This window comes from Onychostruthus taczanowskii, unplaced genomic scaffold, assembly GCF_017590055.1.
Source record: "Onychostruthus taczanowskii isolate IOZ18803 unplaced genomic scaffold, ASM1759005v1 scaffold84, whole genome shotgun sequence".
In the NCBI taxonomy this organism is placed as follows: domain Eukaryota; kingdom Metazoa; phylum Chordata; class Aves; order Passeriformes; family Passeridae; genus Onychostruthus; species Onychostruthus taczanowskii.
The window spans coordinates 443,628-584,080 of NW_024506332.1; the positions used below are offsets into that span (position 1 = coordinate 443,628).

The following is a 140,453-nucleotide window of genomic DNA, read 5'->3' on the forward strand; positions in this document are numbered from 1 at the left end:
ATTTTGTCCATGATGTTCCTTTGCAGGTCCCTTCCAAGCAGAAAGCTCAGCCCAGCCTGCCCTCTCCTGGCAGCCAAGCACAGCATCCAGCCCAGGAACTCTCCCCAGTCTGCTTCCAAACCTAACCCCAAAAGCAAATCCCCAAGCCAAACATTAAGGCAACTGTTTTTGGAGGGATTTAAGACATGGAGATGTGGCACTTGGGACATGGTTTATGGGCCACAGGGCAGTGCTGGACTCTGATCTTAAAGCTCTTTTCCAACCCCAATGATTCTGTAACTCAAACAGCTTAAACAGTGGAGTTTCTTTCAAGTTGCTTTAGGAATTCTTGTCTTGGGAGAAAGAGGTATAAAAATCCAACTGCTCTGGTTTCTTTCAAGCTCTATAAAAGCAGCCAAGTACATAAAAGATTTTATCCCACATCACTCATGGTAAAAACCAGGTCACAGAAGGGACTGTGTTGGACACAAAGCCATTTCCTCCAGGCTGGCATGGGCATCCCTCTGGGCTGGAACACCCCAGGATGAAAAATGAAGGCAGCAGCAAAGCTTGGAGCAGAGCACCTGCAGTCCTCACTCTTTATTTCATTGTTCCAAGCAGAAAGTGCAAACAGGAAGGTGACAGGGGCCAGCAGGGGATGGACTCAGGACACACACAGGGCTGGGAACGGCTGCAAATGCAGCACAGCCTTCCTGGTGAGGAATACTTCTCTCCCCTCAGCCAGTTGCATTTGTCAGATGAATTTTATACAAATAAAGATCTAAAAGCTTTTTTTTTTCTTCAATGACCACCCTTTACATCAGAGCATCATTCATGAACTCTAACACTAAATCTTACTCAAAGGAACTCCACCTCTGCTCATGCCCAAAGCCTTGTCAGAAGATAGAAACATGCTCCCCACTTCTTGAGAGGAAAGAGGAGAAAGTGATTCCTTTATTCATTGCAGACAATCTCTTTTTAGTGTATTTTTGCAATCTAGAAGAAAATATAAGCAGATTTCAACAGCAATTTATAGGGAATGGTCACACACATGGGAAACAAACCCTTGGAGCAATTGTAACTGGAAGGACACATTTGACTCTGTGGTTTAGCTGCCAAAGACAAACCCACATTTATCAGGGAGAACTTTTTAATACTCTTCATTACCTGCCATAACTGTACCAGACCAATGCTCTGAGCCAGTCTGCCACACAGTTCAGATCTTCAAGCATTTAAGGCATCAAGACAAGGAAAATGAATTCTAAGTTATCCAGAAAATGAATAGGAAACAAGTGAGGAAATACAAGTGGGGAAATACAAGAAAACTGCACTTGAGAGACAACACAAGGCTCTAAGAAGCACCTTCACTTCAGAAATCCAGAGATGCCTGAAACATCTTTCAATCTTAGCTCAAGAGTTTCTGCTGCTTCCGAGTGTTTTTGGTCACTCCTGTCCTTCCTACACACAGAATTTGTGCTTCTCCTTCTCTGGGTGGGAGCCCAGGGCATTCCTTGAGCTGTGCCTTCACAGAGGCTTCTCCTCCTCCACCTCCTGCCAGGACCAGCAGCAAGAGGAGCAGAGGCCTCATTCTCCTTCCCTGGGGCTGGGAAGGGGAGGAGGTTTTGTTCCCTGTGGTGAATATTCTCAGTTCCTGCCAGGATGGATGTGCTGATGCTTCTCCTGGCTTTGGGAGCAGCTGGGAGGGGAGGCTGCTTGGGAACCTCACTGGGAAGCTGAATCCACTCAAGTCCCTTACCTGCTGCACCCTTGCTCAGCCTCATGCTGCGCCTGACCCTGACCTCAGCACTGGCGCTGCTGCTCCTGCTGCAGGCCTGCAGGGACCCCTCCTTTGCCTGGGGGACTGATAAAACTTCTTCCACATTGTAAGAGCAAACTGCAAGATCAGCCCCGGCTGTTTGCAGGTTTTCAGCAGGAGGGAAGTAGAAGGCACTGCTCCTTCTTCTTCTTCTCCTTGCTGGATCACCTCTGACAGAATCCTTTAGAGGACACTTGGCTCTCTGGGCACCCTCCTGCACATCCTGTTGTTCCAGAATTTCCAGCCCAGTTAAGAGATTTCCTTGTAATTCTTCCTTTTCTATCAAGGAACTGCTTTCTTTTGCTTCTTTTTCACACGGAGTCTCTTCACCTTGCTGAAAATGAGATGTATCCAAATCACCTTCTGCATCTGGCACAGCATTTGAAAACTGGGGAGATTAAAAAAAAAACCCTTGATTTTTTTAAATACAGGCAAGAGGTAATCCATAAAAAACTGTTTTCAAACAGCTGAACTGGCTCCTGTTCTCCTTACCACGTGAGTCTCCAAAAGCCCAACACCTGACAGGGAATCCTGCAGGCCAAACTTAGGTTGCTTGGGAAGCAGAGAATGCTGGAATAGCCAGGGATGGAAGAGATCTCAAAGACCATCCCATTCCCCCCCTGCCATGGGCCCAGGCTGCTCAGAGGCTGAGTTCTGAACGCCCAACCCCTCCTTCCAAGGATGGAGATTCCATGGCCTCCAGGCTCCCTGGTCCCCAGCTTCATCACCCCCAGTGCTTTCCCCCCAGCATCACTGTGTGCTCCCTCAGCCCAGCAGTTACCTCAGCAGCAGTGCCAGGAGCAGCCTCCAGGCTCCCTGGCACCTCAGGGTCTCCAGGCCCAGCGCTGGTGGCTGCTGCCTCCTGCAGGAGCCCAGGGCTTGGGCACACAGCAGCTGCACAGAGCCCCTTCCCACGCATCCTTCCAGCCTGGGGCTCCTGGGCACTGTCCCTGCAGGCATCCCAGCTTTTGGGATCACCCACACCTGCACCCTCTGAACAAGAGTAAACACGTGGTTAATTGACTGAGTGTACAACATCTTCTATGCTTTACAAGGAAAGCTGCATGGTAATTTACTTTGTGTATTGATTATTTTACTTATTACACTTCTTTACCTATATAAAAATAACCATCCCACATGAACAGTGGGGAACAAACCCAACACAAAGCTCTGCACATCCCTTCACTCTCCATGCCCAACTCACCAGCTTAAAGACTCTGAAAATAGCAGTACCCAAAGTAAAGAGGTGGGGTTTTTTTGTCAGATTTACACTGGAGTCCAACAAGAACTGAGTTTACCAGTTGGACATTATTAATTTATTAGATCCTCCAGACTCTGCTATTACAGAAGCAATTAAAAAATATTTTTTGTGTAACTGTTGAAATAAAGGAACAGAAAGAGCAAAGCAAAACAAAACTAAAACCCAAATTACCTGTTAGAAGTGCATCTGCCTTTGGTGAGTTTGGAGATGACACTGAAGAGAAAACCTCTGGCATTTCAGGGATAGGGCTGAGAAGGGGTTTCTTAGAAGCCATTTCTCTTTCCCCATACAAAGATTTCTTGACTTTTTTCTTTCTTCTTTTCCCATAGCTTAGGTGGGTTTTTTTCTGAAAAGATTGAGAAGGAGAATAAAGCACAGTGAAATTTTAATCATCCTCTATAATATTTTTCAGTAAGTGACCCCATTACTGGATTTTGATGGATGACAACTGTTTCCCCTAAAAGGAAGATTCCACTTCTTCTGCCAGCTACAGAATAATCTAGAAACTCAAAGGCAAAAAATAATTACTTCTCTAACATGGCTCTGCAAGAATTTGGAAAGGGAAGAACTACAAACTCATTTGTTGGCCCTCAAGTCTGAAAAGTGACACACAAACACCTCTCTCCAAAAAGCTCCTTTTGGCCTTCCAAGAATTCAAGCCCTCAAGTCAGTAAGAAAAAGGGATGGGGCAGGAAATGCAGGAAAACAAGATGGGGATGAAGAAGAAAAGATTGGCAGCAACAGGAAGACCAAAATAATCCTGGTAAGACACAAGGAGAGAGAAAAAAAATAAAAGCAGATTCAGCAACTGCAGTGGCTGGCACTCACCTGGCTCTTCCTGGGAGCAGCTGTGGTTGGATTCTTCTGTCTCTGGATCTTGCTCCTCCTTGGATTTTTCGTGTCTTTGTCGTTCTCAGTGGTTGTGGCCCCCGAGCTGCTCTGATCAGTGTCCTGTGCCATGGCCCTGCACTGCTGAGGAACAGGATTTGGGGTGCTTGGGGGCACCTGCTGCTTAGAGAAACACACCAGAGTCCAGCAGGCACAAAATCAAATGGAATGAATCTCTTATCACCTCATTAGGGGCTGGCACAACTAGAAATTAAATATTACAGACTCATTTCCCACAGTACAATCCAGTCCTGTTTGTATTATAATGAACATACAGTAAATTTTCATCTTCAGTTATTTCTTTTAAGAAAATGGGTTACTTTTTTTATATTCCTCTATTTTTTGCCTTCCCCTCCCACCAGAGCTGTCCAACACTGAAGTCTGAAAGCACTTCTTGTACAATCAATCCTGTGCCTTGAAATTCCAGCAGCCAAACATCTGACATTTTGTCAGATTATTTGGAAAAGCTCCTGGAAAATTCAACAGAAATTGTCAATTTAAAGTATCAGGCTGTATTTTTAATAAGTGGAAAATCACTTTCACTGAGAAATCTCATTTCCTCAAGGCACTAACAGGAGGTATTTCCATACACCTGGATATAGATAATCCTCCTACCTGGAGGAGGCTGGAAAAATTTTTTTAAGCATCAAGAGGGATAAAAGAACAATTCTGCCTGAAGAAGTTCAAATAAACAAAATAACTTTTATCACCAAGGAAACTCACCTTCCTTTTAGTAGAAGAACGAGTTGTTGCCACGTCAGGTTTGTCAGTCTCTGCCACTGTAAATGAAAAAAAGGAGTTTTAGTTTCAATGCAAGTTAATCACATTTTGAGGAAATTGTCTACATAATTTCTGATATTGTGCACTTCAGCCACTTTGGTCTTGAGTAGAAACTAAATCTTGAGGACTATCAAACGTGGCAAGATAAAAATTCTACCTTGCTTTACAAAATAGAGGAAAACTCAACTTGGGAGGATTTGGCAGCAATAATTAGAGCATCCAAAGCTTTCATAAATAAATATGCACAACCCACTTTCAATTCTTTTGTTGTTGGGTTGCTGTTTAAAAGTCATCAGAATTACAGGATCAGAATCAAGATTCTAAAAATAAAATTACTTTAAGCAGTAAAATTTTCTCAGAAAGATATCACAAGTTTAAATGACACCCAGTTAACCTAAAGCTCAGGTAAACATTGCAAGGAGCTTCAGAAGAAAACCTTTCAATTTAAATGCTAGCAGTCAAGTTTTAGCACAATTGAAATATATCCCCTATATTAAAAAAGTACAAACAGAAGAATAAACCAAACCCCTCAACTCTCACTTTTCAGGTTCTAAAAGATTCATTATCTACTGACAAAAGCACATGCTGGGGGTTACCTTCTGCAATTTCAACAGGTGAAGGGGCCTCTGCAGCAACAGCACCTTCCAGGAATTCTGGGAGAGGCTCAACACCTTCCTTCAAACAAAAAATGACATTTCTTAGCAATAACTACAGCAGATATTTGATGGACCTTGTCCATCAGTGTTTGTAGACAAAGTGGCAATATTTTGTTTCCTTAAAGAAAACATCTTTGCATGTATGGCAAAAAGAAACACAGCAGCAAAATGTAAGAAAAAGTAAAGGGGAAAACATTTCAAGGTTCAGAAACCTAAAACAGCTCTCCAGGCCAAAGTGCTGTTCAGAATTCCTAAAAACTCAACTTCTCAGTGAATATTTTGTTTCCTTAAAGGAAACATCTTTGCTTTGTGTGACAAAAAGAAACACAGCAGCAAAATATAAGAAAAAGTAAAGGGGAAAACATTTCAAGGTTCAGAAACCTAACACAGCTCTCCAGGCCAAAGTGCTGTTCAGAATACCTAAAAACTCAACTTCTCAGTGTGATTCTTTAACTCCAAGCAGACTCTACTTTTATATTTCAGCAATTAGTTGGCAAAACCCAGCAGGCTGGGGGGGAAACGAACCAAGGGAATGACAGGGAATAGAGAGCAACAAACTCACATCATCCCAACCAAAATCCAGGAGGGGCAAAGGCTCCTGGGAGAGGTCTGGCCTCGCCCAGGGGCTCTGCCCTTGGGGACACCCTGGGGAGGCTCCTCTGCGTAAGGGGGTGTTGGCAGGCAGGCTTTGGTCAAAGATTTCAGGGCTCAGAACTTCCCCAAAAGTCACTTTTTTCTTCTTTGGTGTTTTGGAGCTCTGACTGTCAGTTCTCTCTGTTGGAATAAAATGAAATAAACAGCTGAGTGAAGGGGAACTGGCACATAGCAAAGGCTTTGCAAGAGATTTCAATAGTCTCCTAAAAATCACCACCCAAACTATCCACAAACCATCCTTACACAGCCTGTGAGGCCAGCCAGGATTTTCACTCTGGATTTATTAAGAAATCAAGGAAGAAACAGACTAAAAGTGACTCCTGTTCCCAAGTTTCAGTTGAAAAGTGTAAGACTCTTTCAAAAATCAAGGATTCTATTAAGGTGCTCAAGGCTTTCTGAAGTTTTGGGGTGGGATTAATTTTTTTTGACAGACATGCCTTTTCTTGGCAATCCTGTTTTCCATGTCATCAGCAGGATGCCACAAGGAGGTCGTTCAGTGGTCATTAATACCAATGAGCAGACTTAGCAAAGGGGAAAAAACCTTATCCCACACAATATGTCACTTATTTTAAAAAGAAATAAAGAAAGCCAAGGGATTTTTTTCTTAGGAAAGGGAATCTGACCTGTTTGCAATATTTCAGAGGCTTTTACACAATTGGAGACTGCAGCTGGTTCATCTCCTCCTCTGTCAATGGCACTGTTTAAGTATTCCTGTCAAATTTAAGAGATACAGTTCAATAAAAATTCATTAAAATACTATCCCCTAAGCAGCATTTAATAATCAGTCCTTTTGTTTAATGAAACCTCCTTGTTTGCTGCATGAATAAAACTCAAATTTCATGGAATCGTGGAATGGTTCAGGTGGGAAGGGAGCTTAAAATGACCCAGTGGCACCCCTGCCAGAGGCAGGGACACCACCCACTATCCCAGAGTGCTCCAAGCTGTGTCCAGCCTGGCCAGGGACACTTCCAGGGATGCAGGGGCAGCCACAGCTGCTCTGGGAATTCCATCCCTCAGCCCACCCTCCCAGGGAACAATTCCTTCCCAACATCCCACCTAACCCTGCCCTCTGTCAGTCTGAAGCCATTCCTGGCACTCCAGACCTTAGTAAAGTCTCTGTTTTTCCTGTCACCCCTTCAGGTCCTGAAGGTGCAATTGGATCACCCCTGATCCTCTCCCAGCACGAGAGCTCCAAGCTGAGCTCCCAACATGAACAAGCAGCATTAAATCATTTCCCAATCATTCCCAAGCCACAGCAATCAGTCACCAAAGCACCTGTAAGCTCATCCTTAGTGCCAGCACTGCATCAGCCTCGGGGCTGTCTGGGGGCTCCCTGGCTGGGGTTTTCTTCAGGATGGATCTCAGCAGGGAGCTGCTCTGGGAGAGGTCACTGCTGGGAGTGCTCCCAGGGGCTCGGCTTGCACCCAGCATTGCCAGGCTCACATCCTCCACAGCCCCAGCCTTCCTCGTGCTGAGCTCTGGGACAGCATCACCAGTGGCACTGTGCTCACAGCTGGCAGCTTCAGGGCAAGCACACAGCTGTGACACTGAAGGGTTGAAGGAAAAGTGACACAACTTTAGTACTAGAAGCATGAGATTAAAAGCACACACGTCTCCACAGATCCTGTGCAGAAACACCCCATAAAAATCCACCAGTCTGTAAATTCTGCCACATTGTGCCACATGTACATTTGCTATTTTCAGCAATTTATAAAACATACTAAAAAGGAGCACTACATGGGTGGACAGTTACATTGGGTTTCTGCTGCATCCCAAATTGTAGGCAAGATGACAAATGTCAGCTGAAACATTTCCTGACAAATATTGAAGTATTTTTATTTCCTAATGAGCGTTTAACAAAGATTATAACAGTGCTGAATCCTCTTACCATGGCCTGTTTCCAGGGTATCTCCAGTGACAGCAGTGTCCAAGGATTTAACAGGATTTTGCTGCTCATAAACCCACTCCTAAAGAAAGAGTTACAGGATTTTTACAACTGCACAAACTATGGAGGGTTTTAATCCCACAGACAAGGATTTCAGAGTTTTCTCCATCATCCACTATTTCAGCTGAACTTATTTTCCCAAAACACCCAGAGAAATGCTTAGGAAAAAAATAATTAATTAAATGCTTAGCAAGATTAGACATGGCAAATGAAGAAATTGTCTGTTTTAATGTCTAACTTAGAGGTTTCTCCCCATTTCAAAGCACCTTTGCAGCAGCAGCAGGGTCAGGGACAGTCACAGCTTGCTGTGGGGACAGGATGCTGCAGGTCCTCAGCTCACTCCTGCTGCTCGTGCTCCCATTTTCTCTTAAGTTTTCTTTCAAAGCAGCTCCTCTGTGGCCCAACATGAGCTTTTCACTCCACTGCTCCAGGTTTGGCTCTGTTTTAAAAGGTGCCTGGCTCTGAGCTGCATCAATTAAAAATAAAACAGAACCCAAACAAATCAGAAACTTCACGTTTTTCAATGAATCCTCTTTTTGTGTTTCTCCGTCAAGAGGTGCAAAAAGTCAGGAAATGTTCTAGGCAGGGAGAAGAACACATTTTTTAGATGTACTTTGAACACAACATTATCAACCTTCACAACAAAATAAGTGACTATTTTCATATAAATGTTATTAAGATCAGCAATAACAGAGAAGTAAAATGAAAACCATTCTCTGTTTCATGGAAAAAAGTGCAAAAACGCTAATGCTCAGTGAGAAATCCATCAAAGAGTACAGATCTAGGAACTAAAACTAAGGAAAGAGACCCAAAAATATGAGTTTTCAGAGGAACCACTAATCAGGGTGCAATAAGATGTTTAACCAAACCTCAAACCAAGCACAAACACCCGTGCCAAGCCTAATAAAGGAAGATTATTTTGTATTATAAGAAGTATTTCATACTTTTTCATATTATAAGAAGTTTCATACTTTTAACCTAAGGGAAGAGCAGATATTTAAGGTCAATCACTGACCAGGATATTTAACCAACTTACAGGAACCTCCTTCCTGGGAAGGCTCCCCCTCAGCTTCCTGCAGGGATTCAAAGGAGGCTTGGAAAGCTCCAATCTTGTCCTTCAGCGACCTCACACTCGCAGGTTTAAAAGGACAGATCTGCCAAGACAAAATTAATCCCACCAGGCATGTCTTCCCCCACACTGCAGCTTTAATGCACTTGGACATAAAATACAAAGAATCTAGCATTTAATCTGGCTGCAATTATAGCTGTAAAAAGAAAAAAAAATAAGGAAAAGAGGAACTTTACCCAGAAATCTGGTGCATTTTATTGCATTTAATCTGTTCCTCTAGTCTAGAATTTGCTTTCTGACAGCCCAGGATAGTTCAAGTTATGGACAAATCTGATTAACCAAGTTACTCACCCTTGAAATTGACTTCACTTGGAAACAGCAACACTTTAATTACCCAAAAACCAAATGCAGCAAACACAGGAAAGCAACAAAAATTAAAATCTATCCGCAAGCTGAACATGGAGAAGAAATTCCAGCCTCTACACAGTGGAAACACAACCTGGAACATCCCCTTGTCCTGGGACAGCAGCAATTGATGCCATGGGTATCCCTTTTGCTGGATTCTTCCCAAGACTCACCTCCCCTTCTCCCAGCACAAGGTGGCTGCTGGAGGGAGTGGGATTCCCCACCAGATCTTTGGGAAGGACTCTCACCTGGGTGAAAGCTTCCTTCTGCCTGCTGCTCCTCTGCTGGGCCAGGTACCGGATCAGGGTGTTGTTCTCTGGTGATCCCCTCAATCCAATGGTTGATCTCCTCCTAAATTTCAGTGAAGTTGGGGAAGGCCCTGAAAAGGGGACAAGAGGAGAGGTTAAAAAGGAAAACAAAGCACAAAACCACAAAAATATTTTGTAATACCTACAGCTTTAAAACGGCAATTTTGTCTTTTTTAAGGTTAATTAATGCTACTTATTCTAAGACCCAGAATTACCTGCTCAGCCCAAGAAACCTCCCTGAGCACATCAAATAATCACAAACCAAGTCTGCCTTTCAGCTTTTCAATTGTTTGTTAGTGTGCACCAACACTTGCAGAATTTGCCTTGCAATTCCCTTGTGAAACCAAGGACACCTCATTAAGTGCAGAGAGATAAGCAGGGAGCACTGCACTGAGCAGGACAGAACCTGTGCAGTGAAATGCTGTCATTATCCCATATGTGGGATGTCCTATAAAGGTGTTGCAGCAAAAGCCTCTCAGAGGGTGCTCCTGGGCACACCCAAACTCTGATCACCTCAGTCTGCCCTAAATTGGAGCTTTTGGAACGAGCTTGGACTAAAGGAGCTGGAGAAGCCCCTCTGAGAAGGACAAAAGTCATTTGTCACCCCAGCCTCACCCGTGGGTCGTGTTCCAAAGCTCTGCTGAGCGATGCCACACTCAGCACTCATCACAGCAGCAAAGCCAACAGGTTTGTTCCTCTGTTCAGATAGTCCCAAATCAGCCTTTCCTTCTGCTTTGTCCCTCTCAGGAGTGCAGAAGTGATTTCCCAAGGGAGCAGCTCGGCTGCTGGGCAAACCCTCCTTGGAGTGCAAAGGCAAGGGGGGCTCACTGAGCACACCCCCCCCGAGGGCCCCAGGGAGCTGCCAGCCCACAGCAGCCCCCCGGGGGTGACACAAACCCTCTGTGGGGCTCTTCAGGGCACCTTTGGGTGACCGTGTCTGGTTCCCATCAGCGAAGTTCTCCTTTTTGGATGGTCTGATGACTTTGGATTTGGTCACTTGGCAGCTCTTCTGGGTTCCTGACAGAGGGAAAGAGGCCCCTTCCTTCTGTTCAGGACAACCACTCTCATTTTCTTTAACTTTCAGGGGAGATTTAGATCCTCTGAACATTGTTTGGGAATTATTTGAAGGAACATCCACTCAGCCTTTGCTGCTTTAATTACAGATTCCTATTAAAAAGAAAAAAATAAATTATTACTTGCTAAAAGCAAGAGCTCACTACCACGCTCCAGCTTCTTCCAAATCCACATTTTCCCCGGACAAGGTGTTTAATAGTGGGGTGGGAAGGGAAATTTATCCCCAAAAAGCTGCAGGAAAAGGACACAAGGGGCAGGGCCCAGAAAGAAAAACACAGAGCAATGAAAACCTGCATTATCAACGTGCACAGGAGTGGCTCAGGGTAAGGAGCCACAAGGCTGTGATTCCACTCTGTCAAACTGACATTAACATAAAATACGTGTATAAAATACAATAATCACACTGTATTTTATACAATAAACACTGCGGCTGTTTTGCTCCAAGTGCACAATAACTATCAGCAGTTTAATGCTACTTTTAATAACACTAATTAGTAGCAGCAGAAAGAGCATACAAGTCTTATAAAGAAATCAGCAGAAGAAACAACACTAGTAAAATGTATTATTTTAATTCCCACTGGCTTCTGAATAGAAACGTTAAAAGGTTAGGGATTTTTGCAGTTAGTTTCTTAAGTCACTGATGTACAGCTCAATACCGTGACTCTGAAACCCCCCTCTGCCAACACGCGCACTTTTAGAAACAAAATTACCCAAACCAACGTGCTTTACAACGCCTGGGCAACCTTTTTTCTTTCTTAATTTCCCTTTTTCTGCTCTCAAGCCCAGCGGAGGCCGATGGCTACAGTCACAGCCACCAGCCGAGGAGGGAAAGCTCCCAGCCCGGGGCTCCCTGGTCTGTACCGGCCCTGGGCACTCACACCCCGGGTACCCCGGACACCCCCGGTACCCCGAGCCCTCCCGAGCGCTCCCGTTCCTGCCCGGCCGCCCTCACCTGGGCCCGCGCCCGGCCCGCCTCACGCTTTCAAACCGCGCCACGCCCCTGCGGATCCCTCCGCGCCCCCGCCCCTTCGCCCATCCCCAGCGCCCGCCGCAGCCACCCCGGCCCCAGCAGCACCGCAGGGGGGGCGGATCGTGGGGGCGGCCCCTCACCGCTGTTCTGCCCCGGGGGTCCGCGGGGCTTGGCGGGGACAGGAGGGACTCTTTGGGGCGGCGGAGAGATCGCGGGCCGTTGGGCCGCAGCACCGCTTTGGTACGGGAGAAAAAATAAAATGATTAAATGAATTCATTCAACGGCCCGCGCGCACGTGACGGGCGGCAACCAATCACAGAGGGCTTATGCAAATATTGACGCTTCTTCTGGTCGCGATTGGCTGCCGTTCCGGCTTTGCCCCGCCTCCTCGCTGCCCATTGGGCAGATGCGCGGCGCAGCGCGGCGCTGATTGGCCGTGGGGCCTGCCCGTCAGCGCCCGCCCCTTCCGGGTGTCGGCGCGGCGGCGGGCGCAGCATGAGGCGGGTGACGCTGTTCGTCAACGGCAGCGCCCGCAACGGGAAGGTGAGGCCGGGCCGGGCCGGGGCCGCTCCCCGCGGGGCCCTGCCCGCCCGCTCCCCCTCCCTGGGAATCGCCACAGGCGGGGATTTGTCGCGGGTGGAGGCGCTGGGAGCCTCTAGCAGTCGCGTCCGGCTGCTGTGTCAGGCGCGGCTGTGGGATGAGGGCTCTGGGGGGAGGCGGACCCTGCCGCGCTGGGAATGATCGCGTTTAATGGATGAAAAGCTCGCTAAAATCGTCTCAAGACTGGAAATAGTGATTTTTAGGCCCAGGCAGAGGAAAAGGCCCCGGGATGCAGTTCCACAGAGAGTCCGTGATCTTGATGTTGCCATCCGCATTCTGAGTGTAGACGTTGATGTGACCGTGCTTTAACGTGTATTAATTATTAATTCTGTTAATTCTGCCCCGCTGTTTCCACCCGGGCCTGGAGTGCAGGGGTTCATGTGACAGCGTTTGAGCCTTGCAGTTGTGCTGAGCTGTGTCTGTGATCCCGATTTTCCATCCACAGCCTGGCTGCAGACAGCTCGTGTGCCTGTCCTTTAATCCTTGGGAAGTACATTTGGGAGAGGCTTGGGACAGAGCAGTGTTTGAGAGAAATAAACAACTCAATTATCTTCCTACAGCACCAATTATTCCCTCCCTGCTGTTGCAGTGAGGCTCGGTGGGAGCTGTGAAGTTTTTGTGTTCCAGCACCAAAGCTGCTCTTTTCCCTTCTTCCCTGGTCCAGATCCAAATGGATTTTGCTCCTCCTGATAGCCCTGATAAATCTGAAGTGGCAGATCTTTTGGAGCACGGTTGCCTGGGTTTGTTTTGATTCACAGCCTCCTCTCTTCTCTCCTCCCCCAGGTCGTGGCTGTGTATGGGACTCTCTCAGATTTGCTCTCTGTGGCCAGCAACAAGCTTGGGATAAAAGCCACCAGCGTTTACAACGGGAAAGGGGGGCTCATTGATGATATTGCTTTGATTAGGTGAGGATCAGCCAGGAAAAGGCCAATCAGGGCTGGGGACTAAGAGACTAACCTGTTAATCCTCCTTAATCCTTGCCCTAAAACCAGATGTGATCATTTCCAGCCAGGATGCCCAAAGGTCCTTTCATGTCTTTTTAACTTCAAGCCATTTATTGATTCAGAACTTGATACAAGCTGCATTTGAGGCCTTTTCACCTCCTCCTGTGTTGTTTCCAGGGCAGTGTTTGGGCATGAAATCCCCACTGTTTCAGTCAGCCCTGGAATGGGGGGTTTTCCATAAAGGAGACAAATTCTGGCAGTACTTTGGCTTCACAGAATAGTCCCAGACTGGGGAGAAAAGCAGCTATTTTGTAAGAATTAATTGATTACTCAAGTGGTCCCTACATAAAATCTCTGGTGAAGTCAGTCCATTCCAATCCAGTAGAACCTGCAAAATACAGATAAAAATCAGATACAGAAGTTCCAGCTAATGGCCACTGGTCATAACTTACCTGAAAGAATCAGGAGAGGTTCCACTGTCAGTTAGATGAGCAATAAATTATGATTAACCTTCTTTTTCTCTTCTCTCTGCCCCTTCCTGTCTCAGGGATGATGATGTTTTGTTTGTCTGTGAAGGGGAGCCCTTCATTGGTGAGTCTGTAATTCTTATCATTAACCTTTTATTTAATAGAGTTTATTTTGCCTTCTTATAAACTTAAGATTTTATTTTGTGGTGTTTTCAGAAGATACCTCTTTGTAATTAAAGAATATTAACAGTTTTTCCAGTAGTTACTTTCTTTGTTCTCTGCAGATCCTCAGACTGATGGGAGAGCTCAGGAGGAGCTGACAGGGTCCCACACAGACTGGCTGACTCTCAATGTGGGAGGCAGATATTTCACCACCACCCGGTAAAAATGGTCCTCAAAAACTTCATTTCAGTAAAGCAAAATACCTTAAAAAGTAACTTACTGTGAAGCAGGAGGTCTTTGACTCCTGCAGCTTTCTCTGTGCTTTGTATTTGCCACCAAAGTTTTGCAGGAAATTAATTCTTAAACATGTACAGATGAAGGAAGAGTAAAGCTGGGCTACTTTTGTTCTCTAGGAGCACTTTGGTTAACAAAGAACCTGACAGTATGTTGGCACACATGTTCAAAGACAAAGGTGAGTATGTTGAATTGAACTTTATTATTTTTAAGTAATAAATGAGCAAAGTAGGCAAAAGTCACTGTCAAGCTGAGGCTCTTGTTCATAAAGTAAAATATCCAAAGTATGTTAAAGTACCAGAGCAGAAGAGGGAATTATTTTTAAAACTTTATTTCTCTCTGTTTATCATCTCACCACCTAATGTTGATCATCTGTCTCACAAGCTGCAAATACAGCTCCCATCCATTGTGAGTGGTTTGGGTCCTTTGTTTGTTTATTTGATTGGAGGTTTTCATCTCCTTGCATCTTCCTCAGTTTTGTCAGCAGAGCCAGTGACCAAACTGCACAAGGCAGCCTTGGGGAGACAATCAGACTAAAATTTCAGTGCTGCTTTTATCCTAGCCAGGATTCTTTTGTATGTGATAAAAATTCAGTTATTCAGAACAGGAGCAAGTTCATTTTAAGCTGATTTTTCCCCCCCACTCCTCCTTTCCTTCCTTCTCTCTCCGAACCACCCTTCCAAGTGGAATGTTTGCTATTCCAGTCCCCTTTGGTAATAAAAACCTCTGAAAACTGAAGCAAATGCTCTTCTATTACTACATCAAATGTAATTATATATATATATATATGTTGTGGAAACAGATGCTTGGGGGAATAAGCAAGATCCTAGAGGAGCTTTCCTCATTGACCGCAGTCCCGAGTATTTTGAGCCCATTTTGAACTATTTGCGTCACGGACAGCTCATTGTAAATGATGGCATTAATTTGCTAGGTAGGTATTACCTGTCTGACATCTCCTGAATTACTCCTCCTTGGAATTAAAGCTTTGCCCGTGGTGAAGCCAGGGGGAGCTTTGTGTGCTCATCCCCGTGGTTGGGAGTTTTCCTTTGGTGGATTTGTTCTCAGCAGTGCAGCTCCATGTGCTTGCTTTAATGAGGATAGGCTGGTTGTTTCTCTTTGGAGCATTAAAAATCCATACTGGATTAATACCTGGAATTCTGCAGTTGATCTCTTTAACCTAGTGCTGGTGTTGGAAATGTTGTGTCTGAGTTATGTTTTTCCTTTTAGCTGCAAGCAAACTTTCTCTCTCCCCCAGTTACATCCAGTAGAATGTGTGTGTGTTCTCCAGTCAGGGGAGAGAAGGGTGCAGCAATTCCCTGGAATAACCAGCACTGCTTTGTTTGTAGGGGTTCTGGAAGAAGCCAGGTTTTTTGGGATCGACTCCCTCATTGAACACCTGGAAGTTGCTATTAAGGTACCTTGCTGTCTGTAAGCCCTGGATGCACGTCCTGCTGTGCCAGGGGGTGTGTAGCTCAGTGCTGTCCCTTTCCTCCTGTCCCAGAACTCGCAGCCAGCTGAGGATCACTCTCCCATCTCTCGGAAGGAGTTCGTCCGCTTCCTGCTGGCCACGCCCACCAAGTCCGAGCTGCGCTGCCAGGTGAGGGAGCTCAGCCTTTGTCTTGGCAACAGAACTCCAGGAATTGTTTCCCAACACCTGGTCCACCCCTGCCCTCTTGCAGTTTAAAACCACAGCCTGTTTTAGGGAAATACCCAAATCTTGAGAGCTTTGTGTTTACATTTCATGGTGTTATGGAATAGAGTTAATGATCTTGTGAGTGTATGTTTGTATAGGACCATGGAATGGTTTGGGGTTGAAGGGACCTTAAGGATAATCTTGTTCCAGTCTGCCATGGGCAGGGACACCTTCCACTGTCCCAGGCTGCTCCAGCCTGGCCTTGGATGCTTCCAGGGATGGGGCAGCCCCAGCTCCTCTGGCAATTCCATCCCAGCCCCTCCCCACCCTCACAGGGATGAATCTCTTCCCAATATCCCACCTAAACCTGATCTCCAAATTGCCCCTTGTCCTGGAGTTCTCTGTCCATATAAAAAGTCTCTCCCATCTTTTTATCAGCCCCTTTAGGTACTGGAAGTGTTTCAGTACATCTGTTTATCTGCATAGATTTATACACACAACTACCCAGACGTGTTCCTTTTAATTCTTTTGCATCCAGACCTCCCCCTTCCCCTCTGTGACCGTTTTGGGGATGTTCACTGGCTTTTCCAGGGTCTGAATTTCAGTGGAGCTGACCTTTCCCGCCTGGATCTTCGCTACATCAACTTCAAGATGGCCAACCTGAGCCGCTGCAACCTGGCCCATGCCAACCTGTGCTGTGCCAACCTGGAGAGAGCTGACCTCTCTGGATCTGTGCTGGATGTAAGCGTGCCCTGCACTTGTCTCAAGGAACAGGAATTGGAGCAAAAAAATCAAGTTTCCCAAGTTGTTTTTTTTCACAGTGCTGCCACACTTCCTCACAGTAATGGGGGTTTGCTTTGGGGGGTGCAGTTGCAATGCAGAACTGAAATCTGTGTTCTGCTGATTTCTGGTGTTCATCTTGGCACCCTCGTGACTCTCATCCTGTCTCTGCCAGTGTGCAAACCTGCAGGGGGTGAAGATGTTGTGTTCCAACGCAGAGGGAGCATCCCTGAAAGGCTGCAACTTTGAAGATCCATCAGGCCTTAAAGCTAATTTGGAAGGTAAGTTTTTGCCTGTTAATTTTTCCCTGGAATCAGCCCTGTGCCTGTACATTTATGTGGCAAAAGTTCAGCTGTGTTTGTACAGTCTGTGGGAAGAGCCCACAACTCTGGGCTGGTTCTGCCAAATAATCATGGAATTCCCAGTTCTGCCTTGGCCTCTCCCAGTTCACCCAGCTCTTGGGAAGCATCTCCTGGAGCTGCTGCATTTCTGGGTGTGTTGCAGGTGCCAACCTGAAGGGTGTGGACATGGAGGGCAGTCAGATGACCGGGATTAACCTGCGGGTGGCCACGCTGAAAAACGCCAAACTCAAGAACTGCAACCTGCGAGGAGCCACGCTGGCAGGGACTGACCTGGAGGTGACTTAGCATTCATTTCCCACACACAAATGTAAATGTATGTATGTGGACAAAAAGATGGTGACTTGGGGGATTGCTGGCTTTTCTCCAGCTGCAAAGTTACCTGGAGTTAAGGGAAGTGGAGTTAAACTTTTGAACAATGTTCTGTCTTTATTCAGTTAACATTATTTTCCCTTTCCCCCTTCAGAATTGTGATCTGTCAGGTTGTGACCTACAAGAAGCAAATTTGAGAGGATCTAACGTGAAAGGAGCCATCTTTGAGGAGATGCTGACACCCCTGCACATGTCCCAGAGTGTCAGATAGGGGCCAGAACACGCTGAAGAGGAAGGAATCCAAACATTCATCGTGACTTGCTTCACCTCCTCCCCTTCCTGAGTTAAAGTCATGGTTATTAGCCACCTTACATTTGCAGTAGTGCCTAGGTAAACTCTTTTTGATCACTTTTGGGGAGGGAATTTTTGTTTTCAGAGGTACCAGCAGAGAGTTTGTACCTCTGTGAGCAGAGTGGGGAAGTGAGCTGGTGCTGGAATCAGAGAGTGTGGCTGGTTTTGGGGGGGAAAGGTTCAATGGTTTCATTGTTTAGCATTGCCTCACTTTGGAATGCATTTTAATTTATAAAGCACAATATATGCAATTCTATTTATTAAATCTGTAGCTGCAATATGAATAGAAAATGTTACTCCTGTACAGTAGCAACCAAGTTGAGGTTTACAGGTGTATTTCCAGTCTGGATCCATGCCAGGGGTGGCTCGGTGTCCCCAGGGGCTGCTCAGGTCTCTGCTGGGGTGGAAGCTGATGGGAACATCCCTGCTCAGAAACTGGATATCTTTAATTAATCCTCTCCAAATGAGTGTGGAGGTGCGCTGTCAGTCACAGCTGGTGACAAAAATCCTTCTTTCACATGTCCTGACCACTCCAGGCTGGAGTTCCTGCAGTGTTTTCACCCTTGGTGGTGAATTCAATGCAGAGAGGAAAGTGCAGAGCTGGCACCAAAGCAGAGAGAGGCAGAGGGGCTCCAGCTCGTGCTCTGCCCTCCCCTCATGACCTCAGCAGGTGAATCTTTCCCTGTTTCCCCTCCATGTACTATGCAAAGACTCCCTGAAAGCTCCCTGGGCATCGTCCTTTTCCCAGCTGGGTCTTCCTCTTCTGTTTGGGCTGCTTCAGGTGGCTGTAAAAGGCCCCTGCATGGCCTCCCACACCTGCTGTGCCTGTGCAGAGAGCAGCTGGAGCTGCCTGTGTGGGGAGTTGTGCAGGGCAGAGGCCTCAGCACCCCTGGTGTGGATAAGGAGCTGCTTCCCTGTAGGATCCACGGAGTTCTCAGCTCACACCACCTTTATTTTACACACAATCAAAAAGCACATGAAGAAACTATACCAAAAAAAAAAGAAAAAAGGTGCATCAAGAACTTACCTCAGATGCTTGAACCACCCCAAAGTTAAAACTAACCTTGAATTTAAGGAAATCAAGCTGTTACTGTAGAAATACAAAGGAGGAATAAGAACCAGTGGATCCCAGCTGGAGTCCCACAGGAGCTGGAGTTCCACAGTTCTTCAGGGGGTTGTCTCTCCCTTGCAGTGCAATTTCTGTCGTCTTGTCTCAGTTGTTGTTACAAAAATGCTGCTTTGCCACCAGTCTGGGAGGATCAGAGATGGTTGAGGGTCAGCAAAGGATGTGTTTGGGAACTGCAGGATTCTCCCTCCTTTTCAAGTTCCTTTGACTCAGGCAAGTCACTGAGTGACTGAGTGAACTTTCAAGGCTCAAAATCCCCGAGCCACGAGGTTCAGAATTGGGATTATTTCCTGCAGATCCCTCTGGATCAAGCTCTAGGACAACACTATATCCTTGGAGAAATGATCTGTAGATTCCAGGGAAATGTTACAGTGTGACTTTGGAGTCCTTTCTCACACCTCATGGCTTTCAGTGGGAATGTTGTGTCTGTTGCAGTAGAAGATTCCTAGGGCTAGAGAAACAAATGAATTATTTTTCTTTATCATATTTTGTAGCTGGCAGAAGTAAACTATTGTATGGAAAAATATATATATATATATATCTCTATTTTCGTAATCACTGTGTATAAAATCTCTTTGAACTTTCACTGAAGCACTATGGAATAATCACAGCATGTGGCACCATCATTCACAGCTGGATTTCAGGTACCTCTTTTGCCAGGACAGAGCTGTGTGAAGAGCCCTGTGCAGAATTTGCAGGTTCCAGCTAATTTAAGTTGCATTAATAAAAAGCGTGAAAGAAAAAAAGTGGCTTGGTTGTCTTCATTTTAATAAAAAACCCCAAATCTTACCTGCTTTGTGTGAGAAGAACAAGAATTTTTTAGTTTTAAGTATAAAATACCTGTTGGAAAAACAACTGTGCTTGTGGGGGTTCCGAGCCATTTGCAGGGGATTGGTTTTGCTTTGTCATTCCTCTCCAAGACTTCTCAGCCTTTTTGTCCCCACCCTTCATATTTGTTTAATAAAACAGTTGGAGGCAGAATAGTCAGAGAACCGTGGAATATCCTGAGCTGGAAGGGACCCAAGGATCATAGGAGTCCAATTCCTGTGGAGAACAAGTTGTTCAGAGCAGGCTCCTCAGAGCCAGGGTGAGGCGGTGAAGGAGCTGCAGTGGCTGGGCTGAGCTCGCTTTGGATGTCCAGCTCTGCTTTCTAAACGAGCTCATTTTTGCGAGGCTCATCAGGGAGGGAAGGAGGCTTCAGACACAGGGCAGTCCCTGGGGGCTCCAGGTGCCCTCCAGAGGAGCAGGAACGTTTCTGCTCTGAAGCCAGCTGTTCCCAGCTGGAGCCCGGCTGGCTGCCCTGGGGCAGCGAGAGTGACTCTGCCTCGGCTGGCTGCCCCGCCGGGAGCGGGAGGAGCCCTGGGGCAGCGAGAGTGACTCTGCCAAGAGTCACCAAATCCTCCCTGAATTAGTCACTTCTTAAATTACTTTAATCCGTTAAAGCTCCACCAGACATTCGGGTGGCACAGAACAGTGCACAGCAAGGCAGAGTGGGGAAAATACAATTTCTGCAGTCAAAAATACGGAATTGAACTCCTGCGTGCAAATAAATCTTTATAAACCTGCAGTGCACAAACTCTCGAGATTGAAAAATAGGGAATCATGGAATGGTTTGGCTTGGAAGAGGCCTTAAGGATCATTTCCATCAATTCCATCCCTAACACCTTCCACTGTCCCAGGCTGCTCCCAGCTCTGTCCAGCCTGGCCTTGGGCACTGCCAGGGCTCCAGGGCAGCCACAGCTGCTCTGGGAACTCCATCCCAGCCCCTCCCTACCCTCAGAGAAAGGAATTTGTTCTAATATAAACCCAAATCTATTTCTTCCTGACCTAAACCTTCTCTGTTGTCAGTTTAAACCCATTCCCCCTTGTCCCTGTCAGTCCAGGCCCTTCTAAAAAGGATTTGGGGATCTATTCACACCAGGGACTCCATTGTGCCACCGAAGCACATTTACAATCATAGACTCCAGTCTATCCAGTTTAATCCCACCTGGCATTTTACAGAGCAAAGAACACCAAGGCACCTGAAGTTAAATATTAAGGAGGAGGATTTCAAACTGCTCTGGGCACCTGTGCAACCACAGGCTCCTGTTTGAGCCCTGAAGGGTTGTTTCCTTCATGCCTGATATAAATGAAGATGGGCTTGAGGTATTGCCTGGATCACATTCCCCATCCCTGGCAGTGTCCAAGTCCAGGCTGGATGGGGCTTGGAGCACCCTGGGCCAGGGGAAGGTGTCTGTGCCCATGGCAGGGGTGGAAATAGATGAATTAAAGGTCTTTTCCAACCCAAAACGTTCCAGGATTCTTAAAGACTGAGCTCAATTCCTCACCCATTTCACACCCTCAACAAATTCAGACTCACCCAAGAACTTTTACTGAAGGAACAGAACTCACTGACAGAAAAGCTCCTGCATTTCCCAGCAGGATCATCTGGATCCCAAAGTGGGATTTACAACCTCGCAAAAGCAAAGCTGTTACTTTTATGACTTTTAGAGAAAAGAGCTGAATTTAATTGCTGCACCGGGGTGTCCCAATTATGGGCTTTACTTGTACTGCATGACAGCCCTGTAACAGTAACACCAAAATTGCAGCCTGGGAGGGAGAGGTGGAGGAAGTCTCCTGCTGGGAATGGGGTGGCACTGGGGTTCTTGGGTATAAAAGTGAGCTGAGAGCACATTTACAGGCATTTTCCAGAGGAGAAGAGCTGGAGTTACTCCACAACCTCTCAGGCAGCAGGTAATGTGCTGGAACAACATCCCACATTCCCTTTTTATTTATCCAGTGCTTACAGTTGCTCCTATTTAAAAAAAAAAAAAATATTAGAAGAGACTGCAAAGGGCAGTTTTTAAGGAGCAGGGACATCAGAGCAGAAACCAGCTGAACACATCTGCCAAACACCGCCAGGGAATGCAACCTTTGAGGCCCACACATGCTGGAACTCAGAAATCCTAATTTAGATCTTCATCCAAATTTTTCAGATGTCCAATCTCTTTCAAGTGAGCTAATCCACACTTTGAGAGGCTGCAAATCCAGCTGGGGCTCCTGCCCAGGAGGTGCAGGTCAGAACTGGAGCAGGCACAGGGTGGGATTTTTGGGCTGTCAGTGCAGAGCCAGGAGCTGGAATTCCATCCCCCTTGGGAATCCCTCCCAGCTCATCACATTCCATGCTGCAGTGACCCAGAAATGCCTCATTTCCAGCCCTCTGCAGGGTACAAATGCCTTTCTGCAATGCCTTTCTGCCCAGCCAGGTGCTGTTTTGTCTCTCCAGGATGGAGCAGTCCCGGAGGATGGTGGCTGGAGTCCTGCTGTGCCTGCTGGCCCTGGGGCTGTGCCCGGCCCAGCACTGGTCCTACGGCCTCCAGCCAGGGGGCAAGAGGAGCGCCCAGGTCCTGCTGGGACCATTCCAGGAGGTGGGAAACAACGCTGGCCTGCAGAAAATGCAGCCAAAAAGGTGGCAAAGGCTTCCCTCTACACCCGTGTCTGTCCCCCAAACACCCTGAGATCTGGGGACAAACACAGTGGTTGAAGCAGGATTTGGAAAATAAGGGGCGAGGTGACATTTGTCAGCCTGGCACAAAGAACAGCACGTTGTAGCTGGCAGGAGTAAAACTATTGTGTGGAGGGAAAAAAAATTCATAATCACTGTGTGTAAAGTCTCTTTGAACTGTCACTGGAGCTCTATGGAATAATTTGGGCAGCCAGCTCCAAGGGAGAGATGGAGCTCTGAGGTCCAGGGTAAATCTGATTTCATCCTCTCCATAAATTCCAACATTCTGATGGATTATTTTATGACAATTCCTCCACTTCCCTTAACATTTTGGCAATTTGCACATGGTGGATGCTCAGCAGTGAAATGAGTGGAAGGTTGTGTCCAGCAGTGGTTTCCCCTCTTTGCCAATCAATGCTTCATGTCGAGTTCCTCCTCATTTCAGCATCCTGGGGCTCGTGAGGGAAAGGTGAATTTCAGGAGTGCAGTGGAACACTCCACCACACAATTTCAGTTGTGGAGTTTTGCCTCCATCTGTAAGTGGGGTAGAGCTGCTTTTGGCAGAAACACCTCCCTTCTCCCATCCTGAGGGTTGTGTCACTTCCTTGTGTCACTTTCCCAATCCAGATTCCAAATGAAATGGAAAAATTAGAGGAGATGCAGCAGAGTGAGTGCCCAGGCTCGCAGCAGAACTCCAGGATCAGGGATCTGAAGGAAGCCATGGTGAGTAATGTGGTTTTTCTGTCATCACTATGGGAAAATTTAAAGAAGATGCATGAGGAGAGGGGAAAAAAGGTGGTGGAGGAGGAAGAGGGAGTAAAGTTTAGCTCACATGAGGAAATACCAGCTCTGCCCTTCTTATGGAATCCCAGGATGGTTTGGGCTGGAAGGGACCTAAAATCCACCTTGTCCCATGGGCAGGGACACCTCCCACTGGACCAAAATTACCTGCAGAGGTCCCTGACTGTCACCTGCACCCTTCCCAGGACAGGGATCCATCATTCCAAAGCTCCCCTTGTATCAGTGACATTTCCTGCCTGAGCTAACCCAGACCAAGCCCAGCTCTCCCTGGCTTCCTGCAAAGCCACAGCACCCCTGTCTTGTACCAGGGCTGTCCCTGTCCCAGGGCTGTCCCTGTCCTGTCCCAGTCCCTATCTCTGTCCCTGTCCCAGGGCTGTCCCTGTCCCTGTCCTGTCCCAGGGCTGTCCCCGTCCCAGGGCTGTCCCTGTCTTGTCCCAGGGCTGTCCCTATCTCTGTCCCTGTCCCTATCTCTGTCCCTGTCCCTATCTCTGTCCCTGTCCCTATCTCTGTCCCTGTCCCAGGGCTGTCCCTGTCCCTGTCCTGTCCCAGGGCTGTCCCTGCTGCTCCCAGGTGGCAGCTGCTGCTCCCAGGGTCCCCAGGCTGGGCACTGCATTTGCAGGAGCTGCTGCACAGCACAGAGCTCACAGCTGGGAGCACTGACACGCACTGAGCCTTCTCAGGCAGAAATGGGCTTTTTCATCAACCCAGCAACACCCTGATGGGCCCAGATGGGCACCACGTCCTGGGAAGTGTCCCTGGGCCATCCCAAAAGCCCAATCTCTACTTCAAAGTCAAAGCCAAACCCCAAAACTTGGAGTGCTTGAAAGCCTCTCCAGGCTCACCGAGGAGCCAGGCCTGGAAAAGGCTCATAAAATCAGGAACAGTAATGCAGAGCCTGCATTCCACTGCATTTCATGCAGAAACTACCTAGATAAATATGATTTTAGCTCATCTTTAATCCCATTTGTCCTGAACGTGCATTGGAATTGTGGCCCATGACTTCCAGCAGCACTGCCTGCACAGTGAAGAGCCAGCAGCAGTAATTTACTATAGCTGAGTATTTTTTTTACTGCAAGAGATGATGTTAGGCAGGAAAACACACCAGAATAATTACCAGGATATTTGAAATGAGTCCTTTCTGGCTCACTTGGCCTGTCTTGGCAGAGCTGAATGGACCAAACCCCAGCAGATCCTGAGGTTTGCTCAGGAACTTCTCGTTTCTTGCTGCTTAATAACACTGAAAACAAATGAGCTTTTCCCACACCCAGCTTTTCCAACCCAACACATTCCTGGTGTTGCTAAAGGAATATTAAACAGGGGAAAAAAAGGGGAGTGGCTGGAAATGTTCCACCCCATGGAAAAACTCCAATTATCATCATTTCCTGGGGAAGGTGGGAGGGAGCACCAAATTCCCCCTCCCTGAGGCACTTCAGGGAACGAAGCCCCAGATATTCACCCAGCTCATCTCCATCCAAACCACCCCAGGGCTTCACCTCCGTGCTATTTTAGCACCTGAAAATTCCATCCTCAAAGTCATTTCTGCTCTTTAAACCTGGAATTTGGTGTGTGGTTACAGGAGAGGCTGGTGGAGGGAGAAGGCAGAAGAAAGAAGGTTTAAAAATTTCCAAAGTGAAACGGAGCCACAGAGCCAGAGTGAGGTTTCAAAACTGTGTTAAAAGACATTCCTCCTCAAATGGTCATTGTTTGGATCAATATGTGAATAAATATTCTGAAATTGCATTAAAACAGTGGAAAATTGTTGTAGATTATTGGTTTATGCAGAAGAGAACACATCCCAGTCCAGAGTGGGAGCAGCAGAGAAGGGTCTGCTTTGAGTCCTGCAGGGACAATTTGGATGTGACAACTTTTGTTTCACGTGTCCAGACAAAACCTTGGCCTCATCTCACTCCCCTCTGGGTAAAACAGCAAGGAAACTTTGATAAAAGAATAAACTCTTTTGGAATTAACTCTCCCCTGTCCACCAGTGGTCCGTGGAAGAAAGACTTTTACTGCTCTTCTTTCTGGTTCAGTCATAAAATCTACATTTATTTTAAAAATCTATTTACAAACTTTACAACAATCATTACATTTTAAAAACCCACAAAAATGTGTACACCTTGCTTTACAGGTTTAGTGAATCATGTGGCATTCACCCAGAGAGCTGCAGTCCCTTCCCAAAGCTCCTGCTCTCTGCAGAACCACCTTAAAGCTGTATTTTTTACTGATTCAGTTGCAAAGAACTGAAAAAAAACCCAAACATGGTATTTGCAGTCTGCAAAAGCGGGTTTGCACTGAAACCACCAATCCAGGATCCCAGAACACACAAGAACTCCTTCCACAACACCCAAATCCTCCTGAATCACAACAAACGTGTCCCAGGGTTTAGAGTGATTAAACCTTTATAACACCACAGTGAGAAAAAATATTCAAATGTACATTGGGGTGAACTTTGGAGCTGCTGAGGCCCTTCCACCTCTGCCTAAAAATACAAACCAGCACCACATGGACCTGAAAATTAGATTTACACCTCCTTTGAGTAAACTCTGTAGTGCCCAAACTGTCCTAAAAGTGCTTTAATTAATGTTCAGAAAGAAAAATCAGGTGAACCTGGTGCTTTTGAACACCATAAAATCACATTATTTGTTTATTTTTCCTCCCTGCTGTAGTCTTTGGAAAAGCTTACCCTGGTCCACCACAGGATTTGGTCTGCAACAGTAAAAATAAGGTCAAGTTTTTAATTAAAATAAAAATAATCAAAAGAAGGTAGCAGAAGCAGGTCAGGAATGTTTTCACTATACAAAAAAAATCAGTTAAATTACAGATTTAAAGTTATTACTTCCATTTACAAGGGTAAAAATAAATAAGGAGAGGAAAATCTGGGGCGTCGTCACTGCAAGTGCAACTCGGTGTGAGTCTGGAGAAAGCCTGGGCTGGGGCAGGGACCTGATGGGATGCAGCAGCCCCAGCAGCCCTGCACATCCATCCTGGGGCTCTGTGCCACTGCAGACCACAGAGCTGCTCTCCCTGGAATCCGTGTCCTTTCCTAATCCAAGGATCCACAGAAAGGCAAAGCTGCTGCTCCCCTCTGCCCCTGGTGTGGATTAGAGCCTGTCACATTTTTAAAGGAATTTATCACAGCACGACAGATTTTAATTAAAAGCTCCAGAAAACAAGTGTTGAGCACATTTCTCCAAAGGAGAAAAACTGAAATCCTCAAAGACTTGAAATTTCACAGCAGTTTTGAAGAGCTTGGCTCTGAAACGGGATCAGGTTTTGTCTCCTCTGCAGAGCGGATGTTTTAACTTTGAGATTTTATTCAAAACCACGAATTGGGCAGAAATTGCTGACATTTGTGGTGTGCAGAGATCATCATTATGGACTGTCCTATTCCCATTTTAAACCCTTCAGCTGAATACACATTAGAGGCATTTCCTAAAGCACCCAATTAACCTGAAGAGATGATTCTTGTTTAGAAAAACAAGGTAGAGACACCTTAAATTGCCTCTGAAAATGAAATCTCACAACTCAAGTCAGGCAGGTACCCAAGCAAAGAGCAAACACTTCACAAAATCACGGTTCTGGTGAGATTCCTCCCAAGAGTGGGCACTTAAATCCATTACTTAAAATCAGGGGAATGCCCTGTTCTTCCTCACACTCAAATACCCAATTGCCTTTAGAAATCTGACACTTGGATTATTTTTTTCCCCCCAAAACTGACCCAAAGCCCGGAATCATTTGGGCACAGAACAGAAATTCCATCCTGCACCTCTGAGCCAGCGATGCCAACTTCCATCAGCCAGGTAAGAGAACTGGACACCAGTCTGGGGACACTGCCAAAAGGAGCAGGAGTGGGGCAAGTTCACAAACTCTAGAACATAAATATTGTTGAGAAGGGAAAAAAAAAACCAAAAACAAAAACCAAAGAACCAAATTTAGAGCCCCTTCTGGCAAATTTGCCAGTGAAAATACCCAAAATGCCCTGGAAAGGGAAAACTTGTTCTGAACTCTTTAGTGTCACTGCCCCTCTCCTCCCAGTTCAGAGGGTGCCCATCCCAGTGCCCACCTGGGCAGGCTCAGGGAGGGAGAGGAGAAGCCTGAACTCGTGAGCAGCAAACCCAGGTGAGGTTTATGGTGAGAGGAGCAATTCCAAGGCAGAGCAGAGCTGAAGGTGGCAGCTGCACTGCCCAAGGAAGGGAAGGAAGGGAGGGATAATTCACCACCAATGTGCCAAAGATTCTGCTCAAAATCCTGGTCTGTAACTGCAAAAAATGCAGCCAGAGCCAAATGTCCCCGATTAAAAGAGAAAAAAGCTGGTTGAAGATCAGCTGAAAAACTCTTTCCAAGGTCATACCTCCTCCTGAGTGTTTTCTGCATGGAGTTTTCCTTCTCCAGGAAAAAAACCTGGATGCAATAGGCACCTCCGTATGTTAATGTTGTTAAAGCAGAACAAAAAGGCTGGAAAAGAGGACTCCAAAGTCACTTAGAACCAGAACACCCAAACCTGACAGCTCAGTCTGTTTGCCCACACCAGAGAAACCATTCCTGGGATCCCTCCTCTGCTCCTGCTGATCCACTCAAGGAGTTAAACCCAACCTGCCTGAAGAGCACCCAGGACTGAGGGCAGAGGCAGCTGCAGAGTGGGGAAAGGCACTGAATTAACAATAGGTGCTGTTGAGATGCACTTCAGACAACTCAGACCACATCCTTTGTTCTGCCTGAAGCAGAATTCTCAGCCCAGACACAAAGCTGCTTTTGAAGGAAACTTTGAGAGGATCCCGGGCTGTGTGAGCACAGCAGGGAGGGAGAGTGCACAGAAAATGGAAAGGCAAGAAAACCCAGTGGCTTTCAAGTCAAGCAGTGTCTGTGTCCAAGAACACAAGGAGGAGCTGACACGTCCCACAGTGCCCCAGAGAGGGGCAAAGCTGCCCAGGGTGTCCAGGGAGAGTCCCCAGATCTCCCCTGAGAAGCAGCAGCCCGGAGACAGCTGGAAGTGAGTGCGGCAATCCGGCTGGGGATGGATGGGATGTGACTGCAGTGCCACCTCCAGAGCAGCTCCAAGCTGGAGCTGATGGGAATCTGGGATGACTCTGGGATGAGGGCAATCTGCTTTCAGAGCTGGGCAGGCAGCACAGCAGCTCCTGCAGTCACACCGATGTCAAAAGAATTGGGAAGGACAAAAGAAAATGACAACTTCAGTCTGAGCAAAACCCTCCTGGGGGTGGTTTTTGTTGGGTTGGGTTTTGTTTTCCCTGAGAAAGCCTTTGCTGAGGAAACTTTTCATTAGGTTTAACAAACTTTGGTTTTTCAGTAAGGTCAGAAACCCATTTCAGTCAGCGGAGCACAGTAATGGCCCGTGAGCCCCCAGCCCAACAGTAATTGCATTTCCTGCTGTGAGCAACACCCTCAGCAGGGTTTTAGTGGCTCTTCCCAACTTCTACAAGATAATCAGAAGCAAAAGGACAGAATGAACAACCAAAATTACTTCCTGGAAGAGAAAGCAAAATCTTCATCAATATTGATGATAAATAAACAGGCCACAAGCTGCTTATGGAACTGGTACCAGTAAAGCTCTGGTATCAGTGCAGCTGGTACCAGGCCAGCTCTGGTATCAGTGCAGCTGGTACCAGGCCAGCCCTGGTATCAGTGCAGCTGGTACCAGGCCAGCCCTGGTATCAGTGCAGCTGGTACCAGTCCAGTTCTGGTATCAGTGCAGCTGGTACCAGGCCAGTTCTGGCCAAAGTGCAGCTTCTGTCATCTCAGACATTCATGGAAGGGATTTTTTCCACCCCATTAAAAAGCACAAAATGAGATCTTGTACCAAACCAAGCACAAGCTGGGCAGAGAGCCTGACCCAGGAAACTGCACTGCCCTGCAGTGACATCACCAGTGAGACCAGCCAGGACTCCCAGTTACACTGGGATTGCAGCAGTGACAAACTTGGGACAGACAAGACCAGGAGAGTGAAGAATTCCAGCAGGGAGACGTCGGGATTAGGGTGCCAGCGCCGCACAGGCAAACACACGGGAGGGAGCCCAGTCCCAGCCACGTCTCCTTTGTGGCACTTCCTAGGAAAAGGTGGACAGGTATTTCCCAGGGGAAGAGCTGGAGTGGCAGGGGCGATCCCCAGGCTGGCTGGAGGTGAAGCAGCCACTGCAGGCTGGCGTTGCTGTGACCCCAAACGCTCAGGGCAGCCCCGGCTCCGAGGACACCACGCTGGATTTCCTGGCTTTGGGGGGTGGAGGGGGAGGCTTGGCCTCACGCCTGCTGGGCAGCGGTGGAGCAACCTGAGGAGATGGAAACACAAAATCAAACCTTTGCTGGCGAGTGGAGGGCGTTGTGCTTCACCAAATGAGAAACCCAGAAGGCCGTGATGGCTCTTCCAGGAGCAAACCTTGGAGCTCAGCCTCAGCTCCGTGGGACAGGGCCAAACAAGGACAGGTCCCCAGGAGACAGCAGAAGCTGAAATGTTTTAGCTGCTAGAGCAGGCCTAGGATAGACTTTAATTGCTTCTGACCTAAAGCCCAGCTCCCTCCTTTTGGTCATCAGTAAAATAGCAACAAACCCATTTCCTTCCAGGTTTCAAAATTCAGCTTTTTTCTCCTGCTGGCTGGCTGAACTGCCCCAAAAGGATGTAAAATGTGTTCAAATCAGAATGCAAAACTCTACACCCTAACATGGAAGCAAGGGCAGCTGTAATTAAACAAGCCACATCCTGCCTGCCTGCAGAGGGGCTGGGAGGTTTCTTGCTCTTGCAGAAATCTGCACTGAGGGGGGTTTCATGTTGTCTCTGCCTGTTTTAAGGGGCATCCTGTAAATAAATGAGATGGGAAAGGCCAGGAGAGTGAGGAGCTTGTGTGGTTCATCACTCCTCAGCCAAAACTCAACTTTTCAGGATTGTTTTAACCAAAGGAAGAGAGACCCAATTTTACAACAGCAAACTAACAAAACCCTTCAGAAACCCCCCCCAATCTACCTTTAGAGCCCTGTGAATCTTTCCCCTCTACCTTTAGAGCCCTGTGAATCCTTTCCCTCTGGCTGCCAGCCAAGGGGATGCTGCAGGCCAGGACATGGCAGTAATTAGTTCCCTTACAAGACTCAAGGGAAGGAGGCTCTTTTATTAATCCTCCTAATCCAGTGACTCCCACAGCATCCCTGGGGCTGGGGTCTCTCTGCTGGGTACAGCACCACAGCAGCCACGCTCACTTCCAGCCAAATGAAGGGCAAAGAAGAAAAACTTTCCCCTGATCCCTCATTTCAAGGCTTTATTCCAGAGTCGCAACACAGAATTAAGTGATGAGCTGTTTTCTTGTCTTCCCGTGCTGCTAAAGCAGTTAAGTGTGATCCCTCTTCAAATTCTTTTTGGACAAATCCCAGTTTATCTCACTCAGGCACTCCCAAATCCTCTCTGTCAATTGGACTGGGGAAGACATCCCTCCCTTTCAATTGCAAAAGGTAACTCCTGACAGGCTTTGGGAACCCAGCACATCCCTCTCCCAGTCACAAATGGATCCTTTCTTGCTTCCCACTGCTCAGGAATTAGGCTGGCATCACCAGCACTTTCGCTTCAGGGGCAGGTGAAACGATTCTGACACAATATTTGCATGTCAGGGATTCCAAACTGCCTGGAGACACCAAGGTGTAAGAGAAACATCAGTGATGCAGCACTGACAAAGGGCCAGCTTGACATTCCTGCAAGAAAATCACTCCATGGAATTGAGACAAAGGGCAGGATTTAAATACAGGCTTTTTAAAGTCACTGATGGCTTGAAAAATCAGTTTCTGCCTAGCTGAAGATTAGAAGGAGACATTGGAGACCTCTGAAAATTGTGATTTTCCCCCACACTTCTTTTTCAGCCCAAATTATTGCAGTATTTTATGGCTGATCATGTTTTTGAAACTGTTGCTGCTGGTGTGTTTTCCATGTCTCTTCCCACCCCCACACACTTTTTTCCTGACCAAGGACAACACAACTCCCACTTGGAAAAAAAAAATAAAAAATAAAGGCACTGCACTCCACTGCCTTTTCCTGAAGCAAAAACCTATTTTTTCCTTCTTTTGTGGTTTCAGGGAGTGAAGCACTGAAATGATGAGACAGGTTTCAAGCAGCACCACCCTAAGATCAGCTTGCAAAGTTCCACTGGTGCCTCCTGCTCCAAAGCTGCTCTCCAAAAAGCTGTCAGCCCCCATTTCCTCACCTCCAAGGAGTTCCTGGGGGTGCTGCTCTCGTAGGGTTTGCTTTTGGGTGGAGGGGGGGGTGGTGTGGCCAATCCATCAGCCTGAAGGGAGGGGGAGCCTGGAAACAACAACAATCAGAGGAGAAATAACACAAAATAAGGGAAAAAAAAAAAAAGAACAAATCAGAAATGTGCAAAAGGAAAGGGAAATGGGGTTGCAGACAGATTTTTAAGAAGATTCATTAAATACCCTATGGTTTCCATCTGTGAGCAGCTCCCTGCTCCAGCACTGAGCCTCCTGCATGTGCTGGGTCCCAGCTGAGTCCCCCTCCAGCTCCCAATGCCCTGAGGAGCTTCCCCTTCCCCAAAGGGCTCTGAGCTGCCCCAGGGAGCAGCAAACTGCTTCCATCAGCACATCTGGAGTGTTCTGGGACAGCCCCCTCAGAACTCACTTTGATTTTAACTCCAGCTGATGAGGAGATAAAGTTCAGAGGATTCTAACAATTAAACCCTTGGTAAGGGGAAGAGAGAGGTTTCACGTTCCTTTCACAGATCTTTCTTCACAGAGCTCCTGAATTTGTTTCTGGTTGTCTCCCCAACTCATCCCCTGCCCTGTAAGGATTTCTTTTTGTTTTCATCCCCTCAGGACAATTTCATGCTGGTTTAGATCATTGTCTGCACTGGGTTCTGACTTGATACCCACATAAAGACAGCCAGGTCCTACCCAGGAACTTCTGTTCCTCTCAAAAAGGAGCAGCAGACTGAGAAATGCAGCAGCCACGGAGTTCTAGGGCTGGAACTGCCCAGGGATTTTTATTTTTACCTTAAGCCACATTTAAATGTGCTGCAGAATTAACATTTAAACTCTGCTGCAGAATTAACTATAGAACTTCCTGAATATACAAGAAAGGGCTTTTTCCCCCTCTTCTTTTCCAGGATCAGATTATTGTGCTGTTTTACATTCAGCATATTTTTGAAACCTTTGAAATGATTCATTTTGTTAATTCTTGAAAAGAAATTCCATCTCCTTCAGCTGGAACATTTACAGCTGCATGTCCAAGCAGCAGAGCAAGCTCTCCTAAACTCTCTGCCATGTGACGGGAGTTACTGTTCATTAATTAACAGAACCCTCAGGGCTTGCATTGATAATTGAGGCACAAAGCTGATCACAAACACCGTGGATCCCTGCAGTGCCCTCCTGGGGATCCACTGGAGATGCTCCTGCAGACCTGACTGGTGATTCACAGCCAGCTGCACTGACTGGACGTGCTGTTTGCCCCAGGGTATAACAAACCTGCCCAAAATTCAGAGAGTCATGGGACAGGTGGGGTAGGAAGGACCTTAAATCCCACCCAGTGCCACCCCTGCCATGGCAGGGACATCCCCCACTGTCCCAGGGGGCTCCAGCCTGGCCTTGGGCACTGCCAGGGATCCAGGGGCAGCCCCAGCTGCTCTGGGAATCCCATCCCAGCTCCTCCCCACCCTCCCAGGAAGGAATTTCTCCCCAAAATCCCATCTAACCCTGCCCTCTGGCAGTTTAAAACTGCTCCTCTGGGTCCATCACTCCACACCCCTGTGAGAAGTCCCTCCCCATCCTTCTTGTCCAGGTCACTACAGGAGAAAACAAGAAAGGAACTGAGAAACCCAGAAACTGTTCCCCGGAATTCCTGTTTTACACTGCCTCAACAAGTGATGTGCAAGCCACAGATCTGATCTTTGATACCACAGCCAAATTCTGTTATCTGACAAAAATTATAACCCCTGTTTTCCTGGGAAACTGAGGCAGTGGGCACCTGGAATGCGCTGGGGACAAGAGGGGCTCCAGAGGCAGCAGCTGGGGTTCAGCTCCCACCGTTTGTGCTCCAAACCCCTGTCTGTAAAATGGAGTAACACTGACCTCCAGGACACTTTTAAAAGTATTTCCATGGAGTAAATCTTGATTTTTGATATTTCCAAGAGCTGTGATCGAACTCGGAGCAGCTCCTCCCTCCTTCCCTCCCTCCCCCCAGCAATCACAGAGCCACCCCCACCATATCCCAGCACAGGACTTACTCTGGGTCCGGGGGGTCTTGGGGGTGATGGGGGGAGGGCTGCAGGTGCATTGCTGCAGCGAGGAGCCCGGCAGCAGGGTCAGCCTGTTGTCTCCCAGCTGCAGACTCTTGGGCCTCTGTGCCTTCCCTGCCGTGCCCTGCTGGACAGAGACACAGGTGAGCACAGCCAGGTGACCCAGAGCTGTCAGTGACACAAACACAGAGAGGTGAGCACAGCCAGGGGACCCAGAGCTGTCACAGGGACACAAACAGCTGGGACACAGGTGAGCACAGCCAGGGAACCCAGAGCTGTCAGTGACACAAACACAGAGAGGTGAGCACAGCCAGGTGACCCAGAGCTGTCAGTGACACAAACACAGGCACAGAGAGGTGAACAGGAGTGAAAGCCCTGCCCTGCCCTGGCTGTGTCAAAGGCACTCTCTGTGCTACCAGGACACAGCCCAGCTTCCCCTGGCACTTCCTGAGCAGCACTGAACTGCTTTTAATGGTATTATTAATGTATTAGTTAATTGTATTCATCAGGGTGGGAAGATGTCACACTGAAAAATTGCTGCAGTTCTGTGAATAACTTTGGAGGGGAGTAAAGGTGAACTCTTTCCAAGAAATAAAGACAAACAAAATTTTGGGTGCTGGTCAGGGCTGCTGGTATCCTCCAGCTCCTGAGGGCTGTGAAATGAGTCTCTTTTAGGCTTTACAGAGCAAATCCTCTGCATTTGGGAATTTGCATCCAGCTCCTTCCAGTGTCACATCCTTTGTGCTCTTCACTCAAACCACGAGGCCACCTCAGCGTGGCCCCAAAAGTGCAGTGCATGAATGCTGGGGTCCTTTCCAATATTAGTTCATTACTTCCCAGAGCAGGCTGTCACCCAAACACATAATTATTGTTTTTCAGAGGTCAATTCTCCATCCCTGAGCAGCTCAGGATTTCTCTCTGCACAGAAGGGACCACACACTGGCAGATGTAACACACAAAGCCCTCTTTGCTTCCCTCGGGCTTTCCAGCTCCCAAACAGCTCAGCCCAGAGCCCAGAAAATCCCTCTGTCCAACTCCTGTTCTCACTGTGGAGCCATGGAGCAGAGCAGCCATAAAAGCAGCTTTTCCTGGGCTTTGCAGCATCCTGAGGCAGGACTGGAACCCTGGATGGCTCCTTCCCTTCAGAGATATTGGGGATTTCATCCAACAGCAATTCCAGAGGCAGAGGGCCAGGCCTCCTGCAGCTCCAACATCCACAACCCCAATTTTCCTGGGCTGGAAATGCTGTCAGTACCAGTGACAGCAGCCTGGCACCACAGATCTCCTTCTTAGAAACACTCTGCAGCCTCCAAGTGCTGGCAAGCATCCCTCAGAGCTGATGAGAATTCCTGAAAATGGATCAGCATCACCTGTCCCTGCCAGATTCAGCTGGGACTTGGGAGAGGAAAGGGAAACACAGGAATTTGTGTTTTCTCGTTACTGTGAAAAATGAGCCTGTGCTAAATCAGATTAGTAACCAAGTTCAGTGAGATGAGGAGCACTGAAATACCAGGTGCCCAATTCCCTCAGTTTGAGGGTGTAGCACAGTTTTTTTACATCCACCAGGACAATATCCCAGGGTGTAACACAGTTTTTACATCCACCAGGACAATATCCCAGGGTGTAACACAGTTTTTATGTCCATCAGGACAATATTTCAAGGTGTAACACAGTTTTTACGTCCACCAGGACAATGTCCCAGGGTGTAACACAGTTTTTACATCCATCAGGACAATATCCCAGGGTGTAACACAGTTTTTATGTCCATCAGGACAATATCCCAGGGTGTAACACAGTTTTTACATCCACCAGGACAATGTCCCAGGGTGTAACACAGTTTTTACATCCATCAGGACAATGTCCCAGGGTGTAACACAGTTTTTACATCCACCAGGACAATGTCCCAGAGTGTAACACAGTTTTTACATCCACCAGGACAATGTCCCAGGGTGTAACACAGTTTTTATGGCCATCAGGACAACATCCCAAGGTTTTACAGCTCTGCCTGTGGGCTGAAACTCCTCCCTGTGCTTTGGGTGATCACTCTGAACCCCACTGTGAGCCTTAAAGCCCAACAGCCTCTGCTCTGTTCCTCATCCCAGCTCTCTGGGGGTGCACGTTCTGGTTTGTTCCTCAAGCAGTCACCACCCTGCCCTCACACAGGGCTGCAGCAGAGCACAGCCTGGCAGATCCAGGTTCCCAGAGCTGGTGACTGAACCACCAGAGCATCTTCTCCCAACTCCCTAATCCATCCAAAGGCTCTGCACCTCACATTTGATTTGTGCTGTGCTGTTGCCTGAGAGCAGCTCAACATCTGGCTGGGCAGCTGGATCCCTGCCTGGCTGAGCAGGGGCTCCTTGCTCCAACCTTGTGCTGAGAGCAGCCCAGGGCTCAGCTCTGCTCAGCACCTCCTGCTGCCAGTCTGCACCTCCAGCCAGGCTGCAGTTGAGCCTGTGACAGGAATTTTCCAAATTAAAAAAAGAGAATTACTCAGATGACGGAGGCTTGTTGGTATTTGAACTCCTCCCACTGTTTAATGAGGCTCCCCCTGACCAGCATGGCTGAGAGCAATGGAAACACTCAGCTCCTGCTGTGGTTTTATTATTGCTGTCATTATTCTGATGGGTTTCTTACCATTTTAGAAGTCAGTTCTGTTTCTGGCTCCTTCTCCACAATAACCTGAGACTTGCTAATGCTCCACTCCTTCCTCTTGAGTTTGCTAATCCTGTTGTCACCATCATCTTTCACAGGCAGCTCCTCAGCTCTGGAAGAGGTGGATATTCTCCTCTCCAAGAGAGGCTCCAGGGTGGATCTGTGGCCCAAAAGAGTGAGAAAGACATGAAACACGAGTCCATCAGACATGGAAAGGGCTGTTTGTTAAAAAGCTGTGATCTCAGTTTGTGTAAGGGATTACTGTGAAAAAGTGAGGCAGAACCATGGATTTTTCAGTGGGATTTGTGCTGTTACCCCTGGAATTCTGAGTGTGATGTGGTTTTTGTCCAAGGTAAAGTGTGATCTGCTTGCAGAGGGAGCCAGAGCTGCAGTTCATGCTCAGCCATGAGTCTCACTGACCTGGAGACTAAAATCACCTGAACTCTGGTTATGCCAGCTGTAAAGCCCATGAACAGACAAGTGACATCAGGGGATGTCCCCAGGTAACACAGCTGGGGACACGCCATGGATGCAGCTGCAAACAGGGTGAAACAAGTGCTGTGTGCCTTATTCCCCTCTTGGCTGACCAAAATAAACCCCTTTGTGGTGCCTCACACCGCTGTTTTCCTGGGAAACTGAGGCAGTGGGCACCTGGAATGCGCTGGGGACAAGAGGGGCTCCAGAGGCAGCAGCTGGGGTTCAGCTCCCACTGCTTGTGCTCCAAACCCCTGTCTGTAACATGGAACAGCAACACCGACCTCCAGAAACATTTTAAATGTATTTCCATGGAGGAAATCTTGATTTTCAGAGCACCTGATTGTGGATGTGACAGTTTAGTCAGAGAGAGAAAGCCAGATAAACTTTCCCAGGAATTGTTCTGGGGAGTTTTGAGAAGGCTGAGAGAAAGAATTAAAACAATCTTGCAGCTGATGTTTTGAACAGTTGTTTTCTCATTAGATGTTTACCAAAGGGTGTTTTCCAAATTAGCCAATCACGGTGTGAGGGGTGTTGATGAAATGACCCATCAGGCCCACCTGTATCAGGAGGGTGTGTAAAAGAATGGGCTTCTAATAAACTGGGATTAGCCTTCTGAAGAGACCCAGAGCCTGTGTGTGCCTCACTCCTGGTCCTGCCCCAGCGGTGACACCTGATCCTGTCTAAGGCACCTCCCGCTGCTGCCAACAAGTGCCAACCATTGCCAGCCACTGCCAGTCACTGTCAGTCGCTGTCAGTCACTGTCAGTCACTGCCAATCACTGCCAGTCACTGCCAACCACTGTCAATCACTGTCAGTCACTGTCAGTCACTGTCAGTCACTGTCAGTCACTGTCAGTCGCTGCCAACCACTGCCCGTCACTGCCAATCATTGCCAGTCACTGCCAACCACTGCCAACCACTGCCAACCACTGCCCGTCACTGCCAGTCACTGCCCGTCACTGCCCGTCACTGCCCGTCACTGCCAAGCTTCAATCACTGCCAATCATTGCCAGTCACTGCCAGTCACTGCCAACCACTGCCAGTCTCTGCCAACCACTGTCAGCCACTGCCAGCCATGGTCAATCACTCCCAACCACTGCCAGTCCCTGCCAATCCCAGCCAGTCCCTGCCAGCCACTGACCCGTCGGAGCCGGGCCTGGAGGAAGCGCTGTCGGACGAGGTGGACGAGGTGGAGGCCACGGAGGAGGCCACGGAGGTGACCGAGAGCCTCCTGAGGGTGGAGGACATGATGTAGGGCAGCACCACCGAGCCCGACCTGCTGGGCTTCCTGTCGGTCAGCGCCGGGGGCTGGAAGGGAGGGAACAGCGTGAGCAAGGAGGGAACAGCAAACACCATGAGCAAGGAGGGAACAGTGTGAGCAAGGAGGGAACAGCGTGAGCAAGGAGCAGATGTGCAGCAAGCCTGGCTCTGCACAGGGCCTGGGCGGACTGGGCTCAGGGCCTGACCCCGGGGACACCAGGGTTACAACAGCAAGGGCCTGCATTTGGGTACAACCCCCAGGGTGGGGACAGAGCTGCTGGACACAAAAGGACCTGGGGGGACAGATGGACACGGCTGGACATGAGCTCAGGTGTGCCCACGTGGCCAAAAAGGCCAAAGGCACCTGGGTGGGATCAGGAGCAGAATGACGAGCAGGACCAGGGCAGGGACTGTCCCTGGGCAATTGGGGAGGCCACACCTGGAGTGCTGTGTCCAGTTCTGGGTCCCCCAGTTCAGGAAGGACATGGAGGGGCTGGGGGGAATCCAGGGCAGGGAACAGAGCTGGGGAAGAGTTTGAAGCACCAGGAGCTGGGAAGGGGCTCAGCCTGGAGAAAAGGAGGCTCAGGGGGACCTTGTGGCTCTGCACAGCTCCTGACAGGAGGGGACAGCCGGGGGGTCGGGCTGTGCTCCAGGGAACAGGGACAGGAGGAGAGGGAACGGCCTCAGGCTGGGCCAGGGCAGACTCAGGGTGGATTCAGCAGGAATTTCTGCATGGAAAGGGGGCTCAGGAACTGCCCAGGGAGGGTTGGAGTGCCCATCCCTGGAGGGGTCCCAGGAAGGGCTGGATGGGGCACTCAGAGCTCTGGGCTGGGCATTGGGCACAGCAGGGACTCACTCCATGGTCTCAAAGCTCTTTCCCAACCCTGATGATTCTGGGATTCTCTGACACCACCTCACACCCACCCATGGGTGGAAAAGGTGGAGTTGGGTTCCTCAGGGGCAAAACATGGAAAAACCAGGTTCCCTCACCAGAGTTATGACCCCGTATTGCTTCTCCACCTTCCTCCTGAGCTCCTTGAAGCAGGCTGTGAGCCTCTCGTGCAGCGGCTTCAGCTGCTCCGTCAGCTTCTCGCCGTGGATCCGGATCCCCTCTGCCAGGAGAGGCATCTGAGGGAGGGTGGGAGGAAGGAGCAGAATGAGCTGCAGGAGCACAAACCAGCCCTCCTGCTCCCCAGAGGGCGAGTTCAACAGCTCAGATAAAAAGAAAGCGTTTAAATCAACGTGTTTTGTGTTTGCAGAGGGGAAAATAACCAGTGACACAGCAAGGGAGCTGAGCTTCTGCCCCAGAGCTGCTGCCAGTGAGGGAACTTCAGTGCTGGACTCCAGGTGCTGAACAAACATCAGCATTTTCCCCAGGCCAGGCTGGATGGGATTTGGAGCAGCCTGAGATGGTGGGAGGTGTCCCTGCCCATGGCAGGGGTGGCACTGGATGGGGTTTAAGGTCCCTTCCCACCCAAACCATTCCAGGATTCCCTCTTCCCTCCCCCAGTGCCTCCAGCTCTCTCCCAATTCCATACCTGTATAGCAATTTGTTGCTTGAGCAGCTCAATTTTGTCTTGATCTTCAGGATGTTCTTGGAGATATTTCTCTGTGAAGAAGGCCTGGAAGCACAGAGAGAAGGTGACACAGGTGACATAGGTGACACAGACCCTGCTTCCTCAGGCAGCTCTGAGGGGAAGATCCTTTAAAAGCAATTCACTGCCATTATTCCTCATATTAAACCCCAATTTTGCTGGCACCAAGCTGAGGGACAAGGAACAAGGGTTATTTGTTGGGAAGAGGGAACAAACCCCACTTATTTATTTTTAAAAATTACAGTTTTTTTCCTAGTGAAACACATGGAAAAACAGTAACTGCATCAGAAAGGTTTTCTCAGTCCTGATCCTCTTCTCACAAACCAGCACTGATTTGAAAAACTGAGGTTCCATCACTTCTACTTCTCACTTAAATGTGAGTGGCAGACTCAAAACCTCAAGTTGTGACTTCAAAAAGCCTCTCTATTTTCCAGCAGCCAGTGCCCCACAGCACACAAGCACACAAGCACACAAGCACACAAGCTGCCCCAAGGAGAGCAAAGCAGCTCCTGCTGCAATTTCCTTATTTCAGCCCCTAAATCCCTCGTTTTCACCTGGGGCTGGTTACAAAGATTCAGTAGAAATAAAGACCATGCTGGGATTTGGGCTCCCAGCTTCCTTCAACAAAGCACCTTTAGTCTCCACTTCTCCTGAGTTTACCTTTAATCAGCACAATCTGGTCTTGGTTTGAAGTTGAACAAACACAAATCCACTTTCCTGGACTGAAAACTTAAATTTGTGCCAATTCCCATGATGTATCCCATTAAAATGGATCCCAATTCCTGCTCAGAATAATTTTTTTTCCTGGATAAACCCCCTAATAAGTTTTTCATTTGTCCCTCTGAGCTATTTCAGCCTCTGAGTATATTTTTTTTTACTTCTGTAAGACTGGACTGTGGTACAAGTTTATAGGGCTGGGGGTTTGATCATGAACAGGATGGAGGTGAGCCTGGGAAAGGGCTGCTGGGTTGGTCCCAGAGGATTTTCCTTTAAAGTGCTTCATTATTGCAAGAGGAAAGATGTTTAAAAACCCCAACTTTGGGTTTTGGCTACCATGAAACAATTAAAACTCAGATTTTAGCCGCCCACAAAAGCCAAATGTTCTGCACTGATCTGCAGCTGAAATAGGAAAATATGAACCAGAAATGAGTAGTTCCAGATGTGGCTGCAGAGATTTTGTGTTTTCTAGTTTTAACTGCTTTCCCACTTCTGTAATTCTAAACTTGATGTCAACCTTAATTCATAAAATGGGAGGATTCGGGGCCAAATTCAGCCCTGGCAAAGCATCCAAACTCCTCTGGAATCAGCAGTTAGACCCCAGATCAATCAGGCCCTCTCCCAATTAATTGTGCCCCTCACTTCATGGGGCTGGGACACAGCTGAGGAGAATTAAAAGTGTTTTGCCACATTCCCTGTGCTTTGTGGAAACCAGCAGTGCTGGGGATTTCATCATTAGGTGGAGGGAATCAACAGCTTAAATTAAACATCACAAAAAAGAACAACCTACACTGCTCAAGTGAAGTCAGCTGAGTAAACCTGTACAGGAAATGCTGCTTTTTTCCTGAATCATTTGCTCTGTCACAAGACCCCAAAGACACAGAGGCTGCTGGCAAGAGAAACCCTCTTCTGCCTTCTCATTCCCTATTAATGCAGAGGGGAAAGGCCAGCTCTGGGCTTTTCTGTTACCTGGGCTGCCTGAGCCCTTCTGTGCCCCTCAAGGCAGGAGCAGCTTCTCACCCCACTGCAAAGAAGGCCCAGAAGAGCTGGATCCTGCCCTGAGAGCACTACAGCTGAGCACTTCCACCCTGCAGGCAGTGCAAACCTCTGCTCTGTCCTCTCCTCCTCCTGCCTGAGCTCTGCACAGAGCCCCAGGCAGGGCTGTGAGAGCTGGAGATGGAACTGGACCTGCCAGCTCCTGCCAGGCCTGGCACACTGCAGGGTCCAGGAGCAGCTGCAGCTCACAGAGTCTGCAGAGCTTTGGGCTGCAAGGGACTTCAGGGATCAGGGAGCTCCAAGCCCTGTCCAACCTGGCCTTGGGCACTGCCAGGGATCCAGGGCAGCCACAGCTGCTCTGGGAATTCCCTCCCAGGGAACAATTCCTGCCCAGTATCCCATCCATCCCTGCCCTCTGGCAGTGGGAGCCATTCCCTGTGTGCTGTCCCTCCATCCTTTGTCCCCACTCCCTCTCCAGGGAATTCTGGAATGATTTGTGTTGGAAGGGACCTTGACACCCCAGCTGTCCCAGCCCTGCAGAGGGGCTCCCTGGACGTGCCAGCACCTTCTCATAGTTGGTGTAGCCCCCCATGACAGCGGGGTCCACGATGCCATTGAGCAGCATGGACAGGGGGTGCACGGGCAGGCTCCGGTCCCAGCCGTGCTGCTGGACAATGTTGGTGATCTTCTCATTGGTGAGCTCCATGGTTTCTATGGCATTCTCCAGGGGGCTGATCTCCTCCTGAGGGACAGAAGAAACAGAATGAACTTTCTTTAGAGTCACAGAATAAACCTTTCACACCTTCATGCAATTTTTAGGGAGAAATCCTTCTCTGCGAGGGTGGGAGGGGCTGGGATGGAATTCCCAGGGAGCTGTGGCTGACCCTGGATCCCTGGCAGTGTCCAAGGCCAAGCTGGAGCACCCTGGGACACTGGAAGGTGGCCCTGCCCATGGCAGAGGGTGACACTGGATGATTTTAGGGTTGTCCCAACCCCAACCCTTCTGGGATTCCGTAGTTCTGTGGTTCATTCCTCTCCACTGAGCAAGAAACGAAATCATTTGCTTTTATCTGTGCCACATCCAGCAGTAGAAGGACTGGCATTCCCAAGTGCTCAAGGCTTGGTGCATGAGGGATTGGAGAGGAGGAGATGCAGCCCCGTGGAGAACTCACCGTTGTGACCTGTTTGACCTCAAACCACTTGAGGATGCCTGGGAATGAATAAGCTGTGGTGTAGGTTGTCCTTTCTATCCACATGTTCTGGTCAGAGAAGGAAAAAAAGATATCTGAGGTGTAAGGAAAATAATGGCCTTGCAACTGAACCCTCTCCTCGTGGAATGAGGCTGCCAGAAGAAGCTGTGGAGCTCCACAGCCATGCCCACCTCCCTCCCTGGGAGGGAGCCCCAGGCTGGGCTCTGCTGAGCCTGGGCTCAGCCAGCACCACACTGCTGGTTCTGATGGATGCTGAATGTTCCAGCTCCAGCTATGGAGCCCCCTGGCATCACCCCCAACTTCAGGTGGAGCCTGCAATGCCCTTTGTGTCTCCTGCTTTCTCATTCCCAACCTCTGCGGCCACAGGGAGAGGGAAAAGGTGACACTTTGGTCAAAATGCCATCCACAAAGCAAACAAAAGGCAAAGGACTCACAGCAAACTCGTTGTCTGGATCTTTCTCTCCTTTCCTGACAGGTCTGGAGTGAGTGAACTGCTGCACCTCGTTGGCTCTGTAGTAGCTGGGAAGAAGCAGAGTAAAAAGGTGATTTCCCTCACCTCCCATCCTCTTCACTCAAATGTTCAAGTGTTTCCTCACAGTTTGTGGGGAGGAATTTACACAATTTACACAAGATACAAAGGCACAGCACCTTGTGCCCAAGTTAATGGGGAAAACACACACAAAATGTTGAGGGAAAAGAAAAAGAAATTACTTTAAGATCTGTTCAGGAACAGGTTTATCCTTGTAATTAGGTGGCAGGTTCATCACAGGCTTCACAATGAAGCACTGCACATCTGAGCAGCTCTGGTTAAGGATGAAAAGCCAGGAATCCTTTTGGGAAAACAGGAGAGGGAGAGAAAAACCCTTCCTGTTTCCATTGTCAGGCTTTTCCACAAATCCCTGTGCTCTCGTTAAGTATTTTTCTTCAAACCTGACTAATTCATCACAAATCACAGGCATTATGTTGCATCTTGCAGTCTGTAGGCTCCTTGTGAGTTAAAAACCCAAAAAGAAAAGGACTTTACAAACAATAATCCCAGAATGGTTTGGAAAGGACCTTGAAATTCATCCAGTGCCACCCCTGCCATGGACAGGGACACCTTCCACTGCCCCAGGGTGCTCCAGCCTGGCCTTGGGCACTTCCAGGTGCTGAAATTCCCTGAAAATGCTTGGGAATCCTCAGCACCACTGATTTCTACTTTGGGAGACAAGAAAAAGGGCAGCAAGGCTCTGCAGGAGGCTCTGTGGCTGCATGTGGCTCCTCTCCACCCCAGTTATTTATCAGAGGCTGCTGCTCCTTCCCCCCACTTTTTAGATTCATGAAGCCAACTGAACAAAGGAATTGCTTCACATCAGCTTTTGTACCTGTGAGTAATGACAGGCATTAAAAAGATCTCAGGAATTGTATCCCCAAGCACAACAGCTCATCATATTCCTCCAAAATTCTGCTCTAAGGACTGTGCTGAGGCTTTACAGGAGCAAAAACCTGGCTGGAAAAGCACGGCTCAGCCAATCTGACCCACCAGGAGATGCTTTCTGTGAATGCCCTGCCCTCTGAGGTGGCAGGGTTTCAGTGGGGGGTTAAGGCAGCCCCCACACATCCTTCAGTTCTGAGGCAGCTCTGAAGAGCATTTTGAGAGCCAGAGCAAAGTCACCCTGGCTGCAGTGAGGAGCCAGCTGGCCCCCAAAGCACAGAGGCAGGTGAGCTGAGGCTGAGCCCAGCTGGGAGCCCTGCTGAGCCCCTGCACAGCCCCCTGTGCTCAGCTGCTGGGGCTGGGCTGCTTTGGGGTGCAGGGAACCCCTGAGGCTCAGCACAGCTCACCTGGCAGCCCCAGCACATCACTACCAAAAGAAGAACGAGGTATTTTGTCATAAAAGAGCAAAAAACGGCCTAAAGAAATAGAAAAGAGCCTGAGGCAAAGGAGGTTAAAGGAGCCTGAAAGTAAAACCAGCCCCAGGAGCAGCAAGGTCTGCCTAAGACAACAGAGATCTGGGCACTCCTCATGTCAGGAGGTGTTTGTGGAGTGCAAGGAGATGCTGTCCCACATCCAAGCCCTGCAGCTGCTCCCTTCATCCCTGGGCTGTGCCAGAGCCCCGGAACCCAACACCCCCAAACCTTGGGGACGGTTCAGATCTGCCTCCAAACTCTGCAGCTCGGGCTCATCCCGAGCCAGAAACATCACAACAAACACAAACAGATGCAAAGGAAGCAGCTGAAACAAAGCAGCAACAGAAGAGGCATTTTTGATACCAAGTTTGATCTTCAATGGATTTTAATTTCCTCTGTGGATTCAGTGCTTGGCAGGAGCATTGCACAGGAAGCATCTGCTCTCACTGCCTGGGCTGGGCCTTTGTGCACAGGGTTTGAGGGCCAAAATGGACCTTCAGATTCTTCAGCCTGGCCTGGTGAGCACAGGCTGGAAGCCCAGGACTTGGCTCTCCTGGAGAGAGACACTTCAGACACTTCAGTGTCTGAAGTCACTGGCAGCAATCTGGAGCATCTCCACTGGCTCCCACTCACAATTAAGAGGATCTTAAGCCTGGTGGGGAGCTTGGGACACAGCTTGGAGTGCCACCAGCAAGGGGGAAAAATAAGAATTAAAAAATAGTAAGGGCTCTGCACCCAACAACTTTTAGTAACATAGTCACTTCACACTTCTTACAAAGGGACTTTCAGGGGAAAAACCCCAGCACTTCATAAATGCTAATGGACTGCAAGGAAGAAGGGAGCACCCTTCACTTTTCACAGCCTGCATTTCCCTTTTTTCAGCCAGAAATACCCAGCTGGGTCCCACCATGGCCAGAGCAGCCAGCACCACCTGAGTGAGAACACAGGAAACCCTCCCTGCAGTCTGTTCCTTGCCCTGACAGCAACTTGTTTAACTCTGACAGCCTCAAACAGCCTTTAAATCCACCCTTACAACCTTGGCTAGCCCCATTTTCATGCCCAGTGCCTGCCTGAAGCAATAATCCCCTCGCTTCCCACTCCTGCTGTTCACCAGCTGTGCTGCTGCAGGGAACAGGGAGCTCTGGGGTGTGCCAAGATGCCCCAAACCCAAAAGATACACTGTTTGGGGGAAGCCTTGATCTCCTCTGCTGGAGGGGCTGTGCTGGTCATCTTCTCAGCACTGGGGAACTGGGTCAGCAGCTTCAGGTTAAAATCCTCCCTCCGCTCGTACTCTTTGCCACGGTAGATGAAAATCTTATTCTGTGGGCAAGAGAAGAAAAAGGGAATTAAAATTCAACAAAGCAGTAGGACAGAGCTTCCCAAAGCCCCCCAGAGCTGATTTATGGGAAGGGGTGATCCCAGCTGGACAGAAGAGGTGAGGGAAGGAACACGGGCTGGAATGAGGGCACAGCAGCTCCTGGGAGCCAGGCCTGGCAAGGGGAACCTCAGATTTGTGTAAAAAATCCATTGCTCCAAGAGAATCATCAAACAGAGCTGGAAAGGAGCTTTTAAAGGTCACCTGCAATGAGCAGGGACACCCTACAAACACATCCCAGAGCACGGGCTGCTCCCACCTCCCAGAACCCACGGCCTCAGCACAGCAATCTCAGCCAGGAGCTGGTTTTTAGCACCACAATAAATGTGCCAGGAAATTCTTAACTCCAGGGACCTGCCTGCTGCCCGCCAGCCCTGGTGTGAGCTCCCTGAGGGATGTCCCTAGGCACAGGTGGGGGTTTCCCCTCAGTGCCATTCCTGACCAGCAGCACCCTCAATGCCAACCCTGGCAGGTCTGCTCACACACCCAACACCAGATCATGGCCAAACACTTCCCACCTGGCAGTGGTTTCAGGAAGGGATGGATTCCAAAACGTGGCCTGGAGTTGAATTCCCTCCATGCCATCTCCTTTCACAGTTCTAAAAATCATTTCCCACCTGGCAGGGATGGATTCCAAAACGTGGCCTGGAGTTGAATTCCCTCCATGCCATCTCCTTTCACAGTTCTAACTTAACATTCTTCTCTTTTTTTAAGCTTGGCTTCAAAGAGCTCCAGTCTGAGAAGGTAAAATGGCCCTGAATTTTAAGCTTGGCTTCCACTGAAGACCAGAGCTTCAAAGAGCTCCAGTCTGAGAAGGTAAAATGGCCCTGAATTTTAAGTAACAGGAATATTTCCAGCCTTGCTGACCCTGGATCTGAGTCATTCCTGTCCTCCACACAGATCCAGCAGTGCTCAGCAGCTGGAATAAGAAGCACCTTTGCATTTGAATTCTTCTGTATGGGACAAACTCTCCCTGACCACTGAAATAATCTCTGTCCTGAAAATTTGGTTGACTGAAGCTGAAAAGCAATGGGATAAATTAAATTCTTCACAGGCTGAACATTTTCTAACAGCAACAATCACATTTCAGAGGGAGCACAAATACAGAAGGTAAATTCTGCTTAAATCCATAGAAGAACTGATCAATCATCTAAAAAACCTCTTGTAACACCCAGACTCCACTTGAGCTGGTAACACACCAAATTTCATCTCTGACTTGACTCTTTTTAGACACTGAAATGCTCTGAAACACTCCTGGGATTTAGATCTGTCAATGCCACTGAAAGGAAAAGGAGTCTGGCACTGAATTTTCTGGGAAGCTCTGCAGAATTTGTGACTTTTAGGGTCTCCAGCACTGCAGAAGCTGAGTGGGGAAGGATCCTTACCCGCAGGAAAGAGGGAAAACCCTGCCCGTAGTATCCAACAGCAAAGTACTCGGGCTGAGGTCTCATGGCCTTCATGATGTTCTCATAAAAAGTTGCTCTTTTTTTCTGGAAAAGAAAACAACAGCACACTTTGGAATACTCCAGGGCATTGCCAGCTGACATTCCCAGGGACAATTCCTGATCTCTGCCCTCAGAACACACTTCACAGCTGCTGTTTGATGCAGTCTCTCATCCTTATCCATTTACTTGATTAAATATTTGCTTTGTCTGGGCCAGAACCAACTTCATTTCCTGGTCTGCAGACATGAGAACAATGCCGTGGCTTTAGGATTCCAGAAGGATATTTGAAATCCTTCACTGGGGGAAAACAAATGAAACACAAATATATTCTGAAAGAGAGCAGTCACAAATGGTGACAAATGTCAGAGAACTGGCAGAAATAAAACTGGGCAGATGATTCTGCTGTGAAAGAACATAAAGACCATCTGGTTCCATCCTTAACCACTAAAAAGCAGAACTCAGAGCCAAGAGGATTCTCTAGCTCTGTGTTCATGCCCAGCACTTTTACCACAGAAATAACAAGGTGATGACATTTATGGAGCCTGAAAATACACCCTGGTTGTTACTTCATTTGGTTAAGATCAAGAATTCTAAACATCTGCACGTGGTATTATCATGCTAATTAGGAGGTGAAAAGACACTAGGAAAATATTTATTCTACTATAACCTTTACAAAGCCATGGGGTTAAATTAGTTTGTTTGTCTTCAACATACATTTATTTTAGGCTTATCCTGCTTGAACAGTATTAATTTAAGCAGTCAGCAGCCTGCTGGAAATGGAGGAAAAAAGCCTTACCAGGAGATTACCAAGTCCCTCGTAGTCAAAGACCTTGTTCTCATACATGTCAGCCAGCTCCTTGCTCAGCTGAATGGCTTTTTCCCACATCTCCACAGAGGGTGAGGACAGGCAGGAGGGGGAAGAAGAGCACAAGCAACATGAAAGACTCAGTTAAAAGACTTCATTAGCACAGATAGGTAAACAAGAACGCAGCTGATTTTAATTCAGGCTCTACTTTCATGCTCTGCCAGCTTTCCCTCAGACTCTGCTGTGCATTTGGGTTTTTTTTTTATTTTGCAGGGATTATTAAGTCAAACAGATCTTGTGACCTGGAGATCAGAGAGTGATTTATAAAGCCAGGTCTCCACTGAGGTCCTGGCAGGACAAACTGAGGCACTGGGAGGAGGAAGGACAGGTCTGAACAGCAGAGAGAGAAGCACAGGTGGTCTCCTCCAGCAGCACTTGGACAGGGGCTCCTTGGCTTTATAACTCATCATGGAATTTGGGTGGAAAGGGACCTCAAAGCCCAGTGCCACCCCTGCCATGGGCAGGGACACCTCCCACTGCCCCAGGGAGCTCCAGCCTGGCCCTGGCCACTTCCAGGGATCCAGGGGCAGCCCCAGCTGCTTTGGGAATTCCATCCCAGCCCCTCCCAGGGAGGAATTCCCTCCCCAGATCCCATCTAAATTTCCCTTATTTCAGCTCAAAGCCAGTCAGGCTGGCAGAACCCTCTCCCCAGGGTGCAGCTCCCAGGGTCAGTGCCAGCCAGGGAAGCCTCTCTTCCCTGCAAGCCCAAAACCTGACAGGAGCCCCTCCCAGGGGAAGGAAGGAAAACACCCGCCCTGTTCTACCCAGAGCCTTGAACAGCTTCACCTTCCAGACACTCTGGACAATACAGAAATAAATAGCATTTAAATATCTCCAGACAAACACATGCCCTGCTGATGGCAATGCTGGGATCCCTGTCAAAAACCCAGCCTGGTGTGGAACCACATCTGCTTTTCAACCCCAGCCTGCCCCAACCACTGAGCCACGAATTCACCAGCAAGGAAATCCTAAATCCACCCCAAAGTGCATCTGCCAAGGCAGGGCTTGCTGCAGGAGCAGGGTGAGACACTCACCTTGCCCCTGTCAAAGAAGGAGATGATCTCCTGGTAGAGCTTCTCCTTGAGCTCCTGCTGGGAGTACACGCAGTAGGAGTCCCTCTGCAGCAGGTGAGGGACACAGGGCTTCTCTGACCACTGGGACAGGGCAGAAGGCAAAGGTGAACAACTGGAACACTTCCAGACAAATCCTTCAGGGTGATCAAACCAGATCCCTCATGGAGGCAAAGGGAGGGATATAAACCTGAGACATTTTGGCAGGGATATAAACCTGAGACATTCTGGCAGGGATATAAACCTGAGACATTCTGGCAGGGATATAAACCTCAGACACTCTCTCCCAGCTCACTGCAGCAGGAGCATGCAACAAACTGATGCTAATAATGACTTTTCTTTTATCATTATTATTTAATTATATAACTTATTTTATATATTCTATAATATACAATTATTCTATGTTTATATCATATATGATTATTTATACCTCATTATATCATTACATATACAACTATATAATTTTATAGATATCATTATATATATCATAGTTATAACTACTTTGCTGTGGAATCCCCAAGACTGTGAAGCCCCTCAATGACCACTGGTACCTACATGATTCAAAGACCATTATAAGCAGGAAAAAAAGTGCTTTGGTTATTCTGAGCTGTTTGTGCCCCAAGCCCTGCATACCTGGAGCAGCTCAGCATGCAGCAGCAGGGTGTAGGCAGCCTCTGTGAAGTTCTCACAGTCTGTGTGCAGGTCCCTGAGCTTGTACAGATACCTGAGCAAAGCAAAGGCAATTCCTTGGTGTGAAGGACTCCTGCACCCGGGAGCTCGCAGGGAACAAAGGCTGGCTCAGGCTCAAGGACACGGCCTACCTGATGTAAATGTCCTCCCGCTTCTTCTCCTTGTAGAAATTCTGCCAACAAGAGAAAAGTCAAACATTGGCAATGCAGAGCACCCCAGATTTCAGAATCATCTCTAGACAAGTAACCTGAGCAGCAGTTTTAGGCAATTCAGGGATATTTGCTGTCATTTTGGCTGGATGGTGGATCCATCCCTGGGACCGGCCCTTCACACCAGAGGGGCACCAGCACCTCCAGAAAGGGACAATCAGAGAAATCCCTTGTCTAAAGTGATAGAGGCTCTGTGCAGGGCCACAGGGATCCCAGCCACCAGCCAGGCACCTTCTCTGCCTGTGTTCCAGGGCTCCAGACTGGGCAATCAGCCCAGAGGAGGTGTCCCCAAAGCCCAGGGAGGTGTCCCCAAAGCTCAGAGGAGCTGTATGCAAATCACAGGGAGCTGTCCCCAAAGCCCAGTGAGCTGTCCCCAGCCCAGGGAGCTGTCCCTAAATCCCAGGGAGGTGTCCCCAGCCCAGGGAGCTGTCCCCAGCCCAGATGAGCTGTCCCCAAATCTCAGGGGAGCTGTCCCCAGCCCAGGGAGCTGTCCCTAAATCCCAGTGAGCTGTCCCCAAAGCCCAGGGAGCTGTCCCCAAAGCCCAGGGAGCTGTCCCCAGCCCAGAGGAGCTGTCCCCAAATCCCAGAGGAGCTGTCCCCCCGTACCAGCACGTTGACAGTGCAGCTCATGCGGTTCTCCTTGTTCTCATCGTGCATGATGGTCCTGTAGTCCAGCAGGTTCTCCAGGAGGCTGCTGACCAGCAGGGCAAACACCTCTCCAGGGGCTGCCAGGTACTTGTGCTTCCTGCAGTGCTCCAGCAGCCTGCAGGACACAGCAACGCTCAGCTGCCCTCCCCGTGCTGCTGAGCGGGGTTTGGGGTGAATTCCCCAAAAACTCCAGCCTTTCTCTCAGGGCTGCACAGCCACACCTGAGAGAGCCAACTCAGGCAGGGCAGGACAGTGCTTGCTGGTCAAAAAATTGAATTTTTGTGGCTAAAAGCTCCAATTTTGCTTTAACTTTGAGCCTTTGACTCCTTTGAACTAAGTGCCTATTCTGATTTCATTGCTTGCTCAGCACTGTTCTGCATCCATGCACAGGAAATGAAGTCAGTAAATGGCCATAAAGCAATCCTTCCCAGAAGGACCAGATTACATTAAAGCAGATTAGATTAAAATAAACATTTCATACATTTCTTGTCACTAAAATTCGTCTTTAGAATAGATGAGTCTGCTGATTACATGGAATACTCTTATAGCAATCTTAAAATATATATGGCAGATTCATTACTCAATAATTTTCAAGAAATACCCAGTTACTTCCACTTGCAGCCCCCTGCCCAGTTTGGCAGCTGACTCTGAATTCCATCTCCAGTTTAGGGCAGTTGGAAATGCAGAATAAACTCCTCATTTTAGGGCAATCAGCCCCAGAACACCTGCACAGCCCTAAGATCACTGCAGCTGCAGCAGCTTCCTGGAATAATTAATGAATTAGGGCATCTTTGCATTAGGAAAGCAGCCCAATAAAGTGTGAAAAATATATAATACATATAAAAATAATATATATTATATATATATTTTATATAATTATATATACTATATATAATATATATTAATATAAATAGTATATCATATGAATGAATATAAAATAATATATAACAATATGTTATATAAATTAACAATAATTTATATTAGAATTTATTATTACAATTATTATAATTATTCTTTTATAATTTATTATAATATATAATAATATATCATATAAATTAATATAAAATATATATAATATAAATAATGTATAATGTAGAAATAATATATATAATATAAATAATATAAAAATATAAAATATAAATAATATATGGAATATGAAATAATACAAAAGTATAATATATTGACATATATAATATAAAGTAATATAAGCTAGGATATATATAATATAGCAATAGGATAATATAAAATAATATAACTATATAATATATAAATAATATATAATATAAAATAATATATAAATATATCATATATAAAATGCAAAATAATAAAAATATATAATGTACAAACAATATATATAATATAAAAGATATAAAAGGAGCCTCCAGGTGCTTTATACAACTCACAGTTTCTCCAGCAGGACCTTGTACTGCTCATCCCCTCGGCCCCCCTCCACCTCCTGGTCCAGCCTGGTGATCAGCTCATTCTCAAACTGGAAAGGCAAAAAAAACCCCAAAAAACCCCAGTCACACAGAGAGCAGGAGCAGGAGCTGACCCCAGACCCAGCCTGGGGGTCCTGAGCCTCCCCAGCACACACAGCTGCCTTTGCAGGCCAGGGTCAGGCTGTTCTCAGGATAAAAACCCAAATTGCAGGACACAAACCCAAACTGGAGCAAGGAAATGCAATCCTCCCTCTGTCACCCCACACTGCTCTGGTGGAACTGAACAACCTCACAGCCCTGATCTCTGACTGCCCAGCAGCTCTTGGGGGGCATTGATGTTGTTATTCTAAAGGTAAATAAAGCTAAAATGACATTTTAGACCCTCTGAGGATCTCCAAACTCTTCCCAGTTCAGATGTCAGCATTGACAGTTCTGCAAATGCAGGGAAGGGTGAAAAAATGGGAATTCAGGGATTATCAAAGTCATGGAAAGGCTCAGTCAGGACAGAGCTGGAAAGTCCTGAACCCTACAAACCACAGGGACTTCCCAAGGGGTTTGGCACAATTTTGGTGGGATTTTTTTTTGTTTTGTTTTGTTTAAGTATTCTATTTTTCTTTTGCCCTATGGACAATGTGGAACATTTGCAGTGAAGATACCAGTATTGTGAATATATTGCAAATGCATGTATTATAGTGTATTTTTATATATATCATTTATATACATATTATTTTACAGTTATATATAACTGTAATAGATTTAACAGCCTCAAGTATATACAGTATATAACTGTATATATACAATTACATATATAATTGTATATATACAATTACACTGTGTATAATAATGTTTATATATTATATGTTAAAATATTGTGTCTTTTTACACATTGTATATATATTTCAAATGATATTGTATTGAATATCTATCTATATATTGTATTATTATACATATGGGTTATATCTGGCATCCCTTACCATGTGGAAGTTCCCGTTCCCACTGAAGTTGAATTCACACTGCATCATGTCAAAAAAGATGGGAATTGTTGCTTTCCTCAACTCAGGCTCTGGGACCAGGGTCACCTCCAGGATTGGCCCCACCATTGCTGGGATGAATTTTATTTTGTGGGGACCTGCAAGAAATATAAAGTCAAATACATCCAGTGGCAGGATTTGGATTTCCCGATGTTTAAGCACATTATTCACACAGCAAACACTCTGCTCACAATGTGGATTTTATGTGGATGTTACTTAAGGAAGTATTAACAGGTTACAGCTCCAAAATTCAGGAATAGCCCAAGGAAATAATTGAGCTGAATTGTAAATCACAAAAAAGGCTCTCTGAAAAATCCCACTCATCCTTTACATGGCAGAACATCCTTTGGAGGGAATCTAAGAAATTATCTCAGCAGCTGGTATGAGGAGAAAATCAGCTTTTCCAAGTTATTCACAGAAAAAAAGAGGTTTTTGTGTGCTGAAACAGCTGAACTGTAAGTGCATTTCTCCACATTAAACACATGCAGCTTTTATAAGGAAATAAGGATTTGAAAGCCAGCTTGAGAGCTGGAATAAAGAGAATTCTTTAGCTGGAACTCACCCAGGTTATACCACATATCCCTGATTTTGAAGCCAATTTCTTTCCTCATGTCCCCATACCTAGAGAAAGTATTAAAAGGAAGAGATGAAAAGGCCCAAGCACTGAAATGATCCTGGGACTGCTGCTGAAGGAGTGAATGGCAAAGCCACAAATGACCACAGCTCACTCTGACAGGGCACTGCAGACTGCTGAGAGCAGAATTTCCTGGGAATTCAGATTTCCCGGAAGCTGCAGCCCTTCTGCTTCCTGCAATTCCACCCCACTTTGGTTGGGTTTGGGTGTTTTTTCCTAAAGTTTTAACCTCTGACATCAAGGCAATGCAAAAAGATTTCATTAGCAGGCTTCTTCAAGCCACTTCTGCAGAAAAAAGGAACAAATCGTAACAGAAGTCTGTGTCAAGATGCTCAGAGATATCCAGGCACACAATTCAAGGGAATGAAGAGGTAAAAGCTGCTCAGTGACTAAAAATTGCTGGTTTGGGGCCATGAATGACTCTGAAAATAATAAAAGTAAAAGGTGGGGGACTAAAAAGCTGGAGGCTTTAAGGATTCCTCTGACCTACCTTCCGTAAAGGCTGAGGAATTGCCTAAGGGAATTTTGGGAATCATGACAACCTTTCCATTCCAGACCTTCCAGTGGAGAGACACCTGGCAAGGTGCTGCAACAGCTCAAGATCTGCCTGACCAAAATTCAAACAGCCCTGATTTACAGCCCTGATCTTGTCCTGGTCACCCCTTTAGCACAGCACCTCCTCCCAGCCTGGGGGTGTCTGGAACAGCCCAAAAGGAGCCTCCTGACAGCAAAAAGGGCCTGAGATGGGAACTCACTTCTTGATGATTTTGTTGCGCTTGGCCTGGGAGAAGGTCTCCAGCTGGAGGGACTCGTGAGTGAGGAAGGCCACTGCCAAGTGGAAATAGTTATTCCAGAGCTGGGGGAGAGAAAGGAGATTACAATGGGAGGATACAAAGGAAAAGCAACAGCAGGCACAAAAAAAGCTGCCAGGCCCCAAATGCAGAGCTCCCTCCACGAGGAGGAGAGCCTCAGTGAGCCACAGCCTGCTAACAGTGGGATTCAGCTGCTGTAGCAGGTCTGGGAGCCACAAGGAAACCCAAAAAAACAGGACAATCACCTGGAGCTCAAAATGAGTTTGATCCAGGAAGAAGCGGTTGAGGACGGAGGTGAATTGGTTCACTGCCCGGAGGAAAACCCTGAAGAGATAAAAACATCAAATAAAGGTGATTCTGTACATAAAATCAGTGACATTGCAGCTCTGGGCTTACAGCCCCTACATGTAAGCTCAGGAGACAGCAACAGATGCTCCCAGAAAAGGCAGGAATTCCTCTAAATCAGGGAATATTCAGGGAAAGTTAACCCTTGGTTTAACAGCCTCAAGTTGCACCGGGGAGGCTCAGGTTGGAAACCAGGGAAAATTTCCTCTCTGGAAGAGTGGCTAAGCATTGGCCAGTCCTGGCTTTAGGTTTCCCACGTGATTCCCCCAGAACTGAGACCAAAAAGGCTTCTCTGGATTAAGCTGTAACAGACACCCCAGGGTTTGATTACATTCTTCAGGGCAGGACAGAGGTTTCCAGTTCCACCAGTGGAAACGCACAGAAACTAAAACTGGCTGGAATCTGATTTAAACCAACATGAAGTGGCTGAAGAAAATAAACTGCCTTGTGGGAGTCGCCTCCTACCAGGTCCAGGGAGGTTCCAAAGCCAGACTTAACCCAGACTTAACCCTGTACCTGCTCTGCATCATGTTCATGACCATCCAGTCAGCTGCATACACATTCTTCCCAATCAGATCCTTGAACATAATGAATGTTTCCATCAGGAAGTCCTGTTGGAAAATAAAACCCATCAGGCTGCACGTGGTGGGTTTGGGTCCATGGAATTACAGGGAGATGCTGTGACCTCATGAAATGCAGATGTTTGGGATTGCACTGATTAATGATCATGCTGATTGGCAATCAGTGCCCTGCCCTGCCCTCTCATTCTGTGGGCACGGCCCAATAATGAAATTATTCCTGACACGTCCATGGAATTACAGGGAGATGATGCTGTGACCTCATGAAATGCAAATGTTTGGGATTGCACTGATTAATGATCATGCTGATTGGCAATCAGTGCCCTGCCCTGCCCTCTCATTCTGTGGGCACGGCCCAATAATGAAATTATTCCTGACATCTCATCCATCCAGTGGCACAAGGAGAAATAATTGCACAGAATGTTGGTCTGTTTAATGGTATCTGTCTTTGCTGTTTTGCATTAAGCTGTGCTGGAGGGAGTTCTGTGCACGAGCTGGATTACAGAGCAAAACCAATAGTGCAGGGCTTGTTCCCAAATCTCTGAGTGGTGATAATGCAACAGAATGATCTAGAAAGCCTGAAATTACAATGTATTTTCACTCACTGATTAGTTAAATCTTTCCTGGTCCTGTTTAAGAACAGTTAAGGAGAGGCAGTGAATATAACATCAGAGATGTGATTTAGAATTATTTTACATTATTGTAGAAAAGACACTTTTGTACAAACACCCTCCAAACATGACTTCAAATTTGGAAAAAACAAGGCTGAAGTTCAGAATGAGAGGAAAAAAAAGTAAAATGAACAGAGATGAGCAAAAAAAGGAAATATCAGGAATATTGATCCTTGGAAAAAACAAGGCTGAAATTCAGAATGAGAGAGGAAAAAAAAAGGAAAATGAACACAGATGAGCAAAAAAAGGAAATATCAGGAATATTGATCTCCTCCTTGTGGTCTCTGCAGGTACAAAAGCCACTTTGAGCTCTTAAATCAATTCTATTCTCTGCAGCAGCACATTAATATTCAAATATGAAAGGGACACAAAGAAGGTCACAGGAGGAGCCATCCCCTTGAAATGATCCCCAGCAAAAAATCTGTTGAGCTGAACAGTTTGGGCTGAAGAATTGGCAAGATATTGATGGAGAAATGGAGCACTTAGTGCTGCCCCAGTAAAAACCCTTTTGGCATTATTAAATCAGAGCCTGATGAGAGGGTTGGGCTTGACACGGGCACCTTGAACATATGAATTAACTCCTGAAAGTGCCAAACTAACCAGGGAATGATGCCAAGGCAGGGCTGGAAACATCAGCACAAACAAACCCAATAATGAACAACAAAAATAAAAGCAGTTACTGCAGTAAGACAAAAATTTCTGTTTGTATTAACAACTCCCACACCGCTACAAAGGCAGGTTTGCTCCTGTAGATTTAAAGGTGTATAAAAATCAGATTAGAAATTGCTATTTTCCATATTCACCCTGAAAATCTTCTCACTGGATGAACACTTCCAGAATTCCAGAATCTGCCTGATTTTGGCGGTTTTTTCCTTCTTTCCTTCCTTCCTTCCCAACAAATCACTTGGGAAAGATAAAATCAGTCCTAAACCCACACGAAGCCTGAGTGACCTGCAGATGGCTGTGTTGCTCCACGCTGGCTCAAGAGCTGATTTTGCAAGTGATTTTCTGTGGAATTCTGGAATTCCAACTGCACAGGGCCAAAAGGGATCACCTTGGCTCCCCAAACTGAGTTCCAAACCGTCTGGTGGCTTTTGGTACAGGAAGAACACAACTCCAGGCCCTTCCCCAGCTGGCATTTCAATAAACAGCCACTTCCCAATTGCAAAATAAGGAATAAAGGGACAAACCAGCTCCAACCATTCTTGTGTTGTGCACCAGTCCTGCTAAAACACTAGTTTGGGGCATTTGGGGGAGTTTGGGGGAAAATCTGCTGATTTTAAGCAGAAAAACCCCTCAGAAATGTAATATTTTACCTTGTTTCACACCCAAAATTTTTGGGGACATGAATTTTTAACATTTTGAGAACTTTCTGCATTGCTGCCACTAAAGCAAGACTCAAGCATTTAATTAAACTTTAGAGGAGGGAAAAGAATTAGATAAAGAGAACAGCACAAAGTGAGAGCCAGACAAGGAGAAATGTTTTTCCATCTTCATTCCCTCTTCTGGTTCCTGACTCAAATCAAACATTTTTTACCCATTAAAGATGTTTTTCCTCAATGCCACAAATGCTGCTCTTGGGCTCTGCTGAGTCAGCAACTCCCCCAAAGCTCAGCAAGGGTGACAGGAATAAATTCCCAGCAATTGTGGCACCAGGAGCCACTGCTGAGGGTTGGATCTCCCAAACTCAGCAGAGCAATGACCCTGCAGAGCAGAGTGGTGCTGCTGGGTGGGCTGAGGTCATTCCCCAGCCAGGCTGACTTACAATGATGTCCTGCCTGGTTTTGAAAGTGCTGATGTAATGGCTGTAATGGAAATCATCCATCTGCCTCAGGATGGCTGTCATGCAGGCCACGAAAATACCCTGGAATGGAAAAACCACAAAATACTGGGTTATTCTCCTGGGTTAAGCACTGTAATTCCAAGTGTGGCATGTCAGTGTGACCTGATCAAGTATCACTGATCAGAATCCTCCTTATCTGTGTCCTGACATCAACCTGAGACTGTTTGGTCCTCTAAACCAGTCAAGAATTCCTAAAATTCAAGCTTGCTATCTGGGTATTACTTTCTTTCTCCCCATGGCTCACAAGAGAAACACATCCTCCAAACACAGACTTTTATTTTATATATATATTGATCCACTCCATCAGATATTAAAGGTCCTTTCCAAGCTGACTCTGATTTTCAAATTTAGCAGGGCCAGTTGCAATTCTCATGGGTGGCACATTAAAGTGACCCCAGAGTTACCAAAACTCAGGTAAATCCCCAGCTCCTGGCTCTCCCATCCTCCTGTACACGAACTGCAGGGTGAATTAAAACATCCCAGAGCTGCCTGCACCCCCTCAGCTGCCACACAGGGCTCAGAAATCCCCCTGAAGGGTCTCATCCCCCAGCAGTTCATCCTTTGAGCCCAGGTGACAAAATGCAGCAAAGATCCAGCGTCAGGCACTGCTCTGACACAAAATTCTGTGCACAGGGGCCAAAAGGAAATGAAATCACCCCCAGTGACTCAGCTCAAACTGGAGTGGGATAACCTGAATCCTAATCCTCAGAAAAACACCAGGAGTCACGGCTGGGTGGCACAAAGGCCCTGCAGGCAGGGAGAGATGAGTTCATCAGGCACTGCTGCCCTCTGAGAGCTCCCAGGGAATGAACCAGTGTCAGGGAGTGCTGGGGAAGGAGGGGAGGGATCCCAGGGAATGAACCAGTGTCAGGGAGTGCTGGGGAAGGAGGGGAGGGCTCCCAGGGAATGAACTCCTCTGTTAGAGCTGCTGGGGAGGCAGGGAGGGGCTCCCAGGGAATGAACCCACTGTCAGGGAGTGCTGGGGAAGGAGGGGAGGGCTCCCAGGGAATGAACTCCTCTGTTAGAGCTGCTGGGGAGGCAGGGAGGGGCTCCCAGGGAATGAAGCCCTCTGTCAGGGCTGCTGGGGAGGCAGGGGGGGGCTCCCAGGGAATGAAGCCCTCTGTCAGGGCTGCGGGGGAGGCGGGGGGTGGGGAAGGGCTCCCAGGGAATGAAGCCCTCTGTCAGGGCTGCGGGGGAGGCGGGGGGTGGGGAAGGGCTCCCAGGGAATGAAGCCCTCTGTCAGGGCTGCGGGGGAGGCGGGGGGTGGGGAAGGGCTCCCAGGGAATGAAGCCCTCTGTCAGGGCTGCGGGGGAGGCGGGGGGTGGGGAAGGGCTCCCAGGGAATGAACCCCTCAGTCAGGGCTGCTGGGGAGGTAGGGGAGGCCTCCCAGGGAATGAACCCCTCTGTCAGAGCAGCTGGGGAGGCAGGGGGGAAGGCTCTCACGATGTGCGGGGACTGGCGGCTCATCCCGATCACCGTGCGGTTGATCCGGCGCAGCAGCCGCTCCATCATCTGCTGGATGTGCAGAGCAGTGGCACCCTGGGGACAGCCAGCAAGGGACACTGGAGACCATTCCTCAGGCACAGCCTTCCAGGGGCAGCTCCCTGGGTGGGAGGACTGCCCTGGCAGTGCTTCATTTCATTAGGGGAAGCAGAAAAAGGAGATTTAAGCACACGAGCAATCAATTCAAAATCTCTGGGATTCACTTGGGGGAGAATTCCCTTAATGGATCTGTCCCAGCTTCATCAGCTCATCCTGGGGCTTTGACATCTTTTCTCGGAACACCTCAAACCACTCAGAACAATTCCCATGGCCAGAGTGGGAAGTGCATTTTTCTGGCTGAACGGTGGTTGCTGTCCTTACTCCATTAACAGAGAGAACGAGCAACCTCCTCATTTTTATACCATGTAATACTTTGACTTGCTCCAAATTACTGAACAAGCCACCCAAGCAGCTGAGATGACATTTTGGTCCCTAGAAAGGGAAGTAAATGCTTCTAGTAGTGATAACAACTAATCCAACCTTTCCTGGCTCCTTTTCAGACAGAACCCCTACAAAAAACTGCACAGCAAGGCATCACAATTTCTATAAATATCACAATTCTGACTCATTAAAGCACAATAGAGGACATTTCTTTACTGTGACTTCTCAAAGGAAGAACTGAGCTGAACTGGCAGCCCTGAGAGCTCGTGCTCACCACATCTTTGCGGTCCAGGACCTCCAGGACACTGCTCAGGAGCTGGGAGCTGGCCTCGTGGTCGGGCTTGCTGGAGTTGTCATCCAGCTGCCCACTCAGCTGATCGATGAGCAGGGGCAGGAGGGCATCTCTGCACTCTGCAAAGTGACACAGGGACAGAGCAGAGCCTCAGCATGCCCTGGGTACGGGCACCTCACAGGAGCGCCCTGCTCCTGATTCCATCTGGGACACCAGAACTTGCTTAAAGCCACTGGAGTTACAACAAACAGACTGGAGAGAGTCATAAATGATCTGTAATTTGAATAATGGAATCCCAGAATGGGTTGGGCTGAAGGGACCAAAAGGATAATCTCATCCCACCCCTGCCATGGGCAAGGACACCTCCCACTGGCCCAGGGTGGTCGGACACTTCCAGGGATCCAGGGGCAGCCACAGCTGCTCTGGGAATTCCCTCCCAGGCCCTGTCCACTCCCACAGGGAGGAATTCCTTCCCAATATCCCATCTAACCCATCCATTCATTTATAAATTCTGTATATTCCATCAAACAGCACATTCAGCTTCTCCCTCCTGAATGACCACCCTGGGTCAGGATCCCACATACTGGGCATTGTATAAAGACTGGACAGCAAAAAAAACCTCAGTTCTTCTGTGGCAAGGAACGTTTCTAGAGTTGCATTTAATGGTGGATTGCCCCTGATGACTGACAGGGGAACTCGTTTTGAAGGCTGTGTGGCCCCTGGCAGAACCCAGAGCCCTCCAAGCCACTCACCAGCCTGCTTGAACAGGTCACTCTCCACGATCTTGGTCAGGCAGTTCAGCTTCTGCCGGACCAGCTGGTTGTCAGGGATGCTCTGGATGAACTTGCTGAAGAGGACGCTGTGTGCAGCCCAGAGGGAGCAGAGGGTCAGCACTGCCAGCCAGCATCAGCCCATCCATCCCACACAGACACTGCCCTGCAGCTGGGCCAGACATGGAGTCACAGCATCCCAGATGGGATTGGGTTGGGCTGGAAGTGGCTTAAAGCTCACCAACTGCAGCCCCTGCCATGGCAGAGACACCTCCCCTGCCCCAGGATGCTCCAGCGTGGGAGGGATGGGACAGCCACAGTTCCTCTGGGAATTCCATCCAACGGGCACATTACTACAGAGCCCTGACTGATTTTCAAGGAATTTAGCACAGGACTTGAAGTCCTGTTGAGGTGTTAGGGCATGGGTTGGACTCGATGATCTTTAAGGTCTCTTCCAACCTAGTCACAGAATTCTGTGAATCCTGTGAAAGTAAAACTGAGCAGTGTTCAGGAACTGCAGGCTCAAACCTCTTTAAAGGGCACTTTTATTCCAGCACACACCAGGTATATCCCACACCTATAAACAGGCAGTGCTCTGTGCCCTCCCAGGTTAATCACAGTGGCTGCCACACCCAGGGAAAGCAAGAGTTTGGAAAGACTCATTTGAACCGAGTCAGCAGCCCTGGTGAAAGCTGGAACATCCCCAGCACAAAAGGCACAGCCTCCTTCCACACGCCCCTTGCACCAGGAGTGGTGACTCACTCCAGCCCGAGATTCCCTTTAATTAAATCCCATGGACATTTGCTGCCTATCTGCTGCTTCCCAGCAAATCACTTGTGTCAGGACAGGGAACAGGGCTGGGCAGCTCTGGGCAGAGCTCTGAGCACCACAACCAGGAATCCACGGGGCTGAGAATTTCCTGGATAAACACAACTTTTGGGTTCCCAGCCAAGGCTCAGCCTTTGCCACACTTCTCAGGAGCACTCACCAAGAACTGGTGGAAACTTGCATGAGATTTCAACACTTCGCTGCCCTCAGATTTTGCTTTTCAGTAAAATCTCAAGGTGCCTATAAAGATCCCAGAATCCTGGAATGATTTGGGTAGTAAGGGACCCTAAAATCACCCAGCTCCATGGGCAGGGACACCTCCCACTATCCCAGGTTACTCCAAGACCCATCCAGCCTGGGCCTGGACACTCCCAGAATGAAAAATTGGGATGCAGAGAATCCTCTGAACTCCACTGACTTCCCTTAAAGCCCTGCAAGCACCTCCTTGAGTCCATGCAAAGGATCTGCACCATCAGATCATAACCAGAATGGCTGTTTTTAGCCAAATTTCCAAAATTCTTCCCACCAGATAAACTGGGTTTAGAGGACAAACAAACTTAATACAGTTACCTGAGCTCAACGGGGTCAAATACCAGTTTGACATCATTTATGATGCTTGGCAAGTACTTTAAAGCTGCTCCCTGAAAGAAGAAAGAAACCAAGGACATGAAATGCATGTGGGAAATCCAGTTTTTGTCAAAAGCAAACGTGGGGACAACTGCAGAGAACTGGTTTCTAAATCAAATAAACCAAATTCATGCATCCAAAGAGCCTCCAGCCACCCCAGATCTGCAGTGCAGAGTGGGAAAGATGGAGGAGAAGGGCTCATGGTTAATTCTCTCATTCCTTTTTCTGGCCCAGCCCCTTCCCAACTGCACCAGTTGATCTAATTAAAGTTTTCTACTTTTCCCTGGAAATTATGCTCACCTTGATCTTGACAGCCTCCTCCAGGGGCCGGTCCATGAGGACATTGAAGGAGAGGAACAGCTGCCGAATTGCATCGTTGAATTCATTCCCATCCTCACTCTTCCCATAAACACTGCAAAGAACAGGGCCAGTTACACACAGAAATCCAGCAGCTGAAACAGGATTTCATCCTGTGCAACAACATCTTAATGCCATCACCTTCCACACAGACGTGGGGGTAAAAATGGAATTGGAGATTTTGCAGTCATTTCCTGCTGGAAACGACTGCAAAAGGGGAAAACCTCCACTTTTTAGGCTGCCACTGCAGCAAATTCTGCTCGGGTTCCAGTATTAAACAAGAAAAAAAATCCAGAATGGACGTGAATAAAGGCTTTCAAACCCTCACTGTCAATCTCTGGAAAGATGTTTTTGAAGCTGCAATTAAACCACTTTGATCACCAAATGACTGAAGTATCTGTGTATTGGTTTCTTAAAAGTTTTTGAAAATGAGGAGGAAATTCCATGTTTTACTATATTAAAATATACTACGTTCCTTTTCAGCTCTACCATGGGCTGCTTATTGCATGTTAGGGGGGGACTAAGGTTTTTCTTCCTTCTAATCTGGTATTTTAATTTTTGCTCAACTTATTTGTTCCAGACACAGACAAAGGGCTGAAAGATCCTCTGAATCAGTCAGTGATAGAGGATTTGGTGAAGAATATCTGCTGCAGTGATATTTACTGGAAGGAACTCCAGCAGGTTTCCCAGAGGAGGCCCAGGGAGGGAAGGGCTGGACCCACCTCAGGTACAGCACCCGCGACTGCACGATGAATCTGAACAGGTATTTCAGGGCTTTCAGGGCTGCAAAGAGCAGCTCTGTCTTGCTGGAGTCCTCAGCATTCCCCACGTAGCAGTTCAGGACTTTGGTGAGTTTCCTTTGGAAATAAAACAAAAAGGGGAACCTATACAGGCACGGCTCAGTTCCAGCACAGGTTCAGCTTCCTCAGCCCAGAGAGGAACTGCAGGCACTGGAACACCACAGGGTTCCTCCTCACAGCCCATTTCCTTCTCAAATCTTGGGCTGAAAGTCTACAGATTCCATCCTCTTGCCCTGCTTTTCCTCTGCCCTAGAAGGAGCTGTCCAGGAAGATGCAAACCCCGTTCCCAGGGGAAGGGACTGAGGTTTTCTCCCTGTGTGAGAACTCCCACGTGTGCAGCACGAGGAGAAAAGGAAACCACGTGGAAGCAGTGACTGTGTGGCAGGGCAGGGAAGAAAGCATTCCAGGAGAAGGGGACTTCAAATTGTGTTTATTTTAGAGTGACAGCCAGTTCATGTGGATCAGTAAAAACTAAGAGGAGATTTTTAGAGAGGAAAAGCAGTTTGGTTTCTGGTTTTGCCCTCCCTACTGGCCTCAGTTTGAACTTTTCACTCCTGTTACCACAAGGGTGATGACCTTTGGCTGAGGGGTGCTTTATTAAGAGGCTGGAAAGCCAAGATCCATGATAGAAGTGTCTTTTCTGTCTGTTTTAACAGAAAAAAATCTCACAACAGATTTTTTTAGAGGGCAAAAAGAGCAATAAGAAGGATTCTTTCTCTCCTGAATGCAGAGAAGGGGTGGAACTCTGCTCTCTGCTGCCTTTATCCCATTAACACCATCAAAAATGACCTAATCAAATACATCACCAAGAGCTGATCTCATCCCCAAAGCCCTCAGTGACACTGCTGGGTGACACCCGAGGTTGGGACCAATACTCACACATAGGCCAGGGTTGCACTGAAGTGTTTGTAAATGTAAGTCTCAAGCACAGCATTGAAATGCTGGAACTTGATGTCTCCAATCAAAGAAATAATAAATACCTGCCAAAAATCCAGAAGGAAACAGATGCACAGAGCTGCATGCTAACTCCAATAGAACAGTCTCTAATTTATTTTGCTGGGTTGTAATTTTTGTTTTATCAACAGCATTAATGCCACAGACTGTGTTATTCATGTTATAACTGTGTGTGTGCAATTTATTATTCTTCTTACTGTGGCTACTAAAAACCTGATGTGCATTTCAGTCCTGGCTCCTGAAAAAGCCTTAAGAAGTGTTTAAATATCATTTATTTCTAGAGCAAAATACCAATTGCTCATTGGAATCACCAGGAACAGACTGGAAATGTGGCTGAAAACTCTGCAGCCACAGAAGATTCACTCACCAGGGCATCAAACACCAGGAAGTCATAGGTTTCATTTTCTGACATTTCCATCATGATGTTGAAAAGTGCATCGAGGGTGTCTGGCAAAAACTAGAGGGGAAAAGGAACAGTAAAATGGTGGGGAAAGGCAACTGCTTCTGGCATCCTGCACAGGAGCATGAGCTGGATCATTCTTCCCTTTCCAGCCTGGCTGAACTGTAAAACCTGTCCATGAGAAACCATCTCAAAAGGGATCCCAGCCCTGTGTTCATGAGAAAACATCTCAAAAAGAGATCCCAGCCCTGTGTTCCATCCTGGCTGAACTGTAAAACCTATCCATGAGAAACCAGCTCAAAAGGGATCCAGCCCTGTGCCCATGAGAAAACATCTCAAAAGAGATCCAACCCTGTGTCCATGAGAAACCATCTCAAAAAGAGATCCCAGCCCTGTGCTCATCAGAAAACATCTCAAAAAGAGATCCCAGCCCTGTGTTCATCAGAAAACATCTCAAAAGGGATCCCAAGCCTGTGTTCATGCACGTGATTGTCATGATCATGTCTACAGTAAGGAAGATCTTTTCTTCTCAGCTCTAAATGGCCCCATTTTGCAGCTCTATTGCCTTTTCATCCCACAGGATGAAAATCCTGAGCTCTCCAAAGCAGCCCAGCCCTGTCCCAAGGCAGGACACTGCACTCAGCCTGTCTGTGGTGACATAGTGATACATTAACTTCATTTTCAGCTGCTCCATAAAACCATCACCCTGCAAAATCCCAGCACATTCACTCTTGGGACCTCTCTCTGCAGACAAGACTCTTCCTCTCAAATCCTTCAGCAGACACATTAACTTCATGTTCAGCTGCTCCATAAAACCATCACCGTGCAAAATCCCAGCACATTCACTCTTGACCTCTCTCTGCAGACAAGACTCTTCCTCTCAAATCCTTCAGCAGACCATTTTCTGTGGAATTCCCCCATTTCAGGTCCACTCCCTGCAGTATTCTATGAGATCTCTGGGCTGTCTCTGCTCCCAGATTCACAGCAAGCCCCTCCTCATTCACAAAGGAGTTGAAAATGAAAAGTTAGGCTTTGGATGTATATCTTATTTCCTAAAAATAAAGGGGAAAATAAAGTCACTGCCCTCTCCATGATCCCTGTAATATTCAGCTTCTGTAATTCTGGTGAATTCCACTAATGAGAGGTGGAGCACAGGTTCCCAGAGAAGCTGTGGCTACCCCATCCCTGGCATCCAAGTGTCCAAGGCCAGGCTGGAGCAAGCTGGGACAGTGGAAAGTGGGGCAGGGGGTGGAAAAATCTGATTTTAAGGTCCCTTCCAAGCCAAACCATCCCATGATTTGATGATTCTCCCATTCCTCAGCACTCAGACCTGCCCTCCCAGCTACCCAGACACCTTCTGGGTCTAACACCAGGCTGACACACAAGAGTGTGTGCACCAAGGAGGCTCACATCCCTGGGAATACCTTCACAATTTCTCCTCCTTCCACCTCCATGAGCTTCCTGAGGTTGTGGGCGATGTTGTGGGCGTTGGAGCGCCAGTTCAGCAAACCCAGCAGGTCAACTGCAAGGACACAAAGAGCAATCAGCAATTACAGCTGACTGAAGGGCTGCAGAGCAGCCCACAGCAAGGCTGGCTGCTATTTTTAGTCAGTGTACAAAGAACAGTCACCCTGAGGTACAGAATGTTACCTTGAGGTGCTTCTTTTGTCTTGGCAAAACAGCAAAGCTCTGCTATAAATGGAAACCTGGCTGCCATCTGATAACACATTTAGAGACCATTTTGCAGGTTTTTTATGGACTCAAGAGCAGGTATCTCAAGCCAGGAATTTTATTCAAGTGCACAACTCAGCGCAGGAGCCTTCCAGAGCTGTTGGAAGTCTCCCATCATTTACCAGCCCAGGCTGGACTCAGTCACATACTGCTCTTCATTTTGACCCCTCAATGCACATCACCACCCTGGAGAGCTCAGTCCTAACTGCTGCTCTCTTAACAGGCACAGGAAAGAAGGTAATTAACCTTAAATATTTCAAATTCTGATGAAACACAGACACTGTCACTGACAGATGACATTTCCACACGTGCCAACAAACTTGTTGGGTTGAACACTGGCAGTCTGGATTGAATATTTTTGTGAAAGGGTTTCTAGGGGTTGCACAAACATTCTGGGAGCTTGTTCTGGCAGCTTGATGGGACGGGGCTGCCACTGACACATGAGCAGCAAAATGGAGAGCTGAAGCTCTCCGGCTTTCATTTCACACACAAAAAGCTGCCTGAAGAAAATGCCCTCTGTATTTCTGAGCCCCAGCACAAGCCCTACCATTCTGGGTGAGTTTGGTGGAGCAGATGACAGTGGCAATCTGGAAGCTGTCCTTTGTGCTGTCCTTTGTGGGGGTGAAGTTGGCCAGAGGGTGCAGGTTTTTCCCTGAGGGAGCCTCCTTCTCCTCCATCTCTGTTTTAGTGCAAGGCAGAGTCAAATAACTCTTGGCATCTTCCATTTTCTTGTTGTCACCCTGTTGGTTGGACACAGCAGGGAGAAGGGTCATGTCCCACAGTGACAGCCAGAATGGGTTTGAAACACTTTCTCATCTCTGTCATTGTTTGAGTTCCTTATTTCAGGGATAAGTTGCCTATGCTGCAAATGAACTGAGCTATTTCCAAAGCCACAGAGTTTAGGAGGATTTCCCACCCAACACACACATTGTGTAGCTTTCTACTGCTTGGAAAATCAGCCAGGAGAGAGTTTTGAAGAGTTAAACAAGAGACAAGGCTGGAAATGCCCAGGTTACCTTGTAAACAATCAAATTGTGTTTGCCGTCCTGCAGCGTCGTTCCATCTGCATTCATCAGCTTCACAAAGCCCATGCCAAAAGCTCTCTCAGATCTATCCCTGGCTGCAAAACAGCAGAAATCTTCATTAGCAATTGTCTTATTGATGTCCACGCAATCCAGAATGCAGCCCTCTAACCTCATCAGCAGCTTTATTGAATAGGTAACTGCAGCTACACAAACACATCCTCCTGGAGCATCTCCCACACACAATTTTAGTGGTTTTTGTCCTGATAGATAGACAAATTGATGGTTGGACTCCTTGATCTTAACAATGCAGTGATCCTCTGATAGAGAATTCTATAGGTATTTTTGGTTGGGATTTTGGTTTGTGAGCTGTGGATATGGAAGCATGTCACTGCCTTCAGAACCAGGTGCCTTTGAGAGCCTTTCAGTGGCTGAGCCTCACGTTATTGATCTCATTTCAGGGCTCTGAAGTGATTTGATGGAACTTCTGGCTCTAACTCTCTCATTAGCCTTTTATTAGCCTAATTAGAAATCCTCCTATAGGAAGATCATTAGAAGCCCACCAAGCCTTGCAGAGAATTTTGGGAAATCAATTAAAAGCAACACCCTACCCTGAGAAGCCAAAGCAGTAACAAACATTCATCATTGTCTTTTGAGGGGAGAAACTGTCGCTCCTTACCAAATTTCAGTTTCAGGACAAAACCAGCACCACGCTCTGGGTGCAAAAAATTCGAATGATTTTTGGTTTTTTGCCACAAAACTGGGAATAAGTAAACTGAGCAAGGAGAAAATCCGTAACACTGTGACTAAGCAGAAATGTGAGTTCTACACTCAGTGGGAATGCCAGGAGCACAGCTGTCCTGCAGGTGTCCCTTCCTGGCACTCACATTCCTGGGACGAGCGGTGACGGAACGTGAACCTCAGGTGGCAGCGACTGACTTCTTCTATGGCAATGGCCACCTGCATGGGAGAACAGGATGAAAACAGCATTTTCCCTCTGCCCAGCCGCTCTCCAGCACATTCTGCTGCTGATGCAGCTTCTGTTTTACATCAGTCCTGGTTTGCACACAGAGGAAGAACGCAGTTGTTGAGGTTTCTGGAAAAGGGCTGCTGACAAGTTAGGCCACCCAACCCTTGAGCAGACTAACAATGTGTGTTACTGTCTTAGAATTAGTAAGGGTTTTTTGTAAGAAGGAACAACAAGGCTTGATTGTAAAGAATTTGATGGTATATGCTGGAAATCTCTCTGAGCATTCTAAATCAGTCTCTGATTGAGGTTCTGATTAATAACTGGCAAATTGCTAAAGAGACCTCTTGAGCTGTGTTTGTTCTCCTTCCTGCAAGGGGCCCTGCAGGGGATTACAGACGCTGCCTCCTCCTTTAAACAAAAAGGGGGACCTGTGGATACGACAGTTTAGTCAGAGGGAGAGAAACAGATCACTTTGCCAGGAATTGTTCTGGGGAGTTTTGAGAAGGCTGAGAGAAAGAATTAAAACAATCTTGCAACTGGTGCTTTGAACAGTTGTTTTCTCATTAGATGTTTGTCTTCTTAATTAGCCAATGGTTTGAGGGGTGTTGATGAAATGACCCATCAGGCCCACCTGTATCAGGAGGGTGTATAAAAGAACAGGTTTCTAATAAACTGGGATTAGCCTTCTGAAGAGACCCAGAGCCTGTGTGTGCCTCACTCCTGGTCCTGCCCCAGCGGTGACACGCAGTGAATGACAGAGCCATACCTTGACAGTCTCGTACCAGCAGGGCTGCTTGACCTGGTAATAAACCACAGACTTGTACTCCGAGACTCCCTCGTAGCCAGCCCCGGGGTGGATGGCTTTCTTTGGACAAAACACAGGCAGGGGGAAAAAAGGTAAATACAGAGTATTTTGGGTGGTAAATTTTCAAAGGGTGTCAGAGGCCGTCCTACCTCCTGCAGGTTCCCGTCCTCGTCGTGCACAGACATGGTGACCTCAACGTTCTTGGGGGTTTTCTTCTTGCCTTTGTCAAACTCCCCCTGGATCAGGGTGACGTAGATGTCATTCCGGACGTCACCTGAAATGCCCAGAGTTTAATGAGCTGGTTTCTCATTCCCAGTGTGACAGCTTGAAATTTAACACCCTTGGGTACCGTGTTATCCTAATTCCCTCTTAGCCTTTAATTAACAACATCCACCATCACACCATTTTCATCTCTGTCTCAAATTACATGAGATCTTCTAAAATAAACCATTTTCTTTTTTACAAACCTCTGTATCTACGTTTTGGGGTTTTTTTGTTGTTGTTTTTTTTTTAATTTAATGAGCTCTCTAGGGTTAAATCCACTTTGAATGGGTGGGTCAAAGCTATATGCAACAAAAATTCTTTTGACTAAAGAGACATTTGATTCCGAAAGCTCTGCAAACCATCATTTTGCCATAAGAAAGAAAACTCATGTTTTCAACTTCTTGTGACAAAAAATAAGAAAATAACCTGGAAATTAGAAGAAAAACATGAACTTTTCAGATAATTTTTTTTTTTTAAAGAAATCTTTTTGTGACAGAAATTCTAGAATTTCAAGTGGCTCTTTCACACCATGGAATGTAGAAGAACACGGGACCTACCAGGAAGGATGATCTCAGGAAAACCCATTTTTCGAGCCACTGCAGTGGATCTGTCTACAAGGTGGGAAAAATCCTTCTGAACCTGAGCCAGATCCCCAGGGAGCAGCTTCAGGGAGACCCAGAGACCTAGGAAAAGAGAGATGACACTTGTTTACTGAAAATAAAAAGATACAAACCCGTGAAATTTAAGCCTGTGCTTCCGAAAAAAATCTGTGTTTTCATGACAATTCCATGTCCCCATCTCCTTCTCTCTTGCCCAGTCCTCCCTGTCCCTGAATCTGAGTAAGATTTTTCTGGACAAGATTTGTCTGAAGCAAACCCCAAACTTTCAGAGATGAACTTCAAGTGTCTTTGAGCCAAGGAAGACCAGAAAAATCTGGAATAATGTGATTTAACCCCAAAGCCATTTGGGACATGCAGCCATGTCCACTTACAAATATTTCATGCCCATAAAACACTTTTAGATGACATCTTTTTAAAGATGTTAAAAAATATTGACTGTAGAAGTGTGGAAACCCAGAGCACTGTGAATATTTCCCTGTCTGCTCTGGGGTGCCCTCACCCCCAGAGGAGCACTGACTTTGACCCTCATTCATGGAGAAAGTTTCCCAGACTTCAAGGTAGACTGGAATCCAAAAAAGTGTGAAATAGATTATAGAGAGTGGTGTAGGTGTAGCACCTGGGTGAGAAATTTAGGTTTTGGGATTTTTAGTATGTTGTGGATGGACACAAGATGGAGGGCACAAGGTGCTGTCCTGGGTTTCTTCTTCATGCTTCTTCTTCCTTCTTCATCGTGGGTTTGGGTGGCATTTTGTAATTGGGCAGAAAAGTCCTCACTGGGGCTCTTTGGGATCAGTTATTGGGTTAAAAGGGAAAATAATCTAGGTGTCCTTTCTTAATTGCATAGTTTAGTCTTAAAAGACCTTGTAACAAGAGATTGTTGGCCATTTTGTGCCTTCTAATGAAAAGCTGCCGAACTCATGGTGGTGAGACTGTTTCACTGATAAGAAATAATAAACTCCTGAGTCCAAACATGAACTAGAGTCTCAAAGGCCTTCAATCCAGACCCAGAGAAACAGATATAAAAGTATGACTAGCAAGCAAGCAAGGAGCTGGAGGAGCTGTTCCCATGCAAGTTTTGTCTGGTTTTATCTGGATTTCAGCTCCGTGTGCGACGGGGTGACAAAGGGACAAAGTGAGAACCATGGCAAAGACCACACCTTGGGCTCGGGGAAGGGATTAAACTCCACTAAGCCTTGATTCCTTGACTTTCACCACCCATTTACTCCCTGGAACCTCCCCCAGCCCAGGTTTCCCCCAGGCTGCACCTTGGCCTTTGTGGTTGACCTCCTTGGCAGCGATGACTTTGTTGAAGACAGAGGTGAGGGGCTCGTTCTCGCCGATGACGTGGGAGGAGGTGATCAGGGGGGACATGATCAGCTGGCGCTGCCTGATGTAGGTTTCCATGGCAATCCTGGGCAGGAGGACCACAAAAACAGGATCAGGAATTGGGACAGACTGACACCAAGCACATACAAGGAGAGGGCTGACCAACAGCCAGCTAGTTTCCAAATAAATGTGGGGTTTTTTAAGAATTCCATGGGGATTTTCATTCCTTCACCTGCACAAAATCCATTTAAACCTTCACACTGGGATATGCATCACAGTCTATACCTCAGGCTTAAGGTAAGTAACACTGACCTCAGGACTGAAGCCCTGACTTCAGGTTTGCCTCAGAGCTGTCCCTGTGCAGATTAACTATTGGTAAACTAATATAAATTACTATAAATTAATAACTGCTGCGAAAACACCTATGGGTTGAACCCATCCCTTGTCACAAACACAACTAGTGAGGTTTGGATCTTGATCCTGACTTCACTCCTGTACCCACACCACCAATAATGAGGGAAAACGAGGTCTCCACAGGCTGCCCACCCTGGAGTCCAGCTGCGGGTCTGAACTCAGCCTTGTTGGAGCAGAAGAAAAATGGGAAAGAACTCCAAACCAACAAAACAAAAAATAAATCAAACAAGTTAAAAAAAAAAAAACCAAACAACCCCCAAACCAAACCAACAAACAAAAACCCAAAGCCAAACCAAAACCCCTAAACAAATAAAAAATAACCAATCAAACCCACCAAAAAAAAAATAGTAGCAAGACTAATGTTATTCTGCAAAGGGAAAGCCATCCTTCCAGGCCCTGAAAGGGCAGGGGACCAAACCCAAATCTCCCCTGAAAACACACTATAATAACAAATGGCTGCAGCCAATGCTTTGCTCTATTTAGGGCTGTAACAACAAGGCTAGGTCTACCCAAACAAGCTCCATTTTTGTTACTCTAATGTGCCAAAAAAAGGGAGCAATCAGAGCAGGCAGAACAAACACACAAGTCTAACTCTCAGTGCAGAAATGCAGAACTCATTGGGGCTGGAATTTCTTCCCCAGGAAGAGGGAGAAACCCCTTCCCTATGACTGACCCAGACCAGGAAACACAGGCAGCAAGTGGCACAGAGGGTCCCACACAGCAGGGACAAAAAACTGTGTCTCTGCTCAGTCTCTCTGAAAATCCTGCCTTTCAACCCCCCCAGAATTTTGTAAGTCACATCCCCCCAGCCCCACAACATTATTTTGCTTTGTTCTCCTCTTCCTCACCCCACAGGTACCCAGAAATTCCAGCTGCACTGCCGAAGTCCCTAGGCAATTAAATCTCCGACAGAGCCATGAAAACCAAGGGGAACAAAGGCTCCTGAGGGGTGACAGAAACCTCTCCCTGCAAAGAGCTGCCTGCTGCTATCAGCTGATCTATCTGCAGAGCCCCTGGGGCTCTGCCAGGCACCCAGACACATCTAGCCTTCCCCAGAGGAGGCCTGCTTTGCCCAGGGCTGGGGTGAGCTCTGGAGCCCAGTACTCACTGCTGGAAGGGGATAAAATGCTGCTTCTCCTCGTCGTCCACCTTCCCGTGGATGATGTCAGTGATGTCCATCACTGCAACGACAGCAGAGCGTCACTCAGAGCTGCCAGGAACCCAGAGAGAGCTTTGCCCTCTCAGAATGGAAACAACAAGGGGCTGTTTTGGGCCAGTGTCACTCAAAACAAGGGCTCTGAGCAACCTGGGATAGTGGAAGGAGTCCTGGCCATGGCAGGGGGGGAACTGGATGGGATTTAAGGTTATTTCCAACCCCCAAAAAAATCTGGGATTCTGTGACAGCAATGGAGGGCATCACTCTCATTTTAACTTTTTAAAAAGCACATTTACATTGATGTGAATGTCAGCCCATAGCTGACAGTGTGAATATATTGAACACATATATATATTCACACACAATATATTCAACGTTCAATATATATTCACACACATTCAGTGTGAATACAGTGAATACACCCTGATAAAATACTCTTACAAAATACACCCTCTGAGAAAAAACAGGTGGGACTGGGGCATTTTAAGGCAAAGAAATTCCACTAATTAAAATGCTGCTTTTTTGGAAATTGATTTCCACCAAGGATTTCAAGAAGTCCCTTCACAAGAAATCCCAGGATTAAAATAAGAATTGTCAGTCTGGTTCACCAAAGTCCCTTTAAAACCTCCAGCTTTATCCCATGAGTCCTGGAGAGCAAATCCCACTCTGATAAGGCCCTGATGAGTCTGCTGCAGCCTGGCAGCCTGCTATCTCTGTGGGAGGTGACAAAAGTGAGCAGTGACAGTGCTTGATCTCCAGCCACCACCTTCATGGAAGGTCTCATGGGGACAATTTATCCTCCCTGGAGCAGAGATGCTGGCCCTGGCAGCTCCCAGGCTGTGCTGGCACCTAGAGCACACAGCTGCCAGCTCCCAGCCCCGTGTCCCTGTGCCCCCAGGGGTTACTGGGCCGTGCTGGTGCCCCCAGGGAGGCAGTGCCCACCTGCCACGCCGAAGGGCCTGCGGAGCCCGCAGGTGTGCTTCTTGCCATCCTTCAGCTCCATGTGCCCCACGCGCACGATCTGGCACACCAGGCTGATCCTGGGCCTGATCAGGTCAGAGCTGCTCAAGTCCTAAAAAAGAGTTCACATCAACTGCCATCAATGTCCTTGCTGAGTGGAAAAGAAGGAAGAAGGAGAGAGGGAGGAAGGGAAGAAGGGAGGGTATAGCAGAAACAGGTGATGCCCCAGCCAGGGAATAGTGTGCTCTGACTCCATGATTTCAGAAGGCTGAACAATTGCTTGATTAAGCTATACTATATTACACTAATACTATACTAAATTACATACTAAAGAGATAATATACTAAAGAGATACTAAGGAAAAACCCGTGACTGTCTGAGACAGCCAGGACACAGCTTTGACCCAAGTGGCCAAGGAAACAAAACAACCTTCACCAGTGTCCAGTAACCAAATCACTTTGGGTAAACAGTCTCCATAACACATTCCACATGTGCCAAACAACAGGAGCAGTGAATAGAGATAAGAATTGTTTTCTCTTCTTCTCTGAGCTTCTCACTGCCTTCCCCAGGAAAAATCCTGGGAGAGAGAATTATGTCTCTCTCTGTTCAGAGAATATGAATGCCACAGGAACGGTTTTGTTGGGTTCTACACAGGTAAAAATGGTGCCCTTCTGGATCTGGAGGGAGACCACGAAGGAGATGGAGACATTGATAGTGCCAGGACACAGGGAATGGCTTCCCACTGCCAGAGGGCAGGGAGAGATGGGATACTGGGGAGAAATCCTTCCCTGTGAGGGTGGGGAGAGGCTGGGATGGAATTCCCAGAGACCTGCCCCTCAGTCCCTGGAAGTGTCCAAGACCAGGCTGGAGCACCCTGGGACAGTGGGAGCTGTCCCCCCTCAATCCCTGGAAGTTCCAAGACCAGGTTGGAGCTGTCCCTGCCCATGGCAGGGGTGGCACTGGGTGGGAATCAGGTCCCTCCCAACCCAACCCATTCTGGGATTCTCTGAACTTACAGTAAACACTGCTTGGAGGTTGTTCAGTTTCTCAATTTCTTTAGGCATCCCATTGCTGCCCCAACGAACCAGGTAATTTTCACTGCAATGAAAGGGAGAAAAAGTAAATTTTAACAAATCAACACCTAACATCTTCATTGCCTGGCAAAAGCCCAACTGCATTTTGATATTTTAGGAATATTTGACCAATCTTTTATCCCAAAATGCCTCTGAAGTGACTCACTTAATGCAGGATGGGGTGAGCCCTGGCAGCTGCTTCCCTGGACAGTTCCCACTGCATGGCCACACCTGATAACTGCAGTGATGGACACAGAGTGTTCCTGACACAGAACTGCCTCCCTGATAAAGCTCCTCATATCCTCCCAACTCTTCAGATGTGAACTGGCACTGACTGGATAGCAAACATCATTTAAATCCATGATTTACTGGGAAACAATTAATAAAATGCTTAACCAAGACTTGCAGCCACAGCAGGGAAAGTTAAGAATATAAGAAGACAATGTGGGATCAAAGAAATACCCAGCTTTAGGAGGGACAGTGCCTGGACTTCCTATCTCTCCAAAATTAATTCCAAAGTATTTGGAATTCATTTTCCCCCACTGGGGCAGCAACCAACAGAACTGGAAAACATCTGCTGGATCTCCCTTTCTAACCTGCTGACTTCTATGAATGATCACCCTGATGACTAAATTGCTTAAGAATTTCCAAAAAGAGCCCCTACCTGATGAATTTGGAGAGGTCAGGGTCATAGAGGCTCATCAGCAGCTCTGCATCTTCCCCAATGTTGCAGACAAAGTTCTTGAAGTTCACATAGAGGCTGTAAGTGTGTGTGGAGTTGAATATTGGCTGTCCCCGGAGGTCCAAACTCTGCTGCAGGGACTGCAAAGAATTCCATATTTCCATTATATTTTGTATTTCCACTACGAACAAACACGGGAGATTTAGTTCTGCTGCCAGGAGAGCACAACATTAAGAAGAATATAAAACCTGAAAAACTCAGTGACTGAAGAGGGCAAACCAGGGACACTACAGGTACCTTCTCCTCCTGGATCCTCTCATCAATCCTCTTGGATGCAGTTTCATGGGCCTTGAAGAGGGAGATTGTGCTGGTCTCATCTGGGTCCAGGATGTTCCCGTTGTCATCTCGGACAACCAGGTCCAGACCCAGGATCCTGGACAGCCCCAGCAGACAAAAAGAGAGCCAGAATGTGGGAGCAGCAAAGATCAAATCACTGCCCCTGCTGCCAGTGCTCAACATCTCACTCCTTGCAATAACCTCACTCACTGCTGGTTTTCCTGCCTCAAAAAACTCCTCCCTCCCATTTTCCCATTAAAGGGAGAAGGAATTAGTCACCTCAAACCTAAGGTGACATCTCCCTTATTCCTGCTTAAATGGCTTCATTTCAAAGGTGGATGAGTATCTACCAAGCTCACAGACTGCAGCTGATTGTTATTCTTTGCCATAAGCTTCTTCTTAATTCACTTACTGGACCTGAATCAGAGCTGACAGGCAGATAAATGAGTCCAGGAGGCTGCAAACCATTGAGGGCTGGGGTGTCTGTGGAATCCTGCCCCTCAGCTGCTGATAGAGCATTTCCCCACCACATCCAGACCCAGGCACACACTGTGCTCCAAGGGAAAGGCCACCCTGTGCCAGGACTTGTGCAAAATTAAGAGAGGAGAATTCCTGCCAAGGCACAGAGATCTGTGGGACACCAAGAACCAACTGCTCCATGTCCACCTGCCATGGCCATGTTGTCACAGGGACAAAGCTGCCATTTCACCTCATTTCAGCCCAATTCAGTGCCTGGTTTTGCATTAAGAGCCTTCCCTGGGGTTTGGGATCCTCCTCTGCCCTCCAGGTGGAGTTTGGAGCTCACCTGTTGCCATAGTCAATCTTGGCAGTGACTTTTTTCTTGAGCTCAGCCAGTTCATCCTTGGGCAGGGTCCCGGAGAGGATTTGGGACCTCCACTCTATCAGGCTGTAGGTGAGCTGCTGGACGTGCCTGAACTGCGTGGTTTTGTTGTTCTGAGGCAAAAAAAAAAAGGGCAATTTTAATCAAGGAAAACCTGGGAACCTTAGCTCAGCAACCCTTCTGAAATGTGTGCAGCTGCAGAACCACACAAGTTTTATATAACTAAAAATACCTGGCACTTTGTGACAACACGAGATCAGAGCCATTCAGTAAATTCTGCAGCACTTGGCACTGCCAAGGTTTAAGTGCCTTTAAGATCTTTAAGTGTCTTTAAGGGCTTCACCTTTCCCTGGGGCATTATTTCAGAAAAACCTCACCCACTAAAAATAGACCTCTGGTGATTTCCAGCACTTCCAGACTGCTGTGATGGAGGTTTTTTATAAAGGGGACAGAGAAATGATGTTAAAGGACCACAGCTGAACAAGGACACTGAACAAAACCTGCCTGGTGAAGAGTCCTCTCCTGCCATTCCTTCTGTTACCATCTCTAATTAATGAAAACACTTCCCATGCCCTTCACTGGTTGCACCCTCATAAAATCAGTCCCATCCCCAGACCTTGTTCCTGCACCTCCAAGCTCCAAGGCTGTAATTAAACATGGATATGTGGTAATCCACCCTGCACAGATAAGCAAACAAGCTTTTCAAGTGTCAGGGAAAACACTTAACCCATTAAAAAGAGAGCCCAGGCTTCCCTCCCTCTCTGCCACCTCAGAGGGGCAGTTCCTGGGAGGATTTTGACCCTTTTCACAGGGAAGTGCCACCGATTTGAGTTACAGGCACAGTGATGAGGTTATTCAGCTCCAAAGGAGAAATTTCAGCCTAATTCAGTGCCTGGTTTAGCATTAAGAGCCTTGCCTGGGGTTTGAGAGCCCAAAGCCCAGGAGCTGGGTTTGGGTCACATCTCCCCCAGCCAGGGCCACCTTCTGGTGCTCACTGGGGGCTGGAGCTGTTCATGGTGAGCAACAAACCCCCTGCTCCCACCCAGCACAAAAAGAACCTAATTGAAGTTATCTCCCTGTTGTCATCTCCACAATGAACAGGAATGATATCAACTGCTCATATTTCCCTCGAATTTAAAGGTATGAAAACAATCCTCCCTTTGGTGTGGGTGAACGCCAAGGTGCTGACGGGGGCTGCTTGAGTTTTTAGCTCTATAGAAAGGATTATTTGAGATATATTTCATAAACAAAAATACTCCCCATGTTCTTGAGTAAAAAAACTTGCAAAGAAAAGGCAATTTGTGTGAATTTCCAGAGCAGACCTCAATTTGACCTGAGTTATCTCCACAGCTAATTCGTATTAACTAAACCAATTAAAAACTCTCCCCATTTTTGTATTTATTTTGCAGTGGAGATAAAGCCACTGCTGCAATGAAACCCACAGAAATTAAAGAAGTGAAATTAAATGCTGCCAAAACAAAAAATCCCCTCATGTTTCCTTTTTCTCCTCAAATGCCTCCTTCCTCCTTTAGCTTTTAAAAAAAATTCTTTTAATACATACTGCAGGGAAAATAAAATAAACTCCAATCCATTTTAAACCACAACATTTTCCAAACCTATTTTAAGACTTACAGTGGTTAAGCAGAGGAACATGAAAGATTTCTTCTTGTTAAAAAAAACCCAGATTCTGAGGCTGGGATCTGAAAGTTATTCAGAAATAAAAAATGCCAGGAACAAAACTGTCTTTTCACACAGTAATACCATCACGTAGACGTTCTCATTAAATTGAGAGGGTGGAACAAATTCTTGTGGTTTCGTGGCACACAAACACAACTTATTTGTGGCCTGGTGAAATTTCCAATAGGAAATCTTGCTCTGGGTGCACTGGATGATTAGAGCTCATTTAAACTCACTCCCTCTTCTTAATTAAAGCATTGGAGCACATTTCGCGCAGGCTGAACTCGTTACTGCTCAGAGAAAAATCAAATTTGACTCTTTAATGTGCCTTTAAAACAAAGCAACTCCCTGTGGACTTATTTCTTTGAGCAAGGAGCACCTGCTGCAGGACAGTCCTGAGATCCCTGCGGTGCCAGGCGTGTGACACTGCTCAGGCTTCAGGACATGAGAGCTCCTTCCCCACCCTGCTGAGAGCCCAAGGCATGGAGGCCTTGGAGCAGCCGAGGAATTCCTTCTGTGGACCCAGGGATGGCTGGGGCTGTGCCGGGGAGGGCCAGGCTGGGTTTTGGGGAAGCGTTTTTCCCTCAGAGGTGCTGGCACTGCCCAGGGAATGGGCACGGCCCCGAGGCTGCCAGAGCTCCAGGAGCCTTTGGGCCCCGCTCCACGGATGCGCAGGCTGGGATTTGGGGTGTCTGTGCAGGGCCTGGGGCTGCATCAGTGATCCCTTCCAGCCCAGGACATACCATGATGTGGTTTTTGACAAGTCCCATCTCCCCCCACAAGACACCCCTGGTTCTGTGCCTTCCCCTGCTCTGCTCCCCAGGGACTCTCTGGGTGGGGATCAGCCAGCCATGGAGCTCCCACACCACTCCCAGCCCAGCAGAGCTCACCCCTGCCCACAGCTGTGTCCAAAGCCCAGATCTGTGCCCAGCTGGGTTTTCCTGCCCTCATTCAGAGCTGGCACACCACAGGCAGAGCAGGGCCTGGATTTCCAGGTGAGCTGGGCCTCCCAGCCAGCCCTGACACCGTGGCAGTGTGACCTGGGCCAGGCCCTGCTGCCCCAGGGCAGTGCCACCCACAGTGTCACCCTCCCAGTGTCAGACCCCACATCTGCACATCCAGAGCCCCCCATTTCATCACTCAGCTCTGCCAGCCAGAGGCACAGAGCACCCTGCAGAGCCCAGGCTGAGCTCCCCTGCACAGACACAGCCCTGGGTGAGCTCCCCTGCACAGACACACAGCCCCTGGGCACTCACATGCACACACACAGCCCCTGGAAATATTCTTGGAGTCCTCTGTCAGGCTACCCTGTGCTCCCTAGAAAAGCTCCCTCCACCAGCATCTGCAGAAATTCCCAAATTTTTGTTCCTTCTGGAAATGCTGGAATCCTTTTCTGTCCCCTTTTCTCTCCTCTTTACCCCTGAAACCAGAGGCTGTGGGGGATGTTACACAGGAGAGGTGCCAGCACTCCTGGGGGAACCTGGATTTCCAGGCAGCTTCCAGCCCAAGCTCCAGCAGCTTGGCTGAGAGCCAAGGATGTGTGATTTCTGGAATGTTTTCCAGTCAAAACTCTGATATTCCCATTAAATAGAAGCAATGCTGGATGTGCACAGGTCCCAGAGCATCATGATAAAGCAAAACTCCTGTATGGAGATGGGAACAGGTAATTTTGGACGTTCCAGCTGCATTCCTCATGCTTCCAGTGGAGGAATTCCCAACACATGGCTCTGAACTTTCAGCTCAAGGTCACTGATTTCTGTCACTGAGGACAGGACACTGTGGCCAGGAGTCCTGCCTAAGGTTAAGGCAAGAAATGCAGGAGTTTTCAGCACCAGATGGGGTCTGGCAAGGAGTGAAATTAAAATGGGAGTCACACAAAAGTGAGGTCGTACCTTCTTGGATTTATTTCGGAGTGTGTATCCTCGGTACCAGCCTGGCAAAGCAAACACAGATATTTGTATTTAATTATTTCCTGTTGACAGTAATTAAATACAAATTGTGATTCTCACCACCTTTCTACAGAACCAATTTATTGAGCTTTTCATCTGGGATCCACTCCTGGGAAGACACCTCTGTTTGTAGGAGCTGGGCTCCCTGCCCTGGCACAAACCCTGTTTATCAATCCCACCTTGGTAAGATCTAAAGATTGTAAGACAGAAGCAATAATTGTGCTGCCCAGGCCTCAGGAGCAAATGTCTCTGAGAGAACATTTCTCCTCTCTTTGGCACCTGGGTTTTAACCAGGATTTCCATGGAATGGGTTGGGTTAGGAGGGACATTAAAGCCCATCCAAGGAGATTATGTCCAGCTGAGTGGCAGCATCAAGAAGGCAAAGGGGTTTAAGGGAATAATCAGGCAAAGAGGAGAGGAGGCTGATTTCTCTGGGTTTTAAATTTTTTTTATTGTTTTATTGTTGGTCCCCCCAATATTCCTTTATTTGTCAAAGAAGGTTCCATAAAGAACCATGGATCTGACACTCCTCAACCATTAATTAGAGATTAGAATGGTTTAATTCATATTTTATTAAGTATTTTTATGTGCATGTGGTTGTATTTCTATTTATTTGTGTTCTGAAGTGCAGCTTTGTGCCCTTCCTCCAGCAATGGAATGGGGAGGTACCTCCACCTCAAAAACTCCGACATTCCAGTAATAAGTTAGGAGGGAAGAAATTCCATTTCTTTCCACAGCAGGAAAACAAGATTACCCATTGCTCATGGAGCCATGGACGAGGTCCTGGATTAGGGATGAGAAGATTTAGGTTCTATTTTTATCTAAGTTGTCATTAATTGAAGGGGAAAGCACAAATTACTCAGGGTGGGAGACAAAGCTGATGGAATTTACTGGGGGGATTTTGATCCCATTTTACACATTCAGCCCTTTGACAGCACAACTTCCTCCTGTTTCAAAGGGCCCCCTGGCCTTCCCCCCATTCCTGTAAAATATTTTGCAATCATTGCATAAAAGCACGTTGGGCCTGATTGTGCAAAGCTGTTTCTGCAAGCACCTCGTGCAACTTCTGTTGGAATTCTGCTCCCACCTTCAATAACTTTACCCATCACTTCAAAAGGAACATCAGTCGTTGAGCAGTGGTCAATTAATCACATGATTTCTTCTTAAAAAAAAAAAAAAAAACCCCAACCAAAATCTTAAATCTTCAGAGGAATAAGGCTGTTTAAGTGTTTGAGTATTTTCCCCAAGCAGAGATGGGCTAAAAACAGAGAAGGGTTTTGCAGTTGATGAGGACACGGAAAATTTCAGCTGCTCCAACACTCAGACTGAAATCTGAGCAAAAACAAAAATATAAGCAGACTTGTAAAGAAATGACTCAGAGTTTGGGGTTCTTGTTTTGTTGGGTTTTTTTTCATTGATCAAGCCCTCAACTTTACCCTTCACTAAGTGGATTTTATGGAGTATGGAAAAGAAAAATCTAAGGACAACACTCCAGCGATGATCAAGCTCTCCGCAGTGATGCAAGGCCAGGTCACATGTGGGACCACAAGGTCCCTGTTCCTCCTCCTTGGGGCCTCTCCTGTCCCACTGCACTCAGGGCATTGCTTCACCCTCCCCAGGGGTGACTGAAACCAGCAACAAATTCAAGGTAAACTTCTTTTCAGCAGGACCAGAACCTGCCAGGGGTCACACTATGTGAGCACACATTCCTTCTACCCACAGCGTGGCTTTTCCCGCAGCTCCCCTGAAATCCTGCAGTTAACAAGAATGTTAAATCCTGCAGATTGGAAGAGATTCCTCTCAACAGCAGTGTCCTCCCAGCTCCTTGCTCAAGGACAGACTCCCTGCACTGGAGCAGCCTCCCAACTCCTGGAGGCAGCAAGGCTCCCTCCTTTTCCTGGGCTCTGCAGCACGGGAGGCAGGAGGAGCCGCACTGTGTGTCTGCTTGTCAGGGGAAGGAGAAACCTTGTACAAGGAGCTCGTGCCTTTCTGCAGGCAGAGACAGGAGGGGAAAACAAAACCGTGCTCTGCAGTGTGGGACCTGAACTGACAACCCTGGGCTCTGCAGTGGGTTTGGCTGTATTTGTGTAAAAGGAAAAGGGATCCAAGAAAAGAGGGCTGAGAACCCGCAGGTGTCCTACACAGATTGTCACTGGCACATAGAAGCATCTCCTAGAAGCGTTTCCATCCCTGGAAGTTCCAAGGCCAGGTTGGAGCAACCTGGGATAGTGGAAGGTGTCCCTGCCCATGGCAAGGGGTGGGACAGGATGATTTTAACGTCCCTTCCAACCCAACCATTCAGTGGACATCAGCTTGGACTGGAAATATCTGGAACGTTCAGTTCACACTGCTCAGCCTGTGGTTTCCCTCTGACGTCCTTCCCTATGTCCTTTGTCTAAGCTGGAGCTGAATTTCCAGGGGTATCACCCCCTGATGAATCCCTGGCACAGGGGAGCTGCAGGTCAGAAAAATGAATCAATCATCCCCTGTGTTATCCCCTTCTGTTATTCCCCCCCATGTTACTCCCCTTATGTTATCCCCACTGTGTGATCCCCAGTCTTATCACCCCCTGTGTGATCCCCTCTGTGTTATCATCCGCTGTGTGATCCTTCCTCTGTTATCACCCCCAAATCTTCCCAGCTGCACTCACCATCCACCCCAACTGCATCAGCCTAACTTGGAAACTGGGGCTTGGAAAACAAGAAGCAAAGCGTGTTCAGAGCCTCAGCCCCAGTCTGGGTGGGATTTTGGGGTGTCTGTGCAGGGCCAGGGTTGGGCTGGATGATCCCTGTGGGTCCCTTACTCTCAGGATATTTTGTGATTCCAGCCTTTGCAGTGGCAGCAGAACCAAGCAGGGATTTTGCAATTTCAAGAAGTTTCCTAGCACTGTGAGGCAGCACAGGAGCAGCACCTGACTGCAGGAACTGCCCAGAGGATTTGGGAGCCACCTCAGGAGAGGTTTGTGCAGCCCAGAACTGCCCCAAAGTGCACCCAAAATTCCCTTTATTGCCTGTGCCTGAGCCCCCAGAGCAGCTCAGCTGTCTCAGTGTTGTGTCTGGCAGCCCTGGGAGCAGATAACATTTACTGCAAACACCAACCCCAGCACAGATGCCAGGATTGCTGCTCCTGGCAGGAACGTGCCATGGATCCACCTGGATGGATCCCTGCAGAGCCAGAACCCCAGAGCACAGAGAGCTCCCACCTGGGCTCCTGCCAGCAGCAGGAAATGCAGGAATGTTCTGGATCAGGGGAGCAGCAGCCCTGGGGACACACTGGGATGTGCTCCTGAGCACCCTGAGCTGGGCAATGACAGCCACAACACCCAGGGGCTGCTGGACCCAGAGCCTCTGGACAGCCCCAAACTCCCCTGAACCCCCAAGGAATGGCACTGCCAGCCTGGGGAACACCCTCAGCTATGGGCAGGGCAAGGGGAGCCAAGAATGACTGCACAGGGCATCCCCAACCCCAAAAATGACTGCACAGGGCATCCCCAACTCCAAAAATGACTGCACAGGGCATCCCCAACCCCAAAAATGACTGCACAGAGCATCCCCAGCCCAAAAATGACTGCACAGGGCATCCCCAACCCCAAAAAGTAAGTACCAAGGGAATCTCCCAGACCCAAAAAATGCCTTCACAGGGTTTCCTCCTCCCAGCCCCAAAGAATTATTTTATAGGGTATCTCTCAATGCCCAAAAATGATTTCACAGGGCTTGTCCCAACCCCCAAAAATAATTTCACATATTTCACTATTTCACATATTTCCCATATTCACATATTTCATTATTTCACAGGGCATCTCCCAGATCCCAAAAAATGACTCCACGGGGCATCATCCAACCCCAAAAAATTACACCACAGGGCACGTCCCAACCCTCCAAAAAATGACTTCATGGGGAATCTCCCAGCCCCAAAAAATGACTCCACAGGGCATCTCCAGCCTTTCCTCCCACACAGCCCCCGCCCTGGTTCCATGGAAACTTTTCCTCAGTCGAGGCTTGTGTGTCCAGATAAGAGCAGTGATTAGAGGAACAAAACCAGTTTTTATCAGCTCTGGTGGTGAGCACGCAGCATCAGCACGAAAAGGAACAGAAAAAGCCTCTTGTGAGAACATTTATCCTCAAAACCAGAGCTACAGAGAGCTGGGAACACAGCTGAGAGCTGATATCCCAAAAAAAAAGAGATTCAGGAAGACACAAGCTCCTCCCAGGCAGGCAGAAGATCAGATGGGGAGGGGTTGAGGTGATTTTACAGGAAATTAGAGCAGACCCACAGCAGAGTCACCATCTCTGCATCTCCTCCTGTACACTCTCAACTGTCTGGCCTGGATTTCTGGCTGCTCTTGCTGGGAAAAAGGGATTTTTGGTGCCCTGCAGGAATTCTGAGGTGCCTCAGCCACAGATTCCTGCTCCCCACTGATGGCTCAGCATATGGGAACCATCACTTTCCCCTTCACACATGAAAACATTCATGTCTTTCCCAAACTATTCACAGGCAATTTTCTCCTGACAGAGCTCCAAACTGGGAGATTTCAGGCCAAAAAAAGGGTGCCATTTATGTATTCATTCCCTGTTCCTGTCTCTGCTGAACTGATTACAAGAAATAGGGGTTGAACAATGATAACAAAATTAAAAAGAAGGATAAGGAAGTAAATCCCCCCAAATTTTGGCAAGTCCAAGACGCCTCCTCTTCCTGAGGGAGTTTTCCTCCTTCTGCCCTGTGTCTTTTTGCAGAGCCATGTCATAAATCAGTGATTTCTAGAGGGTATTTCCCCTTTTCCCCTCTCCCCCATCACGATCACCCACAGAGGAGTAAAACCACGACAGACTCTGCCAGGACTGGGAGCTGCTCCTGAGAATGGAAAGGGAACAAAGGGCCAAGAAGAAATTGCTAAAGGAGCAGCTCCCTGTTCTCAGTGCTGAGCCAGAGCACAGACTCTGCATTCAAATTGATGCTGCTTGTGGAAATAATTGGATTTATATTTTACCTTTGAGTTTTGGAGAGGGAAGCAGTGACCAGAGCATTCCTTAAAATGATTGAATGGCTCTGTTCCAGTCTTAATATTGAAATCTTTGTCAAAGAGTCAAATTTGATAGGGAGAGTTGAAACACTCAAGCGTCATTTTAATCTTTAAATTAAGAATTTTGTTTACTCTGTGGTTTACATTAAGGTATTATGAAAAATGTCCCAGTGAAGGACTAGGAGAAACAGCCTAAAAAGGGCATGGAGGCTCCACAACTGGAGCATTTTAAGAACATTTAATGCCAGTTTGTGATATTACAACTCAAAACAACCTGAATTATGAAATAATCAGCCCTTCCCTCTCCTTTTCTGTTAGCCACTCAGATCAAGAACTAACTCAGGTTAAGAGCTAGGGGTTTTTTAAAATTATTATTCTTATTTTCCAGCAGAATCAGTTCATCCCATGAGAACAGGTGCCTGGCCTGGCAAAGAGGTGAAAGCAAAGAGGTGAAAAACAGCAGTGAACAGCCAGAACTCAATGTTTCTTTCTCTTTTAGTGCTGCCTTGAGATACTGGTGAAACCTTACCCTGATAAACTCTGCCTGGAACAGCACAGAGATGAGAAACCCTCTGCACTTCTACATTTTTAACACTACTTTAAAAATTAAGAGGCTACAGCAGCCACTACACACCCAATTTGTGCTTTGGGGTGTAAGAGAAGTTGAAAATACCGATCTAAAATTTGAAAAAGAATCTTGATTTGTTCCTATTTTCCTTTCAAACCCCCTGTGAGCTGCACCTACCTTCGTACATCTCCAGGATGTGAACAGTGTCCCCCACCTGCAGGGACAGCTCCACGTCCTGCACGGCCTCATAGTTGTAGATGGCTGAAAAATAGGAAGAAAAGGGGCAAAAGAGAACCATGAGGGAATTAGCTTTGGGAAAAGAATAAAGGGATGCAGTCACCCTGGGTATGGAATACACTGGAAAGGACACCATGGATCTATTTCCAGATTTTATCATGAAGTATCACTAACGGACAACAAAGGTGGGGTTTTACCTTCCAGACAGGCCTGGGACACTTCTGGAGGAGCTGAACATGCCCACTTTGCCAAAAACCTGCCCTCAGAGCTCACCACCCCCTCAGGCACAACAATTCTGGAATTATCAGTTTTTAGTCTTCCTCAGGAGTAACTCCAGCATCAGAAAACATCAGAAATGGGATGTTAATAAAAACCACCCCCATTCCAGACTAAAACACTCCTTTCACAACCAAATCACACTTGTTTGCTGCTGAAGGCTCTGCCCAGCCAAGAACCAATTTTAGCACCAAAACTTGGGATTCTGTGCCAAATTAATCCCTCCCAAAGACAAAGTTAAGCTGGATGCTTATGGGATTTCCAGGGGGAATAGGATTAAGTGCAGAAGCCCACACTCCCGGAGTGCCTTTTCCCTGGGACCTGCTGCAGCTTCACTGGGCAAAGCAGAGCCCTCCCTGGCACCAGGCGAGAAAGTTTAAATTAAATTTGCTTTCAAACCAAGTAAAAAGACATAAAATCAGTGAAATGCTTTGCTGGGTTCAAAGAATTGTCAGCAAAGTCAGAGCAGACCAAACTCAGACCACCTAATTTATTTAAAATACTGATTTAAGAATAGATCACATCCTAAATGCAGCAATGAAATCTTCCCAAACACAAAATTCCCATATTTATGTATCCCTGAGGAAATCCATTGGTGAAGAACCACATTTTTTTTTTAAGAAAACAAAAAAATCACCCGAACATTTTCAGAGGAGAATTCTTGAGACTTCCCAAGGTTTGTGTTTGAGCTCTGGACTGGGACTGAAATAAATAAATAAAAACCAGAGCTCTTCTGCCAGGAAATTCCCATGAAGTGCTCCCACTCCCAGGGGGATGAGGTGCTTTGCCTCCTGGCAGGGCTCCAGCACAGCCTGGGGCTTTCACCACTGGGAATTCTCTTCCAGATCGAAGCTTTCTTCAAAATAATTGGCTACAAATATCCCAGCAGGAGCAGGCTGGGGATGTGCATCCCTGCAGGACCCCTGGTCCCAAGCAGGGACAGCTTCCTCTGCTGCAGGGGTTTGTCCCCAGGGCCCCAGTTTGTGTCACAGACACATGGACAATGCACAGAACCCATGAATTCCACAGGATTACAGGAATTTTACTGGATTTCTGCTCCTGAGAGCTGCTTCCACACTCACCTTCCTCTCCCTCCCCACAAAGGGGCTGGAAATCAGGATTTTAAAGCTGACTGGTGAGCTGGGTGTGCAGCTCTGACACCTTAAAGACCCCAGAACTGCCACAGAAGTAAAAACTCCATTCACATCCTAACAGAAACATTTGGATAATGCTCATGGCCAAAGCTAAACATGAATGTGAAGCGTGGAGTGGTTTGGGTTGGGAGAGATTTAAATCCCACCCAGCGCCAGCCTTGGCAGGGCAGGGACACCTCCCACTGTCCCAGGGGGCTCCAGCCTGGCCTTGGGCACTGCCAGGGATCCAGGGGCAGCCACAGCTCCGTGGGAATTCCATCCCAGCCCCTCCCACCCTGACAGCCAGGAATTCCTCCCCAGCATCCCATCTAACCCATCTCTGGCAGTGGAAGCCATTCCCTGTGTCCTGTCCCTCCATCCCTTGTCCCCAGCCCCTCTCCAGCTCTCCTGGAGCCCCTTCAGGCCCTGCAAGGGGCTCTGAGCTCTCCCTGGAGCCTTCTCCTCTCCAGGTGAGCACCCCCAGCTCTCCTTTCTCAAGGTGAGCATTCCCAGCTCTCCCTGGATCTCTCCCTCTCCAGGTGACACTCCCAGCTCTCCCTCTCCAGGTGAGCATTCCCAGCTCTCCCTGGATCTCTCCCTTCCCCAGGTGAGCATTCCCAGCTCTCCCTGGATCTCTCCCCTCTCCAGGTGACATTCCCAGCTCTCCCTGGATCTCTCCCCTCCCCAGGTGACACTCCCAGCTCTCCCTGGATCTCTCCCCTCTCCAGGTGACATTCCTAGCTCTCCCTGGATCTCTCCCTCTCCAGGTGGCACTCCCAGCTCTCCCCTCTCCAGGTGACATTCCCAGCTCTCCCCTATCTCTAGGTGACATTCCCAGCGCTCCCGGCCCTGCAGAGGGGTTCCAGCCCTGGATCACCCCCAGTTCCCCTCTGGCCTGGCCCCTCCAGGTCCCTGTGGTGCTGCAGGGCTGCCACACCCAGGGATTCCCACACACAATCCCCACATGCCCCGGCTTTTTCTGGGACAATCACTCATTATACAAATACCAGGCTGCATTTTTCCCATAAACTGCTGCCCAGGGAAAGGTGGGTGGACACAGCCCCAGCCTTTCTGTGGGAACACAGAGTTAATTCAGCCCAAAGAGCACCAGGGAGGACGCAGCCGTTCCTTCCCCTTCCCAAAGATCACAGCAGCCACAAGACAGAGCTGACCCCTGCTCTCCCCTTGCCTGCTCCACCAGGCAGGTTTCACATCCCAACATGCAGCATTTACAACCTGGAGGAACTCCCACATCAAAAAAAAAAAAAAACCAACAAAAAAAGTCAATTTTATCTTTCCTTGCCGTGCCAGACTGAACTAAGCCAGAACAGAGGGTCACTGTCTGAAACGTCCTCCCTCGTGCTCTTGTACAAGATTATAAAAGACAAATTGCTGGCATATTTTCCCTGGGAACTTTGCTGGTTGCAAGTGATGTTTCCTGCTGCTGGAAGTCCGAGCAGTCCTCAGCCATCCCATCTGCAGGGATTTGTGCTCTGAGCCCCCTCCGTGACCTCTCACTGACTTGAAAGGAAAAGGAAGCTTCACAGCACAAACATGGGCATGGTGTGGAAAAATAAAACCCCTTCACTTAAATCCTGACAGAGCAGCAAGAAAGGAAGAAGGAAAAATAATACAGGGACTTTTGTATTCAAATTTGCAGCAATATCTGAAGTTAAGTCTTTTTGCTCCGAGCTAAACTTCAGCTGTGATTTTGTCCTTTGAAATTCACTTCAGAGTGCTGATCCTGCTCCTTTTATCATCCCAGATGAAAAGCAGCACTGAAATTGAGGAAATTTAATCCAAATAAGGAGGTAGGGGTGGAAAACACGAGCCTGGGTTTGTTTAATGATCATTTCTTCGAGCACAACCGGCGGCAACATCTCATTGTGTCTGGTTTAGTGCTTCAGTTTGGTTAAAAGGTGAAGAATGTGTTTTCCAAGTGCACCCAGCCTATGGAATCCATCAGGATTGGAAAGGGCAGCAGATAATTCCATGAGCAGTTGATTTTATGGCACAGCCAGGGCCAGAAGGTGAAGATAAGCAGCAATTTTCATGCTCCAGGGCAGAGGGTGACTCCTCAGCGGGGCTGGAGGAGGAGCCCTGAGGGCATTGCACAACCTCGGGGGATGCTCTGCCCCAAAGTCACCCCAAACCAGGGACTGCACAGCGGCAAAGGGAAGCTGGCAGAGCCTGGGCTCCCCAGGGCTCAGGAGGGTGGCTCAGGGAGCAAGTCTGGCCCTGTCACTGCCCTGGGCCACCAGCCCAGCCATGGCACCCCCGAGTCACGGCACCCACAGCAGCACCCGCACAGGACACGGCCTCAGCGCCAGGCACGGCACAAAAAAACAAAAGTACAGCTCTACTGCAGGTGAAAACCCCCAAAACACACTTTAAATCCCACAGAGCTCCTCTTCGTGCAAGAGCCCCGGGAGAAGCCTCAGTGTGCAAGAGGTCTGTGAGCAGCTCATGGAAGCTGGGCTCGGTGGGACCAGGGACAGATGTGGCGTTTCAGGAGGAATGGCTTCAAAGTGACAGAGGGGAGGGTTAGGTGGGATATTGGGAAGGAATTCCTCCCTGGAGTTCCCACAGAGTGTGTGGCCCTATCCCTGGAAGTGTCCAAGGCCAGGCTGGAGCAGCCTGGGATAGGGGAAGGGGTCCCTGCCATGGCAGGGGTGGGACGGGATGAGCTGTTAAGTCTCTTCCAACCCAATCATTCCATTATTCCATGCTTCTGTTAATTCCATTTTGCCCACAGATTCATTCCTATTCAAGACTGCCCTAAAGGCCAAGCTGGGCTAAAACGCCTCAAAATGCAAAGAGAAGCAAGCAGCAACTGTCACACACAATTTCTGTGTAACTCAGATCAGAAGGAAATGGAATCTTTCCCTCCACGAGGGCACTTGAAATGTGCATTACTGGCCTGGAAAACAGAGCCCCTGCAAGATCCATTATCTCTGAGCTGGCTCTGAACCCCCCCTGCCCCACCCAGCACAAAGACACAACAACCCTGTCCAAATGCCACGTCCTGCTCCCCCTGCCCTCCCCTCTGCCAGCAGGGGCTGGGGCTGCTCCCCCGAACAAAGGATTCCATTCAGGGCCCTGCAGGAGCTCATTCCATCCCTCAGCCCCACACCAAACCCCACAGCACAGAACCAGAGCGATCTGATCTCTGCTGCAGCACTCAGGAATGGCCTTTCTGCAGGACAGCCCCGCTCGGAGGAGCCTGGGATGGTCCCCGGTGCCAAGATCCAGCCAAAAACACAGTGGCTTTATTTAAAAAACAAGGAACTACCCAAGGAATTAATTCTTCAGAGGAACAAAGTCTTTTTTATGTATGGAGCAAAAACATTCTGGTAACTTCCCAGGAATTTGTGTCTGACAAACTGAGAATGGCATAATTAAGATTTAGATGTCAGGCTACTTTTCTGCTTCAAAATAAAAAAAAATAATTCATGGTTCAACACTGGGAATACGGACATTTAGTCACTGTTATGAAAAAATTCCCACTCTTGGATGGTGGTTGCTGCCATTCAGACCAACTCCAAAAGTTCTGAGTGAGTGCTGAGCATTTGGGATGTCAGTGACTCAGATTTAATGGGATTATGCAGCTGGAAATGCTTTCATTAACAGCCACCCTTAGACAGCAGAGTCCAGCCTCTGAGGAGCTCAGGTGGACTATCCCTGCCCAGGGAATGAGAGGCTCTTTAAGGTCCTTTCCAGCCCAAAATCCCTGGAATTCTGTGGGTTTATGACTTTAGCACCTTGTGCACTCACTGGTCCAGGCTGACCACACACAATGAATGCACTCAACATTTTTAAACTGGGTTATCTCAAAAATGAGCATTAAATCATCTGGGCAATGACATCAGCTGCCTCTGCAGGAGGATGGGATGTGCCCTTTCTAATCTGGGTGCTGTAACTGCTGGGTTTTCCATTCACCCTCTCTCTGGGAACCAGGAGAAGAGCAGGAAGAGCCACTGCCCTCAAGAGGCTTCCAACACTTCCAACCTCAGACTGCTCCAGGAGCCAAACCCAAATGAGTGTGTCCCCTGCTCACCTGCCAAGGACAAGGACTCGATGCACACCTGATCAAAGCCTGAAAGATGTCCCTGATTTCCCCTGAATAATGGATTATCTTGGAGTGAGCCCGGCAAATAATCAGAGGTTTTGCAGATTCTGTCCTGACCAAACAGCCCAAATGGAACTGATTCCCAGATCTGGGAGCAGGGAAGGCTTCCAGCCACGCCCTCGTCATCTCTGGACTAATCCTGTCTCACTCCCCATCCGGGGCTGGATCAGATCCTGGGCTCAATGCTTTAATCTCCTAAAGCCTGGATTGCTTTAGGAAAAACAACCTCACAGCCCAGCCCATGGGAATGGGGAGGCTTTCCCAAGGTCACACAAGGGCTCCCATGGGATGATCCCATGGTCTCTTATGGCTTTAAACACCCCCAAACCCACAGGCAGCTCCACAACAGAGCTCTGGAGCAGGGACAAATGAGTCCCTGGATTTTAATTACAGCTTCCCAGATCCAGATCAGGCAAACTGAGATCTCTCGGAACTGCTGAAGCACGAGATACCCTGATTGTAAGGAAAAAAAAAGAGATAATATCTGTATTTTCATGTCTGCAGAATCCCCAGCAGTTGCCTTACCCTCAAATATTTGTTGCAACGTGTTTACACCACGGCATCTATGTAAAAATAAAGACTATTCACTTCTCAGAGTGCATCTGAACTGCACACAGGACACAGATACACCCTAAACACCCAGATTTGGGCACCAGCACAATTTCACCCCAGCACAAACTGTTTTGTCTCTGAGAGTGCTGGGGGTGGAAGGAGCCAAACTTCAGCTGCTCCCGTGCTCTGACCCTCACAGACACTCTGGTTTATTTTCCACTCAATGAATACTCACACACAAACCTTTTGCTGTGTCATTTTCTTCACTGGCCTCTCCATTTCCTTTATTATTTTCACTCTGAAGGGCCCTTGGGGGTTTTAAGCTCAGATAAGGAATTAATCTACATGAGCTGTCTCAGCTCCTGTCTGGAGCAAGAGGGAGTGCTATGAGCCAGAGGAGAAATAAATCAGTGATGCCAGTGGAGGAGCCAAGCTGCTCCTGAATTCACAGTACCCAACCAGATCTAGGCCATGATTTCAGAAAAAGAACAAACCAAAACACCCAGACCTGCAATTCCAGTCCCCTTGGAACACCAGGAAATGTTCCCTTTGCAGAGACACAGCTGGAAAAACAGCCTGCAAGCCTCTTGTAACACTTCTGTAAATTTTATCAGGTTTGATGCATCTGTTTGTGGTGCTTCTCAGGGTTTGGCCAGGAAGGGTTGGGCCAGATGATCCTTGAGGTCTCCTCCAATCTGATCTTCCCTGATCCTGTGATTCCCCAGGCTGTGGTTTGGGGAATGCCCCAGCTTTTGCTCCCAGTGCATCCCAGTGAGAGCAGCACCTCCCTGAAAGTGTCTGAACATGAAAAGGAGAGAGACATAATGAAGCATAGCCTCAAACAGTTTTGAAGGCTGCAGTGTTCCAGGTCTGGTGATCCCTGCCAGGCATCCTGTCAGGGTTCAAGGTGCTGATGTTATTGTCCTCCAAACCCTGCAGCTTTGCTCTGCCTCTCTGGGATCCCAGCACCAACACCCAGACTGAAGGATCAGTATTCCCCCAAAAATGCATTAAAACACTTCAAATAATCTCCCTGACCCCATGCAATTTCTCCAACATGACCACAAAACAAACGGCCTGTGGTTTTCAGGGGCAGAACCTGGTTTGTGCTCAGCTCAGCTTGTTGGCATCACTGCAACTCAACACACCTCAACTATTATGGTTTTCCTTTGTTCCTTTGGACAAAGAGACTTGGGAGAACACAAAGCCATTCTTGGGGCTGTGTCCTCCACAAGAAGGAGTTTATACCCCACAGGACCGTGGCACTAATTCTGATTTAGTAACTGCACACCCCTACCAGCTCTGAAATCCAACTCCACAAAAGCAACCTCTGGTTTAATTTTCATTTTTACAGCCTGTGAAGATGCAGTGTTTGTTTATAACACCCACACAACTGCAACTGGATTTTACCAAGTCTGTCTGTAATTACCTTTTTTCCTCCAAGCTGAAAGTGCAATTTTTGCTTGGGTACTTTAAGTACAACAAAATAACTTTTCCAATGAAATTTTCTGGCAGATTTGTAAAAGCAAGACCCCACAATTCCATAAATTGGACTGCTCAGCTCATTTCCAACTTGAAAGCATGTGGCACTTTCAAAAGAATTAATTGAATTTGCCACTGGCTTGAAATTACTGTCCCAGTTCTCACTGGGCAAAACATCAAAGCAGGAGTAGGAAAACTTGGAAATGCCCCTGCCCAGAGCTGAGAGTGCTCCCACCCTGAGTGCTCCCACCCTTAGCTCTGAGTGCTCCCTCCCTGAGCTCAGTGCTCCCACCCTGAGCTGAGAGTGCTCCCACCCTGAGCTCTGAGTGCTCCCACCCTGAGCTCAGTGCTCCCACCCTGAGTGCTCCCACCCTGAGTTCTGAGTGCTCCCACCCTGAGCTCTGAGTGCTCCCACCCTGAGCTGAGCACTCCCACCCTGAGCTCCACTGTTTGCACACTGCAGGGGCAGGCAGGGGGCAGAATGAGGGGTTTAAGAGCGAAACATTCGGGCACAGGGTCCAACAGTGCCTGTGGGCTGAACTTCACCAGAAAGTCCCCTGAGCTCAAACTCCAGCCTGTCCCTTGCTGGCATCAACACAAGCAACAGCAAACCCAGGCTAAGGCTGAGGGACTCCCCTTGGCAGCTGCTGACAAACCCCCCGAGTCAAACCTGGGAATTTGTAACAAGGGCTCCAACACCTTCCCCTGGACAGCCAGGCTCAGGAGGAGACAGAGCAGCTCTCCCACGGTTTGAGGAAAGAACTCGTAGTGTGGCTGAGCCCATTTGCAGAAATTTGGGATTCAGGGCTGAGGAAGATTTTAGCTCCACTAAACCCTTTATGGAAAGCTCAGAGCTCTCTGGAGCTGGCAGGGGTAACACAAGGAGAATTTCTGACATGCAGAACAACAGGATTGCAATTCTGCACCTCCAGTTCTGCTCACCCAAGGTGGACTTTGGGGCAGATTTACCTTCCCTCAATGGCCTGGGGCTCACTGATCCCATTCTGCAGAACAAAGCCCACCAGAGAACGGGCACTGCACAGACAGACTGGTTCACAGCTTCTCATTTCCAGAGAAATGCAAATTCCAAGGCATTTTTCTCTTGCCACCTATCCCAGGGAACAAGAAATGGGGGAACAGGATTAAAATGAGGAGCAGAAAATCTTGGCAGGGAGTGGGGTGTCTTACACTGGAAGTAAAAAGCCAAACAAGAATGTTGATTCCTTTGTTGCCAGGAAGAATGAAGAACAAACTGCTCCAAAATTTGCAGTAAGTTTTAATTAAACTGCCTGAGATGTCAGGAGATGAAGAATTAACCACTGAAGCCTTCCCTACTTTATTCCTTTACATCAAACTCTGTCTCTCTGCAGCTTGAAGCCCCCATGGCATTGTCAGAGTAGGAGAATGGAACTGCTGCAAGAATCAGGTGAAATAAGCCAAAAAATAATTTAAAAAAATTAAAAAGACATTTTTCCAGAACTAACTGGCCACTATTTGTCCATGACATTCTGAGCCACTCTTAGAACTTCAGAACTTTGGAGCTGAAGCCATAAATGTCTTTATTGCATGGAAGATCAAAGTTCCAGACTTCCCAAGAGCAGGAATCGTTATCTCCACTGCACCTTAATGAACTTTTGGCTCAGACTCAGCACCCTCCAGGACAAGGGGCTCTTGGATTGCACCAACACCTCCCAAAAATTCAGTGTCAGTGAGCACAGAATGCTCCCCACAGCACGAGCAGCACTGCTGGGTTTGGCTGTGTTCTGTGACAAGGTGCCAGACACCATCTGAACGAGGCTGCCAGAGAATGAATCCTTTAAATGCTGCTTCCCCCTCAGTCCAGGGAGATCTCCCTGGGAAGAACAGCCTGTACTGCACCAAAAAGACATTTTTATCATTTTAGCAACTGCTCCAACTAAAACTCTGCAACATCATCACTTTATGAAGGCAACCACGGACTGCCAGCCCAAAAAGCTGTTCAGTAACTTGTATTTATGGGCTGGTTTTATTAGCACAGGTTTGCTGGCAAATTCACCCAAATCCATGGCAGGAATTCAGGCATTCAGGCATCAGCAGTTAAATGCACTGGACCTGAAACATCCCCTCAGCTCCAGCAACAAGGGGAAAATGTGTTTATGGCTGTGGCTGATGTGGTCATGGCTGTGTCTTTAATGTCCTGGCAGAAACAGGACTTTTTTCTTTAAAAGCAATAGTTGAGAGAAATGTCCTAGTGGTCAAGTGAAGTGCAAGCTGAAGAGCAAAAAATGTAGATTTTCAATTAAAGTCTGCAGGTAGAAGGGGTGTGCATTTTTCAAAGCTGAATGATAAGGATTATTACACATAGTAATAATCCTAATAATCCTAATAAAATATTATACATTAGTACCCTGTCACTGTTTCTTGACCAATATATTTACGTTTTTCTCAATTCCTGAGTGTTTATGTCGCTTTTCCTCGCGTAACTCGCATTTGCAGTTGTGCTGGCACATACAGTCCCTATGCCAGAGGAAGAACCACAAGAGCAATGAAGATCTGGTGTGAAATTCAGCACTGGTCCCACACCCAGCTCGGGGGGAGGTTGGTTCCTGTGATCTCTTGACACCTCAGAACAATTAATCCACATTTAATCACCAGCACAGAGCTCAGCCCAAGCTCCAGAAGCACCCAAGCTCTGGATGCCTCTTTAGAGCCTCCATAAAGGGATTTAATTGCTCAAAAAATGAACTGTGGGACAGTTCCTGAATGCCAAGCTGATGTCAGTCAGAAACTGAAGCACCCACAAGTCACAAAACACTTGGGGAAATATTTCTTTTCAAAGTAAGAGCAAGATAAGGAACATTGACAAGTCTTGTTCATGGCAGTGAGATGCCTTTGAAGTCCACACGATTAATTTCACAGGGAATGACTTAAGCAAGAGAGTAGAAATCAGCAAAAATAAGAGAAGACAGACCCTGGCTAATATGGATTTAAAAAAAAATAGAAAGGAGTATGGAAACAAGAAGCAGCACAGCCAAATTTCACATCAAATCAACTGCAGACACAGCAATAAAAGTTGGGAAACTAGATCAGAAATGAAGTGTCATCTGCTGGGAAGATTCATTCTTTGCTGTTGACAATGCCAAGGGTTTGCTTTTCCCCACTGGGAATTCTGTTGGCATTGCCATCAGAGGATTTTTAGCCATAAATGATAACAAAGCAGGCGAAATGAGCAGAGTGTTTGTGTCCATAGGAAGGAGGATGAGCAGCTCTAAGCAGGAATGGGGGGAATGGCTTTTCCATCCTCTGGAGCCCCTGCAAGGAACCAGAGGCACAACAGGGGACGTGAGCTCCAAGTCAGAACAGGAATGGTGGGGGAAAAGCAAGGAACAAGTTGAGACAAATATGGATTTTGCCCTAATTTGACAGGATGCACAACTCCCAGCAGTGTGGAGGGCTTTGATCCCAGACTGTCTGTGGGGAGAGCTCTGCAGGTGCCTGGAATGGGGACAGGGAGCCAGGAGTTGATGGCTCAGCAGCCCAGCAGCCCAGGTGATGCCTTGAGTTTTAGCTTTTATATTTTCCAGATCCTGAAAACTCCTAACTCTGAGCTCCAGAGAGAGTGTCAGTTACTGTCTTCACATTTTGGACACACAGAACAATCCCTCCAGGCCTGAGATCCAAGGACATTCTACTGCCTCAGGCCCCAAAAGCATCAACAGAAGTGAACGGGGAACAAACTGGGGGTAAATGACTTCATGACCTGAAGCTGTAAGTGGACAATTAAACCCTGATATGTAAATGGACCAAACTTATACCTGTCTAAAAACTCATGAGCACTGTGCACCTTGGAGGCTTCTGACTGCCCACGGTGAAGCCTTTAATATTATTTATTATTAATATTATTATTTATCATTATTATTCTTATTAATATATTTATTATTTAAAAATACCCACTTAAACTCTGTCTAGCCCCTGTTCTAGGCAGCCACTCCAAGGCATCACAGGAGTCACCACAAACCAAACCACAGTGAGCAGACCAGGTCCTGCAGCTCCCTCCCTGCTCCATCAATCCCCCAGGGCTGGCAGGCCCTGCTTGGTGTTTGAGGAGCTGCTGCCATTCCTGAGCCATGACTGGAACCAACCACCAGTGGGATGCCACAAAGAAAAGATTTCAATGCTTATTTTCAAATAAAGCAGCTCAATGCTCTGCTCCTGCCAGCCAGGGCAGGTGCCAGGGGTGGGAGAGGCCACCAAAACCTGGCAGGGGTAATTCCAGGGTAATCTCCCAGGTCTCACCACACAAACTTGGTGGAACAGCCACACTGCCCCAAAAATGAGGGTCAAGGAATCATGGAATGTCCTGAGCTGGGAGGGACTCACAGGGATTGCTGATCCAACCCCAGGCCCTGCACAGACACCCCAAAATCCCACCCTGGGCATCCCTGGTGTCCAAAAGCTCGTGGAGCTCTGGCAGTCTCGTGCCCAGCACCCTCTGGGGGAAGAACCTTTCCCAAAATCCAACCAAAATCCCCCTGGCACAGCTCCAGCTGTTCCCTCAGGACAATGGAATCCCCCCAGCCCTCCCAGTGCATCCAGGTGCAAGCCACCACCTTCACCAAAATGCAAATTACTCTGGTTTTCACATCTCAGAGCTCTTCCATGCAAACCTGAGTTAGTAATTCCTGATTCTGGAAGCTCAGATTTGTGTATTCACTGAACAATTGGTGCATTTTCAGCTCAGGCTGCACAAGGATGAATAAACACTTCACATCCTGTTGGTTCATAGTCAGAGGGGCCACAAGAACCTGGTGTGCTGATCCATCACCACTGCAGACACCTGGAAAGCAGCCTGGCCCCAAAGCCAGCAGTGCCACTGCCACTCCTGCTCTGCTCTGAGCTCGGCAGCTCCTGGCCCAGCACTGCCACTCCAGCAGAAAGGGGGCAGGAAAAGGGACCTGGTGGCTTGTTTACAATGGATTTATTACACACTAATTTCAGATTCCACAGACTCCAGGTTCTCTCACTCCATTAAGTCTTCAGGCCACAAAGGGAAGAACAGCTGATGAGCAATGACAGAATTGCTTTTACAACCCAGGTGCAGCACTTGAGTTAAAGTGCAAATCCAGGTTACTGCCAGCAGAAAAAGAAAGTAATTACATTATTGGTTCCTTATGCTTGAAGTTAATAATTTTTAAACAAATAGATAAGGAAAGGTAAAAGTCTTGGGAATTCACTAAGGTATTCTTTCCCTCAGAGCAGTTTTTTGACTGGAAGGAGTCTTTGTGAAAGGATTTCTGCAAATGACAACTCCTTTTTGAGAGAAACACATGAGCACAATAGGTTATTTTGTTCAGTGTGGCCCAAGAACTGATCAGCTTCCCATGAAGATGCTCCTTCAGTCCAACATCAGAGGAGAAGCCTGTGGCAAGGAGGCTGTGGCAGACCCAGCAGACCCTGCAGCTCGGGGAGGAGATGCTGCCTGTGAGCTGAGCCGTGGTGCTTCTGTCCCTCCCAAATCCCATCTGTCACTTGGTTGGGAACTCACTGCGAGGGAGAAGCTGCAAGAGCTGCAAGCTGCTTGTCTCTCACGTTTGCTTCCCTAAAAACTGCAATTCCCAGTTTTGCCCTCCCTGCTGCTGCCACTCCAAACTCAGCTCTCTGCCATCTGTGGAGAAGGGAGCCCTCCCCAGTTTAACCAGTTCAGGGCAGAACTAAACCCAGCAAATCCACTGGAACTCACAATGCATGATCTGTAACATCTAACCCAGGACAGAAACCCTTCTGAAGGGCAGAAATCAGACAAGTGACACTGAATCACACGGCTGACTTCCTGGAATTCCCCACTTCATTGCCATGACTTCCAGGGTCTGTTTTAAATAAATCCAAACAGCTCTACGAAGTTTCCAAAGCAGAGATCACCAGCAGCTACAACCTGGGTGCTCTTTTGCAGAATCCTAGACTATTTAGGGATGGAAGGGACCTCTGGAGTTCATCCAGTCCAAGCCCCTGCCCAGGCAGGGTCAGCTGGAGCAGGTGACACAGGAATCATCCAGGTGGCTTTGGGATGTCACCAGACATGGAGATTCCAGGCCCTCCCTGGAGCCTTCCAGGGCTCTGCCACCTCCACAGAAAAAGTTCTTCCTCATGGTGAGGTGGAACTTGTGTTTTGTTATGACTGGGAAGGCTCTGGCACCACCCTGGCACCCTTTGGAGATGTTTGTATGGATTGGTGAGACTCCCCCTCAGTCTTTTCTTTTCTTTCTGAACAAGAGCTGTGCCTTTGCACTTCATGCCTGGCTGGGATTTGTCACCACCCCACACAAAGCAGGGCATTCCGTCCTTGCAGCCACTTCAGCACTGGTACAGCCCCAGCCCAAAAGCCCAAACCTCCCTCTCAAACCTCACCAACCCCTGCCAGGTGACCCCAAAGCAGGGAGAGCTGGGCCCTCGAGCGCAGCACGGGACACACTTGCAGATGAGAAACTCACCAAGTCTGCAAACACCAAACTGACAAAATTACAGTGCAAGTGAGTCAAACTCTGACAAACTCTGACTCTTTGTCAAAGTCTGACAAAGCCAGGCAGTGCCTAAATAATTCTGCCACTGCCTGTGGATCAACTTTATCAATCCTGGCTGCAAATTAAACCCCAGAGCTGTACAGGACAGCCCCCATGTCACTGGGGGGGAAAAAACACCTTTCTTTCACCCAGCTGATCACCCAGGAGCCACAGGGTACATCCCACCACACACTTTTTGGGTGGAAACATGCAGGAAGAGGCATTTTTTCCCTCCACCCTGCTTACTGTCAGGCCAGTGCCCTTTCTGGGAGGGGAGCTGTCACAAGGAGCAGCTGGCTGAGGCCAGCACGGAAAACTCACCCCGGAAGGTAATAAATAAAAGGGGAAGTCAGAGGAGTGCCTCTGATTCATCTGCTGCCCAAGGCCATTCGGAGCTGGGGAACAGCCTGCTCAAAGGTGTGCTCAGAAAACACCAGCACAGCAGTCAGCCGGCAGGATATGGGTTATCTGATCATCCACCGAAGTTTGGGAGTTACGGGTGCCCGCAGCAATCTCAGCGGGCCGTGTACACACTTCCATGGATAAACAGCAAGAAACAAAGTTCAGGGTGTCAGCACTCCACACCCTGCCAGTTACCTGGAGAAACCAGATAAGGCTGTGCGGTGTAAAATGTCTCTGCAGCTCCTGCGAGGAGCTGAGCTGCCTCCCTGCACAGCCACTCTGAAGTGCTCAAATTCGCTGTGAAAATCATGCAGCGTGAGGTTTTTCACCTTCAAACTCACACGCTGAACACCCTCATGGGAGCTGGGGTGATGAACACTTTGCAAGCACGAAATTGGTAATTTTTTCTCACATTGAGAAGTCCAGTGCTGAGCACCAGTGGCACAGAAGATCACTCTTAGTAACATAAATCACCAAAAGCTCTGTGTCATAAGTGGCTTCCTGCCAAATGTTCCCTGCCCAATTCTCACCACCAACCCCAAAACTGTGGGTTTAAAACTCTCAAGCAAAGCGGAATTTTATCAGCAACACCACAGAGTTCTGTTCCTGTTAGATACAAGTGAGCCAGCACTCAGAAAAATCCTTTTTAAACAGGGGACAGAGCAGGAGGTAAAAGGTGTCAATCACAGAACCATGGAACGGTTTGGGTCGGAAGATCCTTAAAGCTCCTCCAGTTTCACTTCTGCCATGGGCAGGGACACCTTCCACTATCCCAGGCTGCTCCAAGCCCAGTCCAACCTGGCCTGGCATACTTCCAGTCAAGCTTTCCCCATCCCTCACCCTAAATCCAGATCTCCAGCCGCTGGCAAAGACGTCACCCTGAGCCCTCAATTTGCCCATGACACCCTCTTTATCCTTTCCAACCACATCTCCTTCCAGGCACACCAGCAGGCAAATTTCTTCTGCTGTGCTAGAGCTTTTTTCAGCGTAAAACATGCTGGAGAGGCAAAACGATAAAAGTCATCCCCGAACTTTGACGGATTCCTGGAGAACAGCGCCGGACACACAGCCCGATGGATTCGGGGAGCGGGCACCGGCGGAGGAGCGGAAAGGGATGCGCAGAGCACGAACAGGCTCCGGGAGGGGATGGGAGAGAAAGGAAAGGAAGGGACAGAAGGAAAAGGAGGGAAAGGGACGGGATGGAAGAGAAGGGATGGGACGGAGTGGGAGAGAAGGTACGGAACAGAGGGAAGGCACGGAAAGGGGGGAATGGGATGGGAAGGGGCGCAGAGGTCCGGGGCATCCCGGCTGGCACTCACCGACCCCGTACTTCTCTCGCTTGGTGGGGATCCAGCGAGCCATGCCGGCGGGTCTGGGGATCCCGGGGCCCCGGGGGGCTTAGGGGGCTCGGGGGCTTTCGGGGGCTCGGGGCTTGCTCAGCGCCGCGCCTCGCCCGCCGCAGCCCCGCGCTGGAGCCGCGGGCCGGACGCCCCGGGCTGCTCAGCCATGCCCCGCTCCTGGCCCCGCTCCTGGCCCCGCTCCTGCCTCCCGAACTCGATCCCAAACACGCTCCAAAACTCCCCAGCACACGCCCAACTTTACAGCCGCCCCCGGCGCGCCGAGCACAGGAGAGGGCGGGGAGAGCGCGGCGGGAGGAGGAGGAGGAGGAGAAGGAGGAGGAAGAGAAGGAGGAGGAGAAAGAAAAGAAGGAGGCGGCTCTCCCGGCCCCCGGCATCACCTGCCCCGCACGGCCTCGCCCCGGGACCGGGACACGGCCAGAGCGGAGCGGCAGTGGGGCTGCGCTCGGGACTGGGCCGGGACTGTGCCGGGACTGAGCCGGGACTGGGCCGGGACTGAGCCGGGACTGAGCCGGGACTGTGCCGGGACTGAGCCAGGTCGTGGGTTCGGTATTGCTGCTTCAAGATTTGGGGTGCGAGCGTGCAGAAATGGCCCCGCTGTCTCTGGAAATGAGGGGTTTCACTGTCAGCCAGAGCGTGGGGATCAGGGAGAGGTTGTGGATCAGGGAAAGGTTGAATACCAGGGAAAGGTTAGATTTTGGGAAAGGCTCTTCCCCAGGTGCTGGCACTGCCCAGGCTCCCCAGGGAATGGGCACGGCCCCGAGGCTGCCAGAGCTCCAGGAGGGTTTGGATAGCGCTGCCAGGGATGCCCAGGGTGGGATTTTGGGGTGTCTGTGCAGGACCTGGGGCTGGGCTGGATGATCCCTGTGGGTCCCTTCCAGCTCAGGATATTCTGGGATTCTGCAGAATCACGGCATGGTTTGGGTTGGAAGGGACCTTCATGCCCATGTCATCCCAGCCCTTCCACCAGCCCAGGCTGCTCCGAGGCTGCTGCGCTGTTCCCAGTAACTCATTAATAGCTAAGAAAACAACGAGGTTACTCGAAAAGCACTCCAGGAATCTGGGAAATGTCACAGGGCCACACTTCACAGGAGGCTCGATGTTCTCGAGATTGACTCGGCGCTCGCTGACGCAAAGCCGCGCTCCAGGCACAGGAGCTGCCACTCCAGAAAGGGCTTTGAGGTGAAGCACCTCGAGCTGGGGACACGGGGACCAGCTGAGCAGCAGCTGGGTCCTGCAGGGCCAGAGCGGGGCTGGCTGGATCCTGCAGGTGTGTGGGCTGGGCTGGCAAAGCTCCCGGGACAGGGGTGCTCAGTAACACCCAAAGAGGTGTTAAATCACACGGTTCACCCAGCCTTGGGGCCAAACCGAGGAGATCCAGGCTCTTCCCATCTCTCCAGGGCTGTAGTAACTGGATGTGGTCTGTATTAGTGCCTGTGGAGCCCATGGAATCATGGAATATTGGGACTGGAGGGGACTTTATTTATCTCCTTACAGCCCCCTGCCAGAGACAGGACACCTCTGTCTCTCATGAAAGAAAACAATGATCATTCAGAATATTTTAACATCTGACCACTCCTTTAATTGCATTAAAGCGTGAAGATCTGGAGAGATCATCACATTTGTGATTATTTTACACTGCAGGTGAGAGGCAGCAGGGCAGAGTTGTTGCTCAGCTCTCGGGGTGCCCTGGGCAGATCACTTTGGATCTCTCTGATTCCAGCCTGGCATGTTCAGGAAGAGTTTTCCATACTCCCTCCTCTCTCACCTGAGTTTCCAGTAAGTTCAGTTTTCCTTCCTCTTCACTGGTGCCTGTAAAGGGCAGAGCAGCACAAATAAGAATTAATTATCAGCAATTTGCTCTAACAAATAGACCCAAATAAAAGCCAAAAGCTGCACGCAGGACACTCAGTGTCACCCTTAGGCACAGTGCCCTGGTTTTTGTGACACTGGTGCTGATCTGGCAGCCCCCAGGAACAGAGCTGGGTTTGTCACACTCACAGAGCGTTACTCACCCAGGATGTGCAGTCCTGTCACACCCAGTTCACAGCAGGCAGCCAAATGGGGGAAATTAATCTATAGAAAATTCGTAACCCTATTTATAGAAAATTCATAACTGTTTTTATAGAAAGTTCATAACCCCGACCCAAACCCTGCCCTGAAATGATGTTTGGATCTTGTCCAAGGGCTGCTGCTGGGGAGATGCTCCCAGAGCTCCTCCCCAGACACGGCAGCCCAGGGGCCCGAGGTGCTCCTGAGAACTCCAGCAGCACCTGAGGCTCAGCACAGAGCGTGGCAGGGAGGGACAGAAGAAAAAGGAGACAAAATTTGCAAGCTGGAGCTGCTCAACTGATTTGTTATTTATAGAACACCGACTCAGCATAGCCAGCCTCGCTCAGACGTTGTTCTGGCACATAAAATCCTTGTTGTCATGCAGGAAAAGCTGCAGTTCCTCTGGTTAAAGATTGAGTGGGGCCAGGCTGTGTTTCCCTGGAGCTGGGGGCTCACAGAGAGCCCTGCCAAGGCCCCTCCCGGTGGGATGGGAACAGAAAAGATTGGTGGGTTGGCAAATCCTGAAAGATTCACCCAGGCTTTATAAATGGAAACTTCATATTGCAAAGGGCTTGGAGGCCTTCACGTGAAGAGCAGTGTCACTGGGATGTCAAGACAGTTAACCATGATTTTCTAGGTGTGATTTTGGACTACCTGGATTTCAAAATATTCCCTGCTATGACTCGGATGTGGCTTTTCTGTGGCCTTTTTGTGCAGTGTATGGCAGCAAGAGAAGCAGAGGAGAACGGGGATTTTGGATCACTCTGCATTCCCTTCCATCCTGGGAGTGCTCCATCCATCACCCTCCAGGGCTGATGGTTAGATCTTGTAAAAGTTTCAGTGCTTTGAATGAAATATTCTTTGCTGAAATTCAAAGTGCCCTCTGTGTGCTAACACCCAAAATCAGTTAAAATGTTTTTCCTCAGCAGAGCAAAACCAGCTGTTTCTTTCCTTAGAAAGGCAGTTTTATTTCTTTCTTTATTTCTTTTATTTTACTTGGCCTGGGCATTGATTTCTGCAGCACAACCCCCCAAAAAAGAGGAGAAACAGCTCCATGAGAGGTGTCCTGTAGGGGACAGGAGGGGGACTGAGGAACCTGCTGAGATCTGGGGCCAGATCATCAAAGAGGAAAAGTTTTCATGGAGACACCCACTCTCTTTCAATGCCTCCTGAATTCTGATTGCCAGTTCTCTGCTCATGAGTGGAACTGACAGCCCAGGCCTTGATTTTACTGTAAGATTCCTGATTTTTAGATAAGCTGCCTGAGCTGTGCCAGTGTTTTTCCAGCCCAGGTGAAACAAATTCTTGGCAGCAAATGAAAACCAGAGCAAAGCATGAAAGGCAGGCAAGTAGCAACTGGAGTGCTGGTTTTACCCAAGTGGGGGAACTTGGGGAATGCTCCATCAAATATCAGGATTTACAAGTGTCAGGGAGCGAGCTCAGCTCTCACTGAAAGGTGGAGTTATTTCAGAAAGTCTTTTATTTCATTTTTTATCACCAAATCCATGTTGTCCTTCTCATTTTCTCTGTTGCTTCACAAGGCCATTGGTGGGGAGCCTGTTCTTCTCTGCCCCGAGCAGGAACAGGAGCAATAATTAAATTCTGATTGAGGCTGCAGCAGAAATTAACTCTCAGCCACATCAAATCCCCGATTCTGAGGGACAGATCAGAGCTGGGGAGAATTTGGGTGACTGAGGTTCACCCACATTTTTAGTGCTCTAAAAAAGTCGTGTTCCTCCTGGGTCCTTTACAGCTGAAAGAGCAACACATTTGCAAATGATCAGGCTGCAAAAGGACAACCTTTCTCTACATTTCTAAATGTCTCTAAGTTTTTAAATGCGAGGTTAAAGTCATTAAAAAATGCCCTGTTCTTACAGATTTTTCTGAAATCTTCTCCTCTTTTTTATTTTTTGTGGCACAACTGAAGTTTAAGAAATGGAATTCTGGTGCCCTCCTGTGTCCAAATCAAAACTACAGCAGTTAAAGTGTTACTACAGCTAAAATGATGGGAAAAGAAAGAAAAAACTGTGTGGTTTTTTTCTGGGATAATGCTTAAGAACTCTCCTGGATCAGTCTGGGTCCTCTTAAGACAGGTTTTGTGCATGTACAGACAGCAAAGAGGGTCCTTGAATGAACCAGTTTATATTTTAGCAAGAGAAAGACATGGAAACTGGAGAAAAAATCAAATAATGAAGCCAACAAAAACCTCATGCAACAAAAGCCACGTGTTCATTAATGTGATAAGTCAGTCCCTCTGGAAGATGAACGATCAGGTCTGATAAGAATTGAACTCTTGATTTTCAATCCCCAGCAGAAACCATACAGAAAAAGCAGCAGAATAGGGTGGATAATTAAATATGCAAATACCCCACAAAAAGGAGGAAAGCAGTAGGTTTACCCATCTGCCTGAACACGTTTTATCATGGAACAGCATTTAAGATATGGGCTGACAATCCCATTGCCCAGATACCTTCTCTCTGAATATTCCACTGCACATTTTGTTACCCGATTGTCTGATAATGTTATTTTGTCCCTTGGTTTGCATTACCCTCTTGGCAGTTCATTTTGTGTGCTGTTGAGGTGTCTTCTAAACATTTTTTCAGCAAAACCACCACCAGCTCCCTTGGCTCCAGCCAAGCTGTGAGAAAGGGCAAGTTCATTAATTAAACTGAATTTACAGGCACCACAACCCAGCTCTGATGGAGCCAGGGTGTGACAAACTTGTTCCCATCTGCAGCTGGACATTGGGGAGAAAAATTGTTGTTTCATCCAGTAAAGGAATGATTTCTTTCCATCCCTGCAGGAAGGTGAAACACTCTGAACTGGGTTTGCAGGAGACAGAAACCTTGCAGCAATGCATGAGCTGCTGTGGGTTGCACTGTTCTCTGCCTGCTCCTCAGCTGGAAATAGGGTTTGTGCTCCTGAAAATGTTGTTGTAAAACTGCCAGACACTGCAGGATTTGGACAGGAGATTTCCTGGAGTTGTTGCTTTTGCGTAAAACTGCCAGACACTGCAGGATTTGGACAGGAGATTTCCTGGGGACAGACCTGTAAAGGTCTTTAGGTGCTTAATGATGCTGAAAAGTGCCTTATAGGAGTCCAAAAGTGCCTCAGATTCCTGCTGAAAGGAATCCAGGAGCAGTGAATTCCCCAGCAGTCGCTCAGGCTGGGGTTTGTTAGTGAGTGTCAGAGTCAGTAATGACCTGGCTTTGCACCTCCCCAGCACTCCCAGCTCAAACGCAGGAGCTGCAGAGACCCTGGCACAGAATATCTGAGGTTGGGAAAGGCCTCCAAGGTTGGAAAAAATCCACCAAACCCAACCCCAGCCAGTCCCAGCGTGCCCAGCTCAGCACATCCCCAAATCTCCAGATCCCACCCTGCCTTTGGACACTTCCAGAGGTGGTGACTCCACTACAGCTCACTCAGCTGGGTTCAGCAATGTCCAAAACCTCCCAGTTCTGGTGACTTTGGGATCTGCATTCCAACAACAGACAGGCACAGACTCCTTGGAGAGGTGGAGAGAGTTTTAATTCCCTTTATCAGCAGGACCTGGTATGAAATTCTGCCACAATGCCACAGAATTCCCTGCATTCCCTCAGCCCTAGTGGGGCAGAGCTGTTGATTCAAGAGAATTTTGCCCCTGTTAAATTGGGTAACACAGAGCTGAGCTGGGCAATGGTTTGTCAGAGAGGTTGATGGCTCTTTCTCTGGAGGAATATTCCCTGAAATGTCATCTTTGCCGTTTCATGATTCCGTGCAAATCTTTTCAGAGCCACCTGACTCCTGCAAGCTGGCTCCTCTCCATGAAACAGGAATGGGACTGCAGCAGCCCCCAGGCAGCTGGGAGGTTTCTGCCTTGATGTACCTGCAGTCAGAGGAGCTGTCAGTTCCCGTTTCCATTTTCATCGCTTTCTATTTTATGGCTGAGTTTATTAAAATTTCAAAGCTCGGCTTCCCTGCCCCTCCTCCATCCACTTCTTTCTAAGGAGAGGCAGAAGAACCTCCCGTTCAGCCAGCACTTTCCCCAGATGGTGATTTCCCTTTGTTCAGGCAGCTCTGGCCGTGCAGATCAAAGCATCAATCACAAAAATCAGCTTTTGCTTTAGCAGCAGAGCTGGGCAGTGTTTGAGAGGTGGCCTGCACACGTGCAGCACTTCAGAGCACGGCCTGTGCTGCCAGTGCCAGCGAGAGGAACGCCTGAATTTCCTTCAGGAGAGACCACCAACGAGCACAGGAGGAAGGTGTGAAGTCCTAAATCCAATATTCCTGAAGGGAAACGTGATGGGAAACGATCCCTCAGGTGGTGGAGTGTGGTATTCACATGCCCTCTGAACAGAGAGATTCAGCTTTCTCAGGATTCTCCCGAGAGAAGCTGTGAGAGAAGCAGAGAAAAGAATGATCCAAACAATTCTTATCTCATTTGCTGCTCCTGTGTTTGTGCCCACGTGGAATGTGTTCTGGAGATTGTTTACCCTCGGTGATTGCTTGGTTGGATTTGGTGCTGGTGTTTGGATTCACTGAGCAGTTGGATCCACGTGCATGTCGGGACTCGTGGGCAGGAGTCACGGGTTTGCGAGTTGGTGAGTGATAGTTGTTGTTAGTGCCATATTCTGTGCTATAGTATAATATAGTATTAAAGCAATTAATTATTCTGATATCATGGAGTTCTGCTCATCATCCTTCCCAGACGTCGGGGATCGCAGCAGCGATGGCAGCACACGCAGAGACCCAGCCTGTCGCGTGTCCCATTGTTATGTTTGCCCAATTATCCAATCACAAATAAAAGGCCAAACAAAATTAAATATAACAATAATTTTAATAAAATTTAAATGAAATAGTTACATTCAATAAATTGGCAGTATAATTTGGTTATAATAAAATATATTTTGGTTCGGGTAATGACGTATAAGCAAAATTACCGCGGGGTACGGAGCGCGAGGGCCTTGGGACCCCTGCCACCTCACGTACAAGCTTGCCAAGCCCAAAATTCCCCCCTTTATACTGTCTATTATCAGCATCCCCTCCTATTTTCATCACACTGGTGTCTCCACCCTCATCTTCATCTTCACCGCGCATGCGCCACCATCTTTTAGGGGGTCACACCACTCTTGGGGGGTCGTCCAGATGAAGGCCGCTCCTCTTCCTCAGGTGTCCTTTATTTCACCTTTGTGTTACACATCCGGACCAAGCGAATAGCATATATTCGAAAACCAAAATTATATAAGCCAATATAATAAATCTCGTAAATTAACATATTTCTGATTTCCACCCAAGTTTTCCCTCTTTCAGTTAATTTTAGCAAGCTTTATCTGATTCTTTTTCCTGCCTTGAACATCTGCAGAAGATAATGGGGGGGGGGGCGGACCCTTCCCCTCTGCTTTCCTGGCTTTTTACCTTTTAACCATTTTGTTATCTCCAAATATTGATTGCTATATCCATATTGATTACTGTTTCAGTTTTATCAGCACGAATCACACCTATTTATCACACCATCTAGACGGTGACAGCGGCGTGACAGAGCCCCCCTGGGAGCCCCGCTGAATCCCAGCTCCCAGCGGAGGCACAGCACGGAAACAAAACGGCAGCAGGACTGCTCCTGGGGTGGAACTGGGGTAACTTTATTCCATGGCAAAACTCTCCCTCCCCAGCATCCCCCCGAGCTGGGGGCAGACAATGACTTATAAACGGGGGGAGGTCTCGGGGAGGATACGATCTTTAACTAATCAGGAGAACTAGGGGTGAAAAACAAGGCAGGGAATACAATGTGTAAACCAATAAAGAATTTCAAGGGAGAAAAACAGCTCCGGTGAACTAATGGGGTTTGGGAGAATGCAAAACTGACAGGGAAGTTTCCGGGGGGAAGGCAGGTTTGGGGAGAGATTGAAATTTAATGAAGGGAGGAGTGAGGAAGTTTCTGGGGAAAGGGCAGGGACAGGAGGAGTTAGCAGCTGGAAAGGGGACGGGGTTTAAAGCTTGGCAGGGAGTAGCTAGGTAACAAACGAAAAACCAACACTTAACTAAACTAAATAACAATCAGGAAGAAAGTCTAGTTTTAAAAACATAAAATACAAAACCTGTGCCACTCTAAAGGCGGGGAAAGGACAGCATAAGGAAATCACAAAATCAAACAGCAAGCATACTAATAAACGAAAAAAACCACATTACACCACCAGCCGTGCGTTTTCTCTGTGTTGCTGCCCGTGCTCCGAGGAGGAGCCTCCTGAGCAGCAGCAGAGGAGCTCTCGGGCTCCTGCCGGAGCTGCTGCTGGAAGCCAGGCTTTGTTCCTCGGGTCAGGGACTCGTTCAGGGGGTGGACATCGGCCCAGCCTCACTGCAAGGAAGCAGTTTGCCTTCCTTTCACACTTCACCCAGCACACCTTGGTCCCAGCAGTGTCAGGAGGGCTGTGACACAAATTCCACCTGCCTGGTGTGTCTGAGGCAGTGATGCCAAGGTCCTTCCCTGCAGCAGAATTGTTTTATCTTCCTTTCCAGCGTCCCATAAACAGCTCAGCAAAGGCTGTGCTGCAGTTCCTGTGTCTGGAAGGCTGCTGAGAGTTTGATGGAAGGTTTTTCAAGTCAGTGGCCTTGGGTAAGATCTCATCATCAAAACGCTTGGGCTGGAAGTTGTGACTATTTCTGTGAAATAAAAGAGTGAACAATCTGAGCAGATACAGGGAAGGACCTGAGTGCTCTCCCAGGATTTGCTGCTTCCTTATCTCTGCTGTCAGTACTTGTCTCTGCTTCTAGTACTCCCAGCTTTTATTACAAACTGTTTGGAGACAAAGATCTCTGTCACATCTTCACTTCTCCTTCCCCTTTCCTGTTTTCTTTCCTCCAGCTCAAGATTTCTAGAGAACTAAAAGGTCACAGGCTTGGGTTTGGCCCCTTGTTTCCACCCATATTAAAAATCCCACATTCACCCATTAGCTAATATTTTTTTCTGTGCAGGTAATTCCACAGAGCAGCTCCATGGATGGTTTAGAGCTGTGCAGAAGCAAAGGAAGCAGGGAATTCTGCTGGATTTGGAACAGCAGCAGAAGTGTCCCCAGGGCATGATAAGGTTTATGACACTGAGAATGTGCCCAGGCCCCCTGTGCTCTCTGCCTCGGTAATTCCTGGGGAAATAAATGTTTTGTAGGAAGGTATTGCTGATAAAATACTGAATTTCAGTGCTGAGGTTCTGTGGGGCTTCTTCTGTTCTACTGTTCCCATTTCCCTTGGAAATTAAACTGGGTTTGTATTCAGAGCCAGAGGACAGAGCTCAGTTAGTTTCCTGATGGAAGAATAAACTCTGCTCTTGTGGCATTTCTCACCCACCTGTGGGAGGAATTTCACTGGGAATAAAGGCTGAAGGATGAAGGACAAGATGAGGGAATTCCTAATTACTGCACAGTGGGTTTGTGTTTAGCACTAAGAGCAAAAAGGTGTTTTGCCAACACTTGAGCAGCTGAGATGATCAGGGGTGATGTTTTTTTGGGCTAAGAAGATGAAAATTCAGTGAGATTTTTGGCATCTTAGGCAGAAACTCTGCTAATTTACATCAGTGTGGATTCAGGTGGAGTTTTTCCAGTTCCCCCTTTATTCCTGCACCTCTGAACCCTCAACCAGAGCCAGGGCTACAGAACTGCCCTAAACCAGGGGAGCCACGAGAATTCCAGACTCTGAATTCACATTTTCCTTTCTGTGCCAGTAATTCTGCTCCTCCCTCCCTCCTTCTCTCCCTTCCCAGATCACGGGGAAGATTAAAAGGAGGAAGTTCTGGCAGGATTTTCATTAATAACCCCTGGCTAATTCCAAAGTGCCTGTTAGGAGGAGCCCTCTGTGGCGTCCATCCATCACAACTGGGCCCTGGATATTGATTATTTTATATTTAATGCAGCTCTTACATCTTTAATGCCTTGTTCCCGAAAGTGTCCTCAGCAGGGGGGTGGTGTGGTCAGATTTAATCAACATTTCTGAGGCTGGAAATGAGCTCCCAATAATTCTTGGGACGTGTCCTCAGCAGATGGCAATCAATGAGTCCCTTTTTTAAAAGCAGTCATCTTTTATTTTATTTTTTTTTTCCTCATGTGCTCCTGGGAGGTTTATGTGAAAAGTGTTGCTATAAAATGAAGCCTCTGATTTTGGCAGTCAGGAGAACAGAGAGCCAAAATCCCATATTTAAACTGGAAGTGTGTTTGTGATCATGGAATGGTTTGAGTTGGAAGGATCCTCCAGTGCCACCCCTGCCACGCACCCCAAAGTCCCTCTCCAGCCCCATGCAGGAGTAAAATGTTTTTCCTAAGGAATTCAGATGTATTTTGTACCAAACAAATGATTGTTCAGCCTTGGTTTACGGGTTGCTTCTCACAAAAAGTCACCAACTTTTGGTTTGGGATGGGAATTTTAGACTCTGCAGGACAGAGAGAAGCAGGGAAGGACCTGAGTGCTCTCCAGGATTTGCTGCTTCCTTATCTCTGCTGTCACATTTAATTATTGCTTAGGCAACAAATCAGTGCTAATAAAAAGAAAGATAAAATCCAGATCTTAGAGCTGATGAGCTCAACCAATTTCTAGATCTCATCACAGACAATAAAGGACCCAAAAAAACCCACAAAAAACCAGATGTTGTGGCTCAGACTGGTCTCCACTTAGGATGGAGCTACAAACCTCAGATGGGCTTGATTTTGCTGCAAATAAAGAGTGGTTCTGTGCAATTCTTCAGAAGTATTAATTTACAACTTAAGAGCGGCATCTTCTTTGCATCCTCTTTAAACACGAATTCTCCATTTGCTTGCAGGGTTTGATTTATTTGCATAAGCAGCTTAGAGATCTTTACAAGAAATGCTCTGAAAAAAAAAGCAGAAGCACATTTTAGAATTAAAAAAGTAAAGTCTGTCTGCTTTTATGACTCAGCTGCATTTGCATAGGAGTAAATGAGCACATCAATGATACATTCAGAGCCTTAAGAATTCCCCCATTCATCCAGTGCTGGCTCTTTTTATGAGTTTTATCTTGCTATTTTTTTTTTCTTTTTCATTTAACTTTATTTCCCTTTTGTCCCATTGAGAAAGAGGAAAGAGACATATTCCAAATACAGAGAACCACAACAGAGAAACAAAAGCAACACAATAATCTCTTTTCCAGGGTACTGCTGCTTGCAGTGCTGCTGATAAGAGACTTGAGAGCTTTCAGTGTCCTCTATAAATCAGTTCTTGGAAAAGGCTTTAAAATTGAAAGGAAATTGATTGTACAGGCACATTCAGGTTGGATTCTCCAGAGGTTGGATTGTCCTGGGAACTCCTCCATTCCAGAAATGCAAGTTTGGGTGATACTGGATGTTATTGGGTGATACTGGGTGATATTGGGTGATACCAGGTGATATTGGGTGATATTGGATGTTACTGGGTGATATTGAGTGTTACTGTGTGATATTGGGTGATGTGATATTGGGTGTTCCTGGGTGATTTTGGGTGTTATTGGATGATGTTGGCTGATGATAATGAGTGATACCCAGTGATGCTGGGGGATACTGGATGATGATATTGGGTGATTCTGGGTGACATTGGGTGATACTGGGCAGTTCTGGGTGATACTGGGTGTTACTGGGTGATACTGGGCAGTACTGGATGATGCTGGGTGATACTGGGTGTTACTGGGTGACACTGGGCAGTACTGGGTGTTACTGGGTGATGCTGGTGCTCCCTGCTTGCAGAGCTTTTTCAGCTGCAGCAGGCAGGGAAATCTGAGCTGTGGGGCCAGGGAGAGCAGAGCTGAGGGCAGTGGAGATCCCAAAGCCCTGAGAGTGAGAATTAATGATCAACATTTGAGAAAGGACTCACTAAATACCAAAATCAAAGGATGTAGGGAGGAGAACAGAATTAGGAATCAGGGGATAGAGGAGAATAGAAGAGTCAGGGAATGGTTTGGGTTGAGAGGGATTTAAATCCCATCCAGTGCCACCCTGCCATGGGCAGGGATGCCTCCCACTGTCCCAGGGTGCTCCAAACCCTGTCCAGCCTGGCCTTGGGCATTTCAGGGATCCAGGGGCAGCCATGGCTTCCCATGGAATTCCATTCCAGCCCCTCCCCACCCCCACAGGGAGGAATTCCTTCCCTAAAATCTCATCTAAATCTGATAAGGGCCATTCCCCCTTATCCTACAGCTGCTTTCCAAGGTCTGAGCCTCCAGCCCGCGGATGGGGCTGGATGTTCTCTGTACAAAGAGACCCAGATCGCTTCATTTCAGGACTCGCTGCTGCCGGTGTCCAACGCCAGGTGCCACCAGGAGCTCGGGCAGGGGCAGCCGGAGGAGCCCGGGCCGGCAGAGGATGCTCCGCTCACCGGGACAGCCCCTGCCCATGGCAGGGTGGCACTGGATGGGATTTAAATCCCTCTCAACCCAAACCATCCCCTGACTCTATCCTGTTCTCCTCTATTCCCTGATTCCTAATTCCTCCTCCCTACTGGTGAGACAGAGTGGAAATTATCCAGAGTAGAAATCCATTCTGATTTAGGTAAAAAGTACATCTTTGAATGAAGTCTGTGGCTTGTGAACATAACTGTTTAGTCTGACTGCCTGTTCTGGCAAAAAACCTGTGCTGGAAGAAAGTGCTTCGGCAGAAGGACAGAGATAAGGGGAGACAGACAGAGAGGCTGCGGGAGGCAGGCAGGGTGACCCAGGAGTTCTTTCTGTACTTTCTGATAAAAAAACTAGCTGCAAGGGTAACGCGAAATCAGTGAATGAATATGTACGAGCCTGTTGTGAAATCCATGCATATGGATTAGTAAGGAAGATAAAAAAGGATCTGGAGTTCCCAGAGGTACTCATGGACTTTTAAAGGGTGGGGGATCCCCACATGCGTCCAGCGCTGTAATAATAAACATTCCGGCTTTACAACTATCCCAAAAGTTGTGGAGTTTGTTTCTTTTTCCACCATTCACCGTTCCCTGCCAGCAGCACCGCCAGAGGCACGGGAAAAGCTCCGGGAATGCCCGGGAAAAGCAGCTTGCAGCGGCGCTTGGGGTCCTGCAGGGATTTCTGAGAATCTGCTCGCCCCGCAGGTTTGTGCAGCAAACAGCAAGAAGGAGCAGAGGGTTAATGTTCTCCTGCATGGAAACGCAGCCCCTGCAGCCCCGGGACACCATCCCCTCCTCCGTGCGGGCACAGAAGCGATCTGCAGAGTCACGCTCTGTCACCATCCTCCGGAGCTGAGGACATCGAGTACAGACAGCCCCAACAGCCTCACTCTCCAAACCTTCCGTGCCTGGCTGAGGTTTTAGGAGTGACAAAGCACTGGGGTTTTAACCCCCAGGCTTCCCAGCCCTGTGACAAATCCCCTCGGCAGGGGCTCCCCTCCGATCCCAGCCCCGCTTCGGTTTGAGGGTGTCACTCACGAATATTCATTGGGTTTTTTTTCAGTAAAATCACCTGTTCTGAGTCACTGCGGGAGCGCAGGGGGCACCGGCAGGGGCACTGCCAGCCGGGTGAGCGGTCATCACTCCATAGGTCCTGCGGGACTGGGAGCGACTGGGAGCCCCAGACTCGCACAGAGCGCTGAGAGCAGCGGCTGTGCCGCTCTGCCGCGCACGGGAGGTGGCATCGTGCGACAAGCAGCGACCTTCTCCTGCAGGGAAGCAGCTCTTGCTGCTCCCAGCCCGGCAGAGCCAGCCCTGCTCGCACCCCTCTGCTCCCAGGGAAGGAGACCCAGCCTGCGGTGTGCACATGCCCTCTGAACGGGGAGAAACTGAGAGAAGCGGAGCAAAGAACGATCCGAACAATTCTTATCTCGTTTGCTGCGCCTGTGTTTGTACTCATGTGGGATGCGTTGGAAGATTCTTTAGCTGAAGGAATTGTTTGATTGGATTCTGGTGGAGTTGTTTGTGTTAATTAGCCTGTCGGGTCCAAGCTGTGTCCTAATGTCTGCAGTTTCTCAGTAGTTAGCAGTGAGTATTCTTTAGGATTCTTTGTAGTATAGATATAGTATACTAGAACAATTCTTATCTCGTTTGCTGCGCCTGTGTTTGTACTCATGTGGGATGCGTTGGAAGATTCTTTAGCTGAAGGAATTGTTTGATTGGATTCTGGTGGAGTTGTTTGTGTTAATTAGCCTGTCGGGTCCAAGCTGTGTCTTAATGTCTGCAGTTTCTCAGTAGTCTTTAGGATTCTTTGTAGTATAGATATAGTATACTATATAATGTTTTAATAAAGGTTTAATAAACATAATAAATTTAACGATATAGTTTAAATAAAGTTTTAATAAAGTCCAGCATTCCAAAGCCTTGGAGTCAGATGCCAATCATTTCCTTCATGGGGGGCACCCTGATTTTACAATCCCAGCCTGTGCCTGCAGGAGCTGGATGTGGCTCTGGCCAAGGAGAATTCCTGACAAAGCTCTGTCCTGAGGCTCGGCAGTGCTGGGCTGACGTCAGCTCGCTGTTGCCAGGCGTTCAGAGCTGTCCCCACTGCCTGCAATATAATATAATATCGTTTTAATAAAGCTTTAATAAAGATAATAAATTTAACGATACAGTTTAAATAAAGTTTTAATAAAGTCCAGCATTCCAAAGCTTTGGAGTCAGATGCCAATCATTTCCTTCATGGGGGGCACCCTGATTTTACAATCCCAGCCTGTGCCTGCAGGAGCTGGATGTGGCTCTGGCCAAGGAGAATTCCTGACAAAGCTCTGTCCTGAGGCTCGGCAGTGCTGGGCTGACGTCAGCTCGCTGTTGCCAGGCGTTCAGAGCTGTCCCCACTGCCTGGAGCAGGGAACCAACCCAGCAAGCAAAGGAAAATAGAATTACTTGCTGGCAACTTGTAACTGGCTGCAGTGAGTGAGGAAAAGCTTCTCTGTGTCTTCCTATTTGCTGGGATTTGAATTATTGAGTTTAGTGTAGATATGGACGAGGAGCAGCTTGTCAATTCCCTGCCCCTGTCATTCAGCCCCAGTCAGAGTTATCTCCAACACAAGCAGCCTCATTTCACCAAAGCTGCAGAGAAAGGCAGGAAGGCTGGGCTTTATTCTTGCTTTCCTAATCCAAGTCTGAGCAGTGTAAGACAGAAGTGCCTGACCCAGCAGCAGCTCTCAGGGTGGAGGATTAATCTCTGTGAGATTCCAGATCCAGGCACACTCTTCAAAATGCCTGTGAGGTGAGAGGAGAGGAGAGGAGAGATGAGAGCTTTCAGCCCAGAATATGGACTCAGGGCTCAGATGTGAATTAGAGACTCACTACTTAAGAAATAGGGAAAAAAACTGCACAAGAAGGATGGATCCTGTCATGCTAAAAGAAAATAAGCACATTTCTTCCATCAGTCCCTAATTACTGAGCTGAAGTGTGCGCTGGAGAGCCAAGGAGAGTGCAGGAGCTGACCTGCTGTGAGTCAGCCCCACTCTCTGCCTGCTCTGATGCCTCTCCTGCTCCTGAGTGCTCCTCACAAGCACAAATCCATCAGCTGCAGCCCAGCTCTGACAGTGCAGGGCTGTGATTCAGCTCCCAGTGAGCTCCAGCTCAGGCACATCAATGGATGGGTTCAGGGCAGGGAGGCAGAGCAGAGCAGAGTGGAGCTGGTGTTTGATGATCTCCAGCCCTGTGAACATGGAAAGGTTTTGTTCAGCACTGCAGGAGCAGACTGAGCTCCTGGGGAAGTTCGTGATCCACTCTGCCAAGACTGAGGGACTCTGTCCTTTCTTCTACAGCAGAAAAGGAAAATTCAGAGAGCCTTATCTGTCCTGTGGCTGCTTCCCATCTTCACTGATTTGGGAAATGTCAGTGAAAATAGTGATTAGGAAGTCCATTGTGGGGGAAAATTCTCCACTGAAATCCCCATTCCAGCAGGGATGTGCTGCAAATACTCAGAGCTGTCTGCTAACATAGGTTTAATTCCATACATAAGCATTCCAGTCTTATTAACAGCACTGCTGTAGTAGTACACCATCCTTAGCCAGAATAAAATATTCCACGTTTTGTTCTAAAGGAATCAAGGGCTGAAAAAAAAACCCCAGCTGCTGGAGATGGTGCAGTTCAGCAAACTCTGCTGATGGGAAAAGAACAGCAGGAGTTTCTATTTCTATATTACCTGAGCTCTGAAGCCCAGGCATTATTCCCTTCCCAGAGCACAGCAGAAGGAATGCAGGACAAGCCTGAATCACCTTGAGTGCCTGAGAACAAAAGCCAAGGAGCACAGAGAGTGCTGGCAGAGCCAGTCCACTTGAGACTCAGGAGTGAATACCTAAAAATGTCCCAGCTCCCAGTTTACGTCAGTGCTGGCACTCTTACATCTGACATTACATAAGATCAGTGCATCCCCAGGATGTGCCTTTGTCTCACCCATCAGAGCTTTAAAGCTGCCACAGTTTAAGGCTGTACCTTCCCTCCTTTTCGGTTTCAATTTGGATTTCAGAGGCCAACAACAAAAAAAAAATCTTTTCCCAGCTCTTTCCCTGGCAAATAAATAATCTTTTTCAAAATAAATAAGCTTTTCCAAAATAATCTTTTTCCAGCCCTTTCCCTGGGTGCAAAGGCCAGCCCAGCACCCGAGTTTGGCTCTCAGGCCACCCTTGCACATTTTGCTGAGTAATCTGCCCAGGCTGTAGCTGGGGAGAAGGACATGCTCAGGAATGAAGCATCTGTCACTTCTTTTGGTCTAAACTCTGCTGCAGGACCTGCATCTGCTGGGTCACCTCCTGAATTGTTGTTTCTGACATTTCAGTCACCACATTTAAGCTGAGAACGTGGCTAAATCACTTATTAACAGCTCATTTGCAATCAGCTTCAAGGCCCACGGTGTAAGGGTCCACTTCAAGCCTTTCCAGCGCAGTTTCGGGTTATTTGAGCTCTGCATTCCCTGGGAAGGATCGCAGGGAGCGTGGGGCAGGCAGGCAGGGCTGGTTCCTGGCCGGGGAGCTGGCACTTGGTGGCACCAGAGCTCGCCCGAAGGAGCGAGGGGAGCGCACGGATGAATCAGCAGCATTGCTGCGCTGCTGCTCGCCGGGCTCCGGAGCGGCTCCCTCCGTCCCCCCCTCCCCGAGCTCCCCATCCCGGCTCTGCCATCCCTCTGGAAATGTCAGCGCTGTCCGCTCCTGAGCGAAATGTCTCTGCTTCCTGCAGCCCCTGTGAAGTCTCCACGGGGCTCCGGAATTGGGAATTTTCCCAGCAGCGGCGGGAACAGAACAACTTCTCCCGTTCCCAGCGCCAAAAGCACAGCGAGCCCTTCCCGGGCAGGGATCGTGTCTGCCCCCCCCGACCGCAGGGATTGATCCCGCAGCCAGCCCTCGCCAGGAGCCGGCAGGTTTTATCTGAGTGCCACACATCCTGCGGGAGCTCATGCATACCCATGAGCCCCAGGCATGACTGTGCGAGATCGTGCGAGCTGCTATTACGGCAGCGCCGAAATTAGAGTTCCATTGTGGTTAAGTATCACTCTCGGATTTAGGTTAAAAAAAAACCCATCTCCAGCTTCTCAGAAGGAAGATCAAGTCTCAGACGCGTTTTGTGATCAAAACCTCAATTAAAAAGGGATGAGGTTTGGAGAAGAGAGTGCAGCTGGTGACACTGGGATTGTTCTGAGAGCAGCACTTTGTGTCTGCAGCGAGGAGCTGCAAGGTGTGCTGAGAAAATGTCTCTAAAAATAGCTGCAAACACTGTCTATCAAGTTTAGAACAAGCAAATTCCCCAGGATTTTAACATGATACTTCTGTCACAGATGGCTGTTTTTGTGTAAAGAGAACGAGCCCCCAAGGAGGCTGGGGAAAGCTCTGGATCCCCAAACAAACATCCCTTGGAAATCTTTGGATCCCCAAAGCATCCCATGGAAAGCTCTGCATCCCCCAAACATCCCATGGAAAGTTCTGGATCCCCAAACATCCCTTGGAAATCTTTGGATCCCCAAAGCATCCCATGGAAAGCTCTGGATTCCCAAAGCATCCCATGGAAAGCTCTGCATCCCCCAAACATCCCATGGAAAGCTCTGGATCCCCAAACATCCTGTGGAAAGCTCTGGATTCCAAACCCTCACAGCACCAATGGCCACAGCCCAGCTGCCACTGCAGTTGTGAAGGCATAACACAGTTTCAAAATAATTTTTATCTTAATCCTCTAAAAGCTGCTTCTCAGCACCTTTCATGGCCACAATCAGATGTGTTTAAGGGACTGTTAAAAAGCAGAGGAAGCTCAGCAGCCCAATAATCCCCGTGTAAGTGCCACATCCAGCAGATCCTGCAGAAGTGTTTGATGAGTGTGAGGCTCTAACAGGGAGATGCTGCGGGTGCTGAAATCCCTGCCTGGCTCCTTTTTGTGCCCAGCAGCGCCTTTGAACTCCCCGAAGCACAGGGTCAGGGGCAGTGAGAGCTGGGGGATGTGCTGGGGGAGGCTTCCCACCCTTCATGGGCTAATTTTGTTTCACATCAAGGTGCAGACAAATTCTCTGTCTGAGTGTGCCAGCAGCTGCAATTGTCATTAACTGAAGAGGGTTAACGAGGCAGCAGAGCCCTCACTGCAGCACAGACTGCAGCAAGTGCCTGGGCACACCCAGTTAAAGATGCAGCACATCCATCCTGCCGCCCTTCAGCTTTGCTCCATCCCCTTGCTGCAATGCTGGCATCAAACCCAGAGCTTAACTCTTTCCAGGGCAAACTGCCTCAAAAAAAACCCCAAAAAAACAACAGAAAAAAAAAAAAAAAAAAAAAAAAAAAAAAAATTTCCCCTTTCCCTCTTTTTCCCAAAAAAAAAAAAGGCAGAAAAATGCCGGGTGATCTGTGTTTGCTGCACCTGCCCCTTTCCTCCTAACAAAGTTCCAACAGATATTTCTGTGCATGTGGGCAAGGAGAGAGGATATTTTTGTTTGTTCTTTTTCTCTCCTTGCTGCAGGCAGCAGGGTTTGAAATGCCTGCCTGGAATCCAAGTTCCTGGATCCTCACTGCAATGCTCCACTACAAGGCAGGAATGACACTGCAATTTTCCCAAGCCCAGCTGGTTTATCTGGCAAACTGAGGCACAGGCTCCACACTAACTCTCTCACAGGTTCTGATTTTGGTGAAGGATTAGCTCTTTGTAAATCCAGCTGTGCTTCAGAAAAGACTTTTGGCCAGAAGGATGAAGCAAAAGTGGAACTTTGCTGAAGTTAATCTGAGAAACCTCTCCTAAGGGAATGTCTTTGACTTTTAATTTCACAACTGACCTGAATTTCTTTCCAGGATAAGAATCTGTGTCAGATCACCAAATAAATCCATCTGTTCCACACAAATATTTCACCTGGATTGCTGCTCTTCCTTGGACAAACCTGAGTGCCAGGATCTGAGGAACCTGGCCAGGATATTCTGCAGTCCCCTACTTTTCATCTGTCCCTGGCATGCAGGAGAGCTGCCCCAGAGCATAAACGAGAGCAGTTCCCGAGGTCAGAACTGATTTGGATCTGGGATTAGCCAGAGCAGCATTCTCCTCAGTCCCCTGCGAAGGGCAGCCCAGATTTGGGCGTGCTGAGGAAGCTCTGGGGTTTATTGATGCCTCTGCAGCAGGGCCGGGAGGATGCACTGCAGAGGCAGCCCCAGGGCCCTGCCAGCCCTGCTGCTCTCAGCCTGAGGCTGCACCAGGGGAAACCGGGGGAAACCAGGGCAGGGTGAAACATCCCCAGGCAGACAGGGAAGGAGCCCAACAAATCCCTGGGGAGAGGCAGGAGTGACCCTGAGCGCCCAGCACAAGGAGCCTGCTGCAGCAAACTGGGTGAGAGAGAGCACTCTGCTGTGCTCTGGAGCTCCAGCAGCAGAGATGAAAACCTGGCAGGGTTTTGGGCTGGTTTTTGGCTCCGTGGCTGAGCCTGGCTGTCACTGCTGAGTCAGGCTGGGACAAGGGAGCACAGGGCAGGTGGGGCTGGGGCTGCTGCAGGGATGTTCCAGCCAGGCCAGAGCAGCCATGGAAACATTCCCAGCTTCTTCCATTCTGTCCCAGCCAGGTGAGAAGCACCTGCAGGGCTGGCCAAGCCCTGAGCCCAGGAGCTGCTGGAGAGAAGGAGCTGGAAGGACAGGGAGGACCTGGAGCTGCTGGAGGGAGTGCAGAGGAGGCTCCAGGGTGATCAGGGGATGGGACAGCTCTGCTGGGAGAGTTTGGAGTGTTCAGCTGGAGAGGAGAATCTTTGGGGTCACCTCATTTTTTTTCATTGTGGACTTCCAGTACCCGAAGGAGCAAACAAAAAAAAAATTCCCAAATAATGTCATGGCATGATGTAATTTGATTTAAAACGGGAACTGGATGAGGGGAGGATCCTGAAGGAAGTGTGGAGCACACAGGATGAGGACAAAACAGAGTGTGGTAGGGAAGGAGTGAATTTGCACTGCATTAAGTAAATAATCTTTGCTGGATATTGTCATGGCATCATGTAATTTGATTTAAAATGGGAACTGGATGAGGGCAGGATCCTGAGGTGGCGGGAACAGGAAGTGTGGAGCACACAGGATGAGGACAAAACAGAGTGTGGTAGGGAAGGAGTGAATTTGCACTGCATTAAATAAATAATCTTTGCTGGATATTGTATTTGCAGGGACCCTCACGGCGGGGAGGAATGATGAGTCTGACTCAATTGATATCAGAAGGCTAATTTATTACTTTATGATACCATATTATATTAAAGAATACTATACTAAACTATACTAAAGAATACAGAAAGGATACAGACAGAAGGCTAAAAGATAATAATGAAACTGGTGACTCTCTCCAGAGTCTGACACAGCCTGGCCCTGACTGGCCAAAGAGTGAAAACAATTCACATGAAACCAATGAAACAATCGCCTGTGGGTAAACAATCTCCAAACACATTCCAAAGGAGCAAAACACAGGAGATGCAATGAGATAAAATTGTTTTCCTTTTTCTCTGAGGCTTCTCAGCTTCCCAGGAGAAAAATCCTGGGCGAAGGGATTTTTCAGACAATGTGAATGCTGCAGCTGGGAGTCTTTTGGAGAGGAATAAAAGACATTTAAAGAATAGGGGGTGGGGAAAAAAGCAGGAAGAAGAAGAAAAGCAGGGAAAAAAGCCAGCAGAACAGAGTGGTTTGGTGCAGTGCCACACGGAATACACGGGGTCAGTTTGTTTGCTGATCTGTGTCATGTTCTGCTGTCACTGCTGATCTCCAGACAGCTCAGGCACGGTCACTGTGCAGCTGTGCCAAGCCAGGCTGGGCAAAAATGGTCTCAGGAAAAATAAAAGGTAAAATCCATCCTGAATCTCTCCTTACACAACAGCCCTGTGGCTAAAATAGAAGGAAAATTAGCAGGATTTCGTGCTTGGTAACAAAAATTTGTATTGTATAGGAGGGTTCTTATATTGCAAGAAATTCCTCCCTGGGAGGGTGGGGAGGGGCTGGGATGGAATTCCCAGAGGAGCTGGGGCTGCCCCTGGATCCCTGGCAGTGCCCAAGGCCAGGCTGGAGCAGCCTGGGACAGTGGGAGGTGTCCCTGCCATGGCAGGGCTGGCACTGGATGGGATTCAGGTCCTTTCCAACCCAACCCATTCCACGATTCTTGATTTTTCCTGTAACATTTTATGGCTTTGCAGTGTTCCTGTGGTCCAGGGTCTGATATTCCCTTCCTTTAATCCCAGGATCAATAAAAAATGAGGCTGGAATTCAATGTACTCTGGAATGGGATGGCCCCAAGCAGTTCTGGGTGAGAAGAGGCGTTAGGAAGGAAGAGCCAACTCCCTCCTCCTGCAAAGCCTTTCTTGTCCTGTTTGAACCCCCTGTTTTCAAAATAAAGATTTCTCATCTGCAGACTCAGGATTCTCCCCCTACCACAGTTCCTGCCACTGCTCTGCATTTCAAAAGAACCAATTTGTTAGAAATGGGAAAGAGGGATCTGGAGAAAGCATCAGCTGTGGAACAGGGGGAGGGCACTGGGGTTTGGAGGAAAAAGGATCCCTGAGCTGAAACAAGGTGTTAAATAAACAGGTTTTTAGGTTATTTTAGTGTCTGTGGAGCCCAGCCATGGCTGTTATGGATTTAAAAATATTTGGCATTAACCACCAAAAGTTTCTCTCCATTTCTGCCCCTCCCAGAGGAGATGTGCACAGGGGTGTCTCCATCCCACAGAAAACTCCTGCTGGCTTGAGAAATCAGGAGCAAGAATATTCTCCTGAACTGGGTGGAATTGTAACAGACTCAGGCACCTTTGTGTCCCTAATTAAAAGTCCAGAGAATTCAAGAAAAGAGTCCCAATGTCTTCAGGTGCTTTAGGATGCAGGTATTTATTAGGGCATGCTGTGGATAAAGGTGAGAGAAGCACTTGATGGGTGAGGTCTGGAGATGTTTTCCTGGGTGGAATTCTGTGGAATTTCCTTTATTATTATGTGTAATTTAAGGAGGGACAGTAATTAGTGGATACCTGTGAATAATGTCCAGGTTCAAATTGCTCTTCCTCACTGCTTTGTGTCACTTTGGGCAAATCTTCCATTCTTTACTTGCCTCATAAATTCTCAATATCTCAGGGGGAATCAGTGCTTGTAGAGTTCTCTTCCGAAACTTCTACAAACCTGGATATTTCATCCTCAGCTTTTTAATATCATCTTGCCACTGGGATGAGCCTCCAGAATGTTATTGATATGTCAAAATGTCAGAGATGAGAAAGGCAATAAGCGAAAAAAGGCTGATTGCCAAAAATAAAATGCACGTTTTTGCACATCAGATGGAAGGAAATAAGTAAATCCTGGTGGGTAAAAGATCTCCTGACCCGCTCAGCTCCATCACAGCTGCACTTCCTCAGCACTGCTTGGTGCCTCCAGGGTGGGAGCCAGGCACAGCAGTGGGAGTGAATTCCTCTCCTGGTGGATGTTGTCCCTGTGGGCTGGGATGTGATCGGTGAAGGCAGGGCTGCAGCAGCTCTGCCGAGGTGAAATTCCTCTTGCTTTGTGCAAAGAACGGAACAGAAGGACAAAACCCAAGAAAATTTCTGGTTGTGCCAGAGCCATGGCACAAAAAGGGCTTTAAAGAGAGGGCCCCCAGGAAAAGGCAGCAGGGTGGGGTGCAGGGGAGCCTGGCTCATTTTCAATCTCGTTTCTGTGTGGTGCTCACGTATTCTTTGGACAGAGAGAGACAGAATTCTCTCTCCCAGGATTTTCCTGGGAAAGTCTGTATCAGGGTGTGCTCTGACTGTCAGTGTTGTTTTGGTTTACTGCATTGTTTATTTTATACTTTTATTTTCTTCCCTAATAAAGAACTGTTATTCCTGCTCCCATATTTTTGCCTGAGATTTATAGCAAATTTATAGCAATTCAGAGGGAGGGGGTTTGCATTTTCCATTTCAGGGGAGTCTCCTGCCTTCCTTAAGAGACACCTTGCTTTCCAAACCTGGACAATTGACTAATTAGGCTAAAGCTGTGTCATGACTGTCTGTAAGGAGTCACAGGGTTTTTTTTTATAGTGTAATAGTATAGTATAAGGGTAGTGGTAGGATAACATAGTACAGCTTAATAAAGCAATTGATCAGCCTCCTGAAATCATGGATTCAAACTCATTGTTCCCTGGCTGGGGGCCGCCTTGCTGCCATAATTTCCATGCCAAATCCCAGCCTGCAGCCACATCTGCTGAGCCTGCAGGAGCAGCTGCCCTTGTAATGTGATCTGCGGGCTTTTAAAGCTGCATTGATCAGCTGCGGGGCTTGATCCTATTGATTGATTGATTGATTGGGGCCTGCAGCTGCACACTCCATCAATGGAGCAGAAATGGACAGGGAGCAGCAGCAGTGATCTGATCCCCAAAGCCCTGCTGGTGGGATTGGCTTCCTTAAATGGAACTTTAAATGGGGCTCCAAATGGCTGGACTGCAGGCAATTATCTTCTAGCCAGCTTCCAGCTTGATTCTATACATTATTTATCCTCTGGAGGCACGCTGGGCTTTAGTTCCAATCCAGGAAAACATAATGGGAGCTACACAAGAGCTCTGAAAAGCAAAGCAAGGTCAGGGCTCTGGGCAGGCCTGAAACACTCCAATAAAAAGCATTTGGAGGAAAATGTATCATCAAATAGCTGGAATATGAGTGTGCTGATAAAAAAAATCAATCTGAATTATCTAAAAAAATCTCAATAAATCTGGATTTGACTCCCAGCTTTTGGGAGGTAAGGATTAATTAGGGCAGCCTCAGTTGATGTTTTGCTCTCTGGGCAGGAAGGGACTGTGTGAGGGAAGAGAACTGGAGCCAGGACAGCTGATGGGTCTTTGCCAGGTGTAGGGCTGTCACTGCAGAGCACCAACCGTGCCTCCCTCCCCAGGGAGTGACAGGAGCCCGGGCAGGGCTGGGGGCTCTGCCCCTTCTGAGGACAGCACCAAAACGGTGCTCTGACAGCACCCCCCAATATCCAACACAGCCTTGTCCTGCTCCTTCCAGCCCGTGCCACCATTCCTGCTGGTGCAAAGGGGGCAGATCAGCCTCAGGAAATCCAGGGTGAGCCCAGCAGGATCCTCCTGCTCAGCCCTTGTTGGGGCTGAAATCAGGAATATCCATCACATCCCACATCTGCCCCTCACCCAGACCCATCCCTGGTCTCCAGGAATAATGGATTGCTGACCCTTTAAGCCTCTTCCTTCTGGGTAACCACAAATGGGGGATGTGCCTTTGTTCATAATTCATTCCCCCCTGGCCAAGGCTGAGGTCAGCAAATGGCATTTGCTAATGGTCCCTCCATCCCCCCATTCCTCACGGGCAGGTAATTTAATAGAGCTGATGTCTATATCCTTTAATAAATTGAATTAAAAACGTTGCAGCAGCTGCACGTGGAATAGGATCTCCAGCTGTTCAGCAGTAATTCATTACTTTATTCCTGGCTGTTCCAGGCAGGTGCATCTCAAAGTGCTGCAGATCTGGGGCAGGGGATGAGAGCAGCCCTGCCTTGCACCACAGCCAGGTATAAATCCAGGGGAATCACAGAGCTGGGCTCTGTGTGGGTGCAGCTGGGCAGATGTTTGTCCTCTCATTTTTTATTGGATTCATTGTTTATGTTCCATGAGAACTGGGGATTTCTGGCGTGACAGTGGGGCTGAATTCAGGTCCCTACCCTGCTGTGGAAGTGCTCAGGAAATCACCTTCAGGCATCTCTGGTGCTGTTGCTAAAACTGTTCCTGCCTGGGTTTTCTGGAGCAGGTGAAGATTTGCTCTTGTGTCAAAGCTGTAACATTGCCTGCCCAGGGAGGGGCTGGTCCACAGAAATAAACCCCAGTGACACCAGCCCTGGGACCAAGTTCATTGCCTTGCTCTGACGCCTCAAAACTGCCAGGGATTTTATTTTAAAATAAAATAGTCCTGAGCAAGGCACAGGTAACGACAGGCAGTGTCATATCCATAACAGAGGTGCCCTAAAATGTTAATAAATGTAACATTTTCTTTAACATTCTGATAGCCGGGCCCTGACTCTGTGTTTCAGCCCATGCTCTCTCCTTCACAGTACAGTAATGAATCAATTAACCATTTCATTAATAAACTCACCATTGATAACCTGTACCACAAAACACCCCAAGAGAATATAAAGCCTTTCCTAAATGTGGTTTGCTAAAGGCTGGAACAGACACAGCCTGTTCCACCTCCTGCTCCCATGAAGGGCACTGGGAGCGCTTGGGCTCAGCTGGGCCCATGTGCAGCTCCAAAGCCCAGCTTGGTCTGTCCAGGGAGGGTTTAGTGCCCAGCCCAGCCCAGCAGGGCTCAGCTGGCAGACCTGCATCCCAGTTATCCTGGCCGTGCAGAGCCAGTTTTGCGCCTTGATGTGTAAATTCCTCCTGCAGCAGGGGGTGCACGCCGGGTGACATGCGGAGCTGTCCCTGCCCAGGTCACCGCAAAGGCCGGCACAGGGCAGGGCACAGCAATTCCCTGTGCAAAGGCACGGCTCGAGTCTGCAGCAGGATCAATATCAAAGCATTAACACAATAAGGAACTGAGAGAAATGTCCCCATCTGGGGTTCATTTTGCAGGGGTCTAATTTTGGAGCAGCTCATGAGGAGCCAGTGGGTGTCTGTGGTGTTTTTAACGAGCAAATGCAACGGGAACATCCTTGGGAACCATTGCCAGGGCCACTGAAATAGTCTTGACTCCATATTTAGCTGGGACAATCCAAATCTCCCTTGAAGCTGATTCATGTTTTTGATGCATCTTGAGATCTGCAAATGAAAAGCTCCAGAACAAGACATTATTATTGTTATTATCATATACAGAAATATATCATTATTATATATTAATAAGAGATAATAATCCATATATAACATGTATCTTACACCGTATATATGTATTAATTATAGTATATATAATGTTAATATTATATATATGAATAATGTATTATCATGTATTATTGTTATTATCATATATAGAAACACCCTCTGAAATGAAATCACTGGGAAAACTTCGATGCTTCCTCTCCCCTTCATTTTCCTCCATCCTTTAATTCTATTTCTTTGATGAACCCTTACATTTCAGGAGCCTGGGCTTTAATGCTCCTTTTGGGGCTGCAGGGAGTGTGGTAGGACTGAGCTGCTCCCAGAGGAAGCTCTGAGGGATCAGCTCCAAATGTTCCTGAGGAGTTTCTCAGCCCTGGAGCCTTTGCTGAGCAGGGTGGGAGGGAGGCAGAGGAGGGAAGACCTGCACTTCCCACACACTCCTTGGTACTTTGATCAGGCTGCTCAGATGAAATCCTGCTGTACCTGATGTCACACAGACAATTGTGTCTGGAGAAACAGCTCGGTGCAAATTACAGGGCTGGAGAAAAGGCATTTCCTAATTCTGAGGCTCTGAACTCCAATGTTCGCCCTCCACCCCCGCATCCCCCAGCTGAGCATGTCTGACGCATTGAAAAGAGGGAGCGATGACTCCTCCAGCAGATTCCAAGGAAAAAGGAAAAGGTTTTCCTGCACCTCAGCAGCAGCTCAGGAAAATCCAGAATTTCAGGGCTCAGGAACAAATTTTCAAGTTCAGTCCTTGTAGAAAATTCTGGAAGTTGTGTTCCCAAATGAGTCAGGAGTTGGGCTGGGTGAGATTTAGAGCCAAGGACGATGGGTGACATTTGGATTTGTGGCCACCAAACTGAAATAAAAGCCAAAATAAAGAGTTATAAATGCCAGGAGCAGGGATGGGGATTTTTCATGTGCAGACCTGGTGCCCCGCTGCTCCCATGGATTTTTCCTTTCTGTGGGGAGATTTCAGGCCAGGAATTGTTAACGAGGCAGATTTATTGTGGGACTAGCCACAAGTGGCCTTGGCTGGTCCTGGAATTGAGGACAAACTGGATTTTAATGGTTTGTCAAATGGTAAAATGTTTCTTTTGGCATCTATTTCACCATTTTAAGGATTTTACAATTATTTACTGTGTGATCATCATGGAAAAAATGTGGAAAAATGTGTTACATACAGAATTTTCTAAACATTACAGAGTTTAACTGGGGTTAAACTCTATGGAAATAAGTGGGGTTAAACACTACAGAAATAAAATAAAAAAGTCAATATATAAACTTCAGTTCATTGTATGAATCTAAAAGTGCTCTGAAAACAATGTGCATTATTGCTTAATTAAAAACTTTGTCTTAGGGAAACAAGGTAACTGAGCAATAATGCTCACCACTATGGCATTCTAAAATAAAATGTGGGAAGGCAAAAGAGGTTCTAAAGCAAAAGTTAATTTTTTTTTTCTTTTTAATATTATATATAAAAATTCTGAACCAATGAAAGTAGGATTTAAAAATAGAGCTGGAGGCAATGAATGATCCACAGAATCCCAGGCTGGTTTGGGTTGGAAGGGACCTTGAATCCCACCTCGCTCAGCCCCTGCCATGGGCAGGGACCTTCCCCTGGACCAGGCTGCTCCACCCAGCCTGGCCTCGCTGCATCTTTCCCATTTCCCCCAAAGTTGCACATTGGATAATTTCTGAGAGTTTTACTGAGCTCTTTTGTGGTAATCCCAGAGGAAAAAGAGGTTAAAGGAGTAGCTTGTACAGCAGGCAGTGCAAAGCAGCAGCAGCAGAGAGCTTTTTATTGCTGTCAATTCCTGCAAGAAATGAAAAAAAAATAAAAATCAAGTTTTCCCCAGCCCAGCCCTTCTTCCAAGAAGTGCCAGTGATGGAGAATCGCTGCTGACTCACTCAGTGCCCGGGAGGGCTCCTTTAAAGAAGAAAATTGCTGCAGCATTCTCTGTGTGCATCAAAGGTTATTGCTGCTCTCCGGAGGAACGGGAAGATCCATTACCACATGAGAAAGGATTCAGCAGCATCTCATGGCAGCTGCAGCCGTAGATCTTTGTTTTAAAGCAATGATTCCTTTGGACTGGGACTGGTAGAGGGGAGGGAAGCGAGAGAGGAAGAGAGGAAAGAAAAACAAAAGTCAGGTTGTGGGAGAAGCATGAGCTGTCTCCATCATTGCCACTGCGGAAAGGCTCGGGCGGAGGAGCTGCGGGAGTGACTCAGCATCTTCCTCCTCCTCCTCCTCCCCATCAGCATCCTCCTCCTCCTCAGCATCCTCCTCCTCCTCAGCATCCTCCTCCTGCGGCAAAACGGGGCCGGGGCACCGCCCGCCCTCCTCCAGCGGCAATCCCTGCGGGACAGACCCCCGGCCGCGCCAGACCCCTCCCGTGGGAGCTGCTCCCCCCTGCCCCAAAACCTTCCTGACAAAACCAGCGCCCTCCAAAGCCAGCCGTGTCACCCTGGTCCTGAAAGTGAGGACAAACTGAATTTTAATGGTCTGTCAAATGGTCAAATGTTTCTTTGCATCTATTTCACCATTTTAAGCATTTTACAATTATTTACTGTGTGATCGTAATGGAAAAAAAAACCCCATAAAAACTACCCCTATCCCCCTAAACTCTGAGCCCCTTCCCAGGGTCTGGCTCCAGGAGGAGCATCAGCTGAGCTGGGACAATTCCATCTTCCTGCAGGGACAGAGCTGGGACGATCCCATCTTCCTGCAGGAACAGAGCTGGGATGTTCCCATCTTCCTGCAGGGACAGAGCTGGGACGATCCCATCTTCCTGCAGGAACAGAGCTGGGATGTTCCCATCTTCCTGCAGGGACAGAGCTGGGACGATCCCATCTTCCTGCAGGAACAGAGCTGGGATGTTCCCATCTTCCTGCAGGGACAGAGCTGGGACGATCCCATCTTCCTGCAGGAACAGAGCTGGGATGTTCCCATCTTCCTGCAGGGACAGAGCTGGGACGATCCCATCTTCCTGCAGGAACAGAGCTGGGATGTTCCCATCTTCCTGCAGGGACAGAGCTGGGACGATCCCATCTTCCTGCAGGAACAGAGCTGGGATGTTCCCATCTTCCTGCAGGGACAGAGCTGGGACGATCCCATCTTCCTGCAGGAACAGAGCTGGGATGTTCCCATCTTCCTGCAGGGACAGAGCTGGGACGATCCCATCTTCCTGCAGGAACAGAGCTGGGATGTTCCCATCTTCCTGCAGGGACAGAGCTGGGACAATCCCATCTTCCTGCAGGGACAGCATCAGCAGAGCTGATTTTGCTTTGGCAAATTTGACAGAACTGCAGCATCGTGTGTTTTGCAGCTCACAGGGAGAGGTTTCTAGGCCTTGAGAGTGGGCTTTATCTCACGTAACTTTAGACATCTGAAATTCATCCAGGTATCCTAAATAGTCAACAGAAGTACAAATACCTGCACAGAACAGGAGGTGAGATTCATCTTATCATGTGTCTTGAAAAGGGGTATCTATGTGTGAAAGAGATTCTGGTCAGAATTCTGCTCAGTGCAGTCAATAAAGTTTAGAGAGTTGATAATTTCATTCTGTGGTATATATCCACAGAGGGTGAAGGTCTCTCCCATCTTCCTGCAGGAACAGAGCTGGGATGTTCTCATCTTCCTGCAGGGACAGCATCAGCAGAGCCAGGATGTTCCCAGCTCCCTCTGCAATCCAGGCAGACCACCACCCTCCCTGGGATCTGCAGGAACTGCTGCTCACTCCCACTCTGCCATTTCACCTCCCACTCACCAAGAGCAGCTGATCCCTCTTGCCCTGCACCCTCCAAATTCTCACAGAATTGTAATTGATCCGATAATTGTCATGGGAGCAAAAAAAAAGAGGGGGAAATGGGACAAACTCCCAGACCCACACAGCTGAGGCTGCTCTCCTGCAGCAGCAGCACGGAAGGTGCTCCTGAGCCCACTCCTGCAGCCTGGACGTGGTGTGGAGAAGCACTGGGTGCCCACAGGCTCTGCTGTGTGCCAGGGCTTGGGAAAGGTGGCAGGAGCGAGGGAGAAGAGCCCCAAGGCTGCTACAAACCTGGGCATTTCCATCTGCTCCCATCCTAGCTCTCCATTCCTTATTTAACACCTTCCTCCTGACTGTTACTGATTTGGGGTGTAAATGGACTTTTCCCCTCCTCATCCAGTTTTACCTGGCCTCATTAAAAACCAAACCACCTTCCCTGGGACAAAACTCTTCTGCTCCCATGGACATCCCAGTTCTCTTGCTGCAGCATTTTTGGCTCGTTTGGGTTTGTTTTATGTGACACAAAACACAAACTGCAGCTCTCAGGGTGATGCCTGGAGGTGCTAAAAGCCTCTGGAAGTTGGGGCACAGCAGGAATTGTTGGTGGAGAAGGGAAACGGGCTCTTTGCAGCCCTTGCCAGGCTTGCAGCAGTTCTGCTGCTGGCCAAAGGCGGCCTGGAGCAGCGGAGCTCCTCCTTTCTGCGGGACTCTCCTCCTCTCTCCTCCCGAGCTGCTGCAGCGTTGAACTTTTGCCAGGAGCTGGACCTGCTGCAGGAGCAGCAGCAGCTTTGCAGAGGGAGGAGGGAGCAGGCAGGTGCAGTAAGTGCTCTCCCTGGGCTCCCCTGGGCAGCAGGGCTCACACAAGCCCTTCTCCTCCTGCTCAGAGCACTCACAAACCCCTGCGTCCCACCACAGGGCACTGCCAAGGGCTCCTGCAGGACAGTTCCCTTCCTTTGCCGAAGAAAAAGGCCAAATCCCTCTCTGCCACGTCCCATTCCTCCCTAAGGATGCGGAGGCTCTGGGCTCCAGGTTTGCCCTGGGGCTGCAGCTGCCCCTGATGCTCTCCTGACACCCCCGATCTCCTGCAGGAGCTTTCCCCCTCCACAAATCCAGCAGAAGGAGTTTCTGCTCTCTCTCTGCACTCCCTAATCCCCCAAACTGCAACTGCCTGGGGCAGAATTCCCAGAAGGAGGCGCTGGAGGAGCCCCAAATTCCCGAAGTTTTTCCCTGGGGAACAGCAAATCCAGGATTAACCCTTGCTGCATCCTTTTCCTTCCCGTCCCACAGCATCTCCCAGCTCCGTGCAGGCTGCTCCAGGGGTGAGGAGCTCCCGAGGGGTCAGAAGAGAGGGGTGGCAGCTCCAGATTTGGACACTCTTGCCCAGTCCAAATGAAATCTGCAGGAGGTTTTTGGTTGTGCTTTCCCCCCCTCCTCTGAGCTCAGGGCTGCCTCCTGTTTTATTCAGCAGCTGCATTTCTGTCAGGAATAACTCCTCCCTTCCCCTTGGTTCACCCCCAGCTCTTCCACACACACACACCTGGAGGAAAGAGCCCCAAAGGCACCTGCACCTGCCTCTGCCTGGGCTTTGCTCCCTCCTGGCTGTGCAGGAGCTGCCAAAGCACCTCCTCCTCCTGCAGCCAAATCTGCAGACTCAGAGCCTCCGCCCAGCTTTGTGGTCTTGAAACAAACATTCAGATGTTCCCAAAATTAAAGGTGATTTTAGTGACAGGAACAGCCCAGGCTCGGATACCTGGGAAGAAGCCCTGCCACACTCCCAAACCAATAAATCCAGCAGAAGGAGCAGCACAGCCTCACAGAGATGTGTCTGGGGAATGGGGAAATTTCCTCCTTTCTCTCTTCACCTGCACACTGAAAAGAGAAGGGGACATGGAAAACAAGTTGCTGGGAACCAAATTAAAATAAAACAAAACAACTGCCAAGAAGTATTCAAGAAATTCTTTTCCATGATGTGCAACAGGCATAAAAAGCAAAACCTCTTTTCCTGAAATCTGAAAATTTAGCTTGAAATCATAAAAAGCAATTTTGAAATCTTTTTCCCAGTACTTCAAAACTGCAGCTTGTACAAAATCTTCCCTGACACCTTCTAAAGGCCCTTTCCCCTCAGGTTGACAAACCATCCCATGGTTATTGTTACTGCCTCACCTTGCAGAGCCATGTCAGTCATATGGAGACTGTGAGGGCACAAATTCTGAGAGAGAGCCTGCAGTGGAATTAGGGAAAGAGATGCTGGGAAGGGGAAATGTTCACCAGAAAACTGAGACACCAAAGCTGCTGCTTTGCAGAGCAGCTGTGAAGGTGTGTGAGGAGTGAGTGACCGGCCCAGTCTTCCTTCAATCTGCTGACCACCATCAAAGGCTGCCTATGGCCTCACGTCTGCTTTGCTCAGGGGATGAGAGGCCTCCTCAGACTCTGAACACCAAGGAAACCTTTCCCAAACCACACAGGATTTTCCTCTAACTCAGAGCCGTGAACCCTCCCAGCCCTTCTGTAGTGTCACAGGGAGATGCAAACCTCTCCTTCTCAATTACAGAGCTTCAGGTGTTTTATCCTCTACCAACTGAAGATTTCCAGGAATTCCAGCCCAAGGCACAGAACTGGGACAGAGAACCTTGGCTGGATATATAATGCACACGTAGCAACTCAAACCAAGGAACAAAACACTCCTGGTTTGAAGGTTCAGTGAATTCCTCACTTGAAAACCCTTTGCTTCCATCTCTTCTCTCCTGGTTATTTCTTTCTCCCAATGTTGTATCACTTTGGTGCCTTTATCCCACAAAAAGAGCTTTGTTCTGGGGCCACTGGAACACTGCAGTCCAGTGCTGTGGGTCAGGGAACTCTCCCAGCTTTCCCAAAGGTCATTCCAGCTGCACCAGGCACAAACCAGGGAGAATCCACCCCAAAACCTTCCCTGCAAACCAACAATGCTGCCCAGCTGCTTTGTTGTGTAGTGGAAGTTGAAATAGGACCTTGCCTGCTTCCTTCAGCCTTTGAAATGTCCTTTTTGCAGCTGTACAAACAGCCTCTCATGGATCCCATGGGAGAAACAGGAAAATGGGAAATAAAGGAGAAATCTGCCTCGTCCTCCCTAATCCCCTGCCTGTTCTCTGCAGACCCAGCTCAGGTGCCTTGTCCTGCCTCAGGACAAATGGCCAGGTTGTCCTCCTGGAAAAGCAGAGTTAAAGGCTGTTTTCCTGGAAAAGCAGAGTTAAAGGATGTCCTGGAAGAGCAGAGTTAAAGCCATTTCCAGGCAGTTCTGATGGCCCTGTTTGGGAATCAGCAGAGCCTTGAAGATTTAGCTCTGATTTTTTGCTGTGGAGGCCCCAAAACTGCTGGGGGAGTTTCACCCCATTGCAATGGGCCAGCCCAGGAAATGTCCCACAATGAATGTCCCACTTCCCTGTTAGTTAATACTGGTGCCAATTTCAAGAATACATTTCTTTTCTATAAAAGCCAAATTGATGCTGTAATTTCTACCAACCTGAAGGCTTTGAAAGGGTCTAAAATTGTCACAAGGCAAGTGCTGGAATACTAAAAAATACTGAATATCCTTAAGGTCTTCTCCTGGAAAACAGGCTCTGAACTCCTTTTAGCATCAATTAAGTCTAGAGGAAACACCCTGGGAATGGGATGGGACAGAGGGAAAGATTGTGGGTAGAATAATAAATGTATGTGTAACAAACCAGAAAAATATGATTATGATGATCAAGCCAACAGAAAAGAATTTGTAAAGATTTATTCATGTGAACATTATTAAAGGATCCAAATAAAATGTCTGAAACAGAAGTTTCAATACTCAAGTTTTTACCACTTAAGGTTTTATTGAGGGTTATAGAAAGGACTAAGAGATAAAGATGTTAAAGGAAAAAAAAAAAAAAAAAAGGAAAAGCCATCTGCAGTTTAAATGGAAGTGAAGTGTTGGTGAAAAAAAAATCGCACATAAACAAAAAAAATTTCCCCCAAAAAAAAAAAAAAAAAGGCAAAAATTAAAACCAGCAACTCCTTATCTTCGCTTATCAGTAGTGCCAATAAAATCCCTGATTCTCCCAGTAAGCTCTGCTGGGAGAACCTCTTGTCCAGGCTGGGTAATTTATAATTTAATCTCTGCCTCAGAGTGGTGCAAAGCCCTTTTCTCTCCAGGAGGAGAAGTGCCAGGGCTGAAATAGCTGAAATGGAGACGAGTATTTGCAGACATCTGCAAACCTTTCAATTTAGTGATGATATTAAAATAAACCTGAGTGATGGAGGTGATTCCTTTTCCATCCCTCAGGAATCCTGGGCTCCGTCCCTAAGGACAGCACCAGGAGTGTGCAGGCTGCAGGGAGGGCTGGGGTGAGAGGTGAGCTGCTTTGGCTGCAGAATTCAGGGATTTTTATTCACAGACTGCAGAGCTGAGCACATTCAGCAGCCTTGAGCCACCTCACTGCAGCACAGCTCTCCCAGCTTTGTTTCTCCCTGGAGTCTGTGTTTTATGGGCAGCAGCTCGTGCCAGACTGGGAAATAAAGAGATTTTTACGTCTTCCTAAGAAATGCTTTTCACTTGTGCGTGTGGGGATATGATTCACTCACTCCAGGGTGCCTTTGTGAACATCCTACGTGGATTTTATTGCTGCCTCTGCAGCAAGGGGAAAAAATATCCCAAAGATTGAAATAACTGAATTCTAGGGAAAGTATTCCTGAGCTGTTCATCCCCTTCCTGTGACCAAAGGAAGAACATCCTGGAATTCTCTGCTTCAGCTCCCTGCAGATAAAACCACAACTCTGAAATCTCTCTGCTTTTTAATTGTCCATGCAGCCCACAAATAAATGCTCTTTTGGACCCGTGTTTTGTCTTTATTTTCATTCATACTGGAAATTTTTGGGAAGGAAATGGAGTCATTATGAGCCTTCATGTGCTCTCAGCTGTGTTGTAAATGCAGTTTTCTCTCTTCACCCTGTCACCAACAGGACCTTGCTTAAGTTGGCACAGCAAAAATGGGAAAACAGGGAAATATTTCAGTGCTTCAGTCTGGATATTGCTGCTGCTTTGAGGATCCATCTCCCAAAACATGAGACATGTGACATTTCTCGATGTGATATTTCTCCTTTTGAACCAGCACATGCTCCCTCAGCACCCAGCCCTCACCCAACACCACAAAACCAGAATGATTTTTGTTAAACACCACTTATATTTTTGCAGCAGGGATGGAGCTGGTTCACAGAGCAGCTTTTTGGGGCACAACCAAGCTCAGCTCAGCTGAGATCATCAGGTGGCCTTAGGAGGGGGACTGCAGTGAGGCCTAAAGTCAGGACCAGCTTAAACCCAGCTCCTGGGGCTGTTGGGTCCAGCCTTGCTGCTCACATGGGCAGAAATGCAATTAAAGCAATGAGACTACAAATTAATAAATTGTCTCCTTCCAAATGGGCTGGGTTGTTTTTTATTTTTTCTCAGGAGTTTTATTTGTCTGGAGAAGCTGCCCCGTCCCTGGAAGCGCCCAAGGCCAGGCTGGGGCAGCTCGGTCTGGAGGAAGGGCCTGGCCCATGGCAGGGCGTGGAAAAAGTTGTTTTTTAAGGTCCCTTGCACCCAAAGCACTCCAGGATTTGGCCAAGAACCCTCTCAGTTGATATTTAATTGTTGGAACCAAAAGCAGAACATCAATTTAATTGATTCTGGGAGATAAGAACCAGCCCCGGGATCTGCCATCAGATGTTGCGGCCTAGTTTGGAGGCCTGATCCAACAAGTAAACAAAGCTAATTAATGAATCTTCTAATTAAGCGTTCCCTGATAGAGCTCAGATGAAAGAATTGGCTGCCTGCTTTCTGCAGCTCCTGTAATCAAGAGACAGAACAAACTCAAAGTGAGCAAATTGCTGCTACTGTGTGCAGAAATTGGTGTAAATAATAATAAAATAATGAGAGCTGCCCAGGCATTTGCTGTATCTGGCACCAACAAAGCAAACAGTGGTTCAAAGGAGATAAATTAAACACTTATTTGCATTTCTTCTGAGTCTCCCAGAGAGTGTAGTTCAGTCCTTGCAGACAAAATTTTGCTTTGGTTTGGAAATTCCTATGAGTGTTGCCTCATATTAAAAGGACTGGTTGGAATATAGGAAGAGTTCCTAAAATGTGAGATTTTGTTTCAGTTCATCAAAATAGATCAGAGCATTTTCTTTTGCCTGTTTTAATTCAACTCATTCAGACACTTTGATATCATTCTAGATAAATACATAAGACCTGACATAAGAGCTATTGAACATTTTTAGCTGTGGGAGTGCCTGATTCCCCACTCCCTCAGAGCTGGGCTTTTGTGAGGTAAAAAAATAATTTTTTTTAAAAAGGAAAAACAATGTTTTTGCTTTTCTGCCTTTTTTTTTCTTTTTTACTCAGAACTGCTTGATTTCTGTGCAAATTCCAACTAAGCAGGCTCAGCTCCTTCTGTGCTTCTGCAATAAAAGCAGCAGCAGACAATGAAGACTCCACCCAAAACGCCCCTGTTGCAGTTTCTGATGGGAAATTCTTTGATTAAACAAGGATAAAAAGGCAAACCCTCCCAAGTTCACTGGGGGCATTCAGGTAATTTCCTGGTGCTCAGTGAGGCCCAGCACAGGGCTCAGGTCTGAGCTTTTCCTTGAGGAAATGCCAGCTGCACGTGGGGATGTGTTTTTTGTGGATGCAGCAGAGGAAAAGGAATGAACAGGAATGCTTTGCCGTGGAGTTGCTGCTTTTCCTCGGCCAGCAGTGGAATTTGGAATCATGGAATGGTTTGGGTTGGGAGGGACCTCAAAATTCATCCAGTGCCACCCCTGCCATGGACAAGGACACCTCCCACTGTCCAGGCTCCAACCCGGCCTTGGACACTTCCAGGAATGGGGCACAGCTGCCTTTTCATTTCTGCATCATCCCTCAGAATAATTTGCATTATTTGGGTCACCCAGGGAACGATTTCAAGAGGTGAACCTGGGTTTGGGATTCTCTGCCTGAAGTGTTGGTGACCTGGGGACACTCACAAGCAGTGAGGGATCAGCTCCAGCTTCACCAGGGACAAAGGGGGACAATGCTGAGCTGCTGCAGGTGAGACAAGTGACAGAGGCCACTCCATCCTGGCTGGAACCAGCTCTGCCTTATCCCCTTCCTCTGCTCACAATATTGATTTTTCTAACACACATCCTGGAGCTTGATTATCCTCTGCATTAAGGCAGAAAGCAACTAAAGGGACACAAAGGGAAGGGTGGAATCTGGCAGCATTTCCCCTGTGCCTGGAAATACGAGTTTGGGGAGCAGGATACCTTCAGGAGTGACTTTCTTTTCCTTGGAGTACGAAAGCTCCATGAATCCCATGGAGGTTCCACCACTGCAGGGTGGCTGCAGACACCCATCCTCCTCCCCGTGCTCCTGGCACACAGCAAAGGATTTTCCACTCAAAAAAAAAGTGAATATTAACAGCCTACACTTACAAGGCTTGTTTTGCTGGGATCTGAAGCGCAGTGGTTTTTACAAGCTGAGGTACATTCCTTTATTAATACATGGCATAAGAAATGATAGCATTAATAATTAAATCTTGTGCTCCGATTGCTGTAGGGCAGATTAGCATAAATCCATTGGCATGAACAAGGTATTTCAGTTTGCAGGAGCTCACTATCCCAGAAAATATCAGCTCCCTGAATCCCTGACCAACATGCTGGGAATCCTGTCTACAGTGTCTCCATTTCTCATTTCTTCCCCTTTCAAACCCAATCTCTGCTAAAGATAAAATAGATTAGCACAGAAGACTCTACCTGTGCTGCTCTCCTTTGCATGTTCTGAATAATGAATGGCTGCTCTGACATGCAAGAATGCAGCCACGACTTGAATTTAAAAAACAAATGGTGAATAAAAATCGAGGCAGAAGCCGGGCTTGCAGTGCTGGCTGCTGAGAGCAGCTGCACTGGTCTTCAGGGGACTCTGCAGATTTGCAGAATAAAGTCTCCCAGCAGCTCTGCTGGGATATAAGTGACACTTAAGCCTTGATGAGCTCTTGGTACAGTTCATTCCACTCAGAATGAGCTCCGATGAGCAGGGACTGCAGCTTTGTACCTCTGAGAGGCCGTTGCCCTTCACAGCTCAATGATCCTCATGTTTAAATACCCTGAAACTCATGGAGAAGCTGTCACACAACAGGTGATGTTCTGTGTGAGGTCACTGGAAAATACCAGGAAATA

At 47.9% G+C, this 140,453-nt stretch overlaps 4 protein-coding genes across 4 annotated transcripts; 2 read left to right on the top strand and 2 right to left on the bottom strand.

Annotated features, from left to right (window-relative positions):
• Positions 1–941: 941 nt before the first annotated feature.
• Positions 942–11,844, bottom strand: CDCA2 (cell division cycle associated 2). Its single transcript, XM_041424854.1, has 15 exons — positions 11,788–11,844; positions 10,377–10,928; positions 9,702–9,832; positions 9,016–9,133; positions 8,246–8,445; positions 7,923–8,001; positions 7,310–7,581; positions 6,658–6,745; positions 5,943–6,154; positions 5,321–5,399; positions 4,668–4,723; positions 3,885–4,064; positions 3,228–3,402; positions 2,577–2,788; positions 942–2,183 (listed from the first exon to the last, which is right to left on the bottom strand). The coding sequence occupies exons 2-15, from the start codon at positions 10,867–10,869 to the stop codon at positions 1,344–1,346; spliced, it is 3,135 nt and encodes a 1,044-aa protein (XP_041280788.1). The 5' UTR covers positions 10,870–10,928; positions 11,788–11,844; the 3' UTR covers positions 942–1,343.
• Positions 11,845–12,266: 422 nt separating this feature from the next.
• On the top strand, positions 12,267–19,579 carry KCTD9 (potassium channel tetramerization domain containing 9). The gene is made up of 12 exons (XM_041424905.1): positions 12,267–12,348; positions 13,189–13,310; positions 13,897–13,940; positions 14,101–14,197; positions 14,392–14,450; positions 15,075–15,203; positions 15,619–15,686; positions 15,774–15,869; positions 16,497–16,646; positions 16,861–16,966; positions 17,190–17,323; positions 17,511–19,579. The coding sequence occupies exons 1-12, from the start codon at positions 12,301–12,303 to the stop codon at positions 17,625–17,627; spliced, it is 1,170 nt and encodes a 389-aa protein (XP_041280839.1). The 5' UTR covers positions 12,267–12,300; the 3' UTR covers positions 17,628–19,579.
• A 1,938-nt stretch (positions 19,580–21,517) lies between these two features.
• Positions 21,518–24,858, top strand: GNRH1 (gonadotropin releasing hormone 1). Its single transcript, XM_041424862.1, has 4 exons — positions 21,518–21,566; positions 22,099–22,240; positions 22,945–23,040; positions 24,695–24,858. Exons 2-4 carry the CDS (start codon positions 22,100–22,102, stop codon positions 24,734–24,736), a joined length of 279 nt encoding a protein of 92 aa, XP_041280796.1. The 5' UTR covers positions 21,518–21,566; position 22,099; the 3' UTR covers positions 24,737–24,858.
• Positions 24,859–28,708: 3,850 nt separating this feature from the next.
• On the bottom strand, positions 28,709–102,422 carry DOCK5 (dedicator of cytokinesis 5). Its single transcript, XM_041424723.1, has 50 exons — positions 102,237–102,422; positions 86,348–86,431; positions 80,526–80,566; positions 76,921–77,069; positions 76,077–76,212; positions 75,762–75,919; positions 75,041–75,122; positions 74,007–74,136; positions 73,017–73,089; positions 71,434–71,579; positions 70,106–70,231; positions 69,434–69,558; positions 69,246–69,344; positions 68,397–68,469; positions 67,504–67,607; positions 67,035–67,227; positions 66,181–66,278; positions 64,724–64,813; positions 64,282–64,382; positions 63,325–63,459; positions 62,546–62,657; positions 62,189–62,259; positions 60,773–60,879; positions 60,003–60,139; positions 59,249–59,344; positions 57,728–57,826; positions 55,230–55,324; positions 54,614–54,692; positions 54,312–54,412; positions 53,485–53,543; positions 52,866–53,020; positions 51,856–51,941; positions 50,411–50,567; positions 49,727–49,767; positions 49,539–49,629; positions 48,870–48,989; positions 47,767–47,856; positions 46,911–47,015; positions 45,329–45,470; positions 42,975–43,056; positions 42,698–42,782; positions 42,225–42,311; positions 41,618–41,794; positions 39,283–39,366; positions 38,735–38,872; positions 37,626–37,792; positions 35,991–36,168; positions 33,345–33,480; positions 31,314–31,411; positions 28,709–29,402 (listed from the first exon to the last, which is right to left on the bottom strand). Exons 1-50 carry the CDS (start codon positions 102,277–102,279, stop codon positions 29,301–29,303), a joined length of 5,463 nt encoding a protein of 1,820 aa, XP_041280657.1. The 5' UTR covers positions 102,280–102,422; the 3' UTR covers positions 28,709–29,300.
• Positions 102,423–140,453: the final 38,031 nt, after the last annotated feature.

Coding starts and splice junctions, on each gene's coding strand:
- GNRH1 (XM_041424862.1), top strand. CDS start 22,100: ATGGAGCAGTCCCGGAGGATGGTGGCTGGAGTCCTGCTGTGCCTGCTG. Junction 22,241..22,944: donor TGCTGGGACCATTCCAGGAG/GTGGGAAACAAC, acceptor TTCCCAATCCAG/ATTCCAAATGAAATGGAAAA. Junction 23,041..24,694: donor GGGATCTGAAGGAAGCCATG/GTGAGTAATGTG, acceptor GTGTGGTTACAG/GAGAGGCTGGTGGAGGGAGA.
- CDCA2 (XM_041424854.1), bottom strand. CDS start 10,869: ATGTTCAGAGGATCTAAATCTCCCCTGAAAGTTAAAGAAAATGAGAGT. Junction 8,446..9,015: donor TTCCCAGGAAGGAGGTTCCT/GTAAGTTGGTTA, acceptor TAATTGATGCAG/CTCAGAGCCAGGCACCTTTT. Junction 6,746..7,309: donor CACTAAGGATGAGCTTACAG/GTGCTTTGGTGA, acceptor TAAATTTGACAG/GAATACTTAAACAGTGCCAT.
- KCTD9 (XM_041424905.1), top strand. CDS start 12,301: ATGAGGCGGGTGACGCTGTTCGTCAACGGCAGCGCCCGCAACGGGAAG. Junction 14,451..15,074: donor ACACATGTTCAAAGACAAAG/GTGAGTATGTTG, acceptor TTGTGGAAACAG/ATGCTTGGGGGAATAAGCAA. Junction 16,647..16,860: donor TCTCTGGATCTGTGCTGGAT/GTAAGCGTGCCC, acceptor TGTCTCTGCCAG/TGTGCAAACCTGCAGGGGGT.
- DOCK5 (XM_041424723.1), bottom strand. CDS start 102,279: ATGGCTCGCTGGATCCCCACCAAGCGAGAGAAGTACGGGGTCG. Junction 64,814..66,180: donor AAGGAGGAGAAATTGTGAAG/GTATTCCCAGGG, acceptor TTTCCCCTCTAG/TTTTTGCCAGACACCCTCGA. Junction 41,795..42,224: donor AGGTCAAACAGGTCACAACG/GTGAGTTCTCCA, acceptor TCTGTCCCTCAG/GAGGAGATCAGCCCCCTGGA.